Source organism: Thermobia domestica, chromosome 9 (genome assembly GCF_964235325.1).
Source record: "Thermobia domestica chromosome 9, izTheDome1.hap1.1, whole genome shotgun sequence".
NCBI lineage: Eukaryota > Metazoa > Arthropoda > Insecta > Zygentoma > Lepismatidae > Thermobia > Thermobia domestica.
The window spans coordinates 86,354,461-86,498,639 of record NC_137462.1 but is presented as its reverse complement, the minus strand read 5'-3'; the positions used below and the strand labels follow the sequence as shown (position 1 = coordinate 86,498,639).

Here is a 144,179-nt window from a genome sequence, read left to right as displayed (position 1 = left end):
TCCAGCAACCAGTTATCATGTTTGGAAACAAAACACAAGTTTTAAAAGAACAAACTTTATTACAAAATTACATACCTAAATCATAGAAAGGATGTTTTGTTAGGTCTAGTTAGGCCTCAGCGTTCTCTTCAAGCAAACTTTCCAGCCAGTTTTGGTCCTCAGCGGTCAAGTACTTCATCAGACTTCTAACATCAACCATTTTAGCTTGTGACACTTGAGGAAATAGCACTGTTGTTGGTTGAACTTGTGCTAATGTTGCTTTATTAACATTTTTCATGAACTTGAAAGGCGAGTAGGTAGGGATGAAATTGGGAGAACACAATACAGTTCCATCACATTTGTATTTGATCATTACATATTTCATGATAGTGAACTTCAGATGTTTTGAAGTCTTTTGAATGTTTAAAAAAAAAGGTTCAAGGCTCTCGTCCCAACTTTTGATCAGATTTCGATCCATTATTACAGTAAAGGGGCTGGGTTTCTGCCGAGCTTGAACCATAGCTTGAAGCCATGGTTTTGCAGTTCCAATGACCTCTTTCTTTTTTATATGAGACCGAACGAGCCCAAAGTTCCGATCACACTGTGTGAAAGAATGTCCCCTAACTGGAAACAACTGAATTAGTTCAACATTAAACACTTTGCTGAACCAAGAGCAAAACTTAATCATTGTAGCATTGCGGTTCTGTCCTCCCGCAGAGTCTGATAACAAAACAATAGTTTTTACTTGTGATGTTTCTACATATTTTTTAAGGCAATCATACAAAAATGAAGCCACACTGTTCGAGTTCTTACATGCTTGTGATTCCATGAAACAGTAAAAGTAAGACTCGTCATCATTAAAAACATGTACATTGAATGCATATAGCCATAAAAGCCTTTTATAGAATTGGCTGTTAACATTCAGCCTTGGCACCGCGTAGTTTTGTGCATAATCAAATTCACATACCAAAAAAGATGGATCATTTTTTGCTTTTTCAATGTACTCATTTCTTAAAGCTTGTCTTCTCTTATACTTCCTCTGATGAACCTGATACGGTACTTTGATTGGGTCATTAGGATTTCTTGCCAGTTTTTCTTTGCACTCTGTGCAATAATCACATACATCACTTTTAGGTGCTCTTATACCAAATTCATTACTAAACTTAGACTTAAAACACTTAAAATAGTGGGGGTAGCCCATTTTCAAGTTTTCATTAGTTTCAGCCCTATAAAACTCTTGAAACATAGTGTACAACGTTTTAATGTTGAGCTCTGGGTTGTCAAAGTATTTGAGAGAGGTTTTATTACCACTATAATGGCTTAGGCTGTGTGGAATTGATTCAAGGTGCGTCTTCATCAAATGCAAAACGTTCGGTTTCAATTTGTGGGGCCGGTTGGTGTGATGACCTCTCCGTTCTGTAAAGTCTTGTGAATTCAACATTTTTTGTTGGATTACCCTTATTCTTTTAGGACTAACTTGTAGTAGTTTCCTTAAGAAACCCTGACAAACTGATACATTCAAACCACCAACGTTTAGGCTATAGGTCCATGTATTGATTCGGGCCTTTTTGGGATGAATGGCGTGAGTTTTAAGTTCTGTTTTTGTTATACAATTAGAAATAAATGAGTCTTGGAGCTCTTTACCTTGATTATAAAAGAACGAAAATAATTCTTCCTGATGTTCTTTAGTAAAACGAATACAACACTTCTCACTACAACAATCAGGAACATAACCAAACTGTTTGCCACTTACAGTCTTCCCACATCTGTTTACATACATTTCACCTTTAAGTCGATTCACTTTAGCATTTTCACGTTTAAGATTTATATTGTTACTGTATGATTTACGTTTACGTTTAGCTTTTGACTGCTCCATTGCTTTAAATATCTGTTATTTAATAATAAACTTCCTTTATAAATGTAACCTCAAAACAACAGGCAAAATACGTAAACACCACTGTTGTCTGCTGCCGACTATTTCTTTGTTCTTTCCAGCTGCACAGATTCAAAAAAAGTTTTGCCACAGACTAACGAATAGAGATTTTTGTTTGAAACTTTCTGGGCACAATCACAACAACATGGCGGATCGTTTAAAACGATTGCCGGAAAAAGGGCACATAGACCTATGTTCCCTTTGTCCGGCAAGGCCCACAATTGTAAGTTTTTCCTCAGTTGAAAGCTTGGTAATTTTTTGTAAGTTATTTACAGAAGTCATGATATGCAATTCATTCAGAATTTGTAGGTTATGTACAGAATTAAAGCACACACAATAAAATTAAATCTAATAACTAATAACCAAAACAGCTGACACAAAAGAGATACTAGTATATGAATTGCGAATGTCACATATTCATACATAGGGCTGTAAACTGGCCGGCTTTTCATTGGCCTTGGCCGGAAAAATTTGTTATTTTGATTAAAGCCAGTGACGGGTACAAACTTCTCACCAGCCACTTTATAACCGTTTTTTTTTTTAATGTGTATCTAGTTCAAAGTATAGATATTGAAAAGTACAGGGTGCGGCACGTAAAACCGGCCCGTCGTAATATTCTGGTATATTGTGTTTTTGGCAACACTTAAATAATCTACCTTCCTACCAAGAGATGGCGTGTCGAGGTTGGGTCGACTTACGTGACCTGCAGCAGTCACGTGCAGCCGCAGCCAGTGAAACTTGTCGAAACCAGTTGAGAAAAAGGCCTCGTTGTGTTAAGCCGGGTGAGTGTCAGTGTGTGATAATGCCGTATTCGATACCCGAGGGTATTGCCATTGTTGAAGGGTTCATTCTTACTGGATCTTTTGTGAAAACAAAGAATTTGTTTCGGGAGAAATTTCCAGGACGTTCTGTGCCAGCAAAAAGCACCATTCAGGAATTGATTGAAAAATGGCGGCGTACAGGATAGGTTCAAAATGCTTCCAGGAACAGACGAACATCTGTCTGCACACCTGAATTAAAGATGCAGGTGGAGGAGATAATGACAAGAAGTCCTCGAAAGTCAACCAGGAGATTGAGTCAACAGGTTCATGCGAGTGAGAGAAGTTGCAGACGTGTTTTAAGGGGACTGAAGTTAAAACCGTACCGGATAAGTGTTATGCAAGAACTGAAGGAGCCTGACCTGCAGAAGTGGGTGCATTTCTGTTCATGGCTGTTGAGCAATGTTGCCAGTAGTTTCTTGGATCCACTAATGCTCATCATGAGTGACGAGGCGTGGTTCCACCTGTCTGGGTACGTAAATTCCCAAAACAACCGGTATTAGTCGACAGAAAATCCACACGCAATCCACCAGGTACCCTTGCATGATGAGAAGATTGGTGTTTGGTGTGCCATTTCCGCCACACGCGTTATTGGGCCCATATTCTTTGAGACGACAGTGAACAGTGACGTGTATATGGGAATCCTGGAGGAGTTTTATACACACTTGACCGAAGAGGAGCGTCAGTTATGTTACTTTCAGCAGGACGGTGCAACATGCCACACATCAGCTGCATCATTGTCCCTTGTGCATGAGATGTTTACACCAGGGAGGACAATCAGCAAAGGCTTGTGGCCTCCTCGGTCACCAGACTTGTCCACGTGTGACTTTTACTTATGGGGACTGTTAAAGGGAAGAGTATACGAAACAAACCCACACACAATTGAAGAACTTAAGACCAGGATCCAGGATGTCACCAATAGCATTACAGCACAAGAACTGACAAGGGTGTATATGAATCTCCTCAATCGTGCTCACATGTGTGTTGAAGTGGGCGAAGGACACTTTCAGCACCTGCTGTGAAGGCTGCTGTGAAGGTGAGTAGTCATATTCAATACATTACATTTCATTTATGTGTTGTAGTTAATCATATTCAATACATTACATTTCATTTTATGTGTTCACTTTACGGGCCGGTTTTACGTGCCGTACCCTGTAGCTGTCATTCTGTAAACTCAAAACTGTTACCTTTCACCATGTATCAACGATTAATATATTTGTTCACCTGTTTAGAAAATTTTAGAGATATGACGGGGACTGGGACTGTATCAGGGAAAATTTGAAATTTACTTTTAAGGAATTTTATACACTTATTAAGAGTGGAAAAGGACTTCTTAAAGCAATTTCCTATAGTTGAAGTAGAGACTATGTTTAAGGAGTGAATTTCGTTTTCCAAATCCAAAATTGTAACGTAAAGATTATTATGCTTTTGTTCATCTGTTTCGATAATTTTAAAGGAATGGTAGTTACTGGTAAATACAATAAATTGATCAATGTCGATTGATCAATTTCAGTTTCTCATTTATAGCACAATGTATCTATTAAGCTTATTAGTGAATGTTCTAAGGACATACAGAATATATGTGTTAATGCACTTTCGTTTACGATAGTACATTTCCTTTACATGGATACGTCCGAACAGAGATACTTCACGCTGAGACCTATATCACAGAGAATTTTGAGGAAGTGTCGGTTTTTTATTTTTATTTTACAGAGTTGGCAACCCTATTCATATATCAACACACACACTCACACACACTTGTGCGTAAAAGAAAAAAAGAACTACATTCCAAATCATCCGTCTTGGTTGTTACGCAATGCACGATGAACACAATATACTTCCACATGAGGCGAAACAATGTTTATCAACGTTCTGGAAAGCAACCTTGAAACTCGCCAGATATAGGAACAATATGTTAGCTGGGAGGGGTCCAAACTATTTGAGGAAGGTCCAATACGTTTACGTAATAACGAACCTGTCTTTTAGTGTACTCGAAAAGATAAGTAATTCTTAATTACTGTCACCTATATTTTTAGAAAAAATTGATAGAACGATTATTTCTATAAGAAAAGAAAGAGTACATGATGAGGCGTAAAATAAAATATTTAGCTTACATCAACCATTTCTCTGTTAAACAAGTATAGTTTGTTAAGAAAGTCTACAAATCCTAGTCGAGTTTCGAAATTTTGGGGAGATCCGGACCCGGTGGACCCCCCTCGTGGCTACGCCTCTGAGCATTGCTAACTAGTCCCAAATTCAATGTGGCGTTCCCCACCATACAGTTCTATCAAGAGTATAAAATATACTTATCTTTTATAAAAGAAATATGTATATACTAAAATACTATCCACTTCCTTTTCTGTTATCATAGTCCAGTGTCATACGTACACCTTGTCTCAAAAAGGTTGAGCGCATTCTTTATTGCTGTTTCGAGGCAAAAATTTTCTAAGTCCAACTTCGGGTATCTTCGGGAAAAAGTAAGCCAGGTTCGAACCTCGAAGCCAACCTTTGCAATCGGGAAAAATCTTGCAGATGTGTTTTTCTTCTTTTAAATATAATAAGACTTGTTACCAATTATATATAAAAGAGCAACATTGATTGAAATACTTAATGATACAATATTTCGAAACTGTATTACTGCCAGCACATGTTTGTTTGTCATTTTGCTCTCCATACTTAATGGAATATTTAGATACGTAAACGAATCTTTCCATATGTAAAAGAATGGTGAAAGTTAAGACATAGAACATTATTCTCTCCTGAGTACTAAAATAAAAGTCAAAGTAGAACAAAAACAGCGTTTGCAGTGGATATGAATGTAATTATTATCTTAAATACCGTTATATATCGCTAGAAGTATCATTCGTGGAGCGCTTGTGTTAGCTCAGTGGTACGCCGTTGGATTTCAAATCGTAAGGTCTAGGGTTCGATTCCCATTAAACTCGATGTGCTTTTATGGAATTATATTTTCCGCAATGCATGAAAAATTATATAAAATAATTACATTAAAATACGTCAGTTGTATATATATAACATACAATCATTGCAGAACAAAGTGATTATTATGTTTAAAATATAACAGGTGTTCACAGTACGTTGGTATTCTATGATATATGTGAATGTTAAATACAAATTAAGAAAATAATATCATCGCAATGAATAAATTATGTAGTGTATTTATTTGGAGCTATTTGTCATCGGAAGTTACTTCTGAATTTTCTCATTACAGCAAGTGATTTACGCTTTCTGAAAGGTAAAGAGACTATTCGGGTATAAACAGAAATTATTATACAAACTCCAATCTTCGTTACAGACACAAAACTCCCGATCCCCAAAACTATGTAAACAGGAAATTTACGAACACGAAGTCATGTCTAAGAGACTTATTTATACTCGAGAAAGAAGGCAGAATAGGATTTCTTTCCAAAGGATTTCAGTTCAATAATCTGCAAGGCTTTTGTATATGGATGTGGTCCCTTTCTCTCCGCCAATATATATAAAGTAAAAGCGATCGATGTTAGTGTCGAATCCATAGTTCTCGTTGTTGCAGAAATTAATAATTACAACTCCGAAAGCGTTAAAGTCCAAATTTAACTCTCATCGTAAAGCTCCTTTGTGGTTAAGCGTATAGCGTACACGCTTTCGGTGTGGGAGACCCAGATTCGGCCCCGAGCGAGAGCTCATGTAGTTCGCGTTAATTAGTAGGTCTACGTCTCATATAGCCTCACTGCTGACGGGACGTTAAACTCAAAATCAAAATCAAAGGATGAAAAATAAAATGTCTCAAGTGACTGAGATTAGTGTCAAATCCATAGTTTTAGTTCGTGACTCTGTTACAAACACAATGTCATTTAATGCCACGTTTTGGTATGAGCGACTATGCCTCCTGGATTTTGAATTTACAGGAGCAACATCAAAAGCATTGCTCACACATCTCTAAATGTTTTGATGTATGTATACGTGTATATTCCAGCGAAACTCCGGAATGTCTGGAGCGACTTTTACCTAACATGGGAGACATATTACTTTCAATCTAAGGAAAAAAATATTGTGGAATTCAGATACCTCAAGGGATTGAAGTTGGGAAGAGTGGCATGTAAAAATAGTGTAAAATGACTGATTGTAGAGTGTTATCCATTGTTTTCTCGGTCGTTGAGATGAGTAGTGAGGCACTCAATGGCGTTATATCCAAATTCATCCCCATCTTTACAGAATGAGGGGCTTAGAGATATGATTAATAAAATGTAAAAACTTACTTAATATTTGTCGAAGTAATAGTTTTCTGGGGTCGCGAAAGCGTTTCTAATAACTTTGGAATGTAGTTTGTAACCACTTCAAAATGTGCTCTTTAATCATATCAATTTCTCACCTTAAGAAGAAATTACCATCTCAACTAGTATATGTATCAAGCTAGCCTTCGCAATAGAGAAAAAATTGTGTAGATGTATGTTTCGTCTTTTAAATGATATACTAAATGTAAAATCAGAGATTGAGTTGGTCGGTGGGTCAAATGGGTCAAGATTTATGAGTGGGCCAGTGAATCGTAGGTCAGCAAGGCGTGACCCACTGCGAAACACCATCACTGTGACTCACACTGACCCATTGACCCACCAACCCATTCTGCTCAGTGCCTTCTAGATAGCATTTTCTGAACACTGGCAACTTTGTCTACGTTTACTTTCAAGACCTCCATTTTTCTTCTTTTTTTTCATTTGGTTGTAATGAAGAAAGAAGTTCAGGCTCTTTTGGATTTTGATATTTCCAGTTGTAACAATGGCAATAGGACTTACTCCTTGGCTTTTGAGGTGCAGGCTATGAGTTTTTAAAGGAGCTAACTACTGTAAAAAATTGGTTTATTACAAATATAACCTCTTAAGTCAGTAGAGAGGATGGCGTGGATAATGGATCAAACTTAATGACGATGTATTTTAGTGGGTCGGAGTTGGTCACAATGGTTCAGAGTTGTTTATAGTTGGTGGTGGGTCAGAGTGGGTCATGTTGGGTGAATGGGTCACGTTGGGTGTTGAGTCATTGTGAGTCACGATGTGTAGTGGGTCAGTATTTTGCGGATCAAGGTTTCATTGACCCACACCATCTCTTGTCAACATTGCACTAAAGAGGAGAGTTTCCGAAGGTGCGCGTCGGCGATTTTCTCAAATTTTGCACATAGATAGTACCCCACCAGAAAGCAATAAATCTCGAAACGGTTCACAGTACCATCTCACAGAACTCGAGATAGAGGGATTTGTTTGATTGGCTAAATTAAGACCTCAATAATTTATCCTTCTACAAGCGAGATTTTCTTCATCGTTTCCGTGGCGAAGTCAGAAGAATATGCGGCAAGTAAACTTAAGGTTGAAGGTTCGCGCCCACCTTGGGATACTTGCTCTATTTTCCCCTAGTGTTTTTTACACTCACCTGAATATAAACCAATCAAGCATATGGGCGATTTAACATCTTTTGGGGGAGAAATTTTGTGGTTCGTTGGCATTTCGTTGAGTCTCTGCCGCTGGTGGTATAATTTTCAAAACCGAAGTGGGGCCACCACGGATCGTAGCTGCGGGATCACCAACTTTTGGCGAGATGTCGCCAGTTGCGCATCGGTGGTCCACTGACGCTTACGACATGGGGGCTTGTATCTGAAAACTAAGAGAATAAAGAAACATGGTATCCATGAAGCCCGTTGACACTAATAAAAGTCTGAAACGATGAAACACATGTCAACACCGGAAAACATGTATTTTATAATTTCAAAGGTACCCCGTGTCGAGGAAAAAGATTTGCCCCAAGGTTCCCCAGTGGGTCTCAGGAGGGGTGCAACTCAAACTTTGAAAATGGTAAGGGGAACTAAGTAGTATGTCATTTAAAACTATTACTAAAATTTAAAAAAAAATTGTAAGAGTCCCGAGTCTTTATGTTAACTTGTGCAAAATAGCGAGCGTTCAAGATGGTAATAAAACCTTCATTGAAAACTCCTTGACCACCTCTACAAATGTGAAACTGTGAAACTACCCAGAAGAGGTAAACACTTGTCTTACCATTGCAAAAGTATAATGCACCAAGGTAAAACAAGAAGCGACCCATTATGGGTTTATTACATCACTAATATTAAATTCTACGTTCCACGATTGTGTCTTTAAGCTAAAGGACAGGGTGATTGCGAATTATGAAATTAATGGTAGAATACAGAATTGACCCACAACCAACTATGAACTAGGGATGGCCGGATCCGGATCTGATTGGGTCCGGATCCTTTGGATCCGGATCTCGGATCTGGGTCCGGATCTCGGATTTCGGAACCTGGATCCGGATCTCGGATTTCGGATCTGGATCCGGATCTCGGATCTGGGTCCGGATCTCGGATTTCGGATCTGGATCCGGATCTCGGATTTCGGATCTGGATCCGGATCTCGGATTTCGGATTTGGATCCGGATCTCGGATCTGGATCCGGACCTCGAATCTCGGATCTGGATTCGGATCTCGGATCTGGGTCCGGATCTCGGATTTCGGATCTGGATCCGGATCTGGATCCGGACGTCGAATCTCGGATCTGGATTCGGATCTCGGATCTGGGTTCGAAATTCGGATCTGGATCCGAGATCCGGATCTCTGATCTTGATTCTTATCCAAACCCACATCCCATCCAAATTATGATAAACTTGAATATCTAAAATTCGCCGAAAGTAATTTCACGAAGTCCTGACAGTGAAGAAGAGAACAGAAAATTAAGACGAATATTGACAAGTCTATTTGTTTCCTTCATTCTACTCTAAAGATCAAATGTTTGGCTTACTTAAGAAAAAAAAATGATCCGGATGAGAGTTCGAATGTCGAATCTAGTTCCACTCGGTTGCAGGACCGAGATGAATATTTAAAATTCCTCAATGCACCTATTTCATTGACAGTTAAGAAAACATAAACAGTTAAGACAAGTATTGACTACTTTTTACGTATATTATCTTGCTCAGTCTGCTCAAAATATCAAATGTATACCCTACAATTAGGTTTAATAATTATTTAGTAAATCACAATATGAGCACCGAGAATAAACTATGAATTTTGGTGCCTCTTATCTAGATTTGAAATTTCGGATTCATACATAGAATCAGGTTGAAATAGAAAATATTTGAGATCTGGAAACCGAAACATGTGCTAGTACCAAGATCGTAGCCGTTTGTACAGTGGCGTATTTACGATTTTGTTTCGGGGGGAGGCTTTGCTAACTTTCGGGGGGAGGCTTTGCCTGAAAATGTGAAAATTCTGCAAGATATTTCATATAGTTTACTATAGTAAGTAAGATTTCGGGGGGGTTAAGGCCGGAAGCCTCTCCCCTAAATACGCCATTGCGTTTGTACCTAGGTAATGCGAGCGGAAGGCACTTGCACTAATTTCGCATGTAGTTTGAGGAACACGAGAAATTAAAAACAGATAAATATTCTTTTTCAGGAGTAAGTCGCGCTTTAACATGACTTTTCATGAGTGTTGTGTTCAAATATGAAAACTGTAATGACAACTTGTTTGAAATAAAAACCTTTTCATTTTTAACAATAAAGTTAGGTACTTTCACATTGGAGAAAAATTAGCAAGGCACATACCACTGATTAGGGTGCTGATTCTTATGGAAGCTTTCACTTGAACCGGAAGATTTCCTCATGTTAGTATCGGATTGCCACAATTCACCTTGCTGAAAGACGTGGTTTATCAGGAGGTCGGACAAGATTCTTTTGAACGTAGCCTGTAGACTGTTTCTAGTCTCAATTATTCCCATATAACAAGACTAGCCATATACATAGTTGGTTCGAAATAAGTTAAAATATCACTAATTAGTGTTGTAAAAAAAAGGTTTTTTTTTCTGTGAAGTTTTTTTTCAATAAAAAACCGTTCTTTTTCATGTTTTTTTTTCAAGTGTCTGTTTTTTTTCTGGGAACTATTATTTATTGATTTACGTTGCAGATTATTGAAATAATCAATAGAACTTGAGTCGAAGCCCTCGTAACTTACAAATCTTTTGTTTCTTTATACGTATATACTACCAAAATTGTGTGATTATTCCTTTCGGCCCCAGGTCATTTTTGGCGTTTTCCTACATTTCCAGTTAGTGACTTATTGCTCAAAAACCATTCATTCGATTGATATGGTTAAGGCCTTGTTTTTTAGAAAATAGATGTGACTATTTTTTGGTGTAAGTTGCATTGCAGTGTTGCCAATGGGTAGGAAATTATTGAGGGAAATGTAGGGGTGAAAATTTACAAAAAAAATCCCTAACCGAATTTCAATTTTTTTGTATCTAGTACCACTCCTGCTATATGGGTTCAAATCACCAAAAAGAATCTTTGGTGTGTTGACAAGGTACAGTGAAATCCTGTAGTCGCTTCCTTCCATCCAAAGAGAGAAAGAAAAAATTCTGTCATACACATGAAATTTTGACACTTTTTACGCCTCACAAGCAAAAATCAAATATGCCGGGGCTACAACTTCTCTAATTATCCTATTGAAACTTTTTATGGTGTGTTCTGTAGGGCAAAGAGGAAGCTTTCAGGTAGTGGTACGTTTGTTTGAATGTAGCCAGTAAGAGGGTAGTATTAGAGGGGAAAAGGGATTTTTTTCCGAATTTTTCACCTAAAAGCGGGAATTAATTGTTTTGGCTGGAAACACTGCCATCAGACAGACGAAAACTATCTAAAAATAAACCTTCGCACTCCAAGAATATATCCTACAAGTATCATGGCGATATATAACAAAGTAAGCATGAAATTTAAAAGAAAATCTCATTCTACCTCAGAAATTCACCATTTTCTTACCACTTACAGAACATGGTTTATTATAAACCTCAACTGTACTTTCCCTAATTATTCTAGTGAAACTTTTTATGGTGCACTGCTTAGGCTAAGAATGAGGCTCCTAGACACTGCTACGTTTGTTCGAATGTAGCCAACAAGAAGGAAATAATAGAAATAAAAAAGGAAATGTTTTCCAAAATTTGCCCCTAAAATTTGGAATTAAAATTTTCTGTATCTGGCAACACTGCTATCAGACACACAAACTATCTTAAAATAAGATTTGGTATCCCTCTAATATATCCTACAAGTAGTATGACATCTAATAAAGTAAGCATGTCAATAAAAAATATCTCATTCTACCTTTAAAAAAATCACAGTTATCTTCCCAATTAGAGAACAAGGTCTACTGTACTTCCCCTAATTATCCTATTGAAACTTTCTATAGTGCGTTGTGTAGAGCAAAGACGAGACTTCCAGATACTGGTACGTTTGGTCCGATATAGCCAACAAGAGGGAAATAATAGAGACAAAACAGATATTTTTTTCCAAAATTTCCCCCTAAAATCTGGAATTAAAATTTTCTGTATCTGATAATACTGCTACCAGACAGACGTAAACTATCTTAAATTAAACATTGGTACACCACTAATATATTCTACAAGTGTTATGACGATATTTAAGGAACAAAACTTGTAATTACCAAAAATATATTACGGTAAACAGAAAAGTAGGGAAAAATTAGAAAAATCAAGGGTTAGAACCTAAATATGAATTCTTCGTGCGTTCCCTAATTATCCCATTGTAACGATCTGAACTTGCGTTTCTTAAGTAAGGACAAATGATCGATTGGCGTAAGTTGACTTGCACTCGGACGTATAGGTACGGATTTATAAATAAAAATTTCTAATTTTTGCCCAAATTTAGGAAAATTTTAATTTCCCTAATTGGCAACACTGCGCGCAGGCCCATCCAATTGATGTCATCAGTTAGGTATCCATCCGAGGTATCTACTTGGCAAGTCTTAAGGAGGTCTTTCTACAACGAAGGAAGCTACAGGGAAAAAAGTATTTGGTCTAGGAATTAATTCGTGCGGGTGGACAAGAGATGGCGCAACGAACGGAGCGTCCCACAGTTCCGTGTATCCACACATGTGTTGCAAACCCCTGTCATCGCGTATCGTTCGTAGTATAGGGCAGTGGATTAAAGCGTCAACAACACCAGTTTGTAGTTAAGTGAACATGGCGCAATTTGTGCCTGATAAAGTGTTTTTGCGGGGTGTCCTGCTGCATTACTTTAACATGCAGAAAAGTGCGACTGAAAGTCATCGTATTTTGGTGGAAGTGTATGGTGACCATGCTCTAGCTGAGCGAACGTGTCAGAAGTGGTTTGCACGGTTTAGAAGTGGTGATTTCGGCTTGGCAGACCAAGAGCGAGCTGGACAGCCAAAAAAATTTCAAGACGAAGAATTGACAGCATTGCTCGAGCAGGATTCGTGTCAAACGCAGGAACAACTTGCAGCAGCATTAGGCGTTGATCAAACAACAGTCTCCAAACGCTTGAAAGCCATGGGAATGATTCAAAAGATGTCACATTGGGTTCCACATGAATTGAAAGACAGAGACGTTGAAAGACGAAAAACCATTTGCGAATTGCTGCTTCAACGACAGAGCAGAAAGGGGTTTCTGCATCGAATTATTACGGGTGATGAGAAGTGGATCCATTACGAGAACCCTAAACGAAAAAAGGCCTGGGTGAAACCAGGTGAACCAGGTCCATCACAACCAAAACGAGATATTCACTGTGCAAAGGTATGCTGTGCATATGGTGGGATATGAAAGGTGTGGTGTAACTATGAATGGAGAACGTTATCGACGACAATTAATGCGTTTGAAGCAAGCTTTGGCCAGAACACGACCAGAATGGGAGAACAGACATGATAAACTTATTGTTCAACATGATAACGCTCGCCCACATGTCGCAAAACCGGTCAAAACCTATTTAGAAAATGTCGGATGGGAAGTTTTACCCCACCCGCCGTATTCACCAGACGTTGCTCCTTCGGACTACTACTTGTTCGATTGCATGAACAACGATTTGATTGGACAGCGGTTTACTTCTTCAGAAGATATCGAAACATGGGTCTCTGACTGGATCGCTTCCAAGGATGAGGACCTCTTTCGCCACGGAATCCGTACATTGCCTGACAGATGGGCGAAAGTGGTGGCTAGCGATGGACAATATTTTTCTTAAGGTATTTATGTATTTTGTGTTTGTACTACAACTTCAATGTGTGCGTACCAACCGCACGAATTAATTCCTAGACCAAATAGTAAAGGAAATTTGTAATCAGAAAATTCTCGCATTTTTGACTGGGGTGAAATTTGAAAAGGAAATTCGACACCAGAAGAAAAAAATTAATATAATAAACTATAATCCAACCATATTTTGCAAGAATAATATCCCGATATCTTAATTAGTGTCCACACAGGAGTGGATTAAACAAATGACACACCCGTGTGTGCCACTTTGGCCACCTGGGCCACTGAGTATACATTTGATTACATTTTGTTTTACTACTAACTCGTGTTGTTGTTGTAGTTATAGTCTCGACTAATAATACTATCGTAGTTGTAAACAATAACTTTATAAGGAAAATTTTCTCCTTTTTACATCTTAGTTCCAACACTGTTGGTGAGAAATGCAGGGTGTTTCAAAATGAATTTTGGGGTTTTAAGTCTTCGTAGTACTTATTACATTTTACGTACAATTATAAACAATGCATCAAGTAAAAGAGCACCTCAAACAGTCTTTGCTACAATTGTTCAATGTGAGATTCATTCGTCACACGGCACACATCTAGTCGATAGGCGAGAAAGGCCCATAAACTTTCCGCCATATGGCACAAAACACATTCAATTTAGGAGAGTCTCGTTTCAAATGTACCATCTCCTGAGGATTTGCTGACGGCCAGATACAAGCATTATGAGTGTTCACATTAGCTCTTAGGTGAAATGTCGATTTACCACTGAAGACGACACGATCCAGAAAATCTTCATTGTTATGCAGCAATATTTCACTTGCGAAATTGGCATGTAAACCGTAGTCTGTAGACTTTAGACCTGTAGCAACTGCAAACGATAAGGATGTAGTTGCAAGCGTCTCCTTGATATTCTTCACACAGACCGTTGCACTGTACAGATTCAGTCTTTATTAAAACACAAAAAACTTTCTGCTCTCCAGTTTACATCTTTGCTGCTTGCTGTTTCTAACGGCAGACAGAAGAAACAATGCATGTACATGCGTGCGTACAAAACTGTTTGAGTTGCTCTTTCATTTTATATAATATTTATAATTGTAAGTTAATTGTAATAGATACTACAAAGTTTCAAAACCCTAATATTAATTTTGAGACATCCTGCATTGCTTCAATTTGAGTCATAATATATTCGTGTCTTTTATATACATATCATCAGGGCCGGTCCTAGTCAATTTGTCGCCCCATGCAATGGCATAATTTGCTGCCTCCCCCTTTCTCCAGAAAGAACAAATCTTAAAAGTCATGATTTTAAGTATGCTACTCCAGCATGAACAACAAAGGTGAGGGTAAGTGCAGTTGCACTCAGAAAGGCTTAACCCTTATCCGGGCAAGACATTTTTGAAACGTAAACGGGCAACCGGGAACTGTGAGGCCCAGTATATATTTTAAGTGCAGAATACACAAAATCAATGCCTATTGTCACTTACTGTTCAGACTAGTCTGGAATGTACCGGTATATATTTTTGTCAAGTAGCGAAACTTCGTGTCACGCTTTTGTAAGCCGACCAAGCAGAATAGCAAATCCGGTCCAGACATTTTTGTAACGTAAACGGGCAACCGGGGCCTGTCAGGCCCAGTATATATTTTAAGTGCAGAACACTCAAAATTCAATGTCTGTTGCCGCATACTGTTCCGACTAAAGGTTACAATAGTCACGTGTTCAATATATAATTATGTGACAATTTGATCTAATATTTGACAGGAATTTCACTAAAGTTATACGGGGCCTCCTAGGCGCCGGTTGCCCGGTTACGTCAGGAAAAGATTTTCAAATTAAAAAAAAAAAAAAAAGCTTTACCAACTCGATATGTTCATGATTTTAACTTCGACGAAAGATAGAAGAATTCAGTATTTTATGTCTTCTAAATATGTATGGTTATTGAGAAATTTTAGAAAAATGAAGCTACTGGGCCTGGGAGGCCCCGGTTGCCCGGATAAGAGTTAAATACTCACTAAAAATGCAATCCCGTTGTGTGTGTGTGTGTGTGTGTGTGTGTGTGTGTTTTAAATATTAATCTATTATGTTAGTGAAACATAAAGCAAACACACCTGCAGATGATAGATGGTAATCCTTTTTATAGAATTCACTATCGAGCTTCAATCTCAATGTATCAGTTTGCAATTCCAGTGCACCTAGTTCTTTTATCTTTATTTCTTGATTTCTCTTCTATATCTGTTAACATTTTCTAAAAAACTTGTTTCTATCTTCAATGATAAGGAACTTGTTTCTGACAAAAACAAGACTAGTTGTCATATCAAAACTGTGATAACTTACTAAATGGAACAGATATTCACTACTATTCGAGAATTGAATTCTTGCATTTGGCAACAATCAAGCAATTTGTGCTCGGATTTATTCGACTATTTGCTTTAGCATTGTCCATGTGGCCTTAAACTAATGCATCCTAAACATAATTTATGAATGTAGTATTCAAATAGAAGGTCAGCTTATTAAATGTAACTACCATCATCATAAAGTCTGTTTCCAACAAGAAATATTTAATTTAAATAATATACTTATGACAGATTTTGCCGGACCATCCAAACTTGCCACTCCATGCAAATGCACGTTTTGCATATATGGTAGAGCCGGCTCTGCATATCATATGTATCTAGTCGACAAATTATTTATATATGGCATTTAGAAAAATACTATTAGGCAAATTAGTATTAGTTTTTATCTTTAGACAAGTTATATGAATTTTATACTGTTCGTGACATTATTTTCGTACTTATTAAAGACCAGCTTTCACGAAAAAACAAAATTTCATTTCTACTTTTATTTCTTAGTTGATATTGATGAAAACTGCTGAAACCCGAATTGTTAATAGGTACGGTATTCATGTAAATTGTAAAATATTTGTAGCGTATCAGTATCTAGCGTTTAATTTATGTTGCATTTTACGGTGATTATACCTACATAAAAATATTTAATACTTAAATAGACGTAAGATGCATTAGAAATGACTATTTGAAAAAAAACGAAATTTAGAAAAAAACGAGAGGCAATGTTTTTTTTTCTAAAAAAACGTACATTTCTGAAAAAAAACGAACGGTTTTTTTTTTCTATTTACAACACTATCACTAATTGACCTTAAGGGGATAATCGTGATTTAAATATTCGTAAATCAGAAGAGATGTGAAAGTTAAGCGGTAAAATAAATCCGATAATTCCGGAATAGAGATTTATATGCAACCTAATGATAGCAATAAAACTTGACCTTAAGGGGATAATCGTGATTTAAATATTCGTAAATCAGAAGAGATGTGAAAGATAAGCGGTAAAATAAATCCGATAATTCCGGAATAAAGAGATTTATATGCAACCTAATGATAGCAATAAAACTCTTTATGTAACATTTTCAAAGCTAAAATTAACAGTTATCTTCTTGAAGAGGGTTTACGGCAACATAGAATATTACAAATCCAATTATTATAAGTAGTACCTCTGACAGCCCTGCATTTCACATCACCATCGCCCTTCATCCTGACAAGTGGGCAATTCACTTACCCACAATGACTTTTCAGGCGTTCCAGTGACATCAATATCTCAGTTTGGGTTTGAGATCATGCTTCGGTGAACCTTGACTATCACCATCAGCAGCTATTAGAGAATCAGAACTTATTTCTGTATTAGATAATGTGGGTAACTATAGCTTTTCGTCTATAGAAGTCGGAGAGTGTATGGTATTATCGCAGGAAATATTTGATACATAAAACTTAAATTGTCAGTATTTAGGAGCAACTTTTAAAATAATCAGTTACTATAAATGTGCTACAGATTAGCCGAGAAAACCCGACAGCCATAGTCGAGTGGTCTGCGGCATTAGGCTGTGGATCCTTTTACTGTAAAGTCTTGGATTCAAATCCCGCTTCAAATGAACGTAAGCCCGATGGTAGGAACCAAAGGACTGTCGTGCCAAGAATTTAATTTGTTTTAATTATCATAAATGCATTCTTTATTATTAAATTTTATCCAATATTTTATTTTCAACCAGTTTGCGAAACTCAGAGCTAGCTACTTGTTTTCTTTTTAATTCATGTTCATAGTTAGCACAACTAATCACTAAGGAAAAACAATCATTTCAATAAAATTCGCCTCGCGTCTTTCGTAGCTCTAAGTTATTTTCAGCTTTTTTTTAAAAGCTGAATGGCGTTTTATCACTTTCCCCTCGCTTTCCCTAATTTTTTTTCTAGTTTTACCTATGTTTCTTTGCACGGATATTGCGCCTATATGCACGTGCTTAATTTGTTTGTTTACAAAAGCGGGCCATTTTCCTGCCACTATAGAAAGTAGAGTGCCCTGTATCAGAGAAATATTAATTGACGTATGTAAGTGAATATATCTGTTATGAAGTCATAATTTCTCAGTTTTTGCATCGCACATAGTTTCCTCATCCTCATTAATCTCTTCACCCCCGCTTCCTGAATTCCAGTTCTGGTATTCTTTCTTGAGCAAGGCCTATTTAATGGGAGACTGATGTCTCATGTAGGCTTATTAACTATATCATCAGCAATAAAGAAAGTAGGGTTTAATTTGCACTAATTTTAGAACATTACGTTAATTAAATAATAATAATAATACGGAGTGAGCTCAGGCTACTTGTTAGGATTCTTGTTTCGCAATTGGATTATACCGGGTTCGAATTCGGAGACCCAGTATCCTGACTGAGGATTTTCCAGGGTTGTTCCTCAGTTATACTGGGCAAATGCTAGGTTAGTATCTTGATCTAAGGCTCTGGAGACCTTCCTTCCATTCCTTTCCCAATGTTTTCATCTGTTGATTATTACAGTGTAAAGTGGCCTCTGATGATGTATCTGGTAGCTTATAGTAAATAAACAATAACGACTTAATATATCTTCACGAAACGTGTGGGTTAATTTAACTATAGCCTTACAGTCCCAATAGATAGCTAAAGTTTTAATATTAATTTCCTGACTTTTAAATACTATTTTCATATTGTTTCAGTTTTCAATTTTCTCATGTATGTTCCACCGGGAATTGAACCTGAGATCACATGAACAAATGCGAATATGATAAATATTTTTGAACACTTTAATATACAAAATACAAAACGCTTCAGTGATACGATGCATGGATATGTTTTGGTTACGTCCTGCAATGTATGATTAAAGAAACCTGGAGGGTGAGGAAGAAATAACAGAAATCTCTTTTATATTTACTCCTTCAACAAACTCCTGACCTCAGAAGGGCAAGCCATAAGTTAGGTAATAAAGTCGTACAACGAACACTTTTATTAATACTAATAATACTACACAACCATATCGCTCTCCTGAAATTCTCGTGTGTATGTTTAAAGATCTACTGTTGTTCCACGCCAACCAGTCTATATATTTTGTTGTACCTTAGAAGTGAAAGATTTGTTGATGGTTGGACTCTAGTGAGTCAGAAACTACTATTAATAAAGAGTTTGTTTTGTCCAGTATTCCTGCGATTAGAAGGGTCTTATCTAAAAGATATTTCATTTGTATATGAGAAAATAAGAAAGTTTATGTAAGAAAGTAAATATTGCAAGGTTAAAATAACATAAAGAACAAAGGTAGCACAAACGTGTTATGGAAACATTTAAAAGCACAGCATCCTACTATATTAGTGAATCCGAAAAAAGTTTTGACGAATTTTAGATATTCAATTTTATCCTCACAATTTCAGATGTAGGTTTGGATACAAATCAATATCTGAGATTCGGATCCAGATCCGAGATCCGGACCCAGATCCGATATCCGAATTTCGGATCCAGATCCGATATCCGAATTTCGGATCCAGATCCGAGATCCGAGTTTCGGATCCAGACCCGAGATCCGAGTTTCGGATCCAGATCCGAGATCCGGACCCAGATCCGAGATATCCGGATCCGAAAATTTTTGGCCATCCCTACTATGAACCACTCTGAACCATTGTGACCAACTCCGACCCACCAACTTAATCAACTCTGACCCATGATCCACGTCCTTCTCTCCATTGACTAAAGAGGTTACACTTGAAATAAAACAAGACTATGAAATTTTCACTTATCGGAGTTTGAATTCCTACCGTCAATCGTTCAAGCACCGCTCTGTTACAATACCGGTGGATCTGACCCTTACGATATACAATGGTAAAGTGTTTCTCATCTTCCAAATTAAGATGAATTTAAATTTATCATATATAATTATTTCTTTCTTGGCTTACATATACATTTCAGTAGAAAACAGGATGAAATTTGAAAGTATCAAATCAAGATAAAGTAGACCAACGTAAGAAGAAAAGAGAGAAAAACTAGTTTTCCATATAATTAAGCATGCCGTACTAATTTAAAATGCTCATGAAATTAAGCTTGGAATACAAATGTTATGTCTATTTTTCTCACAACTTTATGGTTTGATTGCCTTATGCTCTGAACGATCCATATATTAAACACCAGCTTCAGCAATTATTATATTAGAAAGCAGTGGGTATAAAATCAAAGGACTGTAGTTTTCATTTTTCAATTAGTTTCTCAACTAATATCAATCATTTTCGATAATTTTTACAAATCAACCTACTACCAATTTCCAATATATAGAAAATCCCCCCCACCCGCTCATAAAACACATTTCTAAAAATGCCAGGACACGTTCTGTTTATTTTTAGTAAAGAGTTATATACTGAATTTAAGCTCTCTAAGTTGAACGGCTTGTAAGATACTCAGTTTTTCGCAAAAATTCGGACACCTATTCCCCACTAAGGATATGTGTTATAATGAAAGTGATATGCGTATGATAACTTCCCAGTTGGGATTGGGGCCTGATTATATACCAAATGTCATTTCATTTGACTTTGCAATTTGACCGTGATAATCACGCAGACATAGTTACTTTCAGTTTTTTATACTAGGTATAATAATTCATATATGACAGGTGATTCAAAATTTTTTTCCAGCAGTTAGCTCCTCTAAAAACTCACAAACTGTATCTCAAAATTGAACTCCTATTGCTATTGCCACTCTTACAATTGCAAATATCAAAATCCAAAAATGCCTGAGCTTTTTTCATTAGAAATGGAGATTCCGTGGAAGAAATATGGAGATATTGAAAGTAAAACGTAGACAATCTCACCAGTGTTCAAAAGATGCTGTCTACAATGCGCAGAACAAAATGGCACGGTGGGTAGTTGGGGGTCGTTTCGTCCAAAGATATTTCGTCCAAAGGATTTTCGTCCAGAGACATTTAGCCCAAACACATTTGGTCCAAAGGCAATTTCTCCAAAGAACATTTTGTCCAAAAGACAATTGGTCCAAAGGACATTTCGTCCAAAAGACATTTGGTCCAAAGGACATTTCGTCCAAAACACAATTGGTTTAAAGAACATTTCGTCCAAAAGCCAATTGGTCCAAAGAACATTTCGTCCAAAGGATTTTCGTCCAGAGACATTTAGTCCAAACACATTTGGTCCAGGAACATTTCGTCCAAAGGACATTTCGTCCAAAACACAATTAGTGCAAAAGACAATTGGTCCAAAGGACATTTCGTCCAAAACAGAATTGGTCCAAAAGATATTTGGTCCAAAGGGCATTTCGTCCAAAATACAATTGATCCGGTAACGCTTGGGGGTCAAGGGTTTGCTTCTATTAGAAGAGTAAAAGTGATGCATATAACATTATGACTCACAAGTAATACCTCCCAAGTGTAACACTCCGATTTTGAAAAAAAAAAGTAGGCAGGTAGATACTACACACAAAATAAACGAATACGTGTTTTTCTGCGGAAAAGTGGTTTTAGGGGGGGGCAAAAGCCCCTACTCAAAATTTTGAAAGTTGAGGCCCGAAAGGTCACAAGAAATGAACCAAAGTGAATGAAATTGTGCAAAGATATTGTAGACATAAAATGAGGGAATGCTCGTTTCGAATTTTCCTGAAACAAAGAAAAAGGTTTGGGTGGGACACAGACCCCTACAAAACTTTGATCGTGAAACATCAAAAGTGCGAATAACAGTGTCAGAAGTGCTTAAAGGACATGAAGAATTGGAACGACATATTGTGTAGGGACAATACGCAAAAAATAAACGAATGCAAGTTTATTTTCTGAGGAAAAACGGTTTTAAGAGACAAAATCCCCCACCAAAAATTTTGAAATTTGAGGCCTAACAGGCAAAAAGAAGTGTACAGAATTGAACGAAACTGTGCACAGATATTGTAGTCGTAAATTGAGGTAATTGGGTTTCGTATTTTCCTTTAAAAAAACACGGTTGCGTATATCACGGACCTTTTAAACTGTTGGTTACGAAATGTCAAAAGTGAAAATAGTTATACGTCAGAGGTTTTTAAGAGTATGGAGAATTGCAACGAAACCTCGTATAGGGACAATTCGCAAAACAATAAACGAAACGTGTTTTAATTTGTGCGGAAAACAGTGTTGGGGCCTAGGCCTTCTCCGAAAAAAAGTAAATATTACCGTAATAGCGCAGGAAGTAGTGGACCAAAGCAAATGAAATTGTGGGTAGGCATTTTAGAGACCCTATGTAAAATAAGGTCTTTCGTGTTTCTGAAGTATCCCTATCCGTTTTGCTTCAAATTTGGCTCATCAACAGCAAACAGGAAATTAATCGACACGTGTTTTTGTTTATGCGGAAAAACATTGTAAGGGTTAAAGGTGCCTCCTGAAATGCTATAAAATACACTATACTGTTTGCGCTTGTTGTTGATCTGCCAAATTTGAAGAAATCAGATGGAGACACTTGTGAAACACGAAAGGCCTTATTTTACGTATCCAATACCTACATACAATTTCATTCACTTCGGTCCACTTCTTCTTGGCTTTCGGGCTTCAACTTTCAAAACTTTGGGTGGGAGTTTTTGCACCCTATAACCCTTATTTCACAGAAAATAAAAAACCCGTGTTCATTTATTTTTTGCATATTGTCCATACACAAAGTTTCGTTGCAATTCTTCATGTAAATTTAGGCACTTCTGACATACTGTTACTAGCACTTTTGATATTTCATGAGCAAAAGTTTGGAGGGGTTCGCGCCCCACCCAACCATTCTTTCTAGAAAAACACGAAACCCGTATTCCCTCATTTTTCGTCTACAATATTTGTGCACGATTTCATTCATTTCGGTCCACTTCTTGCCTTTCGGGCGACAACTTTCAAAATTTTGGGTGGGGGCTTTTGCCCCCTAAAACCGTTTTTCCGCAGAAAATAAAAAAAACACGTATTTACTTATTTTATGTGTAGTATCTGCCTGCCAAATTTTTATCAAAATTGGAGTGTTACACTTGGGAAGTGTTACTTGTGTAGCTTTTTATTTCTAAAGGAAATTTTGAAATAGAGATTTATTCCGCAATTTTCTTTTCGATAAAACAAATATATGTTGAGATATTCAGAAAAAACGTAAACGCTTGAAAACTAAATGGCCACCTTTCTTTGGTTTCATTAATAATTTTACAAAAATACAGTTTTAGCTTCGCAGAAATACAATTGTAGCTTCGTTGGTTAAGGAATTCACCTCCCAAAATGATAAACAACCCTTTGAAGAGCATACTCCCTCTTCATTTGCGGACAACATTGCCTCCGCATGGTCATGTGAATCTTGTATCTGGTTTGAGACTTTGCAATGGATATCTTAAATGTACTGTGCTGTACCGAGAAAATTAATATGAAAGCAAAAGTATATACTATATTCGCATAAGGAATAACACTGAAATAAAAATACAAGACAAGTTAACAATTCTGGTTTGTCATACAACTCACTAATTATGTAGAAACGTCTGCCGAAGTTACACACTATCAATAGTCTACAAATAGAAACCAGACTTGTGGTTAACCTGAAAAGATACGTATATTCTACACGAAATTTTCCAACTTTCATCTTATATTTGTCAATCACTTTTCACAATGTTATAGCCAAGAATGTGACTGTTTAAGAGTATTATCTTTGGACACTAAGAATATATTTCACACATGTGTATTTTTCTATTCTTAGTATTTCTTCAAAGATACTTGACACATAATTTTTCACTTTTCTAACACAAGGGTTTGAATACCTAATATTTAACTTACTCAAATTTAAACTCCATTAATTTTAGTTACCGGTACTTATTTTAGAACTATTTTATTCACAACATGAAAATTTTAGATGTCATGTTAGCAGTTATTACAGCAACATACTTCACACTACAACCTTTCCCTCACTCCTGTTGTTCGGCCATGTTGTTTTCAGGCGTTTACGTTTTTCTGAATATCTCAGCATTATTTGTTCTATCAAAATGAAAATTGCGGAATAAATCTCTATTTCAAATTTCCTTTGGAAATAAGAACTACTGAGTCATAATGTTATATGAATCACTTTTACTCTTCTAATAGAAACAAACCCTTGACCCCCAAGCGTTACCGGACCAAATGTTCTTTGGACGAAATGTGCTTTGAACTAAACATCCCTGGACGAAATGTCCTTTGGACCAATTGTATTTTGGACGAAATGTCATTTGGACGAATTGTCCTTTGGACCAAATGTCTTTGGATTAAATGTTTCTGGACGAAATGTTCTTTAGACGAAATATCTTTGGACTAAAAGGGTGGCCACAGGGTGGGCCAGTGTGAGTCACGGTGAGTGGTGTTTCGCAGTAGGTCACGTCCTTTTGACCTACGATCCACTGATCCACTCACAAATCTTGACCCATTTCACCCACTTACCAACCGACCCACTGACCCACTCCATCTTTGATTTTAACATGTCTTGTTTCATTTAAAAGACGAAACATACATCCACATAATTTTTTCATCGATTGCGAAGGTTGGCTTAATATCATAATTGCAATGGTAATTTCTTCTTAAGGTGAGAAATTGATATGATTAAAAAGCCCATCTTGACGTGGGTACAAATTACCTTCCAAAGTTATTAGAAACGCTTTCTCACCCCGAAAACTATGAATTCGACAAATATTTAAGTAATTTTTAAGATTTTATTTTTAGCTCTCCCAGGCCATCATCCTGTGAAGATGGGGATGAATTTGGATGTAACCTCCATTGGGAGCATCACTATCCATCTCAACGACCGAGAAAATTATGAATAAAACACTAAGATCAGTCGTTTTACATTATTTTTACATGTCACACTTCCCAACTTCCATAACGTCATACTACTACAATATTTTCTTCTTAGATTGAAAGTAATATGTCCCCCAAGTTTGGTAAAGGTTTTCCCAGACATTCCAGAACTACGCTCTCCTTATTAGATGTGCTGGGGGATCTTACTCTTACTGGAAGTTGAACTTAAAGGTCATCAGAACTGCTCCCAATGAACTTGGCGACCACGAAAGATATGGGTTGTATACTAACATTGGTTATTTTCAATTATTTTTACATGTCACAAATTTCACAAACTCCTTCATTGTGTTAATGAGGGCTTAACTTACATGGCATCTGAAGTTCCAATCTTTACCTAAGAGACCCCCAAAATTATAGATTCGACACTACTGTAGGTCTTTTTTTATAATTTTGATGTCAGTCCCTTTCATTCCTCCTAGGACAGCAAACGGATACTGCCATTGCTAGGACTAAATTTGATCTTAAATGGCATTAAAATTTCTACCAATTAATTTAGCGAACAGTGCTGCATTTAGAAGCTCGGCGTCCCTACGCACTTTTGCTCTCGGCTCCCCCAATAACTACACATTTCTCCGTCCCTTGATCCCTTTCTTACAAATAAAACTTAATTCGAATATGCTTAATTAGTGAATTTATTTCAGTTAAATACCACTCACTAGATGCTACAACTACAATTACGTAACAAAAAATAAATGGGAAACATGTTCTGAATTATTTTCAGATTTCTTACGCTATCATTAAATATATTAGAATAGTAAAAGAGGACTGCTCATGAAATAGTATATTTGCTCTCGATTTTTTTAACTTTTTCATACGAAAAAAATTAAAATTTTAAACTTTGCGCTCTTCAAATATGTTGCCCTCTAGGCACGAGCCTAGTTGGACTAATGGGAAATGCGGCACTGAAAACTTACGCTTCGACTGTAATATTGGTTGATTTCGATATGTTTTTGTCGCTACGTAACCATCCTGGGTGCTAATGGAAGCTTAATTGGACTTTAATTGAAAGTAGAACTGTTTACCTAAGCGACCACGAAACTATGGATTCGATACTAATATCGATCCTTTTCTAGCATTTTTGATATATATCCTGACAGTACTCTTTTCCAGATTGTAAGAAATATGGTTAAAATTGTCCTAGACATATCAGAATTATGTCGAAACACACACATACATCCACTTTCATATATATAAATACAGAGTGAGCGAGCGAGAAAGTGAGAGAGAGCGACTAAAGGCATCACCACTTCCACATTGCAAAAGCATATATCAGGTATTGAATTGAAAATCTATGTAAAGACCTCCTGCTGTGGCATGCTTCATAAGGACAATTCCTTCAAGGAGAGCAAAATGACAAACAAGCATGTGCTGGCAGTAATACAGTTTCGAAATATTGTATCATTAAGTATTTCAATCAATGTTGCTTTTTTATATATAATTGGTAACAAGTCTTATTATATTTAAAAGAAGAAAAACACATCTGCAAGATTTTTCCCGATTGCAAAGGTTGGCTTCGAGGTTCGAACCTGGTTTACTTTTTCCCGAAGATACCCGAAGTTGGACTTAGAAAATTTTTGCCTCGAAACAGCAATAAAGAATGCGCTCAACCTTTTTGAGACAAGGTGGACATTGTCAACGACATTGTAAGCAGGTCAAATGCACACGGACACGATGTCTGTTATCACATGGTGTGGCCACATTGCACCTTCTATTGTTCGATTGTTACTTTGCAAGTTTTCTTCTGTCCATTGCTTTCACACAAGCATTATTGCTGTGGCTTACTCTCTTACTGATGCATATATGGTGGTCCTGTTCACGTTTATATCATGTATGTTATTCCTACCTTACTACCAGCGGCGGATGATACTATATGTTGCATGGTTATGCAACTGGGTATTTTTTTAAATACCAAAGATATTTTTAAGTATTAAAGTAATGTATCAGTAAAAAATAAACCTTTGCTCTTGAGTGCAAAACAGTATTGATGCATTTCTAAAAAATTGAATTTAAAAAAAAACTGAATGAAAGAGAATGATTTACATTTCCAGTGACAGCTAGCGTTGCCACTGGAAGAAGTAACATTGAGCATATGGCAGCGAGCTCCTGTCTCTTAACATGAAAAAGCGGATTTACTCCTGCGTCGCTGCTATCCTCCCGTATTGCTAGCTTGCAGTTGCACCTTGTTTCGCAACTGGTATATAATCAGCTTCAGTAATAGTTACGAATTCCTCCGCTTGGCAGCGCTTGATAGGATGAGTGAGATATAGACGCTTGGAAGAAAGAAGTTGTTCACAAAACACAAACTCGCAAAGAACGAATACGCGTCTAGTGATAGCAGGGGCGGATCCAGGCTGAATGTTTGGGGGGACGGTCGTTTGAAGTTAATAGGTTTTATTTTATATTTATAATACAAAGCTGAAAATTCTTGGGATAGGTTTTAGTTTTAAAATAAAAGAATATCCTATTCTGGGGAAGGGGGTGATCGAATCTCGAAGAAGAAAATGTCTTACCACTGGTCTAATTCCTAGCTCTGTGTCTTTCGTTCACATGATCCCGTGTTCGATTTCCGGCGTAGAGCATAAAAAAAATAATCTCAAATCATTCACTTTCAATACTCATCTGTCTTCTTCAGCGTACATTGCTGGAATGTTAAACTATTTTTTTTTTATTTTCGAAGGGAAAAATCTTAGATTTCATGCTTCTTTATAGTAGAACAGCAGACAAAAATACGTAGTTACTGAAAATGGACTTTTGGTTCCTTATATTAATACAAAGAAATGCTAACAAAATGCATATTATCAGAGGAGAGAGGTGTTTCTGTACCCTAAAGAAAACAAAGTGGAACGTAATTGCAGTAGCGATGCTTTCTATTCAGAAAAACTTGGCGAGCAGCATTTCAGATTTCAATGAAGTCATAGAAAAATTTGAAACTCGGAAAAAACAAAGAAAGACCTTCCATTTTAAAATAATGCATAGTTTACTTGATTAAATAATTTTGTTTAACTGCGTGCACGAATATATGCAATTTCCTTGCTTCTTTTCCTTCTGTTTGGGTTAACGATATCATTCATGGCTTACAGCACATGCTATGTATTCGATTTTCTTGTTTAATAACATGAGGTAGAAGTTTTGTATATAAATAGTGTATACACCAAGGATGTTATAAAATAGAGGATCTGCCTATATGTATCTTCATCCTATTAAATTAATGAAGCCAAAAAACAACCGAGCCTTGGGAAGTCTGATTGGCTACTCTCTTTTTCGCCATCGTCTGATTGACTACTTTCGTCTCCGTCATTTTTGTTGGCTCAAAACATTGCGATCTTATTGGGCGGAGTGGGCAGAGTAGGGGTGGTGAAACTGTTACGTATGGCTTCAAGATTTTGTTGTAAGGGCAGATCCTCTATTTTTATAAGATCCTAGGTATACACGTACAGTACATTGTTAGTGGTTGTTTGAAAAAGAGAAAGAAATATCTTATATATTAAATCAATATTAGAGAAAATATACAAATAGAGCTTAAAAAGACTTTCCTCTTCATGTTTCCTGAATATTTTTGGGATAAGACTCAAGAATGCTCGGGGAGGGGAACACTTGCGCGTACCTACATACCTTTGATATTGCAACATTGCAACTGGTGCTTCTACAAACCACGAACCGCAACTGCTTATTATTATAAGTATAGGTTTACCACTTGTATCAATGTGTTCCCTAGACATTATTCTTTGTTTGTAAAGTAACTTTTTACACTAAAACTTCCATTTATATACTGAACCGTTATCAATCTATACCATATATATTAATACGTAAAAGACCGTGTATGCTGGTCTATTTGTCATCAAATTTTCGCATAGAAAGGAATTACCTCGAGCTATCAAATTTTGTGCACAGAGCTTGACTAGATTTAATCGTGTACGAAGCCGTTTTTCTCGATTTTCAGCTCGAGCTGGGATTGGGAGCTCACTCGTTCTGAAGGATCGAAAAATATAGAATACTTCAGAGACCTCATAAATGAGAAAAATGAAACTACTTTTGGTGTTTGTTACTCTTCCTTTCGTGCAAAGAAGGGTATTTTTTGTAGTGTTACATATTTTTAGTTAGTGAATCTTTGATAGTTTTATTTGTAATTTTCTGATGTTGCGTGCTAAGTTGAGCGTATACCAGCTAATAACTGAGCTTGAGTGGTCCGCACTCCTTTTAAAAATCTTCAGTTTGAGCATGAGTTAACTTACTCTTTACACTCTAAGTTTCAGGTGAACTAAGCTCGTTTTAAGAATGAGCATTTAGAACCCTGCTAGTAGCATATACCTGTAAACACACCACAGCGACACTACAAAACAAACGCACGAACTTGTCAGTTGGGTAATACTAAACAGTTACATTTCATAACGGTTTACGTCAACGTAAAGGGGCGGCGGTGGCTCAGTGGTAGAGCGTTCACCTCTGGTGCATGGGGTCTGTGGTTTGATCCCAGCTTGTGCCATGTGAACTTTGTGGTGGACAAACACTATGTGCATGGGTTTCCTCGAGGTTCTCCCGTTTCCTCTCACTTTGTTCATTCCACCATTTCATTCATTTCTCATCATCCCCGTCTCCAGGGGCGGATCCAGGACCGACTTCTGGGGGGGCGGTGGGTTGTCATACTGCTACTTTTAAGGGCTCCTAACTTTGGGATGGGTTTTATTTATATATATAAAATAAGAAAGCTTCCTCTTCTGGGGGGGCGATCGCCCTTCCCTGGATCCGCCCTGCTTTTAGCGTAGCCGGCATAACCGCGAAACGTAAAACTCAAATATTTCATTTCATTTTCATTTACGTCAACTTAATGCAAATGTTTGAAATAATCGGCGTAGTAGTTACAACTATTCTTCATTATTTTCGTTGCTGCATGTTTAATTTTACGAAGACTGGTACGGAATGACCCCTTATACTTTAGATTTGTTTAACCCCCCCCCCAAATTGAGATAATTGGTATAGAATGTATTTTTTTTTTTTAATTTTTGAAGGTGCTATTGCGTTGCGATCCGCAACTTTTTCCCCCCAGAGCGATCCAAAATGGGGCTATGATCATTTTACCTATATGATTTATGCAGCTCTTAATTACAAACGATAAATGCCGATGCACTATCAACACTGCAAATCGTATGCATTTTTTTCTTCTCCCTGCAGTTTGCTTCTACCTATCATTCTGGAGTTTCTTGCTTCTATTTTCAGCAGAAATGATAGTGTATATTTTTATCTGAGGAAAGGTCAACACTTTGAAAAATGATCAACTGTTTACACATCTAGATCTGGCATCATTGTGTTGTTCATCTTGAAATGGTGGGGGTGGGCTAGGGTGCAGTCAGCAGGAGAGTGGTGACATTGGAATTGATGTGTGTGTGTGTTGTAATTGTGATTTTAAAAAATGATTACATTCTTTTGTTGCAATGAGTGTGTTTGGTGATTTTCGTCGTGTTTGGGTCCAGCGATTTCCCGGTAGTGAATTACCGGCAGCCTGGGAAGAGGATGTACGTGCTAATCTCGCAAAACATAAGCAAAAGGTAGCTGTATTGAGAGAAGAGCTTGAAAAGGAAGAATTTTATGTTGAGTATTTAGAAAGGTTGTTAGCTGATGTTGAAAAACATAAAAATCAGAGTTGTGACACCAGTGATGTAGGTGAAAATGTACATGTTAAGTCTGAAGAAGAACAGGACAAAAGTGAAAATGAACTTACAGAAAAATCGAGTCAAAATGGCGAAAAGGAAAGTGAGAGTAATAGGCATCACGTAGAAACCGTACAAACAGAACAATGTTTACCTAATGAATCGGACACAAAAGACTCTGCCAACCAGTGTATAAATGAATTATCGGTAGCTTTAAGCGAATCACGTACTCGAAAGTCCAGTGGATCCTCATGTGAAGGCTCAATTGACGTACCTAAGGCAGTGGATACACAAAGTAATAGTTCGAATTACGTTACTGTAATAGAAGTAAACGGTGTAACAAAAAATAAAAATGGCACAGAAAAGTTGCAGAGACAAACTTCGACACCAACAGAGCAACCACAAGCTCATATTAAGAAAGTCCCACCCAGGCCACCGCCCAAAAATTTCAGGAAATCAAAAGAACCCACGGAAAATGAAGTCATTTCTCCTAGTAGGAAGAGTGTACCATCAAATGTTCCTTTAGGATCAATCAGCTCAGGGTCACAAGAAATAAACAAACAGCTCAATGAATTGAATCCACCAAAGAACACCGATGTTGAGTTACGTAAACAGATTGGTACTGATTTACCGGTAGAAAGAAGCATTACACCTCGGCCAAGCTCGGTACCAGCTGATGTAGCGAAAGAGTCGAACGAGTTATGCAGACGGTCTAGTTTTAATAAAAAGGCTTTTAGAGACAAAAGTTATGGTTTAGAAACTTCAAAATCGGATAGGCAAAATGATTTCCAAACTGCAGAAGTTCAGCTTCGAAGTTATCGTCAGGCAGGTGAAGCGTTAGATAAAGTTGTGCAGAGTAGAAGTATCAAAAGTGAGTTGGTTGTTAGTGATGCTAAAAAAGTAGAGTATGAACTCAATATTAATGAAAACCGAGAAAAGACTATTCATAACAAAAGCTTAGGAGAGTGCCCGCTAGTCATTGAGTCACACAAAAGTAAAAATAATGGTGGTGAAGGAGAAAATCACGAAGCAGTGCAGAATAAGGTTGAATCTGAGGAAGCTGAGCAAATGAAGAATGAATGTTCGCATGCGGTAATGGGGGAAGGCAATTTGAGCATGCAATCAAGTGAATCCGTAGAGAGTTCATTAACAAGTAGAAATGTAAGTCACCATGAAAGCGAAGAACACGTCTATGATTCTGTTCCTCTTGACATAGATGGAGATTATGTTTATTTGTCACATGAACAAAGTGGAAGCGGGAGCATGAGTGATTTGGATGGCGAAACCACTTTCAAGTCTCAAACTTCACATTATTCTGGTCATAGTGCAACGAGCTCAGGGACCACGGATACGGATGGATTAACAAACAGTCCCATTCCTCCAGAATCCGATTCACCGAAGCAGTCAAACTATGTCAATATAGACTATTTTCTCAAGTAAGTAAAGTATGACTTGAACTGTAATATATATCAAATTAAAGCACTTAAATGCGTCTACGCATTTTTAGTCGTCTGTTTATTTCTTTCGTACTCAATGTAGATCTTGTTTTTTCGTAAATTGTAATTTAATAGTTTAATTTAGGTTTGCATCAGAACATAAATATTATTTGCAGGTCACAAAGTGCCAGTCATAATCTTAAAATGTAATAATTAACATGTTATTTTGGAGTTAGTTTCAGGATCTAATTTTTGGTTGCCTCATTTAGGCGTTAATTTAAATAACAGTAAAAAAAGTACATAAATAGCCAAATTAAAGCGGAAGGCTTCAGACTTCCATTCTAGTTCCTCCATATTATTATTATTGTGAAAGTTGCTCTTCACAGCAGATCATTTCACTCATTTTATTTTTGTTGGATAGACGTTTCCGCGTAATACAAATTAACAATTTTAAACTTCAGCAGATATCTGTAATATTAATTTCACAGATAACCATTATATTAGTTATTAAAACCTTTATTTACTTTAGTTCAACACTACTTATGTAGCCTACAGTGTTTTTTTTTTTTTTTTCTTTCTTTCGTTCTTGGAAAAGATATTGCCAGTACTCACTGTCAATATATTACAACACCAACTTTTACATTTCTAGCACATCTCCGACACGTTCATTTTTCGTTTTATTTTCAATATCATTAGTGCAAGCATTTGCAGAATGTAGAATATATTCAATATTATAAATGACTGGAGAAACAGCAATTAAAAAAAAAAACGGAGAAATGTCTTAAATTATTTATCGTTACGTATCGCCAGTAAAAATCACTGCGTCATGCGCGGAATAGACTATTTATCTTGTTACGCCCTTGTAACTTTTAAACTAATGTATACAAAACGCTGAAAGCCCTATCATGTAAATATAGCTAGATTGACAATGTTGCCAACCGAACAAAGTTGTACTTTACAAAATTGCACTCCGTCAGGCTGTTACGTGCTCAAGATTGATCAAGTATTCGCTTATATTAATAATTTGAGAATTTACCCAAATTTGAGGAATAACTACTACCAGAAAAAGTAGACGAATTATTTATTATTATTATTATTATTATTATTATTATTATTATTATTATTATGTCATCATCACAGGATAACGTTGTTGAAACTATTAGAATGATTTTGTTACGAAATGCCTTATTCCCCGTGAAGCTACACGTAATTTAAGAAACTTTTTTACATTTTTTTTTAAAATCAATATTAGACTGGCTTTTAGCTTTCGCATAGGTTTTGCTTAATAAGTTGTAATTAATTATGTAGGATATTGTGACAATTTCCATTAATCATAGGTTTCCACTGAAAACAGGTATTGTTACATGCAGGTTCCACATTATTATTCCAGTTTTCTTGCCTTAAAAGGTACTTGTAATTGAAAAAGAACATGTGTAGACAGTTTAATTATTTTTCATTTTTCGCTTTATAACCTGCTGTTTATTTTACTTCCGTCTGAATTACTTGTTATGTAACAAAATTTATATAGATAAGGTATTTAAATAATTTTGAGTGTAGGATATGAGAGGGCGGAAGAATTCAATCTATTTTCCTTGTACCACGTCCTTCATTGGTTTGAATTCAGTGTGTGAAAATGTAAGATTGAGCCTAGACTCAATCACAGGTACCCGCCTGAGCATACGGTACACTAACCACAACGTTACTTTTTTTTTTTTTTTTTTTTTAACGCTGAATATTCTGTGCAGGTTTTGTCTGAATTTATTCTTACTTACATTCTTCGATAATATAAAAGAAACTAAGAATTGATTCTAGCACAGAGTGAAATGAGGAAAAATTCTTTGGATGTGGCCGGTTTATTTCTAGTGTAATGCTATTCATTTTGTGGCTATACTTTGTTCAATCAATCAACTACTTGGGTGAAATTACTCATGCGTGTTCGAATGGGAATCTTTTAATGCGTATGTTTGGGAGTTCATTTCCTCTGAAGTCACATTTTTGGTAAACAGCCGAGTTTTTTGAATTAGCAGATAGATAATTCACGTGTAAAATCAGAGATAATGAAGTTGGGAGTCGATGGACTAAAGGCGATGTCCATATGTGGATTGGAGCGCCAGGATGTTTTTAAGAATAAAACCAAAGTATCTTTAAGTCCAAAGTTTGTAAGTATTGTCCAATTTTAAATACTATGTTCAGTTCGAACAAAATCCATAAAACTATCTATTTTAGAGGAAATGGTTATTATTATCATGTAGCAAATATACATTACTATTTAACCGTAACTTTCCTATTTCAAGTTAAATTGAGTATTTCAAAATGAGTAATATTTATATTATTTTCACTTAATCAGGTAAAAGTGTATAATTTTTGGATATCTTTGCATGAAGTTGAGCTGCGATAGTTCTATACTGTTAGTTTTCCCGACTGTTTCTTCTTATTTTCAAGATTTTTGTGTTAATCATGAAACTCTGTAAGCACCTCATATTTTAGTAGGAAATTATGTATACTATGCTCCTATGAATTCTATATCCAGTTGTTAAGATAGAGAATGACTTTCTCTTTCAGAAACCCGAGACACTTAAGCACAGATCATAGAAGCAATTCTATGGAGTCAGACGATGATATTCAGGACATTCCTCCTTTACTAAGAACGATCTCCATTGATCAAGAAGACGAACCAGATGAGCTTTTTTCCAATTACTCAGAGGGTAAGTTGTGTTGTGCAATGAAGCAAGTAATTTGAAATTGCAGAATGAAATGCTTGGGTCTGTTTTGTCATTTACTTTTTTTTTTTTTTTTTTTTTTCCAAATATTCTAATATTATTCTGCTGTATCTGATCTGAGTGATCAAATTTGTTCTTATGTGATAATGGCGTGTTTCAACACCAAAAAATGACGTTGATTTCGGAACTGATTCATTTTATTATTTATTTGTAATAAGTAAAGTAGAAAAGGGAAGTATGGTATTGTTTTTAAATGAGTAAATAATTATCAGGGAGTGAGTAATATCTCCTAGACTTAAAATCAAATCCTTCTCGTTGAAGAAAGTGGAGATGCTCATCGTATTTCTTAGTATTACAGTGTATTTAGTAGGTATCTCGTGGACATCTTTGTTTCTGTATTTTTCACTTTGCTGTAAGTGTGGGTCATGTACAAAACAGAAGTATCATTTACTTTCCTTCAGACCTCTTTCAACTTCAACCTCCCAACATCACGATACCTTTTGTCCCTTGATCTCGTATAGACTGTACGCTTTCGTCGTGTATAGTTGTTGTCCAGCGCTGATACATCATAGAAGAGAATAGTTCTTACTTATGATCGATCGCAGAGCCGTCAATGAAGCGGACAGTTTTTTTTATTTTGCTATGATTTGGAGATATTTCCTTCCTCGGGTGTGTGTTTGTGTCCGTGTATACAAGTTGTAGACTTTCACTCAATCCCTTTCTTTTCTTTTCTTTTAATTCTGTGAAAATTTTCATGAGATTCTAATATTATACTAAAGGATGTTCTTAACTTTACAACCTTGAAAATTAAAAGGGATAATACTCCCACTCTGGTTGAGTCGAAATGAGCTTTTGATATTGTGTGACTTATTTATTTATTATGGCCATCTCGCAAATTTAACGTTCTGAGTATGTCTAAGAATTCATTATGCCTAAGTAGATACTGTATGTGCAAGTTTACCACTCAAAATCAAATGATTAACTAAGATTACCAACAATTATTATCTTTCTTTTGAACAGGATCTTTGTACGGAGGTTCAGTTGGATCGCAAACACCTTCAAGCAGCAGAAAATGGAGGAAAGATAGTACTGCCTCACAAGTAAGTTTTTCTGTCTAAAATAACGAAGATGTTCCATAATTTATCAGTGAAATTAGTAGGATTTTATTTTCTGATTGCCATAAATTTATAATGAAATGTAATTAACTTTCACACACACACACACAAAATGCAAATGGTCTATAATAGATAATAAGAATGTGCGTAAAATGTTAATTGCATCAAACAAATTGCTTATTTTGCCACACAAGGAAACTATTGAGGGAAAAAATAGCTTACCATAAGTGTATAATGGGTATCTCAAAATTAAGTCTTCAGTAATTTGAATGTTTCGTGAAAATTATGATTTTAAAAATGTCATTTTCCTGATCTATCGGTTTTGCAATCACCTGATTCAAGCAGCGCTGAGTCTGGTTGGTACGCAAACGGATGACTGTCGGAACTCTTCAGGTAGTTTTGACCTTATCTGGACGTTCAACCAGCATCTTAAAGACAATTGGGGAACTAGTGAATGAAAGAGAACTTGGGTCAAGAGTATAGTAATAGGATTCGCGATGTACTGACCACACATTTCCCAACTTTCTCCATTTGGTTGTTTTAACCCCTTCAAGGCTTCGTCCCACGGGCTATAATAATTAAAAAGATCGGTATATTAAATGATTTTTTTTGTATAAAGATATTTGCTATTTGCAGTGCTTCTTTTCTCTTTTAAACATACTTTCATGTTGCGATAAAATTGTTCTAGTTATAAAAAGCAATTCGTATGTTGTATTATTGAAGCGATATTATTCCAAATTAAGTAAAAAATCCCTCTCCTCAATAATGCATTTCATTATGTAAATGTTGCAAAACCGCGTTTATTTCTTAAGACAGATGATTATATAATAATATGTAGAAAAAATACGTATTTAAATATTTTAGGCAAAACTTTAGTTTTTGTGATTGACATTTTGCTATCCTATATACAGGACAGTTTTATATTTTAAAAAGTACATTATTTTTCACAAAGTAAGAATACATTTCGTAATACTATTTTAGTTTTTGTTATTGCAGGAAGGAGGTAAATCGGAAGCAGAACGAATGACAATGTACAGATGTATTATTTCGAGTATTGTGGAAAGTGAAAAAATATATGTGGAATGCTTGGGAGTTATGTTGCAGGTAAGAAGAACACTTCAACGATCATCCTGTGTAATTTCTGGTTAGTGTATCTATTACTATATTTCTTACACGCATGCTTAATACGTGGAGAATGTGTGACCTTAAATAGAAATGAACTCATGTATGGATGTTTTATCAGCTTCTCAAATATACTTTCCTTTCTTTACAGTATATGAAAGCAATCAAAGCAACTTTAACAACCTCCCAGCCTGTAATCGCAGAGGAAGACTTCAACATGATTTTTTATAAAATACCTGATCTTTATAATCTCCATTCTAATTTTCTGGATGGATTAAAGAAAAGGACTCAAAATTGGGATGGAAGACTGACAATTGGAGACCATTTTAAGATTATGGTAAGTATCGATTTTCATGTTTCCACTTCCTCATCCTCAGAAATGGAATAGATAACTTAAGAAACCTAATCAAATTGCATAAGAGAGTTATTGAACTATTATTTCACTTGCACACTCTTTAACTTACATATTCTGTGTTTAAACTACAAATTTGTTCTAGTTTTATTGCGTTACGTGACGACCTTTCTACTCCTTTCACTGTTGCCCTACTTTTTCATCTCTAATAATGATGGACGCTTCACAGTGAAGATTGTTAGGCTAACTTTAGTACAAATCTAAATACGTAACGACCAGCTTCTGATGTCAACTTCTCAACCCTGAGCAACCCTGAGAGAAGCCAAGAAGAGACGATTTGCGCAACGGAATACTTTCGAAAACTAGGATCTTACCTCCGGAGAATGCAGCAGAAAGATGAAATAACTGAACACATCAATCCTTAACAACCTCCAAAACTTAGTTGTTTAAGCCAAATTACCTCGTATTATATCTGATGCAATATTCCAAATAATTCTCTCATTTCACCAAAAATCTAAATTTATTAACAAAGAAATAGTTTAATATAACACTCTCAGAACCATGGGTCAGATATTGTTAACACTTCAATAAGATTTCAGTATTTTCATTCCTTACCTCAGGCTTGAAAAAAAAAATAAATAAATAAATAAATAAATAAAAGTGCCACAGCATATAAGTCAGCTTACATTTGGTTTTGTCAGCATCTGCATATTTACAATAGCTTCCTCGTGACAAATCGTAGGTTACAACGGAAAATTCTCAGATTAACATCATATAATTTTTAAATGAACACTTGAAAACCATGTTTATTCATTGTCCCTCTTTGTATCAAGAGAATCGAAAATTTTCAACCTGGTAATCACAATAGGCCATTACACAACCCTGAGACGTCGAAGTTTTGACATAAACAAACATTGGATAACTTGGTAACACATTTGGCCTTGCGGATAGTTATTATACCTTGAAGACAAACTAACTTTCACCTGAGCGAGCGTCCGCCGGCAGAAGTGCAACGTATTCCTAATTTAACTCAGGTGCCACCACACCACAGAGGAAAAAGAAAAAAAAGGAAAAAAAAAGAAGGAACGGAGGAATTATTTATTTTTTTACTTATTCACTCATCTCCATTCGGCAGCTTCACTATATGAGCGCACTTTCGCTTTACTTTGTTATCCTCATGTTAAATCAGAGCCACACCTGAAATCGTAAAAGCAACTTCTGCACAATGAAGTCCTACATACCCACTTCGGAAGATAAGTTCGCGACCAAGGTTCCGGTGACAAACCACACAGTAAAACACTCGACGAGACGACAAAGTCCACAACTATCCAGTTAGTAATCACTAACATTTCCTTTCGGGCGGACAAAGAAGGACGAAATAGACGTGCGACGTGGAAAATACGGATATGTATATATTTATATGATGTAACCCATATGCGTGTAAATAATCAAATAGACGTGAAATGATGGTAATGAATACTCAATAAACCGTATCAATTGCTAGTACTGACAGTTTCAGATTGCATTATTTTAACTGAAACAGACATTAATTCCAGTGCGTATACTAAATAATATATATCTATCTATCTGACTTTTATTATTCTAAAACAACTAGTTAGCCTGAGACTGTATCTACCAACCGGTATGAGAGTAACTAAGCTACTAAACTCTTTAATATTTGATTGTAAACATCCGTAGGAACGCAGAGAGAGATTTTCTTTTATATTACCTACATAATGAGAGACCGTAATTGGACACTAAACAGGCATCCATGGAAATGGTTCCCCCATTGGAATGAATTTATTCTGACATGACGTAATTACTATTATTAACGGACAAAGCAAAATTCAACATTTTTAAATACCACATTTTACTGCAATTGGCTTCAAATGTTCGATAATTTCCTCACATAACACATGCTCCTGCTCAAAAGACGCTCGAATTTATTCCTAGGGAATAATGCCTTTAATTTCGAGTTCTAACTCTTCAGCCGCTAATAGAATCGCCTTTCACGACCATGTGCTAGAAACTCACTCGATTCCAGATATCAATCATTCGTTATCCAAAGGATAAAATAAGTTCCACTAAGTTCTACTTCAATCTCGGGACTTCCTGCATTTAATTTATACTATTAACTTTACCTTAAAAGCAGCGACAAACCAACACTTCCGTTCATAACCAACCTCCTCTTGAACAAAAGGTAGCAACGTGGATATTACTTAAACTACCCCTTTTCCTCTGTATCTTAAATTAACTGTTCGTACTTCTTAATCTTCCTCAGTTCCAGTAACCTATAGAATTCCCAATAACTATATTATCACTTCGAAAATCTCATGGCAAACACACCATTCAATTAACTTGAGTTCTTCCACGTTGTTTGCAGTACACAATCTAAACATCGCACAGAAAATCCTTACAAAGCTCTCTCTCATTCCTCCTTCCGCGGAAATTCAATATATATATATATATATATATATATATATATATAAAAGGCGTGTTTATAATTACAAAACGATATGAATGTAGATATATATATAAAATATAAACGTTATGAAATTGAATATAATCGGAAAAGAACAATATAACGGGTGATAATTACTAATCTAACTGGCCTCATTCCGTACTTTCTTTAGCTACTGCGAATTCTCAGACTATGACTCTTATCAACATGCAGAAGAAAAGAAAAGACATTTAAGAAACGACAGCAAATAGAGCCTCATTCTTTAACTCACACTTTAGTCTAAAAGAAGGTCTATCAACAAATATTATTCCTTAAATCTAAATTTTCTGAAATATACATCAATTACAATGAATAAAGCAATATATATTATGTTTGCTTCTTGATGAGATAATAATAAAACAGCGAGTTCAAACTAAATACGAAGAAAATGCGAACCAATCTAAGTAACTCAACGCAAATAATGCGACTAATTAGTGATTAACCTTGAACTTATATGAGTACTAAACAGAAGTATATCTTAAATGTCAATTATAAGGAATAGAAACAAATCAACTTATTACAAGCCTATAATATAATTAATCTGTTACGGTCAAGGCACGCTACAAGATTTGGAATTCAATATTCTGCAAAAAAGTTCGAGCGTGTAAGAAAGAAAAAAAAAATGACAGTCTGTAAGATTGGTGATAAACATGAGTAATAAGTGCAGACATTGAATAATTAATTTCGTATGTAAAATGTTACATAGTTTAAGGAAAGTACACCTCAATATTCTTATTATAAAAGCAAGACGCCTCAGCTTGTCGGCCACTCTCGTAGTAGTAGTTGTTAGCTTCGCTGCCTCCTTGGCGCTAAGAGATGCTAGCATGCAGGCAATTTGGAGACAGGCCGAATACTTGGGCAGAACAACTAGTACTTTACTAATGGTGATGTATGTGTGCACATATTTTAAGTTTCTGAATATATAACAATGCTTGTAATCGTGTATCCAGATTTTTCTGCGAGAAAATGATTTTTCTGTCCTCGTGTGTGTTCTGAACTTACATGTTGTTCTGAGATCCAGAAGAAGGCAATTATCCAAAATTTGCTCACGTACAGGCTTACTGAATTCAACGCTTTCAATTAACCAGAGATATTTCTACCCTTTGAAGAATTTTCCGAACCACAGTGTGTAAATTTTTGTTACGTAGAAATTCTTTAACACTTCTTTGTTGATACTCTGTTATACTATTTTATTTTATTTTATTTTTTTATTTTTTTTTTTTTTCCTTTTATTGTTACTACATGTTTCTGTGTAAGATTTCCAGCGTACTGTATCTGGAGTTATACAAATGAAGAAGTAAACAACAAAATGTGCAAGTATAAGTGCAGGCAAACATTGAAGTAGACCTAACTAACAAAAGCAGACATCTAGAAAAAAAAAATTCTTTGTTAGAAGAGACTCATTAATTTAGGTGGAAGGAGACTTGAATGCACAAACAAAATATATATTTACTCAGAGTAAATTCATTTATTATTAAATAGACACTCTACCATAATAAATAAATAGTACAAAAGTTAATTAACACTGCAGGTTATTTAAAACCAGAAGAAAGATGTTTAATTTAATTCAAAGAAAAAACCACTATCACATAGATTTTGAAAAAGTAAGATCGTTTTTGTTTGAATGATGGTTTCTTCAACGGTTGACAATATTAATAGCGTAATTAACTGGCTTCATTGTGTACATGCTCACACGTAACCAACATAGCTGTACCGAGTTTAATTTCTTTTTATTTTCTTTGTTTATTTATTTCAAAGATTATACTTTCTCACAGATTTCATGTAAATTTTACCATGATCTGACGACAGTCTGTGGAGTTAGACCATAGAACTCCTCAACAGCTGGAAGTGTTAATACCATGTGTATTTTTTCAGGTATAATTCTGTAACGCATAGACTGATTAAATATATGTGTATTTGGTCACGCATTTTCGTAGGCCGACCTATTTTAAAGGAATTGATGTCCCTCTTGTACTTTAGGTACCTAACAAAATTACTGGGGTAACGAAATAGTGGAAAAAATAAACGAACCTAAAGAAAAATAACCTATTTAAAATATCACTAAAAAGCAGAAAATAAAAACTTGTTTTTCGTTTTTTAATATTAGCCGATTCAACGAAAACGCTAACAAAAAAAAAAGTGGCATAATAGTAATGAAGCGCTTAAAAGTAGAAAATAATTCATTACTATTACCTATAAAATTTTAGAGGTCTGTCCCAAGCCAAACTAATTAATACCTCGTAAAATTACCATCCAGACTAACTTTATATTAGGTATTAATTTGTTTGGCTTGGCACAAACTTAAAAATTTTATAAGTAATAGTAATTAATTATTTTCTGTTCTGTAATGCTTTTGTTAAAGTCGGTTTATTATTTTTACTATTATTTTGAGTTTTTATTTCACGTGCGCTTCCGATAAATGTTGGGTAATGATAAAACTAGACTTACACAAAGGACACTAGAAGGATCTGTTTACAGAAGTCGGGACTGTCTGTGTATATATGTTCGGAAAGAGGTAGTAGATTTCTGTCATTTCGGGTTTGAAAAGAGAGATGAGAATAGAGATGAAATATATTTTTGATACGCTTAATTGCTTGCAGAAAACCGCTTCTTGCTACATATTTACTTTTTTATTCTATACCGATTGTGTTAAAACCGGAAATGGTTAATTTCTGCCAGTTCCTGTTTGAATGGAGGGTTTATGGACGTGGTTCCGGGTTCGATTCCCGGCAAGAGAGCACAAAACTTTAATTCACAATCATGCACTTTCATTAATCATTAGTCTCCCTTATCCTAAAGGGCTTAAACTAAATATATATATATATATATATATATATATATATATATATATATACGAGGGTGGGTTGATAAGTACTCAGTCTCACCAAGAAAACAAGTAGATAGGAAGCGAAGCTTGGTGTTTTTATTCAACATATTCCCCTTGTAGTGCAATGCACTTTTCGCATCGCTGCTGCAGTGCTTGCAGGCCAGACAAATAGAAGTCGGATGAATTCTCTGCAAACCAGGCCTCTGTTTGAGAAATGCGTTCCCTTTAAAAACATTTTCAATTTAGGAAAGAGATAAAAGTCTGATGGAGCCAAATCAGGCGAATAAGGTGGATGTTCATGTATTTGAAACCGTAGGTCCTCCAATTTTTGCAATGTCAGACGTGCCTTGTGTGAGGGCGCATTGTCCTGGAGGAAGATTACCTCTTTTGACAGCTTTCCACGTCTCTTCTCCTTTAGTACTGCTTTCAGTTTGTCCAGAAGAGGTGTATAATAAGTTGCATTGCTGGTTTCGCCCGATTTCAGATAATCCAGAAGACCGTAGCAAGGACCTTAGCAGAGGAGCGCTGTGTCCCAGCCTTCTTCGGACGTGGAGAACCGCTGTGGCGCCATTCCGCCGATTGCTGTTTCGTCGTGAAATCGTAGAAATATAACCAGGTTTCGTCCACTGTTACCAGCCGTTGCAAAAAATTAACCGCTTGAAATTGGGACAGAACTGCCTTACTTGGCTCCACCCGTTCACGCTTCTGATCTGCGTTCAAAAGTTTCGGAATCCATTTTGCCGCGACCTTCCTCATACCCAAGTCTTCATGGATAATTTTCCACACCCGTCCATGACTAATGCCCAATGTGTCCTTTATCTGTTTGAGCGATTGTCGAGAATCATCCGGTGAATGGCGTCAATCATCTCGGGAGAGGTCACTGAAATTGGTCTGCCACACCTTGGATCATCGTTCAGACCAAACTGTCCACTTTGAAATTCGCTGCCCATTTCTTCAGAGTGGCATACGATGGTGCCTTGTCCCCCAATGTCGTGAAAAGGTCGTTGTGGATCTCCTTCGGCGAGCCTCTCTTTAGCAAGAGTACTTGATGAATGTCAAATTTACTAATTTCTGTGACGTGGGTTAACATACCTGGAAAAAAAAAAAACGGACCTGAAAAAAAAATTAAATTGGTTTAGTCAAACCAAATTTTGCACAGTAGCTTCACAAATTATAAGCCTCATAAACGTATATAACTTTTATATCTAGCTTTGTTTGAACTTGGGTAGGCTGAGAACTTATCAACCTGCCCTCGTATATATATTTTCTGAATAGAGTGTTAAAGAAGAAGACAGTACCTGTTCTTAGAATGCTGAATCGATTCAGTAAAACACTTCTCCGTATATCTTGTCGTGTTTAGCCGTAAGTTGTAGTCATGATACCAGGTTCGATGCCCTTTGGGAGAATACGAAAAAAATCAATTTCACAATCATTCACTTTCGTTAATCATCCGTCCCTTTTAGCCTAATTTCATTTTAGTGTCATTTTGGAAGTTGTAGTGGATTTTTATCACTTTCAGTTTTAATCGAGTTAAGGATGGGGATGGGGATGAAGGTTGAATATATTTTTGAAACGCGTTGATTGCAGAATCCCGCTTCTCGCTATCTATTGCTATTTTTTACTGTATAGAGATCAACGTTAAAACCAGAAGTGATTGATTTCTGCTACTACCAGTTTGAATAGAGGTTTAAGATAGAAGATACTACCTATTTTCTTAGAATGCTAATTCGATTTAAAAAAAATTCTCGCATCGTTTTTGCACTGTGTAAATCTATTGAAACTGGAAGTTATAGTGAAATCAATCGCTTTCAGTTTAGTAGAGTGAAGGATGAGGGTAAAATGGATTGTTGGGTCTCCTATAATCGATTGTAGCAAACTACTACTTACTGTATATTACCGTTTTTGCTCTATAGTTGTGATCATTAAAGCCGGAAATGTTTCACTTCTGCCACTTCCATCAACAAACTCGATTCTTAAATTTTACCGTCTGCATCCCGGACGAAGTTAATGGTGATCCATCAACTGTTTTTTGTCTTCAAGACGGACAGATACATAATTAACAATAATTTTCACCGATTGATTTTGATATTGAATCATGATGGTTATATATATAGGAATCTGGCAGCAGTGGATTAATAAAATAGTTCACCACTGGATTTTCGTTCCAAAATTGGTATTGGAGAACTTTATATACATCAATTGATTAATTCATATCCCACTCTAATTATGTTTTGAAGATAACAGCAGAGCTTGCATAGTGGAGATATTAACCTGACTTTTACAGATACGTCAACTTGAAGTGAGAATTACTTACTTAAACAGTTGTTGCATTTCTTGTTCCGACACAGGCCAGCAACATAAATATCTACGGAGCCTTCCTTCACAACTACAGCAGAGCAACAGACACCGTGAGAAAATGTAGCCAGAACAGTCAACAATTTGCTGAAATTACAAAAGATATTCGTCTGAAAAGTCTTGTAAATCAGTCACTTTCCCTTGAGGACTTGCTGCACAAACCTGTAGCTAGAGTTCAGAAGAATGCTTTAGTTTTGCATGTAAGTATTAGTTACTGCTTTCTGAAACATTTTTTTTTTTTTTTTTTTCATGAAGAAGTGTGAAAAGTATTCGAAATAATAAAAGTATAATTTCTGTTTTATAGAGGTGATAGTTATAAATTTAATTGAAACACTTGAAGTTGAAAGCACGTCAGATGTCTGGGTTGACAACAGTCGGGCGATGACTGCAGTGCCGGGCTTTTTTTGCTAGTTTGTTAGACCAAATTCCTTAATACCTGAAGAGCAGTAGAACGGCAGAATGCAGCAGACGGTAATACGTGTAAAATGGGCGAAGATGAAATGGTGATCGGGAAAAGCACTCAGTAACAGATCCCGCTGACCATTAAAGCGAATTGTCACTCAGAACCCTCATGTGATTGCGATACAGTTGACGGAGGGACTAAAGTATTACCTTCCATAGCTTGTGTTGACAATCACAGTCCCCGTGAATTACATGGTATAGGTAGATATACAGCGTTTAGTTGCACAGGCCAAACCGCTGATAAGGAACCTTAACGCTTTAGCACGATGCCAATGGTGCCGCGAACATGCAACATGGGCGCTTATGACAGGAAACGTGTGAATCGTCGTTCATCTTCCGTTCACCACTGTCCGTTTCATGTATGGCGGAGGTTCAAAGAAGCGTATGATCTGCAGTGTCTGTTCCCAACTGTGAAACATGGCGTCGGTTCTGTGACACTGTGGGTCTCAATATCCTGGTTTTGAGTGGGTCTTGTGCTCACACTTATGAGTCACGTCACTACCTGTGATTATGTCGTCATTTAAGAGACTATGGATCCTATGATCCAGATATTGTTCCGGACGACAGCATATTCCAGGATGATAATGTGCCCATTCACATAGCTGAAGCTGTTTCGGCGTAGTTTCAGAAACATCGGGGGGGGGGGGGGAGTTGAACACGTTCTCTGGCTTGCCCAATCCCCAAACGTGAATGTAATTGAACAATGTAGTCCGGTTTGGGGATACAAATGCAACAAATTTCCGTTTCTATCATCTCGCACACATCTGAGTGTTTTATAATATAGGTATTTTAATTAAATGGATAAGTACCTGTGTGTGTCTATATGTAGATCATGATTATCGTTTTTGTTTAACCTTCATACTTAGTTCATAGACAGTAGTTTTATTTACACTATATATATTAAAAAAAAAAAAAATGCTTCCCAGTGAAGTAAAAGTATGATTGCTTGTGAGAGTGAAGAGTCGTAATATAAATACGGGATATTGCTTAAGATAAATTCAGAACTTGTAGGAAATGCTCCGAGGGAGTAGTAGTTACTAATACAGTCGATTTTTGAAACAGATTGTTACTCTTCTTAGCCTTTTGATTTGTACGAATGCCTTCGGCAACTCACATCAACTACATACACAAAGATACGATCCATGAACACCTATTGTCGCCTTCAGCGACATGTATTAGCACCTATTAAATCCAATCCTTCAATGAATGTAAAGCTACAAATCTCACAGTACAAAATACACTTAATTATGTGTTATAATAAGATAATTCTGAATGAATCTTGTTTAAAATTAGTTTAATTATGTTAATTTGTTTATTTCGTTTATTCCAATTTGTTATTTAAATACGAATACCGAATCGAAATATAAGAAAGACAATACAAATAGAAAAGGAATAAAACTGTTTATACCAAGTATTTATCCAGCATAGCATAGAAGTTGGGTATGGCATGTAAATAAATGCATTGAACAACAGAGTGTTTTGTAGAAAATAAAAACTTCCTTCAAATATTAATTCTTTGAAATTGTTAGTAGATCATTATTTTTATTTTGTACTTATCTGATAGTTTTCTATTTTTTGTGTTCTCGATAGTGAAAAGTAATAATTTTATTTAATTTTCACAGGATTTGTTGAAATATACTCCTCAATCTCATCCAGATCATAAGACATTGAATGAAGCTCTGAAAATGACTCAAAACTTCCTCGATGAGTTCAACATGATACAAACGAAAACATTATTTCCTGTAAGTTTTTATTTTAGGAAAGGAATCTTTATTTAACTTTTTTTTTTTTTTTTTTTAATTGTATGTTTTTCTTCTATCGTTGGTACCGTCATGAGTTTAATTTGGAATGAATATAATAAAGTAGTACGCGATTTTCAAATTAGTTTTACTAGTGCTTATAAAATGTGCATTTGGAATTTAATTTTTAAAACAGCAGTTCTGCCAAGGACAGTGAATATATGCAAGGTTTGACACTTCCAGGACTGATGCTGGTGCCTGGAACGGTAAAGTTACTGGAGCAACCCGTAGTGAGAACTGTTCAAAATAGTCTGTTAAATTGGTTTTGATGTCATTCTATGGAATGCAGTTTAGTTGTGCCGTTACAGAGTGTGGATATCCTAAATAGTTGTGAAATGCTATTCAGGCAGTGCCAGTTTGAGTTTGGAGAATAAGAAGAAATCTAGAGGGAGCCAAATCCGGAGAGTAAAGATAGCTGAGCCTAGGGACTCCACATTTCGCTAAGAACTGTGTCACAATTATGGCTGAGTGAGGACGAACATTGTTATCCAGGAGGAACCATTTTCCATATTCTCGCAGGTGTGGTTTCACACGATGAACTTGCGTCACCAAACAATCAACAACATTACGATAGATAGGACTATTGATTGTGGCACGCTTAGGAACCCATTTCGTAGGAATAATGCTTTGGCTGTAAAAGAAAGAAAAAAACAAACACGTTTTTGATCCTTGATTTCTGAAAGCGAATGCTGGTGAAAATATTCACTTCCACTTCATGCTTTGCCTTTTTATGGATGGATCGTATTGATAGTACTGTCTCCTCGTCTGTGACGATGTAATCCAGCAATGAAAGTTTCGACTATACGACATAATAAAATCTGACTATTTCGCTCTTTAGTCAAAAAATGAGGCACAGATCTTCCTTTTTCCCAGATCTCTCAGGATCTGCCAGATCGTTTCGCGGTTGATCTGCAGCATATCCTCAATCATACAACGGTAGAGATTGCAACATCGCAAACACTATCCACATTATTTTCTGAACGACTGGTTGACAGACATCCACTTCTGGGATAATTTTAAACTTCATCTTGCCTATCATGAGACCGGTCGTACGTCACGTTCATCACGAAATCGGGCGAACCATTTAAACAGACGATTACGACAAAAATTGAATATTCGCCCTTTGCTCCATGTAAAAATCCATGATAGTGGTATCCAGGGTGGCCTCGATGACATACTTTTGCTATCATGCAGCCAATGATTGGAGTCTGTGATGCAAGGAAGTCCTCAGCTGTACGTGGTCATCAGGGAAGTCTTCGCTCCCAAGAGGTGATCGAGATGCCACGAGTAACCAGTAAGAGAGAGAGAGAGAGCGGTGAAATAAAGTGAGCAAAGAAGGGTTTCATACTACAATTCAGAGCCTGCACCGTGCTTTGCGTGACTTATGAGCGAGCAGTGTCATGGAACATGAGGACACTGTCTGTTGACCGTAGAAGTAGCAAACAAGTTTGCGATACATTTCATGGATTCAGCACTATAACGATTTGCATTGATAATAACGGTTTCACCTCGTCTAAGAAAGGTTACTCCCACCATAGACTACCATACAAGCAACAACACCTGCAAATTTTGAAACTGTCCTAGATGTCATAACAAATCCATTTTTCAACCGAAGTGACAAGTTGATGCAGGAAGCCTTCTCTACACAAAGAGAAATATACACAATTTCCGAATGGCGATTTTTCTTGGCTGATGTCAGTTCAATTCAAGGATTCGTATGACACCCATGAGTTCATCTTTTCCAGCTTACCAATTGGATAGATCCACCGAACGACAGTAATAAGATGCATGTCTGTTCTGTCTGCAATGGTACCACCATTTTTCCGAGGTTCTGCTTCCACGATGTTCCTGAGGAGCTCGTTCGAATATAAAATTGGTGGAAGCCCACGGGTATCATTTTACAATGCCGTGTCACCGGTGAGAAATTTGACAAAACAACGACGAATGGTGCAATTCATTTGCCATCTCTGGCCCAAATGCACTGTTTGCTGCGTCTTTCTGTGCAGAAACAATGTCCCAGTTTTTGAATTCGTAGAGAAAAATCACTTTCAATTGTGAATTCTCCACGGTAGAATTTTATACGACGTTGTTCAACAATACACCGCCCTCTGACTGACTAGGTACCCCAGTCTGTTTGCTGTATGTGTACAAAGTTGTGGCGTTAGACAAGTGACCTTAATCTGTCCCTGTGTTGTGAGGCTGAGGCGAGTTTCTCACCAAACGTCGAAAAGAACATTTCGTTTGCAGCAAACTGATTACAGCTGGAGCAGCTTAAATTTAGATTTATATTTACCAACAGTTTCAGTACTAAATTTTGAGTCTCTATCCATCACGACTCTGGAACTCACTAAAGAAATAATAAACACTTCTGACCAGAGTATATACACTTCTTTATTAAAAACTAAATTCCAGTGTAACAGTTTCGACAACGTAACGTTGTCTTCATCAGACACATAAATTTTGAGGCGCTAATAATTTTTATTTGCTTAAGGAATAACTCTAGGGAATGACTTAAAAACTAGTTGAGTCCAATATTTTAAAACACAACACTTTGCGTTGTGTTGTCTTATTACAATAGTCACTGCTGTTCTCTGTGACATATGAAATGTGGCCTTACATGTATATTACAATGTTGTACACCCTGTTTCAAAAAGAATATACGTATTACGAAAAATTATTTTGTCCGAACTATCAATCGCTGCGCCTCGGCTCGGCTATTGGAGAAACAAATACATAGTCTAGTTTATATTAATAGCCGCTAGATGTCAGTTGTCTTCTGTTTTGCTTGGTAACCGTCACATGTTTAAAATGGCTACTCCGGAGCAGAAATCACTTTGTGTTCTCGAGTTTGCGAAGTGCAATTCCGTGATTACAGTGCAAAGACGTTTCAGGTTAAGGTACCAAATTGATCCTCCGAATGGGTGGAACATTCGCAGATGGTAACGGTAGTTCGTAGATACAGAATTTGTATGTAAAGGAAAGAGTCCTGGCCGCCCTCGTGTTCCTGAAGAAAATGTTGCATGAATTCAAACTGCTTTCCAACGTAGTCCTTCAAAATCAACTCGTCGTGCCAGTCGGGAGTTACAAGTGCCGACAACAACAATTTGGCGTGTTTTGAGATGTCGGTTGGTTATGAAGCCGTACAAGTTACAGCTGTTACAAGCTCTGCGTCCTGATCACATACGCAAACGTGGCATTTTGTAACGAGATTCTGGATGCTATTGACAATGATAACACTTTTGCACAACGCGTCGTGTTCAGTGATGAAGCGACTTTCCGTGTTAGTGGTCAGGTAAACAAACAAAATGTCCGAATTTGGGGCCTACAGGACCCACATGCAGTCATTGAACATTTACGAGATTCGCCCAAAGTCAATGTGTTTTTTATGATGTCCCGATCATCTGTTTACGTCCATTCTTCTTTAATGGAAACACGGTTAACAGTCAGCAGTATCTCGCTATGTTACAAAACTGGTTGTTTCAGAGGCTGCACGAAGACAACTTCATTTTTCAACAAGACTGGGCACCCCCTCACTGGAGTCGCCAAGTGCGTGAATATCTGAATGAAACTCTACCGCACCGTTGGATTGGTCGTCAAGGAGCTGGCGACTTAGCATGTCTTAGCTGGCCTCCACGGTCACCGGAATTGAACCCTGCGACTTCTTCCTGTGGGGTTTCGTTGAAGACAACGTTTATGTACCACCACTCTCACAGAACCTGGAAGAGTTGAAGAACCGGATCCGTACTGCCATAACATCAGTGACGTAGGACATGCTTGCCCGAGTATGGGAGGAATTTGAGTATCGATGTGATATTGTTCGTGTCGCTGATGGAGGACATATTGAACATCTATAATTTGAACTTTGAACTGTAATTTGAACTTCAGAGGTTCGTAAATATGTGTGTAAAATTTCATATTCGTATGTCGTAAAGTTTAATAAATATATGCATTCGAAATACGTATATTCTTTTTGAAACAGGGTGTATTTCATAAGCCGAGAATAGATTACGCTGTAGCGTGGGGACCGATTAGGCTGAAGTCCGGCCTGCACCTACAAGTGAAGTTTACTTTCAATTACGTTTTGTACTTTAGTAGATTGTTTCGTATTTAATTACTAATGGAACGTAAGGAATATATTTTAAATTTTATTGTCTAGATTAGTGTTGTAAATAGAAAAAAAACCGTTCGTTTTTTTTCAGAAATGTACGTTTTTTTTAGAAAAAAAACATTGCCTCTCGTTTTTTTTCTAAATTTCGTTTTTTTTCAAATAGTCATTTGTAATGCATCTTACGTCTATTTAAATATGAAATATTTTTTTGTAGGTGTAATCACCGTAAAATGCAATGTAAATTAAACCCTAGACACTGATACGCTACAAATATTTTACAATTTACATGAATACCATACCTATTAACAATTCGGATTTCAGCAGTTTTCATCAATATCAACTAAGAAATAAAAGTAGAAATGAAATTTTGTTTTTTCTTGAAAGCAGGCCTTTAATATGTACGAAAATAATGTCACGAACAGTATAAAATTCAAACAACTTGTCTAAAGGTAAAAGCTAATACTAATTTGCCTAATAGTATTTTTCTAAATATCATATATAAATAATTTGTCGACTAGATATATATGATATGCAAAGCCGGCTCTACCATATCTTTAACACATGCATTTGCATGGAGCGGCAAGTTTGGAGGGTCCGGCAAAATCTGTTATAAGTAGAAACCGGATGTTTAGGGATTAAAAACTTGGAAAATGGACAGGCAAATAGGCACCTAAAATTCTAAAAGAAAAAGCAGTAAAATAGGCACTAAAATGTAACTCGAAATAATGAAGATAAATACTCAATACAATTTAAAAAATAGATTCGTCATAAATAGTGTTCAAAAAATATAGCAACATACCTGTTTGTTAATGTCTTCTTTCATTCTATATGTAAAAAACGAAGCTTAATATGTATTTCATATATATATATATATATATATATATATATATATATATATATATATAGAGAGAGAGAGAGAGAGAGAGAGAGAGAGAGAGAGAGAGATTGTAATATGCCATGTGCTTGTGTTATTTACAGTATATAAATTATATATATTTCCCAATTAAGTCTTATTTCAAAGAAATTGCATAGAATACGCAATATTAGGCACTAAAGCAATTATTTAGGCAGTGAGGGCCGAAATAGGCAAAATAAGCAAAATGAAGTTGGCTTAAATCGAAACTATAATTCCCGATATAAAATTTAAAATGTTATTTTTGATCATATCTTTAGCATTAAAGAACATTAAAGAACATTTTGCCTAACATCCGGTCTCTAGTTATAAGTATATTATTTAAATTAAATATTTCTTGTTGGAAACAGACTTCATGATGATGATAGTTACACTTACTAAGTTGACCTATTTGAATACTACCTTCATTTGTTTAGGTTGCATTAGTTTAAGGTCACATGGACAATGTTAAAGCAAATAGTCGAATCAATCCGAGCACAATTGCTTGATTGTTTTCAAATGCAAGAATTCAATTCTCGAATAGTAGCGAATATCTGTTCCACTTAGTAAGTTATCACAGTTTTGATATGACAACTAGTCTTGTTTTTGTCAGAAACAAGTTCCTTATCATTGAAGATAGAAACAAGCTTTTTAAAAAATGTTAACAGATGTAGAAGAAAGATCAAGAAATAAAGATAAAAGAGCTAGTTGCGCTGAAATTGCAAACTGATACATTGAGATTGAAGCTCGATATTGAATTCTATAAAAAGGATTACCATCTTTCCTCTTCAGGTGTGTTTGCTTTATCTTTCACTAACATAATAGATTTATATTTAAAAGAAAAAAAAACAGACAAAACGGGATTGCATTTTTAGTAAGTATTTAAGCCTTTCTGAGTGTAACTGCACTTACCTTCCCCTTCATTGTTCATGTTGAAGTAGCATACTCAAAATGATGACTTTTAAGATTTCTTTTCTGGAGAAAGGGGGAGGCGGCAAATTATGCCAAGCACGGGGCGACAAATTGCCTAGGGCCGACCGTGTGTATGATGATGAAAGTTGGTAGTTGATAATAATGGCACTTCTTGTATATGTATATACAAGACATGAATGTATGATGACACAATTTGAAGTAATGCAGGGTGTTTCAAAATAATATTAGGGTTTTGAAACTTTGTAGTATCTATTACAATTAACTTACAATTATAAATATTATATCAAATGAAAGAGCAACTCAAACAGTTTTGTACGCACGCATGTACATACATTGTTTCTTCTGTCTGCCGTTAGGAGGAGCAAGTAGCAAAGATGGAGACTAGAGAGCAGAAAGCTTTTTGTGTTTTAATAAAGATTGAATCTGTACAGTGCAACCGTCTGTGTGAAGAATATTAAGGAGACGCTTGCAACTACGTCCTTATCGTTTGTAGTTGCTACAGGTCTAAAGCCTACAGACTACGGTTTACGTGCCAATTTCGCAAGTGAAATATTGCTGCATAACAATAAAGATTTTCTGGATCGTGTCGTCTTCAGTGATTAATCGATATTTCACCTAGGAGCTAATGTGAACACTCATAATGTTTGCATCTGGCCGTCAGCAAATCCTCAGGAGATGGTACAGTTGAAACGAGACTCCCCTAAATTGAATGTGTTTTGTACCATATGGCGGAAAGTTTATGGGCCTTTCTCGCCTATCGACTAGATGTGTACCGTGTGACGAATGAATCTCACATCGAACACTTGTAGCAAAGACTGTTTGAGGTGCTCTTTTACTAGATGCATTGCTTATAATTGTACGTAAAATGTAATAAGTACTACGAAGACTTAAAACCCCGATATTCCTTTTGAAACACCCTGCATTCCTCACCAACAGTGTTAGAACTAAGATGTAAAAGGAGAGAAAATTTTCCTTATAAATTTATTGTTTACAACAACGATATTATTATTAGTCGAGACTATAACTACAACAACAACACGGTTTAGTAATGTAATCAAATGTACACCAGGTGGTCAAAGTGGCACACACGGGTGTGTCATGTTTTTAATCCGCTCCTGTGTGGACACTATTTAAGATATCGGGATATTATTCTTGCCAAATATGGTTGGACCATAGTTTATTATATTAATTTATTTTTCTTCTAGTGTCGAATTTCCTTCTCAAATTTCACGCCAGTCAAAAATTCGAGAATTTTCTAATTTCAAATTTCCTTTACTTTTTTCCCTGTAGCTTCCTTCGTTGTAGAAAGACCTCTTTAATTCTTGCCAGATAGATACCTCGGATGGATACCTAACTGTTGACATCAATTGGACGGGCCTGCGCGTAGTGTTGCCAATTAGGGAAATTAAAACTTATCTAAATTTGGGAAAAATTCGAGATTTTTGTTTATAAATCCGTACCTATACGTCCGAGTGCAAGTTAACTTACGCCAATCGAACATTTGTCCTTACTTAACCAATGCAAGTACAGATCTTTACAATGGGTAATTAGAGGGCGCACGAAAAATTCGTATTTAGGTTCTAACCCTTGATTTTTCTAGTTTTTCCCTTTTATGTTTACCATAATATATTTTTGGTAATTAGAAGCTTTGTTCCTTATATATCGCCCTAATACTTGTAGGATATATTAGTGGTGTACCAATGTTTAATTTAAGATAGTTTGCGTCTGTCTGGTAGCAGTGTTGCCAGATACAGAAAATTTTAATTCCAGATTTTAGAGGGAAACTTTGGGAAAATTATCTGTTTTGTCTCTAGTATTTCCATCTTGTTGGCTACATCGAAACAAACGTACCAGTATCTGGAAGTCTCGTCTTTGCCCTACACAACGCACTATAGAAATTTTAGTAGGATAATTAGGGGAAGTACAGTTGAGGTTTACACTAGACCTTGTTCTCTAATTGGAACGATAACTGATTTTTTTAGGTAGAATGAGATTTTTTATTGACATGCTTACTTTATTATATATCGTCACAATACTTGTAGGATATATTACAGGGATACCAAAGCTTATTTTAAGATAATTTGTGTGTGTCTGATAGCAGTGTTACAAGCTACAGAAAATTTTAATTCCAGACTTTGGAGGCAAAGTTTGAAAAAAAATCCCTTTTTTGTTTCTATTATTTCCCTCTTGTTGGCTACACTCGAACAAACGTACCAGTGTCTAAAAGCTTCGTACTTAACCTACACAGCGCACCATAAAAAGTTTCACTAGAATAATTAGGAGAAGTACAGTTGAGGTTTATAATAAACCATTTTCTGGAAATGGTAAGAAAATGGCGAATTTCTGAGATAGAAAGAGATATTTTTTAAAATTTCATGCTTACTTTGTTAGATATCGCCATGATACTTGTAGGATATGTTTTTGGAGTACCAAGATTTATTCTCAGATAGTTTTCGTCTGTCTGATAGCAGTGTTTCTAGCCAAAACAATTAATTCCCGATTTTAGGTGAGAAATTCGGAAAATTTCCCCTTTCCCCTTTATTATTACCCTCTTGCTGGCTACATTGAATCAAATGTACCACTACCTGAAAGCTTCCTCCTTGGCCAACAGAACGCTCCATAAAAAGTTTCAATAGGATAATTAGAGAAGCTGTAGCCCCGGGATATCTGTTGATTTTTGCTTCTGAGGCGTAAAAAGTGTCAACATTTCATGTGTATGATGACAGAGATTTTTTTCTTTCCCTCTTTGAATTGAAGCCAGCAACTTCAGGATTTCACTGGACCTTGTCAACACACCAAAGAATTTTTTAAGTGACTTGAACCCATATAGCAGCAGTGGTGCTAGATACAAAAAAATGAAATTCGGTTAGGGATTTTTTTTGTAAATTTTCACTCCTACATTTCCCTCAATAATTTCTCACCCGTTGGCAAGACTGCAATGTAACTTACACCAAACATAGCCACATCCATTTTCTAAAAAACAGGTCCTTAACTATATCAATCGAATGAATGGTTTTTGAGCAATAAGTCACTAACTGAAAATGTAGGAAAACGCCAAAAATGACCTGGGTCCGGAAGGAATAATCACACAATTTTGCTCGTATAGGTACAAAGAAACAAACGATTTTTAAGTTACGAGGGCTCTGACTCAAGTTCTGTTGATTATTTCAATAATCTGCAACATAAATCAATAAATAATAGTTGCCAGAAAAAAAACAAACATTTGAAAAAAAACATGAAAAAGAACGATGTTTTTTATTGAAAAAAAACTTCACAGAAAAAAAACCGTTTTTTTACAACACTAGTCTAGATTACTAACCTGAAAGCATTCATTCAGCAACCAAAATTCTTCAAATGATCATCAATGTTTTGAGCATGCTGTTAGTGTTTATCTGGTTCCATGTTTTAAGCAAAATTAACGAATCTTATATATGTAGACATTACAGGCAAATTATAGACCAGGTAAGAGTGCACTATTAGGTCTTTAGCTCACTAAATTCAGAAAAAGATAGATTTTTAGTGTAGTAAATTTTGAACCCCATTATTGGGGTTTTCGGTTATTGTAACTAAGTACTGGTATCCAGTTAGTTCTAAAAGTTACTTTATATTCACAGAAGTTTGGAATCCCATCATATGATCAAGTTACTCCGTTACATGAGATAAGCTTGTTAAATCATTCTGATAAGGAGTACTCGAGGAGCGTGTTCAGAACACTGATCATTATTTGAAGAATTGTAGTTAACACAGGAATATTTTCAGGTTATTAATCTGGATAATGCTTTGTATTTATTTAAGAAAGAGATGTTTCATTGTTTTTTGTTTTAATAGAAGGATGTGCCCACTTATATCCCTAAGGAACATGAAGGTGTGATAGCACTTTCAATTAATTTCAATAGAAATATTTAACTGCATAAAAATATATATATTTTTTTATTGCATCTCCAATATAATTCAAGTAGTTATTTGTTTGAAATCATTCGCTTATGATATTAGTATTCTGAGCTGATTTTTTTAATGCAAAAAAGAGAAAATTGTACTTTATGCCATATTGTACTTTGATTACGATCTTTAATTTCAGTCACATGATCGTGCTCAGAGACGTTTAGTGAAGAACTCTTTCATAGTGGAATTATCAGATGGACATCGAAAGCTTCGCCATTTATTTCTGTTCAATGATGTGATTGCTTGTGCCAAATACAAGGTATGTGACTCATACTTTGAATGCAACTTGAAGTTAGTTCTTTATTCCGAAATCTTCGTATGTAATTAGCTATCCAGTGTACTGTGATTTAAGTATTTGACATGAAGTCCGTATTGTATTATTCACATAGAGTCCTTATTGTATGGTAAATGTATCTCCAGTGGATAGAGAAGTGATGGTAGTATGTAAGGAAAGCCTTGTAATATTTTGAAACTCAGGAGCTAATAACTAGAGCAACAAAAGATCATAACAACTCAGTAGACATATTGTTGCTACCTTGAATATGATTTTGGTTGTATAAAACTAATTTTAAAAGCAATTAAAAAAAAAAAATCATAATACTGTATGTAAAATAAAACCGTATTTTTTTGAAAATTAACTTCCTGTTTAATTGTTAGTTTGATTTTTAGTCTATTGTATAAACATCTATGTAGGTGTATTTATGTCGCAGATATAAATTCATGTTGACAGCCAGTGTTTTATAAATTGTGTCAAGTACCGGGACATGTAAAAGTAGTAGAAAATGACCGATATTAGTGTCGGATTCATAGTTTTCGCGCCCGCTGAGATCAATGGTGAAACTCCGAACGCATTAAATTCCAAATTCACCCAATTCGGCTGCTGGCTGGGGGTCACAGGTGGGAGGAGATACCGAGACGTAAAAATATTCCAAATGACCGATATTAAATCCATAGTTTTCGCGGTCGTTGAGATCAATGGTGACACTTTCTTAGCGAAGACTTTCAAATTCAGCTACCATTGTATGGGGGCCGAGGATCACTTGCGGGGAGGGATACGAGACATGTAAAAGTAGTAGAAAATGACCGATATAGTGTCAAATCCATAGTTTCCGCGATCGCTGACATGAATGGTGATACTCCTACAGGCGTTGACTTCCAAATACCCCCATCGGCTGGGGACCAGAGGTTTTTTTTTTTTTTTTTTTTTTTCGGTTACCGGGATATGTAAAAGTAGTAGAAAATGACAGATGTATTTTTTTCTTTTGTCATTCATTTTGTTTACATAGATATTTTATCTGACCCATGCAAAGAATGGGTATTTCAGCTAGTAAAAAATAAAACATAATGTAGGTTCCTTTACTGATAACTCAGCTGACATAGAATAACTATGCAGAAAGTTATCCTTAAAATATATTTTACAGAATTAGATAGAAAGAAACCACAAGACTGACTTATCCTGACCTTAAGTTTGTAGTATTTTCGTATTTACTGAATGTTTAACAATACATATGTAGTCAATGTTCTATGTTGTGTATATTTTTTGTAGGCTTCCGGTCGTGAAAAGTTTACCTTCGAACTGAAATGGTACATTCCATTGAGTGATATCGTAATATTCGAGGAACCAGCAGTGGAACCTCGGGAGTCTTCCCCAGCCAATATAGTAGCTCTCAAGTCACAAGCGTGTACAGTACGGGACCAAATTCTTTGGGAAGAAAGCCGAGAAGAGAAGGTAAGATATCTCCATGTGTCACGTTTTCCTTTCTTGTATTTGCATGTAAGAAATGTAAGCATAAAATAAAAGAGAGAGACAGAAAAGAGCAAAATAGACTGCCTCAAGTTATGTAAAATCCTTGAGGTGGCGCTATTATAAATGTCGTTTGTTTGCTTTACTTTCTTGTTCTGCTATTTAGAGAGCCGAGAAAAATTCACGTGTGTTCACCCGGAGTGGGGAAGGTTTGTCCTGAGATAAGCAAGCGTGGCGAAGCAAAGCCAACGATTGGAAGCAATCAATTTGGTATATTGTCTGTTACATACGTATTTTAGGATTGATTGCCAATGGAATAAGTAATTTATAGTGTACGAATAATGAACTAGTAACCATTGTAATATTTCGTGAAATTATTTGAACTTAATAATAAAGCTGATTTTATTGTGCCTGTATACATATCTAGGACAATATTTTAAGAACTCTTTGTGTTTCCTTTATCTGTCACGATGTACAGTGAAAAGTAACCCAAAAATTCTCAAACGTAATAATAAAAATTAAATTCACAGAAATTATAACTTCTTCATATGAAAACAGTATCATTGTCGAAAATAGATTCGCATAAGTATTGTATGAAAACAAAAAGACACAAAACTGGAACAAGAGAGTTTCGTTTCTCATTGTGAAACTACTGTAGACTTAGAAACTATGCGTATTCAATATTGAAACCCGAAATAATAGGTCTATAACATCCAGTTGTAAAAGAGGGAAAAGTGAGAGAAGGAATTTATTCTTAGTATTCTTAGTATGCTGAAGCCATATCGAAAAACCAATTATCATAATCTCGTACCATTTTTGTTCCATGAAAATTTATATTGAAACTGTAAGGGGTACATTTCTGCCACTTCTGTTTTAGTACAGAGACTGGAGATGGAATCTATCTTTAGGACGCGTAATCGACTGCAGAAAAATCGCGTCTTGCTATCTATTACCACTTTTGCTCTATGGCGATCAATGTTAAAACCGTAAATTGTTTATTTCTATCACCGGTTTTGAACAGAGGGTTAAGGGTGAATATGAAACCTATTCTTGGAACACTGAATTGATTCAAAAACCACATTTTGATCTCTCTCTCACTGTTTTAGCTCTACATAGGTCAATAATGAAATTGGAGATGATAATGAATTTTATAGCACTTCCGGTTTTAGTAGAGAGATAAAAAATGGAGATTGAATCTATTATTACATTTCTGAATCGATTCCAAAAAACAACCACGTGTCGTTATCTACTATCGTTTTTGTTGTGTAGCGATCAACGTTGAAACTGAAAATGTTCAATCGCTTCTGGTTGCAATACAAGGATAAAGAATAAAATTTTAAATATATTCTTGAGACACTGAATTGATTTCAATAAACCGTTTCTCGATATGTCTTACCCTTTTGCACTATGACGATCAACGTGAAATCGAAAATGGTTATTTTCTTTCACTTCCGGTTAAGGGAGATGGAAGTTGTTCTTGGGACACGGAATCGATTAAAAAAAAAAAAAAAAAAAAAAAAAAACGCCCCTCGATATATCTTAACGTTTTAGCTTTACGTAGATCAATATGAAAACTGGAAATGATAATGGATTTATACTACTTCTGGTTTTAGTAGAGGGATAAGTTTGGGAGTGTTATCTATTCTTAAGGCTCTAAATCTATCCCGGAAATCCACTTGTCGTTATGTATTACTTTTTTATATTTATTATATGGACGATCTAACGTTGAAATCGGAAATTGTTGAATTCTTCTACTTCCAGTTTGAACAGAGGGTTAACGCGGTAGATGGGACCTATTGTTGAGACGCTGAATCAATAAAAAATACAAATCGCATCTCGATATCTCTTACTGTTTTTTACTCTGATACCTGTCAACAGGCGAACGTAGCCGTTCTATAAGTCTTTCGATACTCACGCATAACGTACTTTGAAAGTCTAATAATATAACAGAAACTGAACAATGAGAACTGATAACAGCACTTAAAGAATAAAAAAAAACAACCAGTATAGCATTTCACATTTCTTCCTAAGTTCAGGTGCTCCTATGATAGCTCTTTTGAGCATTTGCTTTCTCGGAAAAGCCAGGTATGATACACCTCACAATAACGTAAGTTTTGAGTATTACTGTTGGTGACATTGTCTTTGTTATCCAGATTTCCGTAATATAAATTGAGTTTAGGTTTTCTTGTTCTGATGTTCACGACGATGTAGGAAACAGAAACGTTTTTGAAATATTTCATTGTAGTTATAAATATACTGACATTAATAAAGTCTACTTTATTATTATTATTATTATTATTATTATTATTATTATTATTATTATTATTATTATTATTATTATTATTATTATTATTTGACTTTTAATGTAAAAAAATATTGTAAGAATCACAGCATGGCTTTTACAAAGAGAAATCAGTTTTAACCAACCTCTGAGAAATAACAGATTTTGCCTACTATGCAATGAAAAGTAGATTGCAAACTGATGTTATATACGTTGACATGAGTAAAGCTTTTCATTCAGTTGATCATAGATTACTATTTAAAAAAATGTCAAATATAGGTGTAACACACTTGTATCTAAAATTTTTTGAAAGCTATTTGACTGGTAGACTATACCAAATTAAAATTGGAAACGTCCTGTCAGATTCATCCAATATCAGTAACAGTGTTTCGCAAGGTTCTTTTCTGGGTCCATTGCTTTTCTCAATTTTTATTAATGACTTACCAACAGTTTGAAATTACCCCAAAATTTTTACTTTATGCTGATGACATTAAACTTTTTGGAGTAGTAAACAATATTGAGGACAACGTTAGGCTACAAGAAGACTTAAGTAGAATCATTACATTGTTCAAAGATAACAGAATGAATATCAATTGTTTGAAAACTAAGTGTATAACGTACAGTAACAAATCGCAATACTATGTGAGTCAATACGAAATAAATGGTACCATAATACAGAAAGTTGACGCAATGAAGGATTTAGATACAACATTTGATTGGTCATCACGCTCTGGTGATCATTTAAAAAATGTATGTAATGAAGCAAGAAAAATAGTTGGGTACCTCTTTTATCAATGGCCTGCTTTCTGTCAGTCTGACACATATGTACTCTTATATAAATTACTGGTAAGTTAGAAACTAGAATATGCATCGGTGACTTGGAACAACCTAACAAATACTCTTCTGAACAAACTTGAAATACTCTTGTGAACAAACTTGTGTTTTATTAGAATGCTTTAAGTTAGGACTGCACTATTACTCAAGCATGTATGAATATTGGTTAAAATAATTATAATTACATGGGCGCATGGGGGAATATTCAAAATTAACAAAAAATTGGCTACTTACCAATGAATCCTCCCTTGAAAAATTTTAAGGTTTTGACGTTTCGGAACTCTTAGCTGGTTCCTTTCTCGGTGGGAAGGTAAAAAGGATTCCTTTTTACCTTCCCACCGAGAAAGGAACCAGCTGAGAGTTCCGAAACGTCAAAACCTTAAAATTTTTCAAGGGAGGATTCATTGGTAATTAGCCAATTTTTTGTTAATTGGTTAAAATACTTTAAATTGGAACGACTGGCTGATAGGAAAAAATTGATTGAATCGGTATTTGTAGAAAAGTTACTTGACAACCGATGTATCTCGGACTATATTTTAAAAAATGTAGATTTTGAAGTTCCAGTATATGGTACAAGGGTAAAAATTTTATTGCAACCACATAATAGGAAACGTATTTTAATTTCTAGGATTTTAACAAGCTATAATGAATGCATATACTAAAACATGACTTTATTTTAGAATTTTTAATGTAACCTAGTAGTTTTTATTTTTACTTGTAATTTTTGACTTCTCCTTGTTTTCAGTAATTGACATAGACTACTCTGTCAGTATTCTTATTATTAATAATTTATATTAAATAGGTAATCATAATTTTATCACTAGTACTATAAATTATAGTGCTAAAATAATGTAGAATAAGACAGAGTGGTGTATTTTTGCTGTTCTCAGCACATAAAATAAAGTTTATTATTATTATTATTATTATTATTATTATTATTATTATTATTATTATTATTATTATTATTATTATTATTATTATTATTATTATTATTATTATTATTATTGTGAAATAGTTACAGTTTTTGGTAGAGGATTATTTTCTGTCCATCTTGAAAAACATTTATTTATAATGCTCTCAGAATTATCCGATTTTATCGAACATGTGCTTTGAGGCTTCTCATTGGACCTATCGCTTTGGCTTCAAGTCAGTCAGAGGAAAGTTTCATATACATCTTCTAGAAATTATCCCTATGTTAGGGCTAATGCTATATGATATATGGCGCGTAGTTTCTTAAATATTTCCCGATATGGTAATGGTTAGGATGGACGGTAGGCAGTGCCAAGAGTCATCATAAAGAAGATTATCTAATGTATAAAAAAATAACCTCGAGCTTAGTTTCTTGCTTGCTTCTATAGTTTACAACATTGCTTTTTTATTCTATGAATTTATTAACAGTTGCACTATCTTTGTGATTATAGCGGATACGACTAGGCAGCCGAACAGAAAAGCAAAGGAAAAAGCTTGCTGACTTGGAGGCTCAACTAGTGCTTGCATCTCCTAATTTGGTCTTCCGTGTGGGAAATCGAACTTCACGTGCTTACACTTTCTTCCTTTCTTCAGAATTTGAACGAAGCCAGTGGATTGAAGCTATACATAATCTACAGGTAAATTAAGAATATATGAACACGAAGTATTTCTATACAGTAAATTGAATTTTTGTATATTAAATGTGTGTGACATGTGAACATTTTAGAGAAAAAAAAAATCAAATAATTTAATGAAGTTAATGTATCCTTTTAAAGAAATAAGATTTAAATGTATAATTGGAAATGCTTATATGGTTATCATTCTAGCAGGGCTCATAGCGAGTCACTTTTTAAACTAAAAGTTACTTTTTTTAATTTGGTCACTAGAAGTTTCTTTTTTCAAATTTATCATAAAAAGTTACTTTTTAGGGGGGTAAAGTTATATTTTTCGTTTGATTTATGTTTTGCATTGGCAGTTTTCTAAGAAAAATATTATAAAAATAAATGGAAAAAGACAGAAACTTGTTACGTATTTTTATGCACTAAACGCATGTCTTCTGAAAACTTCAGTACTTGCTGCCATGTGCAACTGTGCGGCCACATGTAAACCAAGTCAGCTTTATTCTCACTTCAGCCTTTATTCTTTCTAAAGCTAAATGGGTGGTTGGTGGGTACTTAAGCTCTCAAGGTGAGTTTGAGAGCCCTTCTGTGTCTATTCTTTCTTCTAGTTAACATTTGTAATTTATTTTAAAAGTTCATAATAAGGTTATAATCCACATTATTTGCTTTGATCTTATTGTGTTAAAGGAGAATGACATATATTAAGTGTTTACAGTTTACTTTTCATTGTATGCAGAATGTTGCTAGAAGCCATACCTATATTTACCAATCATGTGGTACCAAGACAAACTTTGTAACAAACCAATTGTACAAGACAAAATCTTATTACCAGTTGATGGTAATATAGATGCTATGTATTAATTACATTAATGTTGTATTATTGGACATAATGAAAATATAGAAATGTGGCCTTACCCCATCCAGATCTAAGTTGAAATACAAAATCGTGCAAAATATGTAATTAATAATGAACCTCTAAACACAAGTAATCCATTTTTTTATTAGTTGACAAACTTAAGTAAAACAATTTATAATCGTAACGTGTTAAAACATTACGTATTTCAGCTATGATCCAGCCGGCCCTATTTTGGTTGAAAAAAATGTAAAATTCAATTTATGCCCAAGTTTGGCATCAAGGATTAAAATTACTTCTTGATGTGTTTTTGGTCACCTTTTCATGCGTTTTTGGTCGCTTTTTAACTATTTAGAAAAGACCAGACCGCTATGAGCCCTGTTTTAGTGTCTTGTACAAAAATTTCTGTCTAGTGCTATGTGGACAAGAAAGAAATTTTATCCGTTAATGTATAATAGAGTAGAACGATTGTTTGCAGATACATGAACTTGAAGTATTGTGTGTATGTATCGAATTTGTTCCTATGGAGTCAGTAATTAGAATTTCAATGGATTTGTGTTTGATTCCAATAGGTGATAGCAGCTTTTGCGTAAGAGGTTCAAGAGTTAAGGTACATCAAAATAGCAAATCAGCTACTCTGACTTACAGAAAATGTACCTGTCTATAGCTGAGATATTATTTGTAAAAATCAAAATTGGCAACGCGCAGCTGAGGAAAACCTGTAGCTGTTACTTTACGTTTCATAGTTGTGTACTGAATACACTTACTCATGAATCTTTACGATATTATAAAGGTAACTAAGAAAGTTCTGTCGCTTTTTCACCCTTCACCTTCGAAGGTATGTCACCTAAGACGTACTTGGAAGATCAAAAACAGTCCCCATCAGCATCGACGACTTTATGCCAACGTTCTGGAAGGTCATGGATTCCATCGTGGCAGAACTTGATGGGCCGTGAAACGAAGAAGTTATCAAGTGCATTTTGTACCTCTATTAGGGATTTGAACTGGCTTCCTCGAAGGTGATTGTCCAAGGAATGGAACAGTAATAATCGGACGGTGCAATGTTCGGGGAGTGGTGGATGCAATAGTGTTTCCCATCCAAGACGTAGAATGGTGTCCCGTGTCATCCTAGCCACGTGGGGCATAGCATTGTCCTATAACAGGAGGACCCTTTGCGATTCAGAAATGCAGGCTCCAGAGTTCTGAGTTTTTCTTGAACACGGCTTAACTGCTGACAGTACATAGTTGCATTGATGCTCTGACTAGCTGGTAGGAGTTTCCGATGCATGATGCCGGGAGCAGTTCATCAAACACACAGGAGGACCTTCTTCTGGTGCGGTGGTTTCAGCTGTTTTGGAACCAGTTCATGGAATGCTAACCAATGACGACGGTGCCGTGGAGCTTCGTACAGAACCCACTTCTTATCACATGTCAACACCCTGTCAAGAAATGGCTCCTCCTTCAGACAGACAGCAAAGAAACACAGGTGACTGCTCGCGCTGCCTTCTGGCCCGGAGTCAAATCATGTGGGACCCATCGACCCAACTTGTTTTGCTTCGTAAGTTGATGGAGGTGCTGCCGAATGGTTTCTCCACTCATACTGAATTGTAGTCCCATTCCTCAGTTCCTCACATGTCTAGCCACTGTTCACCTCTATTGCTGCCTGAAGATCTTCATTTTGTATATGTGTTGATCTTTCGGCACGTGATGCTTCTTCGACTGTTTCGTCAACGTCCTTAAACTTGTAAAACCACCGCTGGACTGTCCACGTAGTCACGACACCCTCACCAAAAACCTGGCATATCTTCCTGCCCGTTGCAGCGGCGTTTGACCCCAGTTTGAACTCGTACAGCATACACACCCTTATGACGCTCTGTGGAAGTCTTATGTTAACTCTGTCCTTACGCAAGTTCACGGTGTAACTGAACTGCCACGACGGGGTAGTATGTTGGATATACCCACATGAATAACTGACCTTCGCCGTATCTCCATTCGCATTGAACTCACGGTGTGAGGGCCAATTGAAAACATACCTCCACAAAAAGCGACAGAACTTTCTTGGTTACCTTTATACTATAACGTTAAACAACCAGCACGTTAACAGTTGTCATTATTTCTGATGTGAGGAGATAACTTTTAAGGGAATTTTTAGTGATTATGATTTGTAAATTTCCCTTCTTCCTTTTTTCCTCCTTTGAATTTAAAATGCCACGAGATTTCTATGTACAACTTTTACTAAATAAATAAACATTTTATTTAAGAGCACCCACTTCTCATACAGTTTATTTTCTGATAGTAATCTATCATATAAAGAAAATTTAACTAAAATACATTACACTCAATCAATCCATACGAAAGTTTTAATTCACTGATGTGCCGAAAATACTTCTATATCAGTGTTTTTTGTGTGTTTAAGGGTACCGCATCGCAATTTGCGACACAAAATCATAGAAATGCGATGCAAATAAAATATTGCGTTCTCAATAATACAAACCAATCCAATATGGACTACAAACAATGTTACTGAAGTCTATTCACATAAGATACCTTGAGTACTTTGAAGTTAATTGCATCTGGAGTGCCGTAATGAGATTTTGAGATGCAGTACCCCATCGTATGTTTCGAAAACATGATCACTAGCACAAACACGGGAGTTTAGCAGTACTTTGTTTATCTACTCTTTAATTTTTGTTAAGGAGTTCGTAAATGGCAGATCTACTTGTTACATAGTATTCATTTAAAAATATTCCTTTCGCTAAGCCTTGTTTTCCATTCACAATAGAGGAAGAAAAGTAGTATTTGGTTTAGAACTCGTAGAAAGATGGGAAAATAAATTGGACCCAAGTAATGTTATGTTATAATATCAGTTAGGCAATAAACTTTTTTGTGTGAAATTAATTTACTGTATCTTTATTGTAAACGAAGGTTCACTTCGTAGACTGCGTAGCTTCAATTCTCCGTTTCGTGACGACGTTGTGGATTCAGCACTTCATAGAAAACTCGATATGAACTCTTTCAAAACGAGCTACCAACTTAGACAAATCTGTAGGAGACAATTACCACTTAAAAGAAAGAAAAAAAAATACTGACATTACTTTTTATTTACGTTACTCTTTCTTATAACTGTGATATTCAAAAATGTTAATTTTTATTACTTCCTATCTATATAAAACAATAAAATATATAATAACAATAGTAATTTGCTACACTGCCGTAAATGCGATACAGAATTTACAAATTGCTACACAAATTTAAGTTTGTTTAGCAATTTACAACTTAAAAACCAGTATCTAAATAAAGACACTGATACATACATATTAAGAAGTAAATATTTTTTTCCTGTTTGTTAAAATTGAAAACTAGAATGTTATTGTAATATGTTTCTGTGTTTAGTCTTCACAGTTACCTAGTCCCAGTGTAAATGTGACGATGTATGAACTACAAGCATGGATCACTGCGTGCAGAACATTCCTCAAAACTAATATGGGTTCATACTTACTGCGAACGGGTCATGATGAGAGTCTTTTAGTTGGTGATCTTCATGTAACAGTCGAGGATCTTCAAGGAATGGATAGCCCTGCAGGTCAGTGCAGCAGTAGAAAATACTTTTGTTATAAATTTCAGCTTGAAAATTTTGGACTAGCACGTGGGTTTAGGAGGAGATGAGGTTTATATTTGTAAGGAAGTTAAGTTTTTGTGTCTTAAAAGGTGGTGGTCAAATTTCGAGCTCAGTTGCATGCAACCTTAAAACTAGTACAATCAATAGATTGTATCCCAATGAACAAAAATTCAGATTGGGCTAAAAAGCATCTCATGGAAGAAAATAGTAATGATAAAAAGTAATTGTCCAAAAACGGTAAAATGTTGAAACAGATGAAACTACTATAGGAGATAGCCAAATCTGATCAAGTGTGATATCAGCTTATAGCCCCGATAGCTAAATATTTGTACTAGAAACGCTACTTTAACAATTGAGAAGTTTGATGCAATAAGGGCGTAAGTCTGAAACATGCAGTTGGAGAAAAACGATGTTGAAAATTTAAGTAGTGTTTTTTTTTTTCTTACATAAAACAATGTATTTTACCATAGCCGTCTTTAGGAAGGCCCCGGCCTTCGGTGTGGCAACGCTGTTCCCCACACCACTCGACGTCCATCGCGAGCAATACGAGGACAAATCTTTTCTGCAGGTTGTTTTTTTCTCTCTTTTTTTCACTTCCTTTTGTCAACTTTTTGTTATTATTTTTTCCAATAAACAAATGGAATATTCTTGTTGAATGTAATAAGCAAGAGACTAACATAGCGAAGGCTACGTAAGTTAGTAATAAGTAATCAAAGAGTGATTGACTAACACAATATAATTAGTAAGATACGTTTAAAGTACAAGGATCATGACAACAAATGACTAAAATAATATAAAATCCATTCATAAAATAAGATTACAAAATATATTGAAAGATGTAAGTCAAAGCAAGAAAGAATAAACGAACAGTAAGATAGGCTTATATAACTAAATTGACAATTAAATTGAAGTTTAGCGTCCTTTTCGGTACTGAGGCTATCCGTATGAGTGATGATGATATTTGCATAAATTCTTATTCTAGTTTTATATACATTTACATAAGTATTCATAAAACATACGCGCATGAAGGTGGGGGCAGGGAGCCCGGTGCCCCCTGGTTCATGAAAATTTGTATTATAGGCCTAACAGCAACTTAAATTTCTTAAGGGGCCGCGATGGCTCAGTGGTAGAGCGTTCATCTCTGGTGTTTGGGATCCCAAGTTCGATCCCAGCTCGCACCAAGTGAACTTTGTGGTGGACAAACACCGTGTGCGTGGATTTCTTCGGGGTTTTCCCGTTTCCTCCTATTTTCTTCATTCCACCATTTCACTCATTTCTCATCACCGCCGTTTCCTTTAGCTTAACCGGCATTACCGTGGGACGTAAAACTAAAAAATTTCATTTTAAATTTCTTAAGGTTTTCTTAATATAAATTAAAAAAAATATCAAACGTAATATAACAAGGGAGATGTCCCCCTATAAAATTTTCTTCGGGCGCCCATGTTCTTAAGTATTGTAGATAATACATATACGGTACATTTACAAATTTGGCAGAATGGTCAGAATTTTAGGTCTATTAAAGGTCGTTCTCATGCTGAAAAGATGTCTAACTTCCTTCTATTCCTTTCTTTTACAACAGATTGCTTCATTAATTTTGAATAGTTATTTAAAAGTTTCCTACCAATTTTTCACTGTCGTGGTGGCATGGATTTACAATATTACAATCAAGTATGTTATTGTCTCTGCTTATCCCTAATACATTTAAGCGATGAAAGACTAATTTCTGATTATTGTTTGAAATTAACTTGTTTTCATATTCTTTAGATATTAACACTTGTATAATTGCAAATACATGTTTGCATACTCTTATAATAAAATAAGACAGTACCCCTCAATTTGCTTCGATTTATCTTAGTGAAATATTCATCTTTTGATTCCTCTTTATGTATCAAAATATCATTACACGCTTCACAGTTAAGTTTGTGTGCTGTCTTGAAACACATATGTACAGTCACATACGTACAGAAGTGCAGAATCATCTAATGTAACACTGCTCAAATAGTCTTTGTTTAGAATCTCAAGAAACAAACTATTAATATAATCTTTACTGTTTACAAATTCGTAATAATCATCCAATATTTCGCTTGTGAATGTAACGCTTTGGAAATCGGAAACTCTTTACATATTCTTCCTCCTTAATTGTTTTAGTGTAATTACGTTGATACCCAGGCATAATACACTTATCTGGCATTCCGTTCTCTAATTCCCATAAATGTGACACTTTACAGTATCTAAATAACAACGCCTTTTACTGACAGCGTGCGATTTTCACCATTTACTGAAAGGCAAATGTCCCAGCCGATAGGACGTTCGCGCTGCGTTGCCAAGTTTCTATGGCGGGGCCTTCCTAGAGATAGCTATGATTTTACACGTGTATTCCGATATTGAATTGAAATGTTACCAGGAGGCTAAAGAAGCATGACAAAATGCGTTTGATGCAAAAGGGCGTAAACTCGCTTACCCTTATTACATCAAACTCCTCAATTATAACTTCATAATCAAGTATGAGTTGTTTATTTTCTTTTTTTAATGGTTATAACTAAATATGAATTCTGAACTGTTGAATGTGCAGAGTTAGAACGAAGAAAAAAGAATATTATCAGTTTATTTTAAGAAAGGAAAAGTAAAACTCTAAAAATGCACGATTATAGCCCAGGTTGTAGTTCCAAATAGGGATGGCCACAAAGTTTCGGTTCCGGCAAAACCGGTTCTTGGAAATCCGGTTTTCGGAACCGGTTCCAGACCTGGATCCAAAAGCCCCCAAAGACCTGTAAAGGAGGCACAAAGTTCACCTTCAAAACACTGCAAACAGGACCACGCGCTTGTGCCCTCCCCGCCCAGACCCGCTTGTGCCCCCCAGACAAAAGTATTGATCCACCATTGGGTGTTTAGCCAAATGAGTATGCCTGTTTAGCCAATGAGTTTGCCAGTTACTCAGTTTGTTTAGACAAATGAGACAAGTGGCCGCTGCGTGGGCGCCTGCCTGCCTCTTCCACCATTTCATCTTGCACACTGTTCACAGCGTGCCAGCAGTTCAGGTTTAACATAGGGATGGCCACAAAGTTCCGGTTCAGCGCGGAACCGGTTCTTGGAGATCCGGTTCCAGACCTGGATTCGAAAAACCGGTTCCGGAACCGGATCTTCCAGAACCGGATTCGTTCAGGGCCGAAGACCGGTTCCAACAGGAACCGGTTCTGGCCATCCCTAGTTCCAAATTAATTTGTGCCGGAGCGCTTGATGGAAGATAAAAGGAACCAAAAATACAAGTTGAATATAAACACGAAACTGATACCAAATTATGAACGTTTATTGTAGTATTGTATAGTGAAACAATACATAACAAAAACAGTATAATTTTTCTGACTCAGATTTTGTTATTATTTTCTCCTAGTTCACTTTAGTTATGTAGAACTACTAAATAATTTCCATGTTTTGAATGATCGTTCATAATATTCATCTACTGTTTTTATTTTAAGAAAATCAAGTTAAAGCATTACGTTTCGGGAAGGGAGTGAATGACTTTTTCTGTAGTAGATACGAACAAAATGAAGGCAAGTAGCTTAATTAATTAATTTTCTGTTTATCTTTGAACAAACATTTAAAACATAAATCAGAAAATTAAAAGTACGTTTATTATTATTATTATTATTATTATTATTATTATTATTATTATTATTATTATTATTATTATTATTATTATTTAATTTCATCTTCTCTAAAATAAAAAGCAAATATGTTTCTTGGTTCTCCATCGGAGCGTTGCTTCTTCCTAAAAGCGTGTACCGGTGCGTCGCTTCATTACATCCTTGATTATGATCCTAATAATAATATTAACATTGCATATCAAAATACGGTGTAAAATCATATCAATCATGTTAAATTTTCGTTTGTAATACGATGTAACAGAACACCATTTGGATGTATCTTTACCTTGTAAAATAAGGATCATTGTCCATTTCGCAGGTTTGTGTAAATGATAATATGGTCAGTTTTACTGATAATTTAAGATGTTAATACAGCACTAAAAATTGAGTTTTTATAAGAAAGTATAATATACAGATAAGTAGTCACCCATTAAGCGAAAAAACTTTAACTAGCGGTATATATTGTAAATGAAATAGCATATTTCCCAATTTTAACAAGATAATTCATACGTGTGTATTGAATCACGTCACTCCATTCAGCAAATAGAACCAATTGAGATATTTCGATTGGATATCAAAGAAACCTTTTAACTCGATGTTCATCTCAAACTTCTATGACTTGGAATCAAACGATGGATCGGTGTATCAGAGATTAGTTTTGCTATTACTGAACCACAGTTATTCACAAACATATAGCTTCAGTATTGGAAAAGGATAAACTCATGTCAAACAAGAAAAACTTTCAGAAGTATTTAGACGATCTGGAGCAGCGGTGAAGAACCTGCGGCTTTCTGGATTAGTGGAAAATGCTATGTTATATAAGAAATATAGAAATATAATTCTGAAGTTACACGAGGGCCATTGCAAAAGTCATGGCAACTATTTTTTTTTCTCGAAAATGGTAAAGATTTAAAAAATTTTGAAATGTGCAAATGGAAGGTTAGTTCATATGTAAACATTACATGTAGGGAGATGGATGAACACACACACCACCATAAAGATATAGCATGAGAAAAAAAAGACGAAAAAATTTTTGTCCTTCCAAAAGTGTTTCTATCAATTGCAACTGTATACAATAGTACATTACAAACTACGTACATTCCATGGCATCAGGAGTCTTCCCAAAAATCCACAAAATGGTAGGGACTCTAAGATATCACGGGTACGTGTTCCTCCTGCCCTGTACTATTGTGTACTGTTGCAATTGACAGTAAAACACGTTTGAATCGACAATTTTTTTCGTCTTTTTTCTCGTGCTATATCTTTATGGTAGTGTGTATGTTCATCCATCTTCCTACATGTAATGTTTATGTATGAACTAACCTTCCATTTGCATATTTCAGAATTTTTTTATTCGTTACCATTTTCGAGAAAATTAAGTTGCCATGACTTTTGTAATGGCCCTCGTATATATCAAAGAATATAGTATTATACGTAAAATGTAGTGTTACACATTTTCATGTACATTGTTAATGTAACTAATAAATAAAAAGTAACTAGAAAATTAGATCTGTTTAAAATTATCATATGCGGCCTTCTTGGGAATTGGCCTTGTCAATGTAGCCTTTAAAATAAAAAGGTTCCCTATACCTGGTCTTTGATTCTAGAGTTTTGCTTATTTAGGGAAAAAAGTAAACAGAAAAAACTGTCGATATGTTTCGGTGTTAAAGGTGTACAGCTTTGTCCCATCCGTTCATAGTAAGTCCTTATCCCTTTTATGATATTGCTGATTTCTTTGTGAAAGTTTAAAAACAGTTGGATCAATAAGTGCGTGGATTAAATTTAGAATACATGAATGAATGAATCTTTTTTAAATCAACAGGAGCCGCGGTGACTCAATGGTAGATGCGTTCACTTCTGGTGCGTGAGGTCTTTGGATTTACGCCAGTTCGCGCCAAGTCGACTTTGTTGTGGACAAACACAGTGTGCGTGGATTTTCTCATTCTTCCACTTTCTTCATTCCATCATTTCATTCATTCGCATCGTCTCCGTCTCTTTTAGCCTACACGGCATAATCGCGTGACTTAAAACTGAAATATTTCATTTTCTTTTAAGTCAGCTTTTAGTTTGAATGCTTTTTCTGATTTAATGATTCAACCTCTGTCCAGAAAGTTCCAGTAATGACGTTATACTGCTCGCGGTCGTAAGAGAGCGCCACCACCGCATCCCGTGCCGGACAGGTCAAGGCATGTTTGAAGAAGTTCCCGAGCGGCGGCGCTGCGAGTGTGCTTATCGTGTAAACAGCCAATTGTACAGTGAAGGTGTAGTGGGCGCGGTCGAACCAAAAATGGATAAGAAAATGGAACAACGAACGAATATACTGTTCTGTTTCAAATTTGGGAAATCAGCGAAAGAAACTCATGAAATGCTGACAACAGTTTACGACGAACGTGCTGTCACCTTGAAGTGTGTTTATGAGTGGTTTAAACGTATAGAAGGGCGGGACAGTGTGGAAGACGACTCCCGAACTGGCCTGCCTGCAACTGCACGCACTCTGGACAACGTATATAAAGTGAAAAAAAAAAAAAAAAAGGCCCAGGACTGTGACTGCAAATGATAGCGAAGGAAGTGGGAATTACCTCATAGTGTACGATATGATGACATGGTGCTTTTATGTATTGTGACAAAAAAAGTTTCGCTGTCGACTTTCAGCTAATATATGTTAGAATCTTTAATGTGTTATTCAACACAAATACCTAAACTGCGTTTTGGTTGCTCAATTCCATTTTAGTTACGTTAACAAATATCTCAGTGTGTTAGTGGTATGCCTTTACCCCGCGTGCTGAAGGTTGAGATAAATAAAATGAGTTGTTATTGTGTATATTGTTCGTGTAGCAGTTAAGTTGGTGTATAATTGTTAGTAATGAAAGATAAATCCAGACTTATGTCCTGCTTCTATAGATTTGTTATTTGGGTTAAAATTGACAACTGAGGCGGGTTAGGTTTTTGGTAGCAACTACTTTTTGTCATAACCTATTTTTGATCTATTTTCATAACCCACAAAGCCTCTTCATCTAACATATAAATGAGAAAATGATCTTATGTGTGATTGATAAATTATAGGAAATCGGTTGAACGTTTGAAATGAATTTTTGGATATAGTTATCAAGTACCTCCATGATTAAAAGGTGTATCGTAAAGAGGGTTGAGAGGATTTAAAATTTATGCCAAAAATACAGTATCTCACGAGCCGGTCAATCATTAAAAACAAGAAAACCTAACTCTGAGTTTGTAAAAATTTCCGTTTTGACAGTGGAGGAGTAAATTTTTTTTGGAACCGAGTTAGCACCTACCTCAAGCTGGGTTTTATCATGTCACTTCGATGAAAAGATACATCTTAGGAGAATAGAGATTTTTTTTTTTATGGGTTTTTATTTTATGGGTTTTTTATCATTAAACTTTCATTGAAATGCGTGTTCAAATATCTTGCATAAACCTATTCACCCCGTGCGGAATAAGGTATTTCAGCTAATGTTATATTAAATCAAGAAAGATAATATATTTTTGGTAGTTCATCGTATTGGTTCTAGTACTAGAGTATAGCATGACTGAGTAAATGTGAGTCTTTGATTATTGTCCCTTTCAGGTTCATATGAGTTCATATTTTACAGTTTGCTATTTCATGCGCGTAGGTTCGTTCCTAAGCGTTGTTTTATTTTTTAAATGGATGTAGTAGTACTGAATACAAAATTTATTGTATGATTCTCAGGCGCCAGTACTTTATTTCTCGATATCTTTCAATTAATCCTTGACTTTTATGAAAAAGTTGATGCCTGTTGAAAAGAATGTTACAGAAACACCCTTATCTAAGGAAGTAATTTATGCATACGATATGCTTGTAAGGCAAGCAGTAGTGAAGAATAAGACAGGCATAAACAAACAGGATATCCTCCTTAAATAAACCATTGTCCAGAGTATTAAGGATCAAGGAGTTTTGCTTCCGTATCTTCGGAACTTTTATTCATGTTGAAATTTACAAAGTGCGAATCAGTATTGAAAGATCCCGTGAAATATAAGTGTGATGAATATATGGCACAAGTGACAAAAATTTAGAGAATTAATGGTTTAGCGTGGTACTGTGGGAGAGAAATACGTGAAACAAATTACTGAAAGTAGATCGAGAAAAACTACAGTAAAAGGATAAAAATACAAAAAAAAAAAAAAAAAAAAAAACGGGAAAAACACATCGAAACGCAAGGTAGGTTAAATAATAATAAATTGTGTAGTGAAGTAAAAAGAAGCTGCACGAAGCGCAGCGTTATAACTAAAATTGACTGTAAATAGCACTTGCCCTAGTGCCTTCCGCACCCAAACCCTCTATTACATTCGCTTGTCTGTGATAACTTCTACCCCCCGCTGGTGGGCCACGAAGCAAATCCTGAAATGCAAGTAATCTAGTAAAATAGAAGAAGTAGTTAACAATTTTTTGATCACTTTGAATCAAATTTTCTATAGAGAACGTTGTATTCATAGTCGTGCTTATGTGATTCTAAGATAAAGCTGCACCAAGAATTGGAACGTCGCATATAAAATACTACTTTTGAAAGTAGTGAGGAGGGGAGCAATTTTTAATCCAAGGTACTAAGAGTTGATGTTACCCAATCCATTTCGGATATATGTAGTAAATTTGTATTGGTTGCTCTATTCCCGAACTACACCTTGTATGCCTAATTTATTTTTTCTTCAAGGTGCTCTCTTTATGTTGCGACTTTGCATGAAATAAAAAGTCAACAATAATCACATTATTTGCTTAATTAATGAAAAATCTTATTTTTATGTCATGCAAATAAATGTACTTATTTTCTTCACAAAAGATGGCAGCACCTATGCCATCACGTTTCCCATGCAGATTAAACAGGTTAACGTTTCTTTTTAATGCGTATTTTTAGTAACTGGATGATTGAAACAGTACAGTATTAACAGAAGTACATGCGATATACAGTCCTACTTCAGCTTTTGTTGTAAACTTGTTTGTTTCATACTTCTCACAAGTGATTAAGAAACAAGATGTGGTTATTACTCGAAATAAGAGAAGTTCGTTAGCTTTGCGCAGTGGCGATATCGTAACCAATGAGGTTTAACCGAGGTGCGATTATTGCTAGTTGAAAACTTTTCCCAATACCCCGCCTGGGGGACGTGAAATACCGTCCACCAAGGCAATTTTTGAGAGCTCTTACGGGAGCTGTAAAATACTAATCTAAAATTATTTCGAGGAGTGGATGGGATAAGCATTGTATTGAAACACAACTGTATCTTATTGTTCATTTTGCTTGCTTATGAGAGTTTAACGTAGAAATCGAATCAGGTAGCAGCAAAATATGCAATTTTACTCACGGGAGCCCCTTCATTTGAAGTAGTGATGGGAATTCTGATTCCTTTCTGGTATTCGATTCCTTTGAATTCGTTGAGTGAAAGGAATCATAAAAATTAACGACTACTTTCGTTACTTTGATTACAAGGACTCATGTGTCCCTCTGAATCCCTGTACTCAGTTGCCTTTTGGGTTTCTTTCCCTCAGTTCTGATTACCCGTACTCAAACACGTTTTCTAAAGCTTTTCCCTCGTTTTCGTCAATGTATTGTTTGGCTTCGTAGTAGTTCGTATATCTTCGGCAGCATACTATTCATAAAGCAATCAAATAGAATTCTGCTTCGGGTGAGTGAAAAGGAGAAAAGAAAAGAATATGTTTAGGCAACTGACTTGAAAAGAAAATAGCACCTCCCGCTTCATCCTCTTTAGAGGGAGTGACACCAACGAGCGATCGAAAATAGTTGTTTTCATTCTTCCTTCCTTAATGAACACCCAACGTAGAACTGTCATATGTTTGATAGTACTATTGTGAATAACTGTGGGGCGGCTAAATAAGACAAAGAATGAAGGGCTGTGTTTCACTGTATTTTAATATACTTAAAAAAATAAATAAATAAATAAATATATAGTGTTGGTTATTTACATGAATTTGAAGTAAATTAACATAATATCCTTCGAAAGTAAGAAAATATCGGGAAAATAGAATGAAATTTGAGATTAAAAAATGTAGAACGCAAAATTTTCTGGCCTCCACTACAAATCAAGCCTTTACAAACAACAGCTACAAGCAGTGTGCGGACTGCTTGGAGAATAGGCCTACCTTGGAATTCCTCCCCCGGAAAAATTTAAATCTTCCGTGACTAAATAGAACTTGGGTTCTGTCCTCCCTAAATAAATTAATTAGCATACTGACTACAAGTGACAAATTTGACAAGGTTAAAAAATTTAAGGTACCGGTACTTTCTGCGCAAGAATTGTAAGAGTGGCCTCGCATAGCGTAGTCGCTAACAGTCTCTCGCCTTTGGTGCGAGCGGTCTCGGGTTCTATTCCCGATGGGGACACTCGGTCGAAAAAGTGTAAAATATTTTTGAGGCCAGCCATCCTGATTGGATTTTCCTTTTTTTCCTCATTCATACCAAACAAATGCCGGGATAGTGCCTAATATATAGGTCCTAGGCCGCTTCCTTCCCCTCCCCCGGTTAGCCGAGGACGTCATCCCCCATACGTAACGGGGTAATGTAGTCATCCCTGCTGACAGCCCAGAAACGTAATTCCTAATCCTATAATCCTAAGGATGAAATAGAATCTTTGATAGCCGATAATACGTCGAATCTGATGACATTTTAACTTTTTTTCTTTTGTCGGTTAGTTTGTCAAGAATGAAAGCAAATACTGCAATGTGAATAACCATAATCATAGATAATGGTGTTATGCACCAGAAAAGATGCATAAAAGCAACCATTAGCGTTGATATCTGTAGACATTTGTAGTGTTACCATAAATTACGATTCAAAAAATCTGTGTGAAGAAAGCGACTAGAACAATGAATTTAACGGCATTAAATGAGAAATTGTGTTATCTATGTGGTATTTTTAAATATTACATCTACTTAATTCTAATAATTGTATTTCAAAACGATTTTGCTTATTATAAATGTAATAAAAGTACGAGACAATTAGAACACAGCCGTATATTTGACAATTAGAACACAGCCATATAAGGATTCCAATTGAATTGCAGCTGCTCAAAATGGCAACAGAGGGAGACATTTTGTTTCTGCTGCTGTGAACTATCTGGTTCCTTAAGCCTAGCCGGAGAGGGGGCTAGCGTGTAGTTAGCCCCTACTAAATATATCTTATATTTATGTTACTTAATCTGATCAAACGTTAAAAATTGGTGATCAATTGATTGACATAAGAAAAAGTCGAATCTGCGGTGTAGGAGTACTGACCACCCCCTTTTCTAACCATTATTTCTCTGTTAGTAAGGTTGATCAAACGTTGAAAATCGTTGATCAAACCTGATCGAAAAATTGGCACAGGGGCGTCATTTAGGGGGCAGGGAGGGGCATTTGCCCGCCCTGAATTTGAGATTTATATAGATTTTACCAATAGAACAGTAGTAAGTCAGTAAAAAACGCGAAATATTACATATATAAGGGGGCTTTGCCCCCCAAGCCAAATCTGAAATGACGCTACTGAATTGGCATCGAAAAATTCAGAATCAGGCATGAAGGGGGACTAGCATGTAGTTAGTCCCCCTACTAAATATAGCTTATATTTATAGCTTATATTAAATGTCAGTAAATCTGATCAAACCTTAAAAATTGTTGAGCATACCTGATCACACGATTGACATAAAAATAATTTTAATTTTTTGTAAGGGGGGTGCTAACTGCACGGAGGTGATTGCAATCTTCCAAAGTCTCCCAAATTCTGCTTTTATATGCAAGTATGTAAGAAAGACTGCCAGTGTAAATAGCTGTAAGAACATTTAAAAACAATTTGTATATAACTAGAGAATAGACGTCATCACGTTTTTTTTTTTTTTTTTTTTTTTTTTTTTTTTTTTTACTTTGTTGTTTGTTCGCTTGTATGGCTAAAGCCATGGATTCTGACCGCTGGATATTAAAAAAGTTGCCATGCCGTGAGAAAGGGGAGGGGAAACAGTCTAGCTTCGTCTTCCTGTTTACGAAGCGTGCATAAGGGCGAAGAGGAGAGAGCACTCAACAAGCAGAAGAATCAAGCAATGAAGAAGTTTTTTTTTTCTCTCTTAACGCATGCGCACTATAATAGCCATATGCTTCCAACGTGTCTTTTTGTCTGTTTCGTGTGAGTATTCGTTACTAAATCTTGTCAATCTCTCCAGTGCAGACGCGAATTGATTCCAGGAATCATATGTCTAACTTCAAATCCGAATCCAAATGAATACTTTGAGTCCTTGGATTCAAAAGATTCCGAAGTGAATCCGAGTCCTTTGAGTTGTTTTCAGTATTCGTTCCTTTGAGTACTCAAGAAGAGTCGTTACTTTGTAACGACTCCGCAAGTAACGACCCATCACTAATTTGAAGCTCGTTCAGGACTTGCGTCGGCATTCTATGACGAATTAAGAGCTGCAGGTTGTCGTATTAGGCAACTAAGTTGCATTTTCTTCAGATGATTCCATTAATTTGATAATCAAATGTAAATTGATAGGCACAATTAGGAAAATCATTTTTTAGCGTATTTGCTTTTTGACTACAATATTTTATTCATTGCAATACACCATGATTTGTACTTACTACTACATTATTCTTCTAGCTATTCTGAGCTCCTTTATACTATATGATTAGCGTGTACGCCTTTGGCACGGGCGAGTCGGGTTAGATTCATGTGTCTGAATTCAATGTTAAGTTGTAGCTTGACCTCAGTGCCGTTATAAACTCCAAAATGAAAATCTAATCTCAGCTGTTTAGGCTAAACTACGAAATATAGTTTTGATTTATTCCAGATTTGTACGTTTGTATTGAAGTTGATTCGTATGGCCATTACTTCAGAAAAGCAAGAACGAAAATGATCTGTCAAGCCTCTACTCCTATTTGGAATGAAGAATTTATAATAGAACTTGAGGGTTCACAAAATCTCCGAATTCTTTTATATGAAGAGCATCCGTCAAGACCATTATTACGAGGAAAATCTACGGAGAAGGTAATGTTAAACAATGAAGTACTAAATAATTTATTGCCTTGATTTGGATAGTAAGTTGTTTATAAATGTTATGCCTTTACGTCTTGTATTTTGTGCAATACGCTGAATTTTGAAACTAAATTTGCAATCACTTTTAAATTTGTTAATCACGATGTGCTTACACCTCAGAAAAGTTTGGATTTTTTTAAAGTTGGTATTTTACTTTTTAAAATGCCTACTGTACGAACTTAAAAAGCAAGAAAACTCTATAATAAAGAAATAACATTCGTTGAACTGGTAGAATTAAGAACTATGAAAGAAGTAGTTAATTAAATTTATAGTAAAGTTAATAGCATAACTTTATATATATGCATTGATCCATATACATTGAAGAAATCTGCATCTTTGGATTGCGTATGTGTGACTCAAATTACGTTAATAACTACTACCATCCATAGTTTGTCGAATTCGAAATAGGGCCTGTTGAAATTTTGATTTTTCGCGATAGTAGAGTTCATTAACACTCTGTATATATATATATATATATATATATATATATATATACTGCTTACTCATAGGTTTCCATATATTCATTTGTTAGATAGATTTCCAAACTATGTTGTACATAAGTGTTGAAAGTCTCATAGAACAAGTATGTCCCTTAGTTCACCTGTCACCGCTTTTGCGTTGATACCTGTTACGAGATTTCGAGAATTTTTTTTCATGTTAACTCCTTGTCAAACCGGAAGTGATAGATATTAACCATTCCGGTTTCAACCTTGAATTCATATATATCAGTAATAGCAGTAATAGATAGCGACAAGCTGTTTTTTGCAATCTCAAGAAAACATACTATTTCATCCATCTCTGTGCTAAAATTGGAAGTGGTAGAAATTTACGACTTCTGGTTTTAACTTTGATATCCACAGAGCGAAAATAGTAAGAAATATCGAGAAGTTGTTTTTGGAATCGATTCAGTGTCTCAGCAATAGATTACACCTCCTCCGTTGTCGACATTACAGGTCCGAATATATCTTCTGCCTGTCGTGATGCATGATGCCATTCCAGTCCCACCAAACGCACAGTGTAACTTTCGTGGATATTGCTTTTGATAACGCATTTTGCCGATTGCACAAAATTATTCACGGACCTGTGTATTATTTGCGCCTTTCTCAAAATAAAATTGTAAAATGTAATGCCTTATGCAAAGAGTTCACTCATCTTTACGGTTTTACGTCTGATTATAAAAATTCCAGCGCTTTTTGCACATTTGCTGGTTTCAGCTTCAGTTTTAAAATGAAGTTAAGCCTAACCTGCTGCTTACCCCCTGAGATGAGATTTGGCACACTAATGCCATCTCGTGCCCAAAAATCTCTACTTTTTAGACCACGTGATATTGTTATATTATTGACTAGAGCCAGGGTTGGCTGGTTTAAACCAAAAAAAAACCAACTTGTTTAAACCAAAAAATGAAAAATGTTCGTAAAAGTGTAACTCTTCGTAAAATCTTGATGAACACACATTTGTGGGTTATCACGTTTCACTCCGATATATTATTCGTACTATATTCAGACCTAAATTCCCCATTCTTTACTCAAAGAGATTATATTACAAAAGCAACTTTTTTATGTAACTTTATGGATGTTTCTTTTCTAATTTTTTTATAGTTTATTATTATTGTTATGCAACAAAAAAAAACTCTAAACATTGTTTCGTTTTAATAATGTTTACTATTGATAAAATACATCGAAATGCCGTACTTTTTTGGGGAGGGGGGGGTCATACAAAACCCACTGGAGGCAATTATTGAAATAATAAGAATCTTTGGTAACTATTTATGTATAAATGGGTCAGAGCCAAAGTGGACTCGAATAATTCGTATCTTTATTCACTTTTCTTATTGATATGCAAAGTAAGTCGTTATATTTCTTTAACTTGGACTAATAAATGTACTGACTTGGACAAAATTAGTTCTTCTGTACTCTTTAGTACTTTTGAAGTTGTCCATATGTAATTCTGTATTATGGTTCCACTTGTGCAATTGTTTATCTTTTTGTCCTTCTGTCCTAATGACTCTTGACGATTATATTAACAAATATGTAAAGATCAGTCAACGTATTTTTATCAGGAGTACTTCGTGAGTGAGTCGGCAGACGTATCGCATTTGTGGCCAATTACTCCCGGTTTCGAGTTCAAATGGAGGACAATTTCTCTTGGATATAAGCCGAGAAGCGGTTTGAATTCCGCTTTAAGCTTATGTGACCCCTTCCAGCATAACCCGGTTGTTGCATACTAACACCAAGGCGAAACAAGCTTATTTCTGTCCGTATGTGATATAAATACATAGAGCAAATTATTTAAACCAAAAAAACCTGGTTTAAACCCAAAAAAAAAAAAAAAAAAAACGGGTTTAAACCAAAAAAACCTGGTTTTTGCCAACCCTGACTAGAGCACACCATTAGATTGAACAACTTAAATATTAAAACTTTTCCATTATACTTAACTCTAAACAAAGTGTTATTAAGTGTTGTGTTATATTGTTTACTTCTTCCATTATTTGTATATTTTGGAACTCAGGTTTTTGTCTTTACTATGTAGACTAATGATAATATTTATAGGAAGTTTGTTCGGGGTATTTTAAGTTGTTAAATTAAGTTACATGCATTTAGTAAGAAAATCTATTATTTAATTTCAGCTCAGTCGAACGTGGTTGAGTGATAAAATAGTTCACAAACAAGTAAATTTACAGAATTGTATTCTGGGATTATCACTAAAGTTCGTTCCAAGTGAAATTACATTAAGGAGGGTACCTACAGCGAAAACTGTTGGACTTTTTGGTGCCAAAATTCAACAAGTGTGCAAGTAAGTGTATTTTTTGTACTAATGTTCAGTTTTTTCTTGTTTTAAATATGTTCCTGTATGGGGAGAGGGTAAAGATTTTGTAAGTAGTTAAAAAATAAAATCTAGTATTTACATGCAAAACTTGCATCCGACTTTCAATAATAGCATTTTTAGATATTTACCGATAACAACAAAGTGAAGTTCATTCTGCAGTTCTAATGTATAATTTTATCCCTTAAACGTAGTGAATACTATGTCACTTTTTGAAACTGTTATGATTCTAATTTCGTAAAATAAAAATTATCAACTTCTTAAACTGTATTTTACCTATTATGTAAAATTCATTATTGGTTTCTTTGTAGGAGACAGAAACGTGACATTCCTTTCATCATAACCAGTTGTGTTCGTGAAGTTGAACGAAGAGGAATGAATGAAGTTGGTATTTACAGGGTTTCAGGATCAGCATCGGACCTCTCTCGCCTTAAGAAGTCATTCGAAACTAGTAAGTGGATGAAGTAATGTTTTGTTTAAGGCCTTCACAACCCTCCCATCCCTTTTTAAAAATTTAATGAATAATTTAAAGAAAATAATAAAGAGTATAAAAAAATACCTCTAAAAGGAAGCCAGGTACCGTGTACATGCTACCAAATAAACTTAAAGCTGTTTTCATATCTTTTCATCAGGTTCGCTGATTATGACATCATATTTCTCGAGCAGTCAAATTTCTACACAATATGTAAGTCTGCTTTCATAAAAGAGCACATTGAGCACGTGCCCAGAGGGGTACACCGTCGGTTTAAGAAAGAAATGCAAAAACAATTAAAGAATGTCTTTTACGTAAGAAAGATCTGTTAAAAATAACTAATGTTTGAATAAATATTAAGTGTTTGAATAAATATACATTCCTTATTTTGAATTGTATTTGTCTCTACTATAACTAACTAACTCGATGACATATGGAACCCGGAGGTTCAATGCCGCGTTCACCAAAGCTCTCAATTGACTTCTATCCTCAGCCAACTGGATCCAGTTTCTACTTTGTATTCCTATTTCTGCGAGATCCATCTTAATATTGTCGTCCCATCTGCGTCTAAGTCTTGCCAATGGTCTTTTTCCGATTGGATTTCCAGTTAAAACTTTGAAAGCATTCCTACTTTCTTCCATTCCGGCTACATGACCCGCCCATCTGAGCCTCCTAGATTTGATGACCCTAACAATGTTTGGTAAACGGTATAAATTATGTAGTTCCTCGTTACGAAGTTTCCGCCATTCACCATTCCCGTTTCTTTTGGATCCGAATATTCGTCTTAGGATTTTGTTCTCAAACATTTTCAGTCTGTGTTCTTCCCTCAGAGTAAGCGACCATGTTTCGCAACCACTCTGTACTATTCATAACATTTTAATCGTACTAAGAGCGAAAGCGACGGATAGCTCTGTGCATAGCCAGAGTGTGGATAGCGTGACCGCACGAGTAATAAGTGTATAGTTCATAATAGAAAAGTACGCGATGGGCTCTCCTCTCTTCCTTTCCCAAACTTAACACCTCCACCTATAGCTTTCATGGCAAGCGAGATCTGTGATGCCGGAAAAAAAGTTTATATTCTCGCCATCACTATGTGACCAATGCAGATGTTTATTTATATTATTGATTACCATTTTGAAAGATGGTGGCTCCATGCGTGGTGAATAATAAAGAGAACTCTCCAGACGAGGGTTAAGAAAAAATCTTTCCCGAACCAAAATTGGATGCCATTATTATTATTAGTTGTTATTGCAATCTTGAAAGGTCGTGATAGGGGAAGGCGATTGCTCACAGTACGCCCAGAGCGCTATTGATGTCAAGCACAAGCCTGACAACATGCAATATTTTAAAAATATTATTAGTTCATTTAAAAACATTTTGTAAGTATTAAATGACTTATTTTCCAAATTTCATATTATTTATGGTTACTTATTTAGGTACAAAAATATAAGAAAAAGTTATGAGGAACGTGGAATTGCACAACCATAGGTAATAATTGTCAGTTTTCAGCAGTCATGGTCTTCATTGTTCTAACTATAGGATGGAAGTATTATACTTAAATTAACACATAAACACTTAACTCAACACGATATCTTAAAAGATGTAAAAATGAATTAACATTCAAATTTGTTGGACTTATATACCTACATTAAATGATTTTTTTAAAGCTGAATACTTTGTATGTCTCTATCTAATACATTATTTTTTAAACATATAATTTAATGTGGAAATATTTATTTCCAGTATTACAACGTCATTTTATTTTTGTATGTACCTAGATAAGTTAAATCTGTGGTGTCACTAAAATACGATATAAGCACTAATAATAATTATGTTAGGAAATACTTGTTTTGGTACTTGAAGAAATTTGGCCAGGAGAAAAATACATCCAAAGATTAGCACAATTGTTCGAAATTCTGTAGATACGCCCCTCAAGTGGAATATTGTAAAGCTCTTTGTTTCTACTGTAAAATTAGTTTTTGTGAATGAATTTCGCTTTTGTTGGCGCCAGAAAACACAATAAATAACTTTTTTTTTTTTTTTTTTTTTTTTAACAAGACAGGCAATGAGGAACTCATGGTACCTGGCAAATAAATTAAGTAACATTTGTTATGAAAAATAGTAAGAATCTGCAATAAGATTCAAACAGATTAATTTTGCTATTTATGTGCAGATTTGAATTAATTTTAGTATAGTTATTAGTTTGTTTATGAAACAAGTCGCTCCATGTGCAATTTCCTTAATAATATTTTTGTGCAAGTATAACAAAACTGTTTTGTCATCAAGATACAATCTTCTAAAAGTGTTTTTGTTGGACAGATGAGGAGTCTTCCGTTTCCTCCACTTTCTTCATTGCACAATTTCGTTTTATCATCATCATCATTTCCTCCCTCATCCTGGAAGCATAACCTTGGGACATTTCATATATATATTTTTAAACTCCTTCGAGTAGTTAATATTTTTAAGCTTTTACGAAGTATCAAGTCTTATTAAAGGGAAGGGGATGCTTTCTTTGGATCACAGTTGGAGGCAGTCATGTGTGTTTGGGGGAAGGGGGAGCACAAAACAAAGAAAACTATAAGAAGGATGACGAACAGCGCGAGTCAGACTTTTGATTGTGTTGATTATAAGATTGTTTCTGCTACTTTATCCGTATCAAGACCTGTAAACGCGAAGTTATGAGTATAACATAAAAGGTAAACCAGATAAGTAATGTATTTAGTGTACTATATGCAATATGTACCGATTATTACTAGTGTTCTGTCTGTTGATAGATCCTGTTTTAACTTTCGGACCTGAAAATCTTTCTTCCACATTTTTCGATCTTCAGCTTCTTCTCTTCCAATATTTTCTTCTACTTTTCAAACTATCGATCAGTTGTGTTCTTCCTACTCCTCTCTTTCCTTCCCCCTTTTCTTCTATGGTGGTATGAAGAAGACAATTTGTTCGCAAGATGTGTCCAATCTAGTTGACCTTCCTACGAAGAATGCGGGTAAAAGCGTCCTCTCTGTCCATTTATCTTGTCCATCTTCCTCTAGCACCACATTTCGTAGCGTAGTATTTCTTCTCTAATTTCCGAAATGACCAAGTCTCTGAACTATACAGTATAATACTTCATATATAGCACTTGACCAACTTTTTCCTTAGTCCAATGTTAAGCTTACTAATTTGGATCTTCTTTCGCTGAATGCCTCTTTGACTACGATAATTCTTGATCTTATCTCTTTGGTGCAGGAAGCACATCTCGTCAAAATATTTCCCAGATATTTGAAATGATTTACCCCTTTAGTTCTCTTTGTTCTACTCTGACCCGTAAAGGCGCGTTTCCATAGGATATTCTCATGACTTTACGATTTTTCGACATTGATTTCCATTTTATATTGTTTTCCAGTGTCAACTACTTTATCCATCTCCCGTATTCCTTCGGTTCCAGCTATAATAACCGCATCATCTGCATACGTGATCTTGTTAATGATCTTCCTTCCAATCTTGAAATGTACAATTCCCATTAATTCTTCCTTCATTAAACATTCGCTGTAAATGTTGAATAATTAGAGTAACATACTGCATCCTTGTCTGACCTGTTTTTCAATCTCCACACTATTGGTTTCTCCTTGATTCAATCGTAACGTCACTCGTCCTGTGTACAGGTTGCGAATGAGTCGTCGGTCTCTCCAGTTGACCCCGATTTCTTTAAATATTTTCAGAAGTTTAGTTGGAAACCAAATTGATCTTCTTCCAACATTTCTTCTATCTTACTTTCCAGTCCATTGTTTAATATGCACGCAATATCTTTCCAGTGGGGGCCGCGATAGCTCAGTGGTAGAGCGTTCACCTGTGGTGCATGGGGTCCGTACTTCGATTTCAGCTCGCGCCAAGTGTACCTTGTGGTGGACAAACCCCGTGTGCGTGGGTTTTCTCAGGGTTCTCCCTTTTCCTTCCACTTCCTTCATTCCACCATTTTCATTAATTTCTTATCATCATCCCCTTTAGCCAGCATAAGCGTGGGACGTAAAACTTCATTTTTCTTTCCAATGTAAGAAATGAGGCTAATGGTTCTGTGACCACGACACTTCTTTGCGTGCATTTTCTTGGGTAATGCAACCATTGTAACATCGAGAAAATCCTTTTTCCATTTGTCACTCAGGTAGATCTTGTTAATAAGTGAAGCCAATACTTTCATTGCATTGTCTGCTAATCGCTTGAGAAAATCTGCTTGTATGTCTTCGTCTCCATGTGTTCTTCCTTCACGTCTTTGATGCTTGTACTACTTCACTTTTCTATATATATTTGATCCTTTTTATTCATCACCTTTTTCCTCTGCTTTGATCGCAATATGTTTGAGGTGGTTCTTCTGGTCATACAGATCCCTTACGTATTCCTCCCAGATTCTGAAGATTCTTTGATGGTTAGTGACTACATGCTCTTGTTGATCTTCGATTCCAAACGTACATATATTTTCATTAGCTTTCCCTTCTAACTCTTGTGATTTCTGATAGATCAGATCATATCTGCTGCGCCGTTGAAATTCCATTATTTCTTCATATATCTGTTCAGTGTACCTCTTTTTGCCTTTGTCCGTCTCTCTTCTCAATACATTATTCAGCCTTCTGTATTCTTTCATGTCCATCCATGGTTTTCGCCCTTCTGCGTTTTTCCATCTTAAGCATTGTTTCAGTTACGCATTATTTATTTACAGAATTTTTCTTCAGTCTTTTCTTTCACATCACTGTGCATACTTCGTAGTCGTTGTAAGTTCCACATTCGATTTCTTATCCCATTTTTCTTGATTGACTTTAACCAGGTTTGTACTTTCGCCACTAGGAGATTGTGATCCGAATCAGTGTCCACTTCCGGTAGCGTCTTCACGTCTCGTACGCTGTTCCTGAAAGTACGTACCTATAAAAGAAATTACTAGGCGGCAACGAGGCATTTGGACGAAAGAGGAAAGTGATTGCATTTTAGGTTATGTACGGTAGTACCTGCTAGAGGAATATGAGTTTTCTTTATAAGCTACTAGCAGTAATTATTATATAGGGAGTCTGCAAACTGGTTTAATGTTGTTGTTTTATTTTTTGCACTTCATACAACCTATTCCAGTTTTTTCAATATATCATTTCAGTGTCATCAAACACCCATTTATAAGTCAACATTCTTGCAGTGGTGATAATCATAAGCTGTACTTTTTAAGTGTTATTATACGATGATATGTTTTCTTTTGTAGATTCTTATGAAGCCGAGCAGCTCCTGAAAGAAGTTGATATCCATTCTGTTACTGGAATCTTGAAGTTGTATCTACGAGAATTACCTGAGGCTTTGTTCACAGATTCTCTATACTCGGAATTTTTCCACGCGTTTAATAGTCATGATGTAAACAGAGATAGAACGTTACTGGAATGTTTCACCCGTCTTCCACAGCAGAATAGAAGTATTATTGAATTTCTGTTAGCACATATGATAAGGTAAGTAGCTTTTTGTGATTATTGTTCCATTTTAATCAGTTTTTCTGGTTGTAATATGAGTAACGACACGAAAATTAGTCCTTTGAGAGAGACCGTAACTTCGAGTATTTATTAGAATCTTCCGTATCAAAATATTCTGCGTACTTGTACGATCAATGAGTTTTTCAAGTATGGAACATGTGAATCGTTATGCTCTTTGAACGAGTTGGAATGAAAATTTACATACCATGTTGTACATTGCGTATACATGTTTCTGAAATATTTCACAATTTTCTTTAAAGGATCAACCAACATGAAAACCATAACAAGATGTCCCTCCACAATTTGGCAACTGTGTTTGGACCAACGTTGTTAAGGCCAGGATTACGTCATGAGGGTTCCCGACACCGAGATCCATTGGCAGCTGGGACTGTCGATGTGATGGCTCAAGCAGGCATTCTATATTCCTTCTTACAGTTTCAGCAGCGAGGAGAGCTGAGTAAACTTTGTGGAAGCTCTAGCTAATTTGAAATAAGGTTGTGAATAGTTGACAGCTATTAAGAACTAGAAGACTGGTTGTAGAAGAAGTAGAGGAAACCGTCGCACGTGGAAGGAAGGCATACATTTGGATCCCTAGGTTATAACTTCAATATTCATATTCTTAAACTAAAGTTATATAAAAATATATATGTATATATTTTAGGACTTACAGCTTTTTAGGTGTTATGATTCTGAGTGCAATTAGTCAGTAATTGTCATGCAATTTGAAAATCAAGGCAAATGAAGGGGAATCAGTGTTTTAATTTTCAAAGGAATAATTGTTATATAATTTGTTTTAGGAATATTTTCAGTTTACTTTTTTTTCTGATATAAGGCTAGTCTTTTTATGTTCAAATATTGTTTTCGTTTAAAACAGTTTGTATATTTACGTGAATAGAGGAATGAAATTATTCTTAATATTCCATTGTTTTATGTTATATAATTAATGTAGTGCTTCGTGAACAGGCATAAATCGTTATTCGTTCAGTATGTTTTGCATCACCCATTCCAGAATAGTGGTAGTTAATTCCGAATGCCTTAAAACCGCTGATCGTTTTTAAAGTAATTTAAATGTGTCAATGCCTTATAAACTCAGGAATAGTACATTTACTTTATAATGCATTATAGAGAAAATTTACCTTTTGGAATATTTACTAAGAAATCGCTGAAACTCCAAATCAGTGTTTATGTTTTTTATGTATAAAACAAATAACAACAGTGAACTACATGTAAAAAAATGAAAGACTTACAATAGAAGTAATAAGAGTTACTTGCAAAACGTCTCTAAATCTGCAATCCTGTGCACGGTTCGTGATTTTTAAACGACAAAGGTGACCTCAAATTGCATATATTTAGAAGACTAAGAGTAATATGACAGGGACGTAATTCGCTCGAAAATATTTTTTTTCTGTATATACAAATGTTGTCTTCGTTGTATTGTCATATTGGAAGATTACTTTTCCTTGAAAGTTCATTAGTTGGGCACAGATCAAATCAGCTTTATATGTTGTAAGTATTGTGAAATTCTTTGATGTACGAATTGTCCTCTTAGAATTCAATTGTAATTGTATTATTACTATTTCATTATGTGTCCAGAAAGCTAAGGAACGATATTCTAGCTGAAGTGGGATTAGTTAAAGTTAACTTTGTTTACAACACCAAAATTTACATAAGTACGTCTTTTTCTTTAGAAAATTGTAAACATGCTATAAAGGTAGAGAGTTAGGTATCGAATGGAATTTTGATGTGAATTCAGGAAACAACATAGGAATGGTATTATTGTTGTTTTCAAATTACTCCCCTTCCTGTCTTCGATATATATTTTTTTATTATTTTTTTTAAAGTTATATGAATGAAAAGACTATACAAAACATTGCGTCTCTGGTATTGAAACACATCTTTTGTAGGTTTGGGAATTTTTTGAAAATAATAGATGGATTTACACAATAAGAAAAATGTATACCCTGTATATTTTTAACCGCGATATAAATATTTTAACCTACATGACGCAATAACTTTGTTCTCTTGTTTACTGAACGAACTATGATGCATAAATGGGGACTGCGGTGGCTCAGTGGTAGAGCGTTCACCTCTGGTACGTGGGGTCCCTGGTTCGATCGCAGCTCGCGCCAAGTAGACTTTGTGGTAGACAAACCCCGTGTGCATGGGTTTTCTCCGAGTTCTTTCGTTTCCTCCCACTAACTTCATTCCACCAATCCATTCATTTCTCATCATTACCCTCTCCTTAGCTTAACCAATATAAGTGTGGGACGTAAAACTGAAAGATTTCATTTCATTTTTCATTTTATGACGCATAAAGCAAATAATTTCAACGCTAAGGTTCTCTTGTTCCAGATACCGTGTGTGTATATTGACTTAGCGCACAATTTGAAATAAAAAGTTTTCTTCAATATATTACCTGCGTTTTTTTTCTTTCTTTTTTAAAGAATACTCTTGAGAAGTATACTTACAAACATTTGACAAAGAAAAGTAGGTATTCTTTATGGAGGAAGGATAAATACACGCCTCCTATTTGAAATAGGTCCACGGAAGTTACAGAAGTAAAGTTGCACATTTACTCGACTTTGACGTGTCCAAGAACTAAGATAGTCAGTATCATGCTCCCGTTGCCTTTACCCTCTCCCCCCTACGTACTCATTTTACTAAGGTTGGGTTCCCTGAACCTCATTGGAACAAGGGTAGAACGAAAACAAAATATTTCTTTCTCCTATCGAGATTCAAATTCGGACCGTTCGTTGGTAGATTAGACCCCTTACCGACTACTTCACCACGACTCTTATTTCTTTTTATCAGCAGGTCAGTAAGATTCCATCTGTAGTAGGTAAAAATACCAGTGGTCTCATATCTGTTATCACATATATTTCAGGGCATTATATGTAATATAGATTGTATATTTTTGAAACTTATTCCGTATGTTTCACCATGTAAACAAGCTATTTACATTAAATTATTCTTTGAAAATAATCTTTCTGTACATTTCATTAATGAATGTATAATCAGTATAAACAGTGAAAAATTTGCAAAACGTACGATGCAAGATTTCGTTATGTAATGATATATTCAAATAAAATCTCATATACAAATAAAATAATCAGTCATACGATATATTTAGTACAGTGAATTTAAAGATAGATTTGCATATTCTTGGGTTAGCCCGAGTCGTTTGCTCTCAATCAAATATTTTGCCATCAGAGATTAATTAAAGAAAGCTCAGTATTTTTTTTTTTCGTTTGAGAAAAACTTTTAGAAGTGACCAATTATTCACAGTCTTATGTAATTAGTGAAATATACATGATTATATTTATTAATGTTGAATTTTATTTCAGAGAAATAATTTCTGATCACAGAAGTATAGAAGAATATTTTTTTTTCTTTAAGCATAGAAATAAATTTTGGTGCATTGTATTACTTGTAATGAAGCAGGTATTTGAGTAGTGTCTGTTACGAAAAAAACCCAAGTTATGCCTTAGTAGTGAATAGTTTATAAAAGATTGGTTCACCAAGTGCTTTTTATACATTAACATTTAAAGAATTAGTAAAAAATCCTAAAATTTCTTCCACCACATGTTCTAGTTTCTGGTATATTAAAAGAATTTTAATTATAGGACACAGCATTCCTATACCATGACAATCATAACAGAAGGAATCTTATATTTTTTAAATGAGTACATATTTGAGAATTGACATCGTAAGACAATTTGATATGTATTTATTGAATTAGAGTCTCAAATTTGATTGTTTATATAGTGATGCTAGTAAAATATGAGTAAATTTTATCAATACACTTTTGGAAATTAAAATTATTGTTAGTAGTATTGTGAACAGCTGTTGGAAAGTATTGAAATGTATCACCAACAAATTATACATATTGCAGTTAGATACCATAGACTTCACGGCAGTAGCAATTTACCAGTGAAAGTATTTTATTAGTAGTAGTATGTATGTGGAAGTGATACTACCATACTTTTGAGATTCATGATAGTAGTTAGAGAAAACTATTTCAGTAAGCTTTCCTAACTGGTTTAACGTGTTTCTTGATTTGTATTTTGATATTTTGAAAACATTAATAACACTTCTCATCAGTTGTAGCTTCCAGGTAGAAGGTTTAGAAATTACTTGCCGTTTACGGTGCGAAATGACCATAGAAAAATATATTAAATATCTCCTGTTGAACTTCAAATATATTTACAACTTCGATTGTTTTCTGAAAAATAGTAAAAAAATTGGTATAAGACTAACCAATACTAGCAATTCTGTAAATTTTTATGTATCCTACAAATTTTAGATTATTCGTTCCATGTACATTACGGTAGTATGGTAAAAGTGTGCAACTTAAAGAGTGATAAGTCTTCTAAAACAGATTATCATATTTGATGCGATCTGCTTGTCAAAGGAGGCGCTTATCTAAGGTTTTCAGTAACATCCGAATGGACAAGAGTATATCAGTCTCTTGAAATAAAATTTACAGGTACGCCGGCCAGAAGCTTGTGATGAACTTTGAGTTAGTTAATACTTTGCAGCGTGGGCGCCGAAGAAAATTTTCCTTGGACTGCTCATGTCCCTGGTTGCTATATTACGTTTGGTATTTTTGTTTGTATTAAGAAAATCTTAAGAAATTTAATTCAGTTTCGTGAGCCCGACTGGCCCCGACCCCCTTTCGAGCGCCCATCCTTTTCAGTACATGTTTACTTTCTCATGATGTACTCCAGTGGCGTATATAAGAGAGTGGCTACCGGGCTTAAGCCCCCCCCTGAAATAAATTTGTTACATGCAACGCTTCATTCAAATTTGTCGACACCCAAAATTGCTTATTGAAGTGTTGTGCATAGCCCCCCCCCCCCCAAACAAAATCCTAAATACGCCACTGATCTACTCTATTATTGTGAGATATTTGTTATGATAATTATCTAGAAAAGTAGCACAAATACAGACTGTCTGTCACTTTCTTTTGAAGTTTTTCAGAGCTTCAATGCATGATTTAAGAGAATAAAAGAGTTAATTTGTCGTATTTCGTCAATATTGATTAAGTTGTTTTTAACGTACAGTATATTTACCTGTATTCCTCAAGAAGCAGCTGCATTAGAAACACGTGTAGCTACATTAATAATGTGTGCCAAACATAAACTTTCATTCAGTTCAAGTCGTACTACATTGATCATGAGATACTGTTCTAAGAAAGTTGTGTTTGGTATGAATAGTGTTAGATATGAACAAATTTTACGACATAAGTTTGAGTTGTTTTGTACGACTCATATACATATACATAATAGTATACTTCTTTCTTATTATTCCAAACTGCCTATTATAGAAAACAAACAGCTCTTTTTGTTAGTGAATCAATCCTATAAAACACCAGAATAATCAAATACTTAGCATAATAAGGCAGTGGAAGATACACAAATTTTAGAAAAGAGAAAAGTGTATACTTGGGTTCGTTAGTAAAGAAACTGTATATTATAGGTAGGACTTCAAGAAATATTCGTATTTATGTTAAATATAAATAAATAAATGCATAAATTTGAATCTTGTATTAAGTTGAATAGTTGTGAATTATATAATCATTTATGTGTATAGTTGGTATGTATGCTATTTTATTTTCTGTTTTAATCGATGAAATGTTAGAATATCGATCTAGTCATATTTCTTGCAGCTGTAACCAGGTCATATAAATGCTATATATATTTTGAACGTTGAACATTGTAAAAAAATATACATATACTTCGAACGGAGCTGCATTGAGGAAAGTAGTTTTGCTAATAACATTGCTCATAAGTTGTTTTGTGTTGAAAGATACTTTTATTTCGTTCCTGTAGACAATATTTGCTCATAAACGTATGTATAAGCTGTGCTATTTTCATTTTTCTTAAGTGCCAAACTGTTCTGTGCACTGCTTTTTACATTTAAAGAAAGCGTGATGTATCCCAGTAATTTTGTTGAGCTGTTTTCAACATACTTTTTCAAATGCGAAATAATTATATGGACTGTTCTTTGTGCTTTCTATATAATTTTTTACACTATAAATAATTAAAAATGTACTGGTTATATTGATATATGCAAGGAACACAAATAAGTTCTTTCATGTAATTGAATTATCCATTTCAAATAGGGATTAACTCTTGAAAGATTTCGTTCCTCCCCCTCCCGCTCCCATTTCGCATTCATGTTCCAGTAAGACTAATGATGCGACGGTATCACATTTTATTCCTAATAGAACGCGGAAGAGTTTCCGTTCCTTCTATATTGTATTCTTATTATTTCCCTTTCAAAATGAAATTTCGTTATCGTGAATAAGATTGTTACGAAAAAAAAAAAAACCTCTCCATCGTCATTTCGCTATTAAGTTGGATCTGATCTCAGACAATACTACTGTAATCCGGACATGGAATATGAACAGTGTCTCTTAGTAAGTTGAGGAATTGATTTTGAGTTTAACGTCCCGTTTGACAGCGAAGTTATATAAGACGTGGACCTACTGATTAACATGGAATCCGAACCACATGAGCTCCCGCCGGGAATCGAATCCGCGTCCCCGACGCCAAAGGCAGGTACGCTAGCCTTATGACAACAGAGCAGCGTGTAACATAATACATTACTGGTAATGTTCTGTTAATATTTGTGTAACTCAAGAGTGTATGGAATGGTTGAAACTGGCTGATAGTGTTTTTCAAAAGCATTTCTTCAATTTTTCACCTGTAAAACATTTGCTCTCAATGAGAACTTCTGTGTCTGTTCTTGTAAGTTCTTTCGTCTTAAATCAGAACGCATAAAGCTGATTTAATACGCAAGTTGAAGTCATAAAATAACTGTGCATTCAATATTTGCAAAGGTAATAATCCCATATCAACAGATTCTTGGTGAGAGCTTTTGTAAATGTAAACTAAAGTAACTAAAATTTGCATTTATCTAGTATTAAATATGGTAGAATTGATTCGTGAACTATATAGGAGAATAGTATCAGTCTCGCTGAATTAAGGATTTATTTGTATTTTCTTTGGTTAAATGAACTTATTGCCTTTACATATAAATTCACATTGCTTACATAACATCTTTTCAAGGCACTCCTCTAACACGCAGTAATTCGTATTGAGAGAAGTATCGAAGTCAATATACGACAGTTGAAACAAGCGCGTATAAACGCAAACATCTAACATGTCCCTAAAGGGGGACACTGTATGATACCTGTTGAGAACAGAAAACTCAAGAGTGGGAAATATTGTTGATGTGAATTCTCATGCTGTATTCAAGAAAATATACATGAAAATGCTCAATGCCACAGTAGAAGAAGCAATATTGGATATTAATGGGATACTGTGTGTACACGCTGAATTAAAATGTCTCTACGGGTAAAAGTTCTTTTCACATTGGAATTACGCTTGATTATTCGATGGTTAGGATTACTAATTAATATGATTATTGTCGGATTCGGGCTGTAGAAAATTTCACCTTAAGTTTTTTAAAAATTTTTCATAGAGTACTGGACAAGGAATTACTTTCCTCAAGCAGCAATAGTTAAAGATAAGTAGGTGATATATGCTGCATAATATAAAACAATAGAAACGAAAAACATGTACATTTTTTTGATTCATACTGATTGTAAATTGTTTTTAGACTGCGAATGAATAATTCAGTAGCTCAATTTTTAATCTTTATATATATTATTAGCGCTTTGTAAAAATACGGTGTAAGTGTGTAATTTATTTTCCCCTTGTTCACATAGTCTTAATTCCAGTATTGTATTTGTTTACTGGTATGTATAAAGTAATTGTGCATGTGATTGTCTCCGCTGAAGTAAACTTTTTTTTTTTTTTTTTTTTACTACAAATTAAGGGGTGAAAGAATAAATGGATGCATGCTTGATTAATAGTAATATTTTTTTTCGTAGTAATTGAAGTTTTCCACTTCAAGGGGCCACACACTATATATATATATATATATATACATATATAAATAGATATGCATACAAAAACGTGATAATGTATTTTTTGAGTACAGAGTTAAGTAGTTTCATGTATATTTCATAATCTAAAAGTTTTGTAAATGAGACTAATCAACGTTCCAATAAATCTTTTTTACGATACACCTGCTTGCTTATTCCATGTATTCTCACCTGCCTTCATAACAATTCCGTCTAAATGGTAGAAATTTAAGAGTTCCGAGAGGAAATCGGTATAAGTTTCACCTTCTTCCTAAAAATCGTAAGGCAATGGAGTAAAAAGAGTTAATTGCAGTAATACGTTATCTGCTGATGTATGAGCAAGATCTGCAGGCAGTGCTAACAGAAAGTTTGGATGAGTGGCTTGTTCTGTGCCTGGCAAGTTTGGAAGTTGAAGCAGTCAATCCCCAGTGCTATTACCAGGCACTGACAAGACAAATGTGCTAATCGGAAGAAATGGTCTGGTTTTCTGATACTAGCATTCTTCTTGTGAATGGCAGTGCGAGTTCACAATTAACGATGCCAACGCAAAACTATCTTATCCTCGGTTGAGAGCACCTTGCCTATTCATCGTACAGTCCTAACCTCGCCCCATCCCGATATTGAAGGTTCCCAGCAAAATACACTTCGTAACTATTGACGAAGTGAAGACAATCATGAAGGAATTTTTCCGTTTTCACGACAAGCATTTTTTCCAAGAGGTTTTTTTGTATATATATATATATATATATATATATATATATACTGCTTAAACACCTCTGTCCGCAGCCGCCAGAGAAAGCATATCTTCAGATATATTCTCGTATAAGAGTTTTATAAAAATAACTTTAGCATTTTGACTGTAATAAGGAAAAGAGGATATGAATTAGAAAAAGAGTTCTTACCACATTAACAGATGTGATAAATTTAATGCAATATTACTTATTTTACACATGCAACTGAGTAAACAAATTGTCCAATATATTTTTGATAAATCTGGATTTAAAGTGCTTGAGAAATGAGACTATGGAAAAGTTTTATCTAGCAAATTAACGAACATCTCTTTGCCAACACACTACTCATATATTACCCCGTGTGATTTCTTTGTGTTGAATTTCATCAAAAATCGTGTACGAACACTCGCTGCGACACTGATTGTCCTACTCAACTGATACTGTGTTCGACAGGAATTTGAATGAAGGCTTATGCGTGGATCACGTATTGAGCATTTGTATTACCACAAAAAATACTTTCCAACCTCGCACCAAGTGGGCTTTCTAGTAAACAAACCCTGTGTGCGTGCATTTTCTCAGGATTCTCCCGTTCCTACTTTCTTCGTTCACCAATTCGTTCCTTATAATCGTCACCATCTCTCCTAGCTCCAGAATATAACATGAAACGTTAAACTAACAAAAAGAGAGAGAAATACTTGATCACTTTATCTTTTGTGCATACCCGTGTTTGATTAAAGAGAATGTAACCCAGAGCTGCAATTTTTAAAAAAAAATGCATAGAATTTTTTGACTTTCTTATAGATTTTTTTCTCCCTGAAACCGGGGAAAATATTTTAGAAGTTCCACTTCATCAAATTTTCTTGCAAAACTCATGTGTTTGGCTTCATTAAACTTATAATTTCTCTTTGTGAACTGAAATCTGATGTCCTATTGTTGAGACGAAGAACCATATCCATCAATCTTTTCTTATGTCAATTTCATATTTCTAAGAGCGATACTCAAGAGAAATACAAGTAGAAAATGCGAGGAATTGAGGGGAGTCAGTAGGGGGAGTGGTCGTAGACCGGGAATAAATGATTTAAGCCGGAACACACAGTTTACATCCTGCGTTCATCGTGACTGTGCACGTGTTTTAGTTCTATATTATGGCTCCAAAAGGTTGTGTAAGTTCTCAAAACAACTTTATGTGTGGTGAATACACTATTAAAACTGAACAAAGGAACATAAGTGATTTTGTGAAGAAAGTTTATTTTGCTGACTTCAAGTTGTAACTTGGGAATCAAGACAGGGATTCTCACAAGGTGTGTAAAATATGTGAGGAAGATTTCTGTTTGTGGTTCAAGTATATATATATATATATATATATATATATATATATATATATATATATATCAGCGTTTCCCAACCGGTGTGCCGCGAATGGACCGCTGGTATGCCGCGAGGAAATCGAAACAAAATTATTAATTCTATAGTAACCAAATTGCAAGACATAGGAAAAAAGTATATTTTTGTATTTCACATTACTATGAATTTCTACCATGGAAAAAATTACTGTAATTGTAACATATTATTCTACATATATTATTGTGTAGCAGACAGTATTTCGGCTCGTACACATTTCCACGGTTAGCTGCTATGTTACGCTTCAATTGAGAGTCATACTAACACCGAGAAATGGAAGCACTTGTACGGTACGCGTCAAGTAAACGTTCGTAGAACACTCATTCGCACGTGAATGATAGAACAACACTTTGTTCAACAGGTCTGTTTTGACTTCGACGCATCGCAAACTGTGTGATTGCAATAATATGCACCGGTTTTGCTTAAAACACCAAAGTTAAAAGTACAAGACATTTGTTTGTTCGTTCGTTATTTAGTGATCTTCGTTCTTAGTGAAAGGTTGGATACAGTTTTCGAAAAAGAAAGCGTATTTTTAAAAATCTGAGTCGTATATTTCATTCCAATTGTTTTCTATTTTAAAATTAGAATAAAAAATAAGCATAATGAATTAGCATGGGGGAAAACCAGTGATCAAGCTTTCATCTCTGTGAGATGATGATCATTAATCACAGAAAAAAAAATACCATGGTAATAATAATAATAATAATAATATCTATGAGTGTGCCGCGAGAATTCAAATTACACCCGTAGTGTGCCGCAAGTTGAAAAAGGTTGGGAAATGCTGATATATAATAATAATAATAATAATAATAATAATAATAATAATAATAATAATAATAAAGAAAAAACTCATTTCGTTTTGGCATTCTTATGATGTGGCGTGGACAGTAAAACGACATTACTGATTGCTATTTCTATTTGGTAGATGTAAGAGGCTTTAATACAAAAAAATAAAAAAGAAGATATCTTACCCAAACCTTAGATCAGCTAGTAGCCCAGTGCCTCACACCTTAGAAATATCAGTTCCACACCCACTTCAAGTTTGGATGATATTGGGAATGATTCTGAGGATAGACATATCACCTCACCAGGACAAACCTAATTCAGATTTTTCTGTTGATGAGGGACTTCAACCATTTTCTCAGAGCGAGCTTAATGGTCTAATTAGAGATTTAGGCATTTTCAAAGATGAAGCTGAATTGCTAGAGTCAAGACTGAAAAATAAAATCTGCTGACATCTGGAGCTTCATTCTTCGGATACAGGCACCGAGAGGAGGAATTCACTAAGTTTTTCTTCAAAGAGGGAAATCTCGTTTTTTGCAACGATGTTCAAGGGCTAATAAAGTGCTTTGAGATAGAATATGACCCATCTGAGTTTGGCGCCTATTCATAGATTCGTCTAAAACAAGCCTCAAAGCAGTCTTGCTGCATAATGGTAATACATTTGCATCGCTTCCTTTAGGACACACAGTGTGCTTGGAAGAAAACGAATGATATGTCTATGATTCTTGAGAAAATCAACTGTCAAGAATATCATTGGATGTTTTGTGGAGATTTCAAAATACTAACCATGTTGTTGAGTCAGCATGCAGGTTGTACCAAATATCCCTGCTTCCTAGGCTTGTGGAACAGTTGAACCAGAGAGCTCCATTGGATCAAAACTGACTGGGCATTTGGAAGTGACTTAATATCCGGCGAAAAAATAAGTCATAAATACAATCTTAATTCCATCTGGAAAGATTTTATTACCATCTCCCCATATAAAATTAGGGCTTATGAAAAGATGGGGAATGATTCAGATATCTGTATTTCAAGTTCCCAAAACAATCAGAAGCCAAGTTGAAACAGGGAATTTTACTGGGCCCGACATACGAAAACTATTATCCGATCCTCTCTTTTCAGAAGCAATGGGATGAAAAGAAAATAAGCGTGGAACGCTTTTAAGGATGTAAGTGCACAGGTTTTCGGAGAAAGACCCTACAAAACCATTGTACAACATACGTTTGCGGCGTATGAAGCTCACGTATGGCAAAACGCTTGACCTAATACTATCGAATCTTACCAGCGTAGAGGTCATACACGAACACCCTCCCCTTTTACCGGAGGATGCTCATCACCCAGCCCTCCCAGCTGAATATAAATGTATTAATTTTAGAAATGCTAAGTGTACAAACAAAAGCGAAGTAAGAGACTATAATTTTTTTAAAGCTGACTTTGATAAACTGTATCGCGAAATATCACTAACAAATTGGGAACCTATCACAGATAGTTTGACTGTAGATGACTCTGTGGATTTTTTCTATAATATACTCTATTCTATTTTTGACCGATGCATCCTGAGAAAAAGAGCTAAATTCAATTATCCTACTTGGTTTTCAAGTGACGTAATTAGATTAATTAAGAGCAAATCATATCACCATAAGAAATGGAAGCAGGGTTCCCGGGACGCACTTTATCACTATAATAAATTTAAAGAATTGAGAACTCTTTCTAAAAAAAGAAATTTCTAATGCATACAATATATATTTAAACAACTGTGAGGTCAATATTATAAATAATCCTAAGTCTTTCTGGGCGTATGTTAAGAATAAAAAGAGTAATTCGGGAAGTAATATCTTTCATTATGATGGTCAAACTTTGAGTGACGATACTGATATTGCAAACGCGTTTATGACAAATTTTCAAGTTACACACAATAAATCGAGCTACAATCTTATTCCTATGGAGCAACACAATAATTCGGAAATCCTGGACAAATTAAACATTAACTTTATAGATATCGAAGATGTGGAGAATGCTATTAAAAAACTTAAACCACGGTCATCTTGTGGACCAGACAAAATACCACCATATATCATTAAAGGCTGCTCAGAAATACTGAAACATCCCCTACAAGTTATTTTTAACAAGTCAATAGCTTCTTCTACATTTCCTACGAAATGGAAGATTGGTGACGTCTGTCCCATTCCCAAACAGGCTGTCCTACAGACCAAATAAAAAATTATCGACCGGTAACCCTACTATCTGCCCCATCTAAGATATTTGAAATTATTATATACGAAAAAATTTATTCACATGTACGGTCAGTAATATCTCCCTTTCAACATGGTTTCATGCCAAAGAGGTCAACTGTAACTAATCTCTCAGAACTTACACATTTTATAGCTAATCAAGTTGATAAAAAGGAACAAGTAGATGTAATTTATACAGATTTCTCCAAGGCGTTCGACGTAATTAATCACGATATACTTCTAAGCAAACTTGTGACATTCAATTTTTCACAAAATCTTCAACAACTTATAGCATCCTATCTTTACCAACGGAAACATCGCGTTCGATACAAGAATATTTCAACTAAGGAATATGTCGTAGACTCTGGTGTGCCTCAGGGATCGAACTTAGGACCTCTGTTATTTATACTATTTGTTAACGATTTACCACCTGTAATAACATCTTCCCACAAACTTTTGTTTGCTGACGATCTAAAAATCTATCGCAGTATCTCCACGGAATTAGACGCAATTTCTTTGCAAAATGACATTAATGCTATTTCCCAATGGTGTGAATCAAACAAGTTGCTACTAAATATTAGAAAATGTAAAGTAGTATCATACACCAGGAAAATAAACTATGTACGCAATTTGTATACTATTAATCAAACACCAATTGAGAGAGTGGATTATGTTACTGATCTTGGAGTCACTCTGCAGTCAAACCTATCATTCGATATTCATGTCAACAGAGTAATTGGTGAGGCCTTTAGGAATCTTGGCTTTGTGATGAGATTAGGAGGTGATTTTTCTAATACTAATGCTCTCAAAACATTATACACTGCCTATGTACGGTCTAAGGTGGAATATGCAGCGATAATATGGGGTTCTAATAGTAAGAAATATATAAATAAAATCGAAAACATTCAAAATAAATTTGTGCGCTTTTTGACATATAAAGAAACAGGTATATATCCAAAATTTGAGAACTACGAAGGTCTTCGAAACAAATATTTATTACAATCTCTTGAAAGCAGAAGAAGTAATTTCATATTATCTTTCTTACATAAAATAATTCACGGTGCAATAGATTCAGAATATTTGTTATCAGAAATCAAAATTCGCGTCCCACATAGAGCAACGAGACCCCATAATGACATATTCCATCTTTCAGCGCAAAGGACTAATGCATTAGATGTATCGCCTGTCAGAAAAATGTGTATATTGTATAATAAGATGTCACAAGAACACCCAGATATAGATATTTTTAGTTGCAAACAAAATTTTCATTTTACATAAATTTGTTGTATTCTGTATATCGTGCTATTTGTATTTTAACGTATATTTTGCTTTCCTATTATTATTTTATTATATGTGTATTTTACTGTGTATTACGATAGAATTGAGGTCATATTAGTATGTTATTATATATGTATTTTAAAGTGTATTAAATACACTTTACAATAAGGGAAAACTGTAATTAGGCATTTGCCTGTTGTTTTTCCGAAATAAATAAATAAATAAATAAAGAATAAAAAAGAAAAATTAGCTTCGATGTTCATTTCTTACACTCGAAAACACAGTTCATGTTTTTACGAAAACTTACGAGCCTATTATGAAGGGCAAGGTGAAATTTCATCAGAATGTCCATTTCGAGACACGACACCAAGGAAATGGGACCAGTAAGTACGCCAGAAATTTTTACTTGGGGGGGGGGGTGTTCAAAATAAAAGGGGGTGTGTTCTCAGAATAGTGATATAATTTTTAAACAAACTCAAACAAGAAAACAGTATATTTTGTTACGCAACTATTGCAACACTACTACTACTACTTCTACTACTACTACACTGAGAAAAAAAAATGTAGGTGGCGTACTTAAAAAGATAGGTTACATGCGTAATTCCTGTAGTTTTTGGACTTAACGTACAGCAGACGTATAACTGAAAACGCATGTTTTATAATACTTTCTGTATAAGTGTTCCATCTCTACGTACTTTCCGTATGAAACAATGTAGGTGGTCAGGATCTCACATACAAATGGACGTATATAACATATAGCTGAGGAATGTAACGTAAGTATATGCATGTGATATACGGAAAACTGTTAGATGTCAGACATCCTGCAACGGCATGATGTAACATCTAAGGGCAGAGCCTATGTAGCATACGGATAACGTATGCTCCGTACTGATTTCTATAGTAAGCAAAAGGATACTGTATATTTGTACAATATACCGCTGTCCGGAGAACGGATTTTTTTCTGTGTACTACTTCTACTGCTACTACTATTTCTACTACTACTTCTACTGCTACTACTACTTCTACTACTACTACTACTTCTACTGCTACTACTACTACTACTACTACTACTACTACTACTACTACTACTAATAATAATAATAATAATAATAATAATAATAATAATAATAATAATAATAATAATAATAATATCAGCTCTTCGCACTGGTAGGTTCAATAAAGTAAGTTCACACATTTCAGCATTTATTATTATTATGAAACTAAGTAATACAGTGAAACCTCTCAAAATGGACATCGGTGGAACATCATTATTTGCCCGTAAATGAGGGGTGTCCCTAAAAGGAAGGGTTCTCTTTTCACCCCAGCAAGTTTTAGTGGGTGATTTTTTTAAAAAATATTAATTAGGAAAAATTCCCTCGTCCCATGATGAAATCACATTCGTTTAGTAATTTATACCGTACATAGTTCCAATTTCATTATTTTAATATTCTAACGCTGTTGTTAACGTTAATTGTTGTAATATTATTTGATCTCTTAATGTCCGTTCCTGCCCCTTCCTGGCTGCGTTATTGGCTCTGAATATCTTTCATAGGAAAATTATTCATTGATTTAGTTGTTTTCCAGAAATCCAGTTTTTCAATTTACAAATATTTTGTATCTTTCTGTTTTGTCTTCTTTAATATACCCTAATTTTAAAAATCTCAGGGCTCATAGCGATCTGGTCTCTTGTAAATACTTGAAAAGTGACCAAAAATGGGCAAAGCACACGAAAAAGTGACCAAAATTTCATCATGCCCCTTTTTTCTTTTGTCAATTTCTCCATTACCTCTCTCTCTTTGTTTGTTTTGTTTCTTCTTTCCTTCTTCTTTTTGAGCTTCCTCCTTTCTTAGGGTTTCAAAGTAAGCTTTGTAGTTATGTGGTAAGCAGACTTACCACATGTAAAAAGCTCCTGAGTAAGTGGAACCAGTTCTGGCCTATTTCCGAATTTCTTCGTCTCAGACATTATCGTTCCTCTCAAAAAAGTATTTTTTGGTGACAAATTTGAAAAAAAAGTAACTTTTAGTGACCAACTTCAAAAAAAAGTAAATTTTAGTTAAAAAAGTGACTCGTTATGAGCTCTGTTCCACTCAATCAATTTACGTGAACAAAAATATACTTTACAAAAATTAATCTAGCGCCAAATGCGTTCCTGCATAACACTAGACTCAGTCTAAAATATATATATAATTCTTAATTCGATCGATCTCCTCATTTCTAAAAACGTTTTCGCTACACCCTTCTAACGTCCGTCCGTTGATACACCACTTACAGAGCAGGCTCAAAACCAGCCACAGAGCTTTGGGGAGCCACGAATATGTTAGGAGGGTCCAAGTCATTAAAAATTTTATTTTCAAATATCTAAATTGTGCATGTTGTATTGAGGTCTGGAGGGGACATGAAAAATTAAGGGAGAGTCGGGCCCTCCATAGCCCCCTCTGGTTGCGAGCCTGTTACAGAGTAATACTTACCAACTGAATCTGGTATAGGCTTATTACTATATTGTCACATTTTTCCTTGTTGAGGAGGAGGTAGGTGAATGACCTCTCAAGACGTTGCCAATTTCAGTCATCTGCATCTGTACATCAATCTCTTTTCTCGGAAACGACCGCGGAGCCCAGGAGGGTAGGTATAAAGCGGGTCTGTTTTGTCAATTGTTTTGATCGAAACACCGCCCGAAACAATGAGGTCATGTGGTTCTTGAAGCCCGTACATGAGAACGAGGTCGTTTCATATTTTGAAGTGAAATAAATAAATAAGAATATTGCCTTCTTTCCTAAACGCTAAACCTTTTTTAACTTGATGTAATAAATAACCTATATGATACTGATTGATACAATTGGATTTGGGGGAGTATTCCTTTTCCATCCAGGGGTGTGTGTAAAGAAATTTGGAGGGGTGTTAGGGGGGTGTTGGGGGGTGTAGATTACTCCCTGAATGGGACATCAATATCCTAGCTGATTACTGTTGGATGCTCAGGCAGGAAATACAAGATGAAGAGCGAAAGCATATTCAGAAGAGCATCAATGAAAAGAAGAAAAGGTTTCTCAGGCAGAAAGAAATTTTTTAAGTTTTACGCAGTGTTGTCAGATGGCGGGAAATTTCCCGCAAAACGGGAAATTCTTATCATTGGCGAGAATGTGGGAAATTCGTGTTAAAAATGGGAAATTATATCAATATTTCTCCTTCTTATGTTGTCTCTTTCTAACTCCTTGTGTACATGGAATATGTCGAAAGGTCAAAAGAATCAGAACAGCAAGAAATATTTACAAACGGAACCAAATGGAACTGATAATTAAACGTGTAAATATCCATTTTCTGCAAGAAGAAAGAAGGGAGAGAGGGTTTATGGCCCTTTGCTTACTATATTTGATGTGGCTAGTCATTCACGGAATATTAAGGTGAAGAAGAGGAAAGAAGAATATAATGCTTGGAACTAGTATACACATACACACGTGCAGTGGCGGATCCAAGGGAGGGGCTATATCCCCCCCCTTGACGCTCAGGTATACGCTGGATAAAATGGGCTTCAATCCTACTTTACACTGGATAAAACGGCAAAATATGCTTTAGCCCCTCCCTTGATCATATCCTGGATCCGCCCCTGCACGTGTAAATTTCTCTCTATACCAAATAACCCTCAGATAGAAAGATATTTCTTCTCCCGCAGGAAAAAAATGTACTTCTGATTCATTGTTCATTGTCATTTGTTTTTATATTTGAAATTATTCACATAATGATTAATTAATTAATGATTAATTAGGTTAATATTCTTTCTTGGCGGGAAATTTTGAAAGCGATCGGGAAATTTCAGGTCTTTGAGCGGGAAGTCTGTTATTCTGAATATAACAACACTGGTTTTACGTTCCACGGTATGTTGGCTAGGCTAAAAGAGATGGCGATGATGAGAAATGAATGAAAGGGTGGAATGAAGAAAGTGGGAGGAAACGGGAGAACCCCGAGAAAACCCACGCACACGGTGTTTGTCCACCAGAGTCCACTTGGCGCGAGCTGGAATCGAACCAGGGCCCTACGCACGAGAGGTGAACGCTCTACCACTGAACCACCGCGACCCCTCTCACAAGGTACATTCGTGAAGTGTCCCCTCCGGATTCGTGTAAGATTGATTTAAATCCAAAGTTCTCAGCGGTCCAATGTGTATTGTACTAATTTTAGCGGCCCATATGGGTAATTTGCATATTTATGGGCCTTCATATATCTGGAATTCATATACTACTATAACGCTCGGACACAAATTGCTTTTAGTTTCGTTAGGTATAAATGGACATGAATGTGGGTATATGTAAAACAAATTGCATCAAGTACGGCTTCTCTGACACATGTTACTCACCCCGGCCGCCATCTTGGATCCGCTATACTGGATTTAACTTTCGGTTTCTCAAATGGGAATAGGTGTGAGTGATATATCAAATTCATGTAGAATTTTCTCGAAAATCCACTTGTGTAGTTAGGTACCGTTTGGAAGATATTGCATATTGAATCCCGCCAGGCACTTCGCGAATAGACATTTTAGAGTAATATCAGTTAAGGTAACAATGTTGACAAATCAAAACATTTTCTAACTGCAAGAAAACTGTAGGCAGTGGCGTATTTAAGAGGAGGCTACCGGGCTTAAGGGCTTAAGCCGCCCCCAAAATTTTATTTACTATCTTAAAGTAAATGAAATATCTTGCAGAATTTTCACATTTCCAGAAATAAAGTTGCAAAGTCCCCAAAACAAAATCGTAAATACGCCACTGACTGTAGGTATAAACAAACTCTTTACAACATTGGTGTTATAATCTTATTACATTTCTGTGAGTAGTTATTACTTTCATGCTGAACAAGGAAGTATTCTATTAGGGTCAAAATGCCTAATGTAAATAAAGATACAATCAGATTTGGGTGAAGACCTACCATTTCCGTATTTACGTCGGTGTGTATGTATGTATTTACGTTTAGAGAATATTTCGTCAACAATAAATCGTTTAAAAGGGAACTGTACAATTATATATTTTTTCAACATTCGTGAAGTGCCTGACATTTAACATACAATACCTTGCAAACGGTACAAGCTACGTTAAAATTAACTACACCAATGAATTTCCGAGAAAATTTTATATGAATTTGACGTATCACATGCACGTATTCCCATTTGAAAAACCGAAAGTTGAATCCAATATGGCCGATCCAAGATGGCGGCCGGGATGGGTAACACGTGTCAGAGAAACAGTACTTGATCCTATTTGTTTTGCATATACCCACATTCATCTCCAATTATATCTAAAGAAACTAAAAGCAATTTTGTGACCGAGCTTTATAGTAGTAGTTGACTAAATTCCGGATATATGAAGACCCATAAATATGCAAATTACCCGTATGGGCCGCTAAAATTAGTACAATACACATTGGTTGAGTTGATTTTAGTTTAGCGTCCCTTTCAGCAGCGAGGCTATATGAGACGTGGACCTACTGATTAACGTGGAATCCGAACCACATGAGCTCCCGCCGGGAATCGAACCCGGGTCTCCCACGCCAAAGGCGCGTACGCTAACCGCTTAGCCACGGAGGAGCTCTACAATACACATTGGGCCGCGGAGAACATTTGAATCAAGTTTACACGAATCCCGAGGAGACACTTGTACCTTGTCAGACAGAAAGAGTAAACATGTAGTGTTAAATATATCATAAGGAATAGTTTTCCTTCAACTGAATATTGCTTTCCATATAGGAAGAAATATTGTTTTTTAATGTACGTAAACTCCCCATGTTTTGAAAAAAAGTGCGTGTTGGAGGGAAATGGAGGTCATTTTAGGATTCAGCACCCTAAAATACAAACAAAAAAATCTCCCATGCAGCTGATTTTTGTGTTTCAGACCTGTGTAATTTCTGTTTGAAATCGAGAATATTTAGACTTGCCCTGTATTTCCATCATGTTCCGTATAGTAATTATTATCTTTGCTAATAGCCCTTTTGCTTCATCAAAGATCAGACTAGAAAAGCTAAAAATCAATGGTGATTATTAGATAATCTAGTTATTCTTTGCTTCATATTTTCCCCTAGCATCTCTTCCTTGAAATGGAATGACTATCTAAAACGTTCTAAACTTTGAGCTAACATTAAGTAATTAAGGGGGGAGGGGGGAATACAATGTAAACTCTAAGCAGGAAACAAATTACTGAAATGTGCTTGTAGCAGATCATCCAACTAAGAAAATGCATTACAGTAATAAATATTGAACTTGAGATAACTGTAGAACAGTCTCTGGTTATTTATATTGTATTGGTAGACCCGCACCTGTACGTACATTTCATTTTGAACATGCTTCGAATTCTACTTGACCAAATTTAACAATAAAATTTTTCGCTTATTTTCAAAATTGATACTGGAATCTTGTGGTATGAAGTTCAGAAAGTAAAGAATTAGAAACCATATTATATACAGTTAAGCACATATTTTAAGCCGCTATTTTATCAAGCACTATAAGTTTTCTGGGGATTGGCCCTCATCATCCCCTTGCTTAAGATCTTGGTTTTAAATAATCATCTTCACAAATTGGTCATAATATTTTTGAAGACCATCAATCTTAGTGTCACTTGTATAACTATCGCAATATCAAATTAGCCGTTTTGTGTGTTTTGTAGAAGTTACGAGCTGGCTGCCAGCTTACTTTGTTGCTATTTTTAGTCAAAGCTTGTTAAGAGCGAGCCAAGATTTGTCTTCCGTCGTGTATTATTCGTGGAATGTTCATTCAATACAGCAGTTACTATGTTTCTTGCTTTGAAAGGGAAATGAACTGTCGCTAGTGTAGCTTCCAAACTGCTTCAATCTCTCTCAGCGACTTAAAAATAATCATCACATATAACTCTTACGAGTGTCGAGGTTAGCTATTGCTGTACTGTGTATTAACTTCTGATTCTATATGTAGTGTGTATCTAACAAATAATATATATATATATATATATATATATATATATATATATATATATATATATATATATATATATATATATATATATATATATATATATATATATATTGTCAGTTTATTCAGGTCTGTATCCAGGGGTTCTAGGGAGGCCGCCCCCCTAAATTTTTGCTGGCCTTCCTAAAATGTTCACGGTAGGCTTGCAAATGAACTATAATATGGTGATGAATTATACTATGGTTAAATCGGCCCCCCTAACTTCAGCCGGCCCCCTCTACATTTTTGGGCTGGCTACCGGCCTAAGTTTATTCATCTAAACTTGAGAAAAATTATTGTTATGGGGGAGGTCTGTCCTCTCCCACTACAACCTTTTTTCTTATTAACAACCATTTCAATCGATGGCGCCGCGGTAGCTCAGTGGTAGAGCGTTAACCTCTAGTGCTTGGGGTCCCGGGTTCGATTCCAGCCCCCGCCTAGTGAACTTTGTGGTGGACAAACACCGTGTGCGTGGGTTTTCTCGTGGTTCTCCCGTTTCCTCCCACTTCCTTCATTCCACCATTTCATTCATTACTCATAATCACCGTCTCCTGCAGCCTAACCGGCATAACCGTGGGACGTAAAACTCAAAGATTTCATTTCATTTTCATTTCAACCGTTTACTAAACTAGTTTCTATTAGAACACTTTCCGTTAACTAAGAAGAGTTGTCGTTCAGACAAAACATACTTTGTGGAATTCGAGAGAAGTGTAATACCTGTCTCGTATCTTACCTGGCTTGGAAATCGAAACTAGGTTTATTTGTTTAGTGCGAGTAGAGAAAAACTACAATGTGTGAGCTTTCTTGAGCGATTTTCTCGAAAACAACTCGGGCGATCTTGATCATATTTCATAAATAAATATTTAATTAAAAATCCAACGGTATCATCATCATCATCATTGGTATTCTGTCATTATTGACAGGCCACTTGCTTCAGCTGTGAAGTTTTCATGCTTCACAATCTTCAGATAACCTCTTCGTCTTCCGAGTATATATATATGTAGTTAGTTAGTTAGTTAGTTAGTTTTGATACAATACATCAAATGTAGCCTTCTTTGCTCCCTCTCTCTCTTTCCTGCCACTATACCTTTTAGCGCGTTCCTCATGATACAGTCTCAGTTTCTTCTCAGCCAATGTTCCTCTTTTCAATTACATCTAAAATTGTTCTTTTCCCCTCCACAATTTCTAACCATCCTCTCATTCATTTCCCCGTCGACCTAACCAATTCTCTCCATTCTTTTCCAAAGCCACATTTCGAAAGCTTCCAGTCTTGTTCCATCGCTTTTGTGTAATGTCTTTTTTTTTTTTTTTTTTTTTTTTTTTTTTTTTTTTTTTTTTTTTTTTTTTGCAACGTACAGTACAATACTCCACACAAAGCATTTTATTTCTTTTCAAATCTTTATTCAAGGATCGTTTTGACTTCCCGGCCCAAGTACGATTAATGTACACAATATAGTTACTGCAAAATAAAAGGCAAAATTGTGAATTCTTGTGAATTAACTTACTCCTACCTAAATTAACTGTAAAATAGTTTTCTGATTGTATCTGAATCTTTGTGCAGGAACAGTTATGACTAAAATGCACGTTTGGCAATCATGAATTTCCTTAGTTTTTTCTTCCGTATATTTGCAACCCTATCTGCGTAAACAATTATGAGATTTTTAGAAATGTTCTACTACTACGTCAACCATTTTTGTCGTGTGGCACCTTTAGAAGACAACAATAGGTACAACCTGCTTTTTAAAATTTATTTACACAGTACATAAAAATATGTTCCACCAGAATAAAAAAAAAACTATCAGTAATTATAAGCAACGAACGACACGCCTTTTTAACATCATAAAAATACTTTCCTCGATTTTCTGGAACACTACATACGAGGTTTGTTCAGAAAGTGTGGAACCTTTGGTTGGAAAAAATACATTTATTGATTTGGAAATCCGAAACACTTCCTTCCGAAATCCGAAATCCTTCAAAGTAGTCTCCTTGGTAATGCGCACACTTCTCTCGGCGCTCCCGCAATTGTTGGCAACACTTGTAGACCACAACTTTTGGAATGGTGAGCAACCGTGTCGTCGCATTCCGCATGATATCTTATCTCGACCCAAATTTGGTTCATTTTAGTGTCATTTTCAGCTTGGGAAATAATCAAAAGTCACACGGAGCCATGTTGGGTGAGTAGGGAATCTGACGACACACAGGAATATTGCGTTTGGCGACGAAAACCTGAATCGAAATTCGCGGACACTCTCCTCGTGCCGAAATTCTCGTTCAAAATTGAATGTACCGATCCGATTGAATGGTTTCCGCTTGGGTATCGCCAGGCTTTTGGGAAAATTTTATGCAATATCGCTGCTCAAGTTGTCATTTTACAAAAAAAAAAAAAAAAAAAAAAAAAAAAAAAACTTAAATCCAACGACCGCTCATTACATGTCTTCATTCGTTGGTCGACTGCAAGAGACTGGGAAAGAATCACTGCCGATGAGTGTCCTCTGTACATCTACACTGAAGAAAGTCTCCCGTGCTTCATTGGTTTATAGTCTGGCAGCCAGTCCATAAGGTTTGCAGAGTACCTTGCATTTTGGGGTGACCAAGGTTTTTTGATGTTTTCTTATAGATTTTGATGTGCTGAATCCAAAACTGCCGGGTGCAACTCTGGCACCCTTGAGCATTTCCCACAAAACTCACTAACGATTTCCCCTCCCCCTTTTTATTAAAAAATCGTTGACTTCGGGAAAATTATCTGTAACTTCTACAGTATTTAACGTAGAATAACGGTTCAGACCTTGTTATGCTTCTATTGCAACAGTCTTTCCAACTATGTTAATCATTTGGGCTGCGACGATCAGGAAAGGGAAATAAAATGGGAAATTTTGGAAAATTCCCTACCAAAGCATGTTTCAGCTCTTAATATCCAAGAGCCGTACCTCGAATCTCCATCCGGAAAGAAAATATTTTTATATTTTCATAAACTTTCGACTTTAGCAAACAATGTTAGGACGAGTGCCGCCCTGGCACCCTTGAACATTTCCCAAAAAACTCACAATTTCCCATCATTAGTATTTTACCAAAAAATTATTGACTTCTGGGAAATTATCTGTAACTTCTACAGTAATAAACGTAGAATAATGGTCCAGACCTTGTTATGCTTCTATTGGAACAGTCTTTCCAACTATGTTAATTACTTGGGCTGCGATGAACAGAAAAGGGAAATAAAATGGGAAATTTTGGAAAATTCCCTCCCAAAGCATCTTTCAGCTCTTAATATCCAAGAGCCGTACCTCGAATCTCCATCCGAAAGAAAATATTTTTATTTTTTCATGAACTTTCGACACTAGCAAACAATACTAGGAAGGGTACCGCCTTGGCACCCTTGAACATTTCCCACAAAACTCACAATTTCCCATCATTAGTATTTTACCAAAAAATTAATGACTTCTGGGAAATTATCTGTAACTTCTACAGTAATAAACGTAGAATAACGGTCCAGACCTTGTTATGCTTCTATTGGAACAGTCTTTCCAACTATGTTAATTACTTGGGCTGCGATGAACAGAAAAGGGAAATAAAATGGGAAATTTTGGAAAATTCCCTCCCAAAGCATCTTTCAGCTCTTAATATCCAAGAGCCGTACCTCGAATCTCCATCCGAAAGAAAATATTTTTATTTTTTCATGAACTTTCGACACTAGCAAACAATACTAGGAAGGGTACCGCCTTGGCACCCTTGAACATTTCCCACAAAACTCACAATTTCCCATCATTAGTATTTTACCAAAAAATTAATGACTTCTGGGAAATTATCTGTAACTTCTACAGTAATAAACGTAGAATAACGGTCCAGACCTTGTTATGCTTCTATTGGAACAGTCTTTCCAACTATGTTAATTACTTGGGCTGCGATGAACAGAAAAGGGAAATAAAATGGGAAATTTTGGAAAATTCCCTCCCAAAGCATCTTTCAGCTCTTAATATCCAAGAGCTGTACCTCGAATCTCCATCCGGAAAGAAAATATTTTTATTTTTTCATGAACTTTCGACACTAGCAAACAATACTAGGAGGGGTACCGCCTTGGCACCCTTAAACATTTCCCACAAAACTCACAATTTTCCATCATTAGTATTTTACCAAAAAATCATTGACTTCTGAGAAATTATCTGTAACTTCTACAGTAATAAACGTAGAATAACGGTCCAGACCTTGTTATGCTTCTATTGGAACAGTCTTTCCAACTATGTTAATTACTTGGGCTGCGATGAACAGAAAAGGGAAATAAAATGGGAAATTTTGGAAAATTCCCTCCCAAAGCATCTTTCAGCTCTTAATATCCAAGAGCTGTACCTCGAATCTGCATCCGGAAAGAAAATATTTTTATTTTTTCATGAACTTTCGACACTAGCAAACAATACTAGGAAGGGTACCGCCTTGGCACCCTTGAACATTTCCCACAAAACTCACAATTTTCCATCATTAGTATTTTACCAAAAAATCATTGACTTCTGAGAAATTATCTGTAACTTCTATAGTAATAAACGTAGAATAACGGTTCAAACCTTGTTATGCTTCTATTGGAACAGTCTTTCCAACAATGTTAATTACTTGGAGCTGCAATGAACAGGGAATTAAATAAAATGTGAAATTTCGGAAAATTCCCTCCCAAAGCAACTTTCAGCTCTTAAAGTACAAAAGGGAAGGGGTGTATCTCCTTCCGAAAGAAATATTTTTATATTTTCATGAACTTTCTACATTTGAAAATAACCGTACACACGTGAACTGTAACCGTCTTTCATGAACTTCAATAATTAAAATTTAAAAGGAATTTACATTTGTAGAATTGATAAGTAGCACAATAAATGGTACAATTATCTTCCTCATATAATTTGGGCAGTAGGATATATTTAGTACTTGTATTCGCATTTCGTTTTTAACAATTTAAGTTTAGTTTACGATTCCTCGCTAAAAGTTCATGAATCTTAATGTTTAAATTTCCTTTTATTTTTTTCATCGTTATTAATTCTAACGTTCATCCGTGTATTAATTCAACCTTTTTATATATCTACAGGTAGCAGCCATCACATAGACATAACAGTTTTTAGTGATCATGTGGATGAGTTTACAGCTGACTAGTGCCAAGTGAATAAACTGTTACTGTTTTATGTGTGTTCACACGTTTCAAAATAGTGTTTCATAGTGCTCTTTTTAAAATCATGGCGGATGAAAAGACGTGCATTTTCACATGTCAGGAAACACAAGAGCGGCTTATAACTGGAGGACCAGCTTGAGTTCGATCAATTATGTTGGCAAGTAGTCTTAGACGTGACGGACGGTTTATTTCTCTTGAGGAAAATATGCCAGTATACTTTCATAAGTACTGCGTATGAACATATACTTCGCAGTGGCATATCAAGAGAGCCAAAGACAGTCAACTTCAACCTCCTCTGAGCCACAGGTGAAACGGATTAGAAGATCAGACGCAAAACCTTTCCATTTTCGTACTGACTGTCTATTCTGTGGAGAGATCTGTTCCGATTCTGATCCAAAAAATCCAAGTCGATGGCGCAGATATCACCTTCTTAGAACGGTTGATTGTCCAGGGCAACCTCAAGAAGCTATCCTCAAAATATGCGATGTTAGAAATAACGAATTATCCGAAGCTATTCGAGTGCTTGTAAATGGAGCTGTTGGAGATCTACATGCGGCAAACGCTCGTTACCACAACGACTGTTACTATCAATTTTTGCACAGTAAGTCAGCTAAAATTTGTTCACTGAAACGCAGCATAAATAAAGGAAGTGACGGAGATGGAATCAACGCAGTCACGACAGCTTTAAAAGAAGACGCCTCTCGTATTTGGAACTCCATCGAAGTTTATCATCTTTATCAACAGAACGGTGGATCTAGAACTGATCGTCTTGCAATTATAAGAGATGTTCAGGAAAGAATAGGTAAAGACCTTCTAGTATTGTCCTCTCCTGGTGTATCCAGCATTCTTGCCTTTAAAAATCAAGCTTCTCTTGCCATGAATATTACCGAAGATGACAACGATGATGGAGAAACAATAAAAGAACTAAGTACAAAGATAATGAATGAAGTGAAGAAGCCTGATGATAGATTGAAAAGTTACGAAACTACCCTCTTTGAAGACAACATTAAAAATAATGTTAGTGAAACTTTACCTTCCCTATTAGAGATGTTTGGAATTACTGAGCTATCTGCAATACTCATTGTAAACTACCTGCAATATCGTAACTGCAGCATTGACAAAGCAGCCAACTATTCTCCAGATTGCTCTTGCTATGCTTCTGAACAGCAAACGTCTCATTGACGAATTCTATAAGTTTGGAATCACTTGTAGTTACAGTGAGACCCTAAGATTTAAAGCGTCAGCTGCAGCAGAAGCCAGCAAAGCACCAACTTTGCAAGGACTTAATCCCTCAACAGACGGATTTGTGCAAGTGGTTGGTGACAACTTCGACACGTCTATTTCATCTCAAAAAGACCTACGTCAAACTCACAGTATGGCTCTGCTGATAACTCATGTGGAGAAGTCATAGAGTTGCACAGTAACAAAATTTGTCGCATTACAAAGGAAGAAATGAAGGAACGTGTGACTAGTGGAGTGCCTGTACACCGGTACACAGGGCCAAAAAGCCACCAATGCCCCCAACATTTCTCAGTAAAAGAAGTGCCAACTCTAGCATTACTTGCATCTCAAGTTTATTCAGTGTACAGAGCACAGAGAATAGATTTCGAGTTTTTAAAGTCGATCATTAGGAGTCCTGAAGTCATTCCTGAATATGGTGGCTATAATACAAGAAAATCAACAGCCATTAAACAAGTGTTAAAAGGAGTTAGCTTGAAAAATTTGGGGTCTCAGGAAGATATAACCAGTGATATAGAACAAGAAGCAACTGATTTTGTAGCTGCGTGCTATGGTGTAGCAAGTGTGAAGTCTATGATAGAAGTTCGTATTAACGTTTGGAAGAAAAAAAAACTGCATCTGCTCACACAAGAGCCCCACTACTTTGCTCTCTTCCACCGACGTCGGAAGCTTTTAAACTAAATATAAAGCCCGAACATCTACAAATGCTAATTTGGCTGAGTGCAGACAGGGCAGACCCATTAAATGTTGATTCAACTTGTTATGGATGGACACGCGATGAAACAAACAAATCGTTAAAGCCAGTTATGCTTCCTCCAAATGTTGAGCCAGCTTTTGCCGATGAACTTCACCTCATCAAATGTTCCTCTTCGTCAGAAAAACCTTGTTCAACAAGATGATGTAGTTGTGTAGGTAAACTACCTTGTACAATGTTTTGTAAATGCTTTGATGGTAGATGCTACAACAAACTAAACACGTACACACATAACGACGCTCACGAGAGTGAAGAAAATGGTGAGGCATAATATTACAAATAAACATGACATACTTAAGTCATTATGTAAGTTTATCTTGAATAACCATTTTTTACAGCTAAGTGTGGCTTTTAGAATACCACTAGAACATTCATTCTCTAAGTGTCCGAAACCTCTCGAATTACAGGTGCCATTTTAATCAAAATCATAAAAATCGAAGAAAGTTATAATATTCATTTTTTAACATAAGATTTATTAATACACTGATAATAGAAAATTTTGGAACCGTCTAAATACATTACATTCATGCTCAGTAAAAATGTCTCGAAATGTTCAAGGGTGCCAGGGCGGTACCCTAACTAATATTGTTTGCTAGTGTCGAAAGTTCATGAAAAAATAATAATAAAAAAAAAATTCTTTCCGGATGGAGATTCGATGTACGGTTCTTGGATATTAAGAGCTGAAAGATGCTTTGGGAGGGAATTTTCCAAAATTTCCCATTTTATTTCCCTTTTCTGTTATCGCAGCCCAAGTGATTAACATAGTTGGAAAGACTGTTCCAATAGAAGCATAACAAGGTCTGGACCGTTATTCTACGTTTATTACTGTAGAACTTACAGATAATTTCCCAGAAGTCATTAATTTTTTGGTAAAATACTAATGATGGGAAATTGTGAGTTTTGTGGGAAATGTTCAAGGGTGCCAGGGCGGTACCCTTCCTAATATTGTTTGCTAGTGTCGAAAGTTCATGAAAAAATAAAAATATTTTCTTTCCGGATGGAGATTCGAGGTACAGCTCTTGGATATTAAGAGCTGAAAGATGCTTTGGGAGGGAATTTTCCAAAATTTCCCATTTTATTTCCCTTTTCTGTTCATCGCAGCCCAAGTATTTAACATAGTTGGAAAGACTGTTCCAATAGAAGCATAACAAGGTCTGGACCATTATTCTACGTTTATTACTGTAGAAGTTACAGATAATTTCCCAGAAGTCAATAATTTTTTGGTAAAATACTAATGATGGGAAATTGTGAGTTTTTTGGGAAATGTTTAAGGGTGCCAGGGCGGCACCCGTCCTAATATTGTTTGCTAGTGTCGAAAGTTCATGAAAAAATAAAAATATTTTCTTTCCGGATGGAGATTCGAGGTACAGCTCTTGGATATTAAGAGCTGAAACATGCTTTGGGAGGGAATTTTCCAGAATATCCCATTTTATTTCCCTTTCCTAATCGTCGCAGCCCAAATGATTAACATAGTTGGAAAGACTGTTGCAATAGAAGCATAACAAGGTCTGAACCGTTATTCTACGTTTATTACTGTAGAAGTTACAGATAATTTCCCAGAAGTCAATATTTCTTTTGTAAAATACTAATGATGGAAAATTGTGAGTTTTTTGGGAAATGTTCATGGGTGCCAGGGCGGTACCCTTCCTAATATTGTTTGCTAGTGTCGAAAGTTCATGAAAAAATAAAAATATTTTCTTTCCGGATGGAGATTCGAGGTACGGCTCTTGGATATTAAGAGCTGAAACATGCTTTGGGAGGGAATTTTCCAGAATTTCCCATTTTATTTCCCTTTCCTGATCGTCGCAGCCCAAATGATTAACATAGTTGGAAAGACTGTTGCAATAGAAGCATAACAAGGTTTGAGCCGTTATTCTACGTTAAATACTGTAGAAGTTACAGATAATTTCCCCGAAGTCAACGATTTTTTAATAAAAAGGGCGGAGGGGAAATCGTTAGTGAGTATTGTGGGAAATGCTCAAGGGTGCCAGAGTTGCACCCGGCAGTTTTGGATTCAGCACATCAAAATCTATAAGAAAACATCAAAAAACCTTGGTCACCCCAAAATGCAAGGTTCTCTTGCGCTGCCACCAGACTATTACGCGAAAACAAAAATAAGGTTCGATACTTTTTGAACACACCTCGTATGACAATTACTCTCAAGCATCTCATTTTGTTTAACTGGATGTGATCTATCAAGTAGTTTACTGTATGTCTTATCTTTAGACAAAAAACATATTTAGAATATTATAGTTAAACACAAATATATATAGTTTAAAAGTTACCATCTCTGTACTGCCGCCTTGATAAGTCATAATGGAAAGCTCACTGTCAGTTTCATCTTAATAAACAACATGGTTATCGTTCAACATCAATTTTTAAATTTACAGAGATTTTTTTGTCTCAGAAACTACGCATGAAGATTTACGCTCATCTATATCATTTTGTTCACTTCGATGCAATTGTAACTTACTTATGTCGTTGTTAAACGTTAATATTATTGTAGAATATGAACCAGTATCAGGCGAACAAATAAATCTGTAGTAATTGCACTGGGTTGTTGTGATCATTTACGTCCATCAGGCAGTCAGAAAAACCCAATTTACACAACAATAGGGCGGCTATGTTCCAGAAAGAAACTACGCAGAGAAATAAATCGAGATAAACAAAAGAATGAAATAGGTTGATCTGAACAACGTAGATTAACAGCGAAGGAACTTCAAAGCAAATTGCGAACTTGGAGGAAAAAAGTAGGCGGCAATAGAAAAAAAAGTAGAAGAAAAAGAGTACCAGCAGCGCAGTTCGTTCCTCATGACCTCACATTGGATGACGTATCAAACAAAAAGAGCTTGGCTGCTGTGGAGTGCCAACACATCAGACAGTGAGGTGGCTGAAAAAGGATCAGCGCACCAACAGAAGCACATGGGAAATGACGCAGTTAGCTGGTCTCTTCCTCATCACTGCAAATAACAGAAGTCTAATGTTCTATTATGCAAAGTGGTCCAGTTTTGTGAAGCAGATTTTCTTTAAATACACGAAATAACTAAGGAGTGCGAGTAAATAAAAGTTTCATTTGCACTCCGCAATCAACAACACATGTACTATTAGGCAGGTTTTCGAGGTATAAAGGAGCACACCAAAGTGCGGAATATTCGGGTTCGACTTCTTGTACGGGCGGTTATACGTAGCTCAGATCCCACATTAACCTGTAGCATTAGTCATACAGCGTTAGTACTGTAAAAGGTTATCAACAAAATGTGAATTCTGTAAGATCCATAAATTGTGCATTTTCTTTATTCTTACATCGATGTGAATGGAAATGTGTTTTATCATCAAATCATCAATCATGAAAAAACATGCAATTTAGTTTTATAAATTTGATTGTAGAATATATATGAATAGCCAAACATAAACAGATAAGCCTAATAGATACAGTGTGAAGTATTTAAATTTTTGTGGAAATAACTATTAGAATAATGATCGATTGATTGGGATTGAACGTCTCTTTTTCAGGAGTAAGATCCCAACCAAGGTCCGTCGACCCTACTGTTCCGCGCTTTTACAGGTCCCTTCATAACTCGATGTTTCTGCGTAGCCACTTTCTCCAGCTGTAGTGTGACGTCACCGCGGTGAAGCAGGGACAAATATCGTAGGCTAAGCCAATGTTCCGCCATAGTAATTTGCAAAGGAAAACAAATTTTAAAATGCGATAAAAAAAAAAAAAAAATAGAGTACATACAGATACAATACGTACGTACTTTAGGATTGTGCAGCACTTGAAGAATAGCTTTGCATCCACTATCTTGAAAGCATCCTTCTTCCGAAGTTCCCGTGTTTTTCTATTCAAAAACCGAATTCTGAAGAATGTCCTAGTCTTGTCGAATAGTTTCAACATAGAAGTGTCTTTCTTAGGACATCAAATGGTCGGCCAATCACATTCTTTTGTTTTCGACTTTTTTTTTTTTTTTTTTTTTTGTAAAATTTTCAAAATACATCTTATTTTTTGTTGCTTTCATCCACCGGGAAGAAGGTAAAATGAGACCACAACATAGCCTCACATGGCCATCATTTAACTTGGAAAGAATTGCAACTATGTTTAATCCTAAGACTTCAACTTTCGATATGATTTCGAAGTTTAAGTTTTTACTCATAGTCTTATCGGAATGTTCATACATTGACTGTTTCCACACATCTATCAAGCCTCGAATCATTGCCACCTGGACACTTCTGTGTCATTCCAAAATTAAGTAAACCTGTTCGTCATAGGACACGCGCCCATTATCATTCATTTAATCAAATAGAAGCACTGAAAATTTCTTCACACTCTTTAAGCAGCGCCCTTGCTCCATCAAAATTTTCAAAACTGGTGTAAGAATACCACGATAAAATGGTTATTTTTGTATAAAATGTCGAAGTGTTGACACATTGGGTACGCGGATTAGAACATGTAACCGCAGATGATTGCATAATTTATCACTGTGGCGCGTTGTGTTAATGCACGAATAATATCTTAATCAGTCCATCTTAGTTTTTTCTTGCCATTTATTAGCATATTTACGTGGCCCTGTATAAAACTTTTTCGTAATATATCCACCACCGGTTATTAACCACTCTATTGAAACGATCACAATATTATATTTTAGAACCAGTCTTTGAAATTAATTCTTTATTATATTTGGTTTCCAATTCTTTTAACTTCGTTTGTAAATATAGACTATTATTTTGGCTTTGTACATACTGACAGAGTTTAGTTTTTCGTTGGGCCGCGGTGGCTCAATGGTAGAGCGTTCATCTTTGGTGCATGCGTCATTGGTTCGATCCCTGCGCGCCAAGTGAACTTTGTGGTGGACAAACACTGTGCGTGGGTTTTCTCGGGGTTCTCCTGCTTCCTCCCACTTTCTTTATTCCACTATTTCATTCATTTCTCACCATCACCGTGTCCTTTAGACCACGGCCGGCATAACCATGCGACGTAAAACTTAATTTTATTTCTCGTTCTCTTCACGGAAAAAGGAAAGTTATTCCTTTAGTTCATGCCCCTCACTCTCAACAAAACAAACGGAGTTATTTTTTGTTCCGGTCATAATAGTTATTTCATCTGACTGTACCCAAATGCCTGATTTGTTTTTACTCTAAACACCTAGCTTTCGTACACTTATTTCTTTCATTATTTACAGGAACACGGTTCCGTATGACACTGATAAGTTCAGTTAAGGCACAACATTGGTTTAAACTTATTCTTGAGTGGAATATTTAGAAACTCACGTTTTAAATCACGTTTATAAGCTTCGGGAATAAAATGATCGGAATAGACGCTGGCGTAGGTGTCTTTCCGACATTTCTCTTGCCAAACTTTCCACAGAGGATCCGAGGGAAATACCTGATAAATAACTTCGGAACCCTTAATATTTCTACTATGATTGCAACAAGTACTTATCGTACAATTCGACATGCTTATAAGCTAACACGAACACTACAGTAATTATTTTTTCTCAATACAAGAAAACAAGAATCATTCGCTTTCCTGCAAAAATCAAACTAACAAGCATGGGTGAATGAGAAGGACCTTGGGCGAAAGCTGTTTCTGCTCCCGCGGTGACGTCACGATTTTACTACTTCTTCGGTTTCCAAAGAAGGGTAGTTATGACGCGACCTTAAAAGAGGGAAGGAACAGTAGGGTCGACGGACCTTGGATCCCAACTACTATTCAGGCTTGTGTTCAAGACAAGCATCCCACCCGCAATCGAACCAGATGACGCAGAAAGTAAGCGTGTTAACCACTTGGCTACGAAGAGGTCTTCAACATTTATTTTAATATTAGTAAATATTTATTTATTTATTTATCGACACAACAGGCATTACTGACCAATTGCAGTGTCTACATATGATTTGAATACATAATGTTAGAGTATAACGTAATTAATAATGAACCTGATACTTGAATATAGAATATTAAAATAAAATAATACATTTTGCTTTAACTTTTTTACAGAACACTCAACATTAGTTTTTGAATGACTTCTCAGAACAATGAAATATATCTACGTGAGTTGTCCAACTTGAGAACTTCTGAGATACTCTATACCTTTTGAACTTCCAGAGCATGTGACCTCTCCAAATAACCGCTCGAGTCGAAACTCGAGAAATCAACTTCTGGAGATTTATCTGTGTACGAAATGTAGTGTCTCTAGTTTACTCTTTTCTATGACACACACACACACAGAGACACATTCTTTCTATATTAGTATGGATAAGAATTAGTAACCAACTATAATGAAAACAATGTGATATTAATTCACAAGTTTTGGAGAACGACAATGAACACTAGTAGTAGTAGCAGGAGGAGATCATAAACAGTTACAGGCTCATTTTCTTTTTGATATTCTTGAACATGAACACGCGCAGATGGTTTATGCTATTTGAATATCTGACGCAAGAAGCAAGGACATACTAAGACCTTTCTTTCGTTTATGTATAGACATGAACTTAAATACATAAACACCTTCTTTATACAGATTTTTACGCCTATGAACAAACAACAGCCAAGGTAAAAACTATAGGCCTTTTCTTGCATTCAAATGATTTCTATGCCTTAACCGTTTTTTGAATGAAATGGGTGAATCGTTACCTTGTGTAAGAAAAAGTGTATCGACAAGAAGTTTTTTGGCAACCACCGAAACATTTTTTTTTTTTTTTTTTTTTAGTTTTATATTTTTGCAGTTATATTCTCGTGGGAAGAAGATAGTGGGAAGAAACTGAAAAATTACGAGAAAACCCACGGACATGACGTTGTCCAAAAACAACTCACGATTGGAGCGTTCAGAGCACAAGAGAATCAAGTTAAATTACCAAAGTAGTAAGAAAAAGAGACATAATGTTTGCACGGTACGCTTATGTAAGTGAACACTGCTTTTTATATTATATAAGAGTTATTTACACTATCTGGACATGGATATTTTAAACTCTGAAAGGAGCTTCAGGTAGAAATAGTGAAGATGAAATATGTTCAAAATGACCAAAACCTGGACTTGATTCCCAGCACAAAACTAAAGACCAGTTATATCAGAAGTGAACGCATCATCAACATGCTAATTAGGTACAACTGTGGGCATTGTATTTGTTTCTTGAGAGCATTTTTTTAGACCACAAAATGAAAACTAGGGCACGGTGCTGTGGTAGAGCGCTCATATCCCTGATTCGATTCCAGTCCACGCAAGTTTGTGGAGAACAAATTGTTTCCGTGGCTTTTCTCAGGGTTCTCTCATTTTTCCTCCCACACTTTTATTCCACTAATAATTATTTCATAACAATTTACTTCATTAGTCATCCATATTGTTTAGCCCAGGGTTTCTCAACCTGTGGTACGGGAGCTGCTGTTGGTGGTACATACGAGTTATGGCGGTAACACCTGGTTTAGCCTAAAGGGCATAACTCCGGAACGTAAAATTAGAATATCATTTCATTTTTTAAAATAAAACCAGTTTAGAATGCTCGAAGAGCATTGCCAGAACGAAGTTAAAAGAATTATTTTTTTCGAAATGTATATGAAATTGTGTATTAAATTCATTTAATTAAATTCAATAGATAATACTGGAAGTTGTGTATTAGGGGATCTATTAAATTAGCTATATTGAGCTGTCACTTGTTATCATTGCATACGTATATACTGATAATGTAGATATAACCAGTGGCCACCAGTTACTATTTGGTACCAAAATGTTCACCATTCTCTTAGGTATTGATCAACACCAATATGATCTTTCTATGACTTACGATTCCCGAAATATGGCTCCTTAAATCTTCCGTAATCGGTACTTTTTTTTTTAGCCAATATCTCGGGATTGATGAAATATCGAATGGAGGGTTCAACATTGAAAGAACTGCAAATAACAGACACACACATTACAGACCTAGGGTATAGAGGATTCAGTAACGAACTTTTTAAGTTCGTTGAAAACACATCAAGAACAGAAAGGAAAAAAAAAAGCTAAGGAAGTTCTATCTGCTTTTCGTTAGTTTAACATGTATACCTGAAAACGATAAAAATACGATCGATATTCCGAAGACAAATAATACATTTCACCAATATAGTAAAACTTGTACGTTTAAAAGAACTGATACAGTATGTTCTTAAAATATTCTGATATTTCCATGCTTTGTATGTTCTAGCAACGACTCTACATACAGAGTGCACAATTGTCTGGCATCAATCTAAATGATGTCTGTCTTTTTTTTTTCCCTAGCATCACTCGAAATATATAATTGACCTGCGCGGGCAAACATAATGGTATGTCACATTTTCTAACATTCGAGTACACTCGAAAATAAAATTCAAAATTCTCATGCAATTCAATACAGTGGCGCATACCAAACAAGCTTCTCCTGCCATCTGTAGTTTCCGAAATGAAACTACCTACATAATATTCAGTGGTTCAGTTCCAACCTATTCCAGGTAATAACTTAATTTCACCGAAGTAGCGATTACTCTTGTAATATTAGAGCCCCCTTTGAGGTACCAAAATTTGATACATAAAATAAAGTTGCCATGTAGTAAAAAAGAACAAGTCACTTTCTAAAATTTAAAGTAGTTATAGAATTTCATGTGGTTATAGCTATAGAACTATATGACTTCAATATGGAAGATCTGGGTTATCAATTCCCGATGAATCCCAGAAACTAATCTGGTTCGAATTCAATTATAAGCTGAGAGCTCCTCCGTGGCTAAGCGGTTAGCGTACGCGCCTTTGGCGCGGGAGACCCGGGTTCGATTCCCGGCCGGAGCTCATGTGGTTCGGATTCCACGTTAATCAGTAGGTCCACGTCTCATATAGCCTCGCTGCTGAACGGGACGATAACCTCAAAATCAACTCAACTCAACTCAATTATAAGCTGTAGGTATACATCTCATGAAACTTCAATTAACCTTCCACAAAATAATAATAATAAACTTTAGGTGAGGGAAGTACAGTAAAACATGTTAACTGAGTCTAATTTTTGTCAAACTTGTATTTGCCCATACATGCCTAACTTATTACTCTGTGAGTTGGCCATCTGTCTACCTTGGAACTTGGCCACATCGAACCTACATTTGCCTATATTTGCCTAACTCATTGCTCTGTAAGTTGCCACCTGTTTATCTAAGAACTTGATCACATTGAAGTAAACATTATTGCTCCCACTTTGGGAGTAAAAGTGAATGTTGAACATCAATAGCATAACTACTAGTAGACGTCTACGGCGGATAGGGATATTTTGAGATTATTATAGCTTTTCTTGGATATATTTTTAGTTTCTGTGCGTATGGCGGATAAAAATGCGGATATTCGCCAAAAACAAAAATTTTAGTAATCGCTTTTCTAAAAACTACTACTGATTTAAGTTTTCGGTTCAGGTATATTGCAAAATATTATTTATAATTGTCAAAATAAAATTGAGTTTCATTAATTATTTTATTTTTTCTCTTTTAAACCCCATAATAAATATTAAGTGCTAATTGATTTTATGGGAGAATGTGTTAGGTGGCTTTTTTTAAAATCCTTCTGATGCTGCTTGTAGACGATCCAAGAAACCTTGAATAAGACCATTCAATACTTCAAATTTACACGTTCAAAGGAGTATTGTTTAAGACATTTGAACAAGAGTCTCGAATGGTCTTGCAACAACTTTTACATGATCATAGGGGTATTAAATAATGTTTTATATACTTATTGATAGATGGCAGTCCAAAACAAGTGATTGAAACTATGAAAACAAATGAAAGCGAAACTGCGTACTGATTTAGTGCAGACCTGCGCATGAATAACTATGATATTAGGATATTACCATATCTTTCCTACCTTTCTGCAGGCATTTGGAACTTAATAGATTACCGGTATATTAAATCATTTAGAAAACAGGTCAATTGATTTTGTAGCAACCCCCTTCGAAATTCCTCTAAGTATTTTGCCCCTTTTACATTAAATGCGGGTTAGGTTAGCTTAAGTTAAAACAGTAAAGTGCTGTTAGATATAAAATCCCTGTACTAAGCTTTTTAAAAATCTGATTCTTCAAATGCCCTACTGATGGCAGAATCACACTCAAAAAGAAATATCGAACTGTTTCCCGAAATTGTATTACGAGGTAATGACTACCTTTTGATGTTATTTATGCTATGGCATCGAGGACTGTATAAAGAAAAGGCTGAAGACGTACAAAATCAAACGAAGCAATGATAATACATTTTTTTTTTCAGCCATTGGACTTACCGCCCATATCTGCATCAGGCACACTCACAAACCTATCCCACATTTGGTTCTGGGTAAGAGTAACCCTTCAAACAAATAATAATTTCACTGTTAAAATGTGTGAGTGCGTATGAAAGAGGACTGTTTGGGATAATAATTTTCACTGATGGAACATGCCTGTATAATGTAGGAAACAAGTATCTTATGTTTAGAAGTTTAATGTTACCAGTATCGTATCATTACAAGGACTATAGTTGAGTTCAAATGAGTGAATACGATGTCAAGGGTTTGTTGCACTATTCTTATTCTTATGTTTCTTGCACTATAACCTCCATCAATGACGCGCCTGCTCCCGAGAGGCGTACTCTCGCGTGGGCCCCTTTCTATGTTCCTGCCCTGACACTGTAAAATAGCATTCTCGGTTTTAATGTTGTTGTTGTTGGTTTTTTTTTTCCACTTCGTATATGTGGCATATGTCTGAATGCGCATTTGTACCTTACGGGACAGTCATCGTAAAATTAACCTGTACGCATGAAAGCAACTCCCACCTTAAGAAATAACTTCTGAAATACTATGTGTGAATTCCGTAATAAAACAATTGCATATTTTATGATAGGATTACATGTAATAATTTCCAAGGTACCGGTACTTCAGTTTGCAAACATAACATCAATCTGTACGCAAATATTTTTTTTTTATTATCCCAGATTAATAACTGTACAAAACGTCTTATTAAAACAAGAAAAGTCAGATATATATATTTTTTATTTAATGAACTCTTCTTTCTTAATCTACACCCGATATTCTTGTATATTAAATTCTGAATTAATATTTATGCCTATCATTGCCTCAAAATTTAACAATAATTATGGCAGGCACGTAGCCAGGATTTCGTGATAGGGGGGGTCCGTGAAAAAAATACTGTAGTTATCACACCAGGGGTTCGATCATTTAAAACTATTTTGCTGGCAACATATCCATATTGGTTTGTTAGAACAATAAAATGAGGATATGGTAGTGAGTATTTTAATTTTAAAAAGTATGAAAAAATATTGAGTAAAAGAATATAAAAAAAGTATTGAAAAAGATATAGTCTTTCGAGGTCATTCGAACTCGGTTCGTCTTGTCTTCTTCTTTTTCTTATCTTCGTTTAATGCCGTCAAGGATAGCAATGAGATCTCTTTCGGTAGTAAAGACATCCTATAAAATGGATTAGTGTTGCCGTGAAAATCAAAATGGTTCATATTATTGGTGATATTGGGCATTTCTTAAGTACTACCTGAGAGTCTATCTGATCGAAAATGTTTATCGATTGTCATTTGTAGTCCATAGAATTAGCATGGAGATAGATGGAATTCGGAATGCTTTGTTACAATAATATCCATTTTCAACTTGACTTCACTCCCTGCACACAAAACTCCTCATAAGAAAGAGTAGGGCTAACCAAACGCTTGCTGTAGCTTTATATTTTTGATGCTGATTCATCTTTTCCTTGCTTCTTTTTATTTCATCCTTCCTTAATATGTTTCATTTCTTGACTTGAAGGGGAGGGTCCGGATCCCCCGGACCCACCCCTTGGCTACGTGCCTGGTTATGGGCATGCAAACACTGTAACTACATAAATCGTGTATATTATCAACAAAAATACTAACAATATCTTCCAGCCCAGATATTAGCTTTTCTTTATTACCATAAGCACACTTTGAACATCAGATAATTATGAAAATAGTAATAAAAAGATATTTATTGAACAATTGCCGCTATGTCTCACGACGCAATCATACTTGTTTTGTATTTTCCTGCACTCAATTCGAGCGCTGATTGACTATTGAATGCTCTTGAATTGGGTTGTTTAGAACAGGACCGAAAGGAAATCTCTTGAACGAAACTATTGAATTCAAGACAAAAATGACATCAGTGCTGACGTTTTTTTTCATCAAATAGTCTTGAATGGTTTTGAACAAGACTCTTGTTCAAGCTTTATTGTATCGTCTACAAGCAGTATGGGGAGGTTTTTTTTTTTTTTTTTTTTTTTTTTTACTTCAGTTTTATCTTTGCGTTCTAAATAACGACATTTATATTTTACGAGTTAGGAAAAATAAAAGAAAAGGATTTACTCTCAAGTTAATTGGCACATATTGTGTATTATTAGCTTGAAAATTTTCTTATCATAAATCTGCATTTGAAAGGATCTTAAGTAATTAAAACATTTTCAATTAATTTCATATTTCTATTTGCATGAATTGTATTATATTTTATTTAACGTAGTTGATTTACGATAGAAAGATATAATATTGAATATTTAGCTTAAAGTTTATCGATATTATATAATAGGAAATGAAATCTTTGAGGTTTACGTCCCACAGATACGCCGGCTAGGCTAAAGGAAACGGTGATGATGAGAAATTATTGAAATAGTGGAGTGGAGAAAGTGGGAGGAAACGGGAGAACCCCGAGGAAACATACACACACGGTGTTTGTCCACCACAAAGTTCACTTGGCGCGAGCTAAGATCGAACCAGGGACCCCATACACTGTTATGTTATAGGATTCACGAAACTGTAAAGAAAAAAAAAATACAATTGTTATATTTGGAACTATTTTTGAAATCGTAATTGCCATTGAACATGCAAGTTTTATATGTTATTTTATTATCTGTGGATGCAGGTGCTGATACGCACAGAGAAAAATCCGTTCTCCGGACAGCGGTATATTGTACAAATATACGGTATCCTCTTGTTTACTATAGAAATCAGTACGGAACATACGTTATCCGTATGCTACATAGGCACTGCCTTTAGATGTTACATCATGCCGTTGCAGGATGTCTGACATCTAACAGTTGTCCGTATATCACATACATATACTTATGTTACCTTCGTCGGCTATATGTTATATATGTTCATTTGTATGTGAGATCCTGACCGCCTACATTGTTTCATACAGAAAGTACGTATAGATGGAACACTTATACAGAAAGTATTATAAAACATGCGTTTTCAGTTATACGTATGTTGTACGTTAAGTCCAAAAATTACAGGAATTACGCATGTAACCTATCTTTTTAAGTACGCCACCTACATTTTTTTTTCTCAGTGCGGGTCGAGATGTTGCGGATGCGAATACGAGTTTTTATATTCGCGCAGACGTTTTAAGCGTAACATTAATGTCCAATTATTTTTTGTATGTTGAATGCTTAACTGAACATGTACAGAGGTCGGACATCTTAAAGAAAGAAACAGTGACTTATGGACAGAAACAATCATTGACTGGAGATCGATAAACAAGAAGTACCCTAGGAAACGTTCTAATACAAGACAGCACGACGGAATCGAGAGGCGCTGCGGAGTAAGGTGGAAAACAATTGCCTAACATAGATAGTTATGGAGAAAATAAAGAAATAATTTCATCCATCAGTGGATTAAGAGTGGTTGACTATAATTGAGCGACTCGGGCGAACATACTTGTAAGCATCACCTCCGGTAAAATCGATTTATTGGGTGGAATGGGTTGTGATCGAACCACAGAAGAGTATGTAGGTAGTTTTGTTTCGGCAATGTACCTGCAGATGGCAAGGAAAGCTGATATATCATTGCATTGAATCGCATGGGAATGGATAACCTTCTTTTCCAATATACTCGAAATTTAGAAAATGTGATATACCATTATGTTCGTCCGAGCCGCTCAATTATTAGAGCCTGGATTTATAAGCACAATCAAACAATAAAATAAGTATACAAATATGCACTATACTATACTATGCAATAAGTATATTATAAATTGAAGAAATACGCAAAAACAAATACACGAAAATCAAATGAAATCTAATAATGATATGTATATGCATATCCTCTATATAAAATTACTTCATTCTCCTGGTTGATTGATTTTCAGACTTGATCAGACATTTTCAAGGCCGTTTACACCATAGTCCTAACCGCTTGATGACGTCATAAATTTAACATATCATTGAAAATGAATTCCTAGATTAGACTACCAAATGTTTTCACAAGTTAGAATCACTGGCGCAAATCCCGAGGAATGAAGGGGACGTGTCTCCTTCAATATTGGAACTGGAGAGGACTGTCCCCCCAATATTCCGATTTGAAATGCGTTTTTTTGGGGAGAAATGCGATGGTTTGTGTCCGACTACTACAAAGGAAAGTGAGATTAAACTGATGTCCCTTGGCTTGTTTCATTTTCACTACTTCATCTGCATAGCCTGATATATAGTATACTACAGGTTCACCTCAGAAATTAGATTCATCTACCGTAATATTAGTCTCCCCCGATGTTATTTGTGCCGATGGTTAGAATCAGTGATGGAACAGGTTATGAACTTCACGACCCGTGACCTGAAAGACCCGGAGGCAGTTACTCGTAACTTACCAGGTCCGGTGACCTGGATAGACCTATGACCCGATGTGAACTGGACAGACCCAAAGACGACAAAATACTGGTGCCCAAACGAGCATCCCAAAATAAATTTTCGATTTAGAAGTACAGAGGGCAAGGCTACGATGGAGCAGCAGTTATGGGTGGTCATATTTCTGGCTTGCAAACACGGATTCAAAAAAATGCCAAGAATGCCATATGTGTTCACTATGCAGCACATAATCTGAATCTTGTGTTATCGGATGCTGCAAAGGTTAACACAGAAGCTGGTAATTTCTTTGCCACTCTACAGATAAATGTAACTTCTTTGGTAGCAGCAGAAATCTCGGGAAGGCTTTACAAAACTGTATTCGCAAGAATACGTGTCCGGAAAATGAAACGACACTGAAGAAACTCTCTCAAACACGTTGGGGTCATAATGCCGTGTTGTATTGTATTGTATTGTATTTATTTTCATTCTTTTTCATACAAATTGTTCACAATGTGAACGTATGAGTTGGACATTAAGAAAGAGATATGCGCATACAGACATTGTGAAGTGTCTTAATGTCATGTGCCTTACTGGAACAGAAGAAGAACGGACAAAAGAAGCTCGTTATAAACGAAAAGTGGAAGGATTCGATTTCGTGGTAATGCTTGTGTTGTGGGGAAAAGTTCTAAGAAGCATTAATGTGTTAAAAAAAAAAAAAAAGTGCAGGGCCCTAGTACGTGCTTGTCAGTGTCAACGAGAACTGAAAAAATGCTGTACAGTGGTGCAAGCAAGATCTTAGAAAGAATGTGTCTCAAGTATTCCAGGAAGCCAGTGCTTGTGCGCACAAATTTGGTGTTTTAGGTAAGTTAGAAGCAAGAAGGGAGTCAGTGCCGAAAATATTCTTTGATGGATTGGCACAAGATACGCGATTTACTGAGCCTGTCAAAGAATTTAAGATCAAAATCCTATATTCTACCCTCGACTCCGTAATAGTAAACATACGGGAACACTTCGAAGGAATGAGAAAACTTTATGAAAGATTTTTGTTTTTATGCCCATCAATGTTACGAACCATTCCTGAAGAAGAGGTCACTAAGCAGTCTTATGACTTAGCGTTTCTGTATGGAGACAATTTATCCAGTGACTTTCCACGAAAAGTGTTGACTTTCAGAGACATTTTTCAAGACAGTCTTTCCAATCTTTCAACCCAAGAAGAGATTCTTCATTTTATTACCGAATCTAACCTCAACTCCGCATTCTGTTACAGTTGCAACTGCTGAGCAATCATTCTCTAAGTTAAAATTAATCAAGACATATCTCAGAAACAGTATGACTGAAGAACGCCTTTGGGGTGTGGCTATGCTGAGTATTGAGCGAAAAGAAACTCATGAATTGGACATTTCTTATCTGATAAAAGAACTTGCAGAAGTAAAAGTGAGAAAGAAACACTTCTGATTTTGTATACAATTTCTCGATTAAAAAAATAAAGAAAAAAATGAAAATAGAAAAAATGCTTATAAGTGGGTTCACAAGGTTTATTATTTATTTTATAATTATGTATTAACATACTACATACAATATATTAATTTGAAATCCTTTGGGTAATACTAGTTGATACATTACTGTTTATTTACACTAGCACTACAAAAAGTCCGAACTTTCCATGAGTATATTTTTAATGAACAGAGCACTCTGTCCAGTTTACTTTTAAAAGACAACACAACGATATAAAAACGGTCAATACTCTCCCAATGATAATTTTCGATTTATGACCGTTTCTGAGCGTACGCATAAGTTATAGCTGGTCATGCATGGGGCCCATTTGATGAGTAGGGGTGGGGGGTGCCGCTAGAGGTTTTGCTTAGAGGCGCCAAAGGCCATTGTTACGCCACTGTTCAAGTGACTCAAATGACCCAGTGACTTGCTCTATCAATGTTTAGAATAACTTCCTAATTAGGAATAGGAATTTAGGATGGAAAGCATATTATTAGCATAGATTTACCATAGTTCTCATTTACTCATTAATGGTTATCATAAGTTTTCTGCAACTACCATCAAGTCACTTGTTGCAAATTTAGAAGCTGCCATGGGCTACAGCTCTAAGGTTTCCATTTTCAGTTTTTACACTCTTATTCTGCATTTTTCCTTTTTATTTTCTACTGTACCTCGAATCACATCTACACTACCATAATTTCTTCACGAATAGTTATTAGCTAGTTTCTTTTTCTAATTATAATTATCCCAATTATTACTTTCTTCTCTCCAACACTCGTTTTAAATTCCTTAGTTGTTTATCGGTCACTTATCTAATCTACATTTCTAACCAACTTCAGGAAAGAAATAGGTTCTCAATTGTGGGTATGTTCCAATGCCGGATTTACGTAAGCTAAATAGGCTATAGCTTAGGGTCCCACTATCTTGGGGGCCTAAAAAATTACAAAAAAAAAAAAAAGTGGATGTACGTTTCCGACCAAATTATAGGGTAAAAAAAAATTATAAAAATTACATACATCAATGGTATTTTGTACTGTTTAGTCTCTTATGATGTAAGTAATAAGGTCCCTCCTGCTAGCCGGCTCCTAAAAATATCACTAGTTTGCTCATTTTTGCTCATAGGATTCGTACGTTTTTCATGGCCTAGTTGCTTGGAAACATGTAGCATGCAGCTGCACACTGCAAGGGGCACGGTGGCTCACTTGTTTCTGGTGCGTGGGTTCCCTGGTTCGAATATCTACCAAGTAAATTTGTGGTGGACAACATCGTGTCCATGGGTTTTCTCGAGTAATCCTGTTTCCTCCCACATTTTCACTCCATCAATTAATTCATCATCATTCATGTGCTTTAATCATTCATCTTCCTTAGCCTAAAAGGCATACTCGTGGAACATTAAACTTAAAGATTTTTTTTTTTTTTTTTTTTTTTTTTTTTTTTTTTTTTTTGCAGTTGCACACTGCGATGTAGACAGTTTATCATTGACACCTTCAATAGCTTAGGGCCTCATTAAATCTAAATCCGGCTCTGGTATGTTCACTCATAACTTAGACGTAAGTGCATAAATTTGATGATTTTTATTTATTTATGTATTTAATTATTTATTTATTTATAAGTATTCTTCTCGATGGTCTCATGTTAATTTCTTAAAAGTCTTCGGAGTTAGACCATGACCTCCCTAGCGGCTAACAATGTTAATACCGTAATTGTGTGTATGTGCATGTATAATAACGCGTAGACTGATTTGAAATAAAAAATATTTGTTCTCGCATGCTTCGTAGGCTAACCTATTTTATAGGAATTAGTATCCTATCTTAGATTATAGGTACACCCATGTCCAAAATGATTGTCGCATATCTATAACTGTCTTCTTGTAGGAATATAATTTGATAATGATTTTGCACGGTAGTTTTAATACCGATACTATGTTTATAAGCGGGAAGTGTATATTTGTGGTAAATTTCATCTATATATATAAAAGAGAACGTACAAATTCCTTTGTCCGCTCATCACGCTAATACGGCTGAACCAATTTCTTTCATTTTTGGGGGGTTATTAGGATTTGGACCCTAGATGGTTTTTATCATATCACTTTAATTTTTAATTACCAGTGTCTTGAGATAATTGACCATTCAAGTGTCCATAACGTACAAATCACTTTGTTAGTTCATCATAGGTATAAAAATAAACGTATTTATATGCAACCCGCATGACCGTGTCACTCGGCGGGTTAACATAAATGACAGGCGCTATAATGTTAACATTTACTGCAATTTGAAAGCGAAAAAGTAAAAATTATCTAAGTAACAAAGTTTATTGCGTTCCGGGGTGACCGCAGCGAAGCGGGGTGAACGCTGCTAGTAGGAAAATAATTATAAATTCCGAAATTAGAATGAGTGAAACAAAATATTGCTAAATGGACAAGAAAGTTTTATTTTCGTTTTATTGTTCTTATTTATTGCTCTTTTGACATGAAATTTGTCATATACAGGGTTTTCATAAAGTATGGACGGATTTAATTCGCTTATAATTTACATAAAAATGCTCATATTGAAATCAAATAAAGTGCAAACGGTAGCGGAAGGATTAAATTTTTACCTGTAATCTGCACCAGCTCAGTTCATTCACCGCCGCACCTCCAACTGGGCGCCATTTACGTCCACACATTCGCGTAGGCGGCGCTGGAATCCACTCACAGCGTTCCGCCTTGTTTGATCCGAAATGGCAGCCACAGACCACAGACGCCCTGATTTTGTCCTGATAAGTTCTCCAAACCACTTGGCTTCTTTGCATAAACTTCCGTTTTCACATGACCCCAAAGCCAGAAGTCGCAGGGGGTAAGGTCGGGTGATCTTGGCGGCCAAGCGGTCGGGCCACCTCGGCCAATCCATCGGTTAGGGAATTTCTCGTCAAGGAACTGTCTCACCTTGATTGCATACTGAGGGGGTGCCCCGGCCTGTTGGAACACGATGTCGTTCTGGATTCCACGTGCCTCCAGTTCCGGAATGAGGTATTTCTGCAACATATCCAGGTACCAATCTCCATTTACGGTCTCCTCTTCAAAAAAGAACGGTCCAATCAGATGATCATAGGACACAGCGCACCAAACGTTCACTTTAGGGCTATCTCTCTCATGTGTCTCAAATTCCTTTGGGTTTTCCGTGCCCCAAACGCGACAGTTGTGTCGGTTAACCTTCCCAGAACAATGAAAACAACAATGGATGGAATTTGGTAAGAAACTGACCCTTGCCCTCCCTCTCCCTCTCTCAACGTGTTCAGAGTTGCCGCTTATCTAACAGTGTTGCCAACTAAAAATTTAATCCTTCCGCTACCGTTTTCACTTTATTTGATTTCATTATGAGCATTTTTATGAAAATTATAAGCAAATTAAATCCGTCCAGACTTTATGAAAACCCTGTACATGTCTTTGCCGATTATACATATACTAACATTATAAGAAATACGTGATGAATTCGTTACCAAATTATATTCCAACAACAACATATTTATAGACATGCGACAATACTTTTGGACATGAGTGTACCTATCTAAATTACAAAGGTAATGAAAAGTCGGGAAATAAAACAAACTTTAAAAAAAATGAATATTGGTCGACTTCAAGAAGCGCTAAAAGAACAGAATATAATATTAAAAGCACATTAAATTTTAAAAGCGCTAAAGCAGATACTATTATCAATAAAAAATAATCGAAGTTTGTTGCAAGTCAAATAGATTAATAGATAAACAAAACCAACCATTTTCTGTAGATCAAGATCTGAAGGTAACATAGTTCAAGGAAAGATCACATCAGTTTTCCTTGTTCCTCCTGATGATAATTGCAAGTGATTAACTCTTTGTAGCGGTAGCAATATTTATTTGAATAATTGTGAATTCTCAAGTGGCTGCTAATGCCTTTTCAAGTTTACTGCTGATAAGAAATGTTGGTTTAGTTAGTATTATAATTTCAATTCCAACTGTAATTTTTAAAACTATTATCTGGAATTTTGTGCTTTTTTTTTTAACCTACAGCTTCGAAGAAAAGAGAAGTTGGCTATAAAAAATTGAACGAGATATACAACCAACTGAAAACATGACATCTTTAATCAGAAACAATAAATTACATTGTGTACATATAATGCATTATTATTTACATTGCATAATCGTTTAGTAGTATCATTCTCTTTCAACACATTAAAATTATTGATTATTTTCTTTGTACTAGTCCATGCAGAAAAATTAAGAGACCGGACTGAAGAAAGAAAAAAAAAAGTGTAGCCAAGGACAAATTGCTATAGCATGATCTACGAAATTATTATCATTATTTTTAATGTAGTATTACGTAAGAACATTTTCTTTTTTAACTATGATTTTTTTCGTTGCTGCTGCTACTATTTGACTATTAATGTTCAAAGCTTTCTGTTGTAGCTTAAGAATAATGAAAATCTAAAATCACAATGCAACCATTAACAGAATATCTATTTCAGCTTTCAATATAATGACATTGTGTTCAATTTTAAGTGTCTCTTCTTATGCACTTGTTTTTCAATTCTATACAACATAAGCTACAGTACATCTAGTGAAAAGAATGTATGTATGTAATGCCGTCAGAATAGGATTCGGATTGAATACACGCACACAAACTAACTTTGTGTTCTCCAGTACAAAGCCCTGAGGAAAATAAGATAATGATGTTTTAATATACATAATGTGTTTCCCCCCAAAAATGTTTTCCGCCGAGTTCATTGTGAAGAGCACTGACGCACAGTTCCTTTCTTTATTACGTGGGCACGCTATGTCTCAACATAACCCAGGTCTCACTTATTCTTAGCCAGCTACTGAATTAACTTTCCTTCTTCTAAGACAATAAAGTTTTTGAGTAAGAAACGTAAATAATTTCAGTAATTGGTACAACGAGACCGACAGTTGTAATGAACTGACAATATGTCACAAGGTATAACGAGGTATCATTAAAATAATAATAATAATAATAATAATAATAATAATAATAATAATAATAATAATAATAATAATAATAATAATAATAATAATAGTGAGAAGGAGGAGGTCGTGATGGTATGTACTTTCAAATCACTTGTACGGATGTAGAAACACGGTTTAAATTAAAACATTGCCGAAAGACATAATATTGTAAGGCTACTTTTCTTATACACTGATTAATTAATTTAAACTAGTAGTCTCGGGCGTTAGGTTTAGGATTGCAAGATGTAATCCGGCGTGGGTTCGAGTTCCACTGAAAATTATCGTCGTTTTTAACATTTTCGAGATTTCAATGTTGGTGTCGTTATCATGTTGGATTAAGTAGAATCTATATAGCTATATATAAATAAAAGTGGCTATTTTTGTGACTTCATACCTCTGTGACCGATTTCGATCAAAGTTTCAACATAGATGAAATTCGGGCCTGGGATGGTTTTTGTCATTTCACTTTGACGGTGCAACTTAAATGATCCAAAATGACCGATATTAGTGTTGAATCTATAATTTTGGGAGTCGCTGAGATGAACAGTGGCATTTCCAGAGCCCTTTACATCCAAATTCATCCCCGTAACTTGGCGGAGGGGAGGGATAGATACATAAAAATGATCGAAAATGACCGCGGGGTCGCTGAGACGAACAGTGACACTTCCGATGCCGTTTTATTTCAACCCAGCGAATGGGGTAATTAACGCTAGTATTTAATAAGTTTAATTCGAAAATCATGAAGACGCATGTCTCAATTGGGCTTAATTTCTCTTATTTATTTATATATTTATTTATTTATTTAATTTTTAGAGTTCTTACTACGCAATAGGAACGTCTCGCCTTCGGATCTAGTGGACGCTATCTTGATTGAGCTTTTTTTCAGGATTTTCCCTCAGTTTCAGCAGAAGAATGATATGATGGTATCTTTAAATCCAAGCTCTGCTTGACTCTCTTCCATATTCGTTTGAAATGTATGGGCTAATAATAAAACGTGTATATAAATTGATTTGTAATTATAATTGTATCGGTGGATGGTTTTGTCATGTATATTACAGAAGTACCCATAATTTTCGACGATGCGGTTCATAAGATAAAAGAATCTTACCAAATAGGCAGTGTCCATGGGGTAGTTGTAGAGTGCTTGTTTGTAGACAATGGTTTATCTTCTTTTTAGCTGCTACAACAATACATGTATATATTGTACAAGTACAGGTAGACCCTATAGAATTTGATCAAGAAAGAGGGATAGACACATTCATGTATTATATTGTCCATTAAAATATGTTCAAGTGCCGTTAAGTGTAATTTTCTTCAGTGTACTCAGTTCAAAGAGTTCGAAGCTAAACTTTCAAGGCCTACTTAGATTAATGAGTATGGAAACAGAAGAATCCAGAAAAAGAAAGAATGGCCCCGCGTAGCGTAGTTCCTAACGCTTTCGCCTTCGGTGCGAGCAGTCCCGGGTTCGGTTACCGGTGGGGGCACTCGATCGAAAAAGTGTAAAAAGGTTTTTCAGCCCAGCCATCCTGAACGACGTTTTTCTCATTCACACCAGGCAAATGTCGGGGTGGTACTTAGGGATGGCCACAAAGTTCCGGTTCCGCGATGAACCGGTTCTCGGAGATCCGGTTTTCAGAACCGGTCCAAGACCTGGATCCGAAAACCCGGTTCCAGAACCGGATCTAAGGAACCGGTTCCAGATCTGGATCCGAAAACCCGGTTCCAGAACCGGATCTTGGGAACCGGTTTTAGACCTGGATCCGAAAAACCGGTTCCGGGACTGGATCTTCTAGAACCGGATCCGTTCAGACCCGAAAACCGGTTTCACCAGGAACCGGTTCTGGCCATTCCTAGTGGTACTTAGCATATAGGTCCCAGGCCGCTTCCTTCCTTCACTTTCCCCGGATAGTGTGATTGCCGAGGGACGTCATCCCTTATACGTGACTCCTAACATGGCCATTGATGCCGAAAGCCCAGAAATCTAAATGCTAAATTTTAAATCCTAAAAAGAAAGAAAAAAGAACGGATATTATTCATTAAACTAACATCGTTGTTCTTATTACAACTATCTGCTTCTGTTATATTTTATCTTTTTCTATATGTGTTTCGTTTTAACAATAAGTAATAGTTTGCCAAATGTGACACTACTTTTTTTTTTTTTCATAAGTATGTACACAATCTCTAAAATTAAACTTTGATATTCCAATATTAAGTTATTTGTGTCCCTGTTTAACAGTACCCGAGAAATAAGAATATAGAACAAACTTTGGTGGCTATATCTTAACTGATACAATGTATTGTTTTAAAAATAATCTCGAATCAGAGTTTACCTAGCATTCTCGATATAACGTCTTAAAAAAAAAAAAAAAAAAAAACCTTTATAAAGAATACTTTACCGGGTTTTAAGAACAAGATTTTCGTGTCCTGCGCGAAGGGCGATCAATGAAATAATATAATATTTATCTCTACCCTAATCTACTGTTTATTTGGGATGACTATGACATTTTATAGTGTGGGATCATTTGAATCTTGATGATTCAAATAAAGTTTGTGTTCTCTACAGACGTAAGTGAATATCATTGAAAAGGCAAGTTCTGATTAATGCTTCAAGGAATTAAGAAACTGTTTTTTTTTAAGTTATTCTACGTAGAAACTAGACTTGAATAGAACAATTGAGTAGGACAACGCAACAAGAGGAAGTCACAAGACTGACATTCTAAGTCTTACCCTACACATATTAATGCTTTTAAAAATATCAGATGAACTAGACAAGAAAGGAAGGAAGCCATTTTAGAACCAGTTCTTCGTCCCGTCAAATCGAGAATAATATCTTTGAATGCAACAACAAATCCTCTTCTGTCATAGCTGAATGATTTTAGTGTGGCTTACATTTTAAGTTTACGACCGTGACACTAATTAGAATATAGCTGAACTAAAAGTAAAAGAAAATATAATTGAGATTTCGAAGTATTTAATGACGCAACATTTCAAAACTCTTGCTTTTTGTTAAGGCCATAATTTTCTTTCTCATAGTCCCAGCGCCAGTGAATTGAAGCAATATTAACTTGCACTGAATTTCACACGCAGACAAGCAGGACTAGCCTCCGATAATGAAATCTTCCGCTTTCATGGGTTCCACTTGCTTTCCTCATTCATAAAAATGAAACGCAAAGCGAAGAGTTCTCAATAACTTTAGTTAACTTAGCTTGTTCCCATTTTGCATTGCGTACGACCTTTCTCAAGGCTACTCCAGAGTTGCCAACTGTTATTCAGAAATTACGAACTCAAATCACAAGAAAATTTTGTCAGCTTTGCACGATTCACTTTACATCATATTCTACCTCAACTTGTCTGAAAAATTTGTCAGGGTATACTATTGTTTTCGTTTTCAAAGTTTCAGCAATATTCTATTGTTTTTTTTCGAACAATTCCATTTTATTCTGTTAAAATTATAAAGAAAATATCACATATTTTAAACATTCTAATATTTAAAAAGATATTCGTTTTTAAAGTTCAACGAGGGACTAAAGAGCCATTCTTTAAGGCTGTTCCCGAAGCTCATCTACAGTTTTTTTTTTTTAATTTTAATGAAGAAGTTAAAGGCTAAGAAGAAAATACCAAATTTAGAGTGAGCCAGATAGAATCTTCAAAATTTTATTACATTAATAATGATTAGTTTCAAGATCTTCGTGTTCAGTGGCGGATCGGGCCCGGGCCGGGGATCTAGGTCCCCTAGTTTTTTGAGTAACAAAAATGATTGAAGCTATTATTTATATATTTTTGGAAGTTTATAGTAAGTGTTGCCTTTTACTCTTTATTGGACTTCTAGAATAACATTAATAGTGGTGAGTTGTGTATTTATATCCAACATTTATTTTTCCTACAATTTCTAACTTTAATGTTAATTACTTTATTTCTTTGCCATATAAAACGCAATGTCTTGTGACTAATCTGTTTAACTACCGTACTGTACCTGTAAATGCCTACAATTTATTAATTGCTAATTCATACTTCGTGTCTAACTGTAACTGGTAAAAGGAATTATTCATAGTTCCTGTTAACGAACTGTGTAAACGGATTTCTAATTAAAATGATTTGCGTAAACTCATGGTATATCTATCATAGTCTGGAATCTGGCTGCCCTCCGTCAGTTTTTATCTTCTAGATCCGCCACTGTTCGCATCGTATATAAATGACGTAAACTCCGCACCTAAATTTCTGGTTTATAAGAAAAGATTTGGAAAGTTATTAGTTTATTTAATATAATTTTTTTGACATTACCTGGTTCACTTACTACGTTGTCTTCAAGTTATTTACTAAACTTTTAAAATGTTGCGGCGAGCTTACCAACGCAAGACCTGCTTCACAATCAGTATTGGGAAAGTTAAAAGGATGAATCAAGTAATTTCTCCACTCCCGCTGTTTCGTTACTTTAATTTTGGTGTTTTAAAATTGAATAGGTTAATAATTCAGATTTTACTAGACGCATCTTAGATTTTTTTTTTTTTTTTAAATAATGTTTAATGAAATTACTTGTTTGGATTGTTGATATTTTAAATCATGAAATATTACATTTGAATAGCATGAACTTTGAAATTAATAAAGAAAAAAAAACGATCTGTGAGGAAGAACTCCGTACTTAATGAACTTCTTGTTAAATGTCCCTTTACACGACTGTTATAATAAAACATGTGACTTATAAATTATAGGATAAGGATCCTGGCTTGTTGATAATCATGATGCTTACTTCGTGTATCTGATGATTAGACGAGAGACGAGACTAATTAACTGTCCAAGCGATTTACCAAGTCTGACATCGTGTTTACATTTTGGAACTTTTATATATATATGTTTTTATGTCTGGGCCTTTTACCTGTATATTCCCTGTTTTTTATACATTGTTTTGACACTTTCACTTTTGTTTTTTAAACCTTCTGTTTATAACTTTTCTGAAAGCAAACTTGATTATTGTTTCTCTGAAAACTGTTACCTTTACATCATATTTACGAAAAATGTAAATATTTAACACACATAAGTATCCACTTTTTTTTATATCACCCCGGTATCAACAAAACTGTACAGTTATATTTGCGTTTTCAAACATTGTTGCTAGGTAAGGAAAGCATTGGCAAGTGCATATTTCACATCTATTTTCATT

The 144,179-nt window shown here is 35.5% G+C and overlaps 1 protein-coding gene and 1 non-coding gene across 3 annotated transcripts; both read left to right on the top strand.

Moving 5' to 3' along the window:
• Positions 1 to 30,231: 30,231 nt before the first annotated feature.
• Positions 30,232 to 97,342, top strand: RhoGAP1A (Rho GTPase activating protein at 1A). Of its 2 annotated transcripts, none has more exons than XM_081771468.1 (16): positions 30,232 to 31,997; positions 34,560 to 34,702; positions 35,738 to 35,817; positions 36,829 to 36,936; positions 37,106 to 37,291; positions 44,982 to 45,188; positions 47,073 to 47,192; positions 57,261 to 57,383; positions 58,671 to 58,853; positions 63,405 to 63,590; positions 67,819 to 68,008; positions 80,488 to 80,684; positions 83,359 to 83,525; positions 83,867 to 84,006; positions 89,252 to 89,489; positions 89,771 to 97,342. In XM_081771468.1, exons 1-16 carry the CDS (start codon positions 30,346 to 30,348, stop codon positions 89,991 to 89,993), a joined length of 4,143 nt encoding a protein of 1,380 aa, XP_081627594.1. In that variant the 5' UTR covers positions 30,232 to 30,345; the 3' UTR covers positions 89,994 to 97,342. The 2 variants fall into 2 exon arrangements, with proteins under 2 accessions (XP_081627594.1, XP_081627593.1); XM_081771467.1 differs by having other exon boundaries at positions 36,814 to 36,936.
• LOC145661240 (U4 spliceosomal RNA) lies at positions 76,730 to 76,870 on the top strand. Its single transcript, XR_014126894.1, has one exon. It is a non-coding gene; the product is annotated as a U4 spliceosomal RNA (small nuclear RNA).
• Positions 97,343 to 144,179: the final 46,837 nt, after the last annotated feature.

What these genes read in the sequence shown, in the direction of transcription:
- RhoGAP1A (XM_081771467.1), top strand. Translation starts at nt 30,346, where the DNA reads ATGAGTGTGTTTGGTGATTTTCGTCGTGTTTGGGTCCAGCGATTTCCC. An exon ending in TTTTTCCAATTACTCAGAGG is followed by an intron (nt 34,703 to 35,737) that starts GTAAGTTGTGTT and finishes TCTTTTGAACAG; the next exon opens with GATCTTTGTACGGAGGTTCA. An exon ending in GCTTGGGAGTTATGTTGCAG is followed by an intron (nt 36,937 to 37,105) that starts GTAAGAAGAACA and finishes CTTTCTTTACAG; the next exon opens with TATATGAAAGCAATCAAAGC.